General features: G+C 34.7%; 2 protein-coding genes across 4 annotated transcripts; one reads left to right on the top strand and one right to left on the bottom strand.

Annotated features, from left to right (window-relative positions):
- Nucleotides 1-4,593: 4,593 nt before the first annotated feature.
- Nucleotides 4,594-52,886, bottom strand: LOC149805161 (uncharacterized). Of its 3 annotated transcripts, none has more exons than XM_089947904.1 (5): nucleotides 52,741-52,886; nucleotides 26,448-27,046; nucleotides 25,061-25,242; nucleotides 19,805-19,901; nucleotides 4,594-11,083 (listed from the first exon to the last, which is right to left on the bottom strand). In XM_089947904.1, exons 2-5 carry the CDS (start codon nucleotides 27,019-27,021, stop codon nucleotides 10,863-10,865), a joined length of 1,074 nt encoding a protein of 357 aa, XP_089804030.1. In that variant the 5' UTR covers nucleotides 27,022-27,046; nucleotides 52,741-52,886; the 3' UTR covers nucleotides 4,594-10,862. The 3 variants fall into 3 exon arrangements, with proteins under 3 accessions (XP_089804030.1, XP_089804031.1, XP_089804032.1); XM_089947905.1 differs by lacking the exon at nucleotides 52,741-52,886 and adding an exon at nucleotides 32,753-33,014; XM_089947906.1 differs by lacking the exon at nucleotides 4,594-11,083 and adding an exon at nucleotides 15,811-16,476.
- Nucleotides 52,887-53,058: 172 nt separating this feature from the next.
- On the top strand, nucleotides 53,059-89,403 carry LOC149805160 (uncharacterized). Its single transcript, XM_089947903.1, has 3 exons — nucleotides 53,059-53,194; nucleotides 58,216-60,222; nucleotides 89,181-89,403. The coding sequence occupies exon 2, from the start codon at nucleotides 58,225-58,227 to the stop codon at nucleotides 59,719-59,721; it is 1,497 nt and encodes a 498-aa protein (XP_089804029.1). The 5' UTR covers nucleotides 53,059-53,194; nucleotides 58,216-58,224; the 3' UTR covers nucleotides 59,722-60,222; nucleotides 89,181-89,403.
- Nucleotides 89,404-116,499: the final 27,096 nt, after the last annotated feature.

Here is a 116,499-nt window from a genome sequence, read left to right as displayed (position 1 = left end):
CTAACTTCCCGAGCACAATGAACACAGTGAACATACGCCATTATACTAATTGCTTATCTTTTTTTCTAAGTCGTAATAAATTGATAGACGGGTATGGAAAACAGATTATGGTGAAACATGATGAAACAATAAGTACCAAAAACTTAACTGTGTGTCGTTGAGATAACTTGTACACAGCAGGTAATTTAGTAAAACAATGCTAAAATTAAAATAAATAGATTGTAATAAAGTTAGCATACAAATAAATCCATAAGCACCCGAATCCTGAATCAGTGATCACTAGTAAAGACTTTGCCGTTTATATAGGTATTACATGTTGTAATTATCTTATTATTTGTTGCTGCGCATGCGCATGTACCTTATGGGAGTAGATGTTTTGTGGTCCCATAGCAAGTTTACAGATAATCGCCTGGGGTAGTTCAGTCAGGAGTGTCTCAGTAATCGTTACAAAAACTCTTAAAATCGTACGACACATCAAGCGCTGTTGAGACTGGAGGCGTGGGAAAGAGTTGTGATTGTAGAGACTTGTATTTGCGTCTTAATTGTGATTATCAAAGTTTCCTAACATATTAAATAAATCTGAGACAGAAAACAGGTAGAGGAAGTGTGAAAAGTACAAGGCGATCGCTGATTTTTTCGTAATATCGGTACTACAATCTGCGTAATTGATAAAGGTCTATTGTTTCCTATCCGTGCTTTTTTTCTTCTTCTAGGTGTTAATCATCACTAACCAGTGTTTCAGTTTTGGCAGCTCAGTGTTTTAGCAAAAGATGTAAAAATGGCATTGACTTATGAGTGGATATATATGGGTATTGTAGAAAAGCTGTCTTTTCTTCTTCTTCTTCTTCTTATTATTATTATTATTTATATTATTATTATTATTAATTTATTTAATAATAATCAATCTTGTAAACGGTCCTTTTTTAACCTGGGCCTTTTCCGTCCAGGTCCTTTCTTACCCGTTACTGGCTTTTCTAGACCAGGCCTTGTTAACCCGGGCTGTTTTGATACCTGTCCTTTCTGACCCGTTACCGTTCAAACCCAGCCCGAGTCATACCAAAGACTTATAAGAATGGTACTAGTGGCCGCATCACTTGGAACTCAGCATTAAGAGGTTAGTGCTAGGATTTGTCGACCTGGTGTCAGAACTGGATGGCACATGATGCTACATGTCTGAGGCATAACGCCCCAGTGCTAGAAGACATCACTATAAACTGCCACACTGCAGACATCGAAGGGATGTGACTAAAATTTTTAAAGCTACATTAATAATCAAAGTCACACACACACACACACACACACACACACACACACAGTTACATTTCTAAAATAATCGTGTCATACATTGCACCAAGCTGTGAGCAAAAAAGACAACTCTTACAAGAACCGTGGGGGCACAAAGATTTGTTAATGTTTGCATTTTGGGGTGATCAGAATAAGTACAAAGTTTAACATCATTTCATAATAAAAATGCAAGAGAAGTTGCATTCACAATATTCTCTCTTACACTGCATTGGAAAGACCAAAACGGCCACAATTCTCACAACAACTATGACAGTAGTGATTTGTTGACATATGATGGCCATTAACATGAACAATTTCATAACAATCTATTACAAGCTTGTAAGACTAATGTATTTGCACAGCTTCCTGTTTGTTTGTACCTTCCTACTGTTTTAATAAAACAAAATGGCATCAAGGTTCCAAACACTGTCAGCTTGTTGGCGTTTAGAATCAAACGGGGGTTTCTTTAGTAACACAGTCGCCATTAGTCAGAGTTTCCTCTGACCCTTGCCACCCCATTTTTGATATGTGGACATTGATGTTGGGGTGGAGAACTTTATAACAGCAGACAGTCAATGAACTGAGGCATTCTATTTGTTGAGAACCTGTCAATGAACTGACGCATTCAATTTGTCAAGAAACTGTCAATGAACTGATACATTCAATTTGTCAAGAAACTGTCAATGAATTGACGCATTCTATTTCTTTAGAACCTATTAGTTCCAAGCCACCATAAGATTATATGTAATAAGCAGTACTACAATAATGTTGCTAGCCATTACTTATCAAAAGAATGCCCTAACTTCATCAACATGTCTGACAATTTCAATATGGAACTATGACACTGGATTGGTCCAGTTTATGTCAGACTTAAATCACATCTGATCAGTCCTTGGTTTCATCAACTGAACTTAAGATAATATTTAAATCTAAAATCGAAGCAATCTAAGTGGATGAAATTTCAGTCTGACTAAATTTACAAATAAAACATGTTGAATCTCTGCTCCAAGTTTAAGACATAGATGAAACTGGGGACAGATTGCTGGATTCTAGGTTTAAGTTTAAATTACATCTTAGGAAACACAAGTGAAATACTTGCTAAATGGTCGTCAAGATGAATTTTACCAAACTTCTAACAAAAATGTTGTGCTTGTAATATGTTAAGTCCAGTTAGTATAAGCAGTGAATTGTCTCGAAGGTGGAGGAAAATGGAGCATCCAGAGAAAACCACAACCCATGAATGGGAAGGACAATGTCTCTTGTAAATGATGGATGCTTTACAGTTGGCTTCAGTCTCACCAAATTTCTTCTCAAATTATGATTTTACTGTTATATGTTACTTAAGATAATATCAGGATTTCTACATGAGGTATAGATAGTGGAAAGGATGCAAAACTGATCTTTAGTTTTTCAAAATTAATACTTTGAAATCTTTTTATTCGTGACAAAAGTTGAGTTCCTCACAGTTAAAGAAATTCCCAAAAATGTTCTCTGGGTTAAAGCTAGACTCATATCAGCAGACTTAGAAAAGGTTTCTTAGAAGGTTGACCAGATGTAACCTTTTATGCTAATAGAGTGAGCCAATCAGATTTTCTCTTTGATAAGAGGTCACTTCCATTAATGTATAAGAACATATTTAACTGGCTCATTGGCAATGTATTTTTGTTTATGCAGTTTCATGAGAAACAAGATCTCATCACAGGCAGCCATGGGTGAAATGAGAGCACAGCAGATCTTCACACGGCTTGCGATGCTTCTAGACAAGATTCACTATAAGTGATAACCTTATCCTGTACTTTGTCTGTCTGTCTCTTTCTGATGAAGCAGTTTACCTAAATGTAATATTTCATCACACTAGCCAAGACTTAAGAATTGCCTACATGAGTTATTCATTGCTTTTAATCATAACGAAAATACCCAATACATGCAAACAATAAAGTCTTTTGGTCATCACACTAAAACACCCCCAAGTCAGCCTTTAAAAAACATTTATAATAACTACATTTGGGAAAACTGTCCTAATAAATCTTGTTTTTCTGCCACTTCTAGACATTTTCTCCAGTTCCAAATTCATTCTGGTCAAATGCAATTTGCCTAGAACAATTAATATCTAATCCAATCACAATTAAAAAAAACGAGAAAAAAGATTTAGCCCATTTAAAAATGCAACTAAGGCAGACACACAGTCTTTGAAAGGTCACATTTAACTCAGATTCCTACAGATTTATTCTATAAAAATTAAAAAATCCTGTCCATCTTGATTAATCCATACAATTGCATTTGAAAAGAACTCATATTAAGAAGGCACCTGACATAAGAGGTAAATTTGTGTATTCCCAAGATAATTATTTAGCACAGGTTTGACTATTTGAAATGGCTAACACCTAGAAAATAAATTTGGGATATCAACCAGTGTTTTACCTAAATAATCATGTAAATACATTAGCTGTTCAAAGGGATTTAAGGAAGCTCTTTAATTTTTACTTTATTTTTTGAAAATGAGAGCCATTTGTGAAAACTGAATGTTCAGTTTGCTTTAAAATCATAATACATTACTTTTCATTATGCAAGCATAAATTATGATAAGATTTATTATCTAGGTAAATAATAATCACTCTTAAATGGGATTACTTAAGTTGGGGCTAGTTTAATTACAAGTTACATTATTAATTCAGCTGAATGTAGGTCAACAAAACATTTGAGTAGTAATTAGGTTAAATTATAGAATCCACTTTTTAGTTGAAACATATTTCATAAATTTGTAACTGAAGATGACAAGAGGTATGGTAAAAGAAGGTAAAGTTTTTAATAGTCAAAGTTTAGAGTCTCTTGGTAAAACATTAGCATTTTGCCAATGTAAATAAAGCAGAAGGATGAACAATAAGGGAGTAGGTGACAAATGAGGATACAAAAAGAAGTTAAAATAAGAAATTATCAATTAAATTTTAAAGTGTGCCAAACATTGTGTAAAAAGTTGAGAAAATAGGGATAAAAGAAAGGGAGGGATGAAAAAATAAATGAAAAGCAACAATACTTCCTTCTAGAGTGAGTTGTTGTGGAGTTAATGGCAACTCTTAGGAAAAATTGGGGAAATAGCTGTTTGCTGCTGTTGATGATTCAAAGTGCATGCATGATAATAACGTGTGCTTAAGTAAAAAATAAAAGTGCCTGGGATGATAAATGTCATGAATATTCAATGTGCCTTTCAACATCAATGTACTTTTGATCACAATCATTAAAATTTCAACATAAACCTTTTGTTATAAAGTGTAACACTGCAACAAAAAAAGGAATTAAGTCAAGACAAAGTCATATTTCAAGGAAACATCTTTATTTATTAGGTATATAGAAATATCTCCATATAAAATGATACAAATATAGATTTATATAATTAATACTGTTAGTGACAAACATTGTGCATAATAATGTACCTGCTTTATATGCCTGTAAACAAAACATAGAGTTTAAATAAAATAAAATATCACACTCTTATATTGCAAACATTGTGAATAAATAAGTATAATTGATCCTAGTGCAATTACATGTATGTCAATTTTAAGAGAAATAAATATCGGTGAGATCTATGTAGGAGAAACAATCTGAAACAAGATCTCATGAAATGCAAAACCTGGAACACAAATCCAGCTGTACAGTGGTTCTTAACTCTTGCATATCATTTTGGGTCTCTACAAGTCCAGCTGTACATAGTAGTGTTTAACTAGATCATATCATATTGGATTTCCACAAATACAGCTGTAGATAGTAGTTCTTAACTACAGCATATCATATTGGATCTCTACATATACAGCTGTACAGTGGTTCCTAGCTACAGCATATATGTTGGGTCTCTATAAATCCAGCTGTACATAGTGGTTCTTACCCAGAACATGTGTTAGGTCTCTACAAATCCAGCTGTACATAGTGGTTCTTAACAACAGCATAGCATTGTGGGTCTCTACGAGTCCAGCTGTACATAATGGTTCGTAACTACAGCATATAATGTAGGGCTTCTATAAATCCAGCTGTACATCGTGGTTCTTAACTACAGCATATCATTTTGGGTCTCTACAAATCCAGCTGTACATAGTGGTTCTTAACTACAACATATCATTTTGGGTCTCTACAAGTCCAGCTGTACATAGTAGTTCTTAAATACAGCATATATGTTGGGTCTATATAAATCTAGCTGTACATAGTGGTTCTTACCAAGAGCATATATTAGGTCTCTACAAATCAAGCTGTACATAGTGGTTCTTAACTACAGCATATCAATTTGGGTCTCCATAAATCCAGCTGTACATAGTGGTTCTTAACTACAGCATATATGTTGGGTCTATATAAATCCAGCTGTACACAGTGGTTCTTAACTATAGCATATATGTAGGGTCTCTACAAATCCAGCTGTACACAGTGGTTCTTAACTACAGCATACATGTTGGGTCTCTACAAATCGAGCTGTACATAGTGGTTCTTACCAAGAGCATATGTTGGGTCTCTACAAATCCAGCTGTATATAGTGGTTCTTAACTACAGTATATCATTTTGGGTCTCTACAAATCCAGGTGTACACAGTGGTTCTTAACTAAGCATATAGTTTTGGATCTCTACAAATCAAGTCTTTTAAAATGATTCTTAATGACAGCATATAATTTTGAGCCTCTAAAAACTGAGCTGTATATGGAAGTTCATGACAACTGCATATAATTTTAGGACTGCAAATTGAGCTATTTGTCATATTTCTTGCCTATTGCATCTCATTTTGGGACTCTACAGTTTTTAATTCAACATGTATTATTCTTTAATATCAACTCATAACAATAATAACTATTTTTCACCAACAAGACTCAAGAATGAAGTACCATGCGCACTTTCATATTTCTCTGAATACTCAGTAGAGAAAGTGTGTGACATCACAACCTTCTGGGACATACTTCAGCCGTTTGGGTTCATTTTCCCAGAATTTTTAAATACTTTCTCAGTCGATTATCTTCATCATATTTGCTATCATGTTCTCTCTTATCATCTAATTTCTGCCATTTAAGTGGTGGCTGTGCGCCATGCAAATACTTCTATGTTTACATTTGTCACTGCACAATGTGCTAAATGTTTATCAACAATGATATACATATTAAAACACATTGTTTGGTGTAATTCTGGTATATTCGTTGAGTCAGCACATGTGACCTTTCAAAACTGGTCAATGCTAGCCTGAGACCTTTCGTTATCATCAGCAATGATATCGGTGCTTGGGGATCGTACACACGGCTAGTTCCATGTTAATGAAGACTGTTTTGAGAATAATAAAACACTGGATGAGTGGTTTAACACATGTCCATTTGTCATGAACATTTATTGTACCTGATTAAGTGCAGGATGTTGGTGTGTACTCAATTAGCACAATACACAAACCAATTAAGCATTTCAGAATGTTCTGACTCACAACCACTTCTTATCTGTTATGATAGTAACTGGAGGTAAATGTTACTGCTGTAAAGATTAGTGATAGGCTGTGTTTCAGTTATCCATTGGAAAAATCACTAACCTCAGGATAGCAGATGAGTTTTAATTTTCATGCCCTATTTTAAGTCCAACAGCAAACAGCATAAACCCTAAATCTTCCTGTACATTATTAATGCAGACCCTGATGAGCCATCACATAATGCACCAGAAGATCAGGGTCTATGTTGTTTGCTGTTGGACTAAACTTTTGAGTTAATATATATATATATATACACACACATACATACAGTGTGACCCCTCTATAGCACGCTCCGTTATAACACAAATTCGGATATAATACAGTCATGGTGCGGCTCCCAAAATTTCACATACATGTATTTTTCTTGTGCACAAAAAATAATCTTTCTAAAAAGGATGAAAAAAACGTCAAAAGTTTACTATCATTTTGGGGAAGAGATCGCGTATGAATACTATAAGACGATCGTGGTTTGGCTTCTGAAATTGTATATGTATTTTTCTCGTACATGAAGAAGTATTTTTTTCTTCTTAAAAGTACGAAAAATAACGCATAAAAAGTTTATTCTGGGATTGTGTAGGTCTTCGCCAATGTCACAAACTTGGATTGTTTTTCCTTATTGGCTGCAAAACATACCATGTGGCGATTTTTTTTATTGGCGACATTGTTGGCTGTTTAAACTTACATAAACAAATTCTTTGTCCATATTGACAAACCATCTAAACAGTGCATTGCTATATCATAATCTGCCTATCTTGACATCTAGCACGAGTTCTGTATGTTGTGAAATATCCGCTTTTTTGTTGCTGAAATTTCTGGTAATGGAGATGAACCGGACGAGGCATTGTCTCGTAATCTACCTTTCATTAGATTTTCAGCTGCCCGCTAGTAATTAATATATTTACAAAGACTGGCATTTGTTTGTGAATGGTAAGTAAAATTCTTTTTCTTTTCACTCAGAATTAAATCATTCAGAACACTCACATTTTCTGTAATAATCCCTGTCATCAGAACACCTGCTTCTCTATCGTCCATTAACCCTTTGTTAATTTTCAGATGCATGCGTGGAAGGCAGCATCACGCTGCTACCACAAATGTAAAAAAAACCAAACCATCTTACTTATTGGTTTATTCAACAGACATGGAGGGACAGTAACTAGAATAGTCCAAACGATGGCCAATTCCTTTTTACAAATGTACCCAGATACAATAGTTTGCTGAAATTTCAAAGGAAACGGATCACTCTGAAGCACCAATTGTTATGAAAACGTACTTGGCACATGGAAAACATACCAGTCTCAATCATGCAATACAATTATTTGATGTTGCCACCACAGTAAGAAATGGGCATTTGTTTGGTTCTCCAAAGCTGTCCTTTAGCGGTGACTTCAATAGCGCATGCACCCTTCATCAAAGAAAGCCGACTACAATCTTTCAATAACAACAAAGAACTTTTTTCAAAGGAAGTCAGTACCAAACTTAAATAAAAGTGATGGAATCAGATGGATTTTTGCATTTTCCAAAGTGACTGGAACACGTTAACTGTGCCATGAAAGTTTTCTTTTTGTAGGGAAAAAACTTATGCTTATTAATGCTACCAACAGCAGCTTAAAACGCAAACTAACCTTTACCGACTTGGAACGTACAAGTAAATGTGCTTCGTCATTCGTTACATGATTGTGCTGTTTTTCCACTGAATTAAGACCAATATGACCTGTTACAAAATTACTGAATATTTTAAAGCTCTGTGTGTGCATATTTTCAATGGAAGCACTTTTATTGTGGATTCAATGTATATGATGAGGTTCACGGGTGAGTACACGGTGTTGATCCTCTATTCATGCTATACATTAGACATTTATATATAAACAGGATTCATGTATGTGTACCAATTTGTGGTTCTCTAAATAAAGTAAACTATTATATATGCCTTCTCTGTTTTCACTATAGGTGTATTTCTCATTTAATATGCATCAATTTAAGATGGTAACTGTGCTGATGATGCATGTATTTTACCGCCAGCATTTATTACCTACCCCCCCCCAATTTTTTTTTTGGGGGGGTACATTTTCTTCCGCTAACTGATCTGGTTGCTTATAACGTGGTTTGGTCTATAATGCGATCGGGTGCTATGGCTCCCAACTACCGTGTTATAGCGGGGTCACACTGTGTGTATATATATATATATATATATATATATATATATATATATATATATATATATATATATATATATATATATATATATATGTATGTATGTATAGCATTCATCTTGATGTTCTGAATCAATAAAGATGTTAAGTAAAAATAGAGGATAACTGGTGCTTCTAAAACTAACACAATAACTCAATTCACAAATGAACTGACTGAAAATCATAGAGAATACTTAATTAATATTGACCGTCAAAAGAAGATTGTATGGTAAACTCTGGCATCCCATCTATTGCTTTCATAAACAGCAGACTTTCACTATACTGAACCCAACTATTATGAATTCCTTGGTGTAATGAATACCCACCCTGGACTACAGACAGCACTTGTACATAAAGAAAATACTTTGTTGAAATGAATGGGATTATAACAAATGATTTTCACAGACACCAAATTGTTCATTATATGATGGAATATATATATACATTTATATATATATATATATATATATATATATATATATATATATATATATATATATATATATATATATATATATAATAACTGTTATATTAATTGTATAAATAATTATCCTATGTCACTAATGCTCTTAATAACTTGAATCTTTTGCATGTATTATAAATATAATGTACCTTGGTCAGCACCAATAAATATAACAGAACAGCACCATCTTTAAGGCATTTTCTATCTTTCATATTGTACCAGTTAAAACACAGGATCAAGTATCACCCCATTAAAGAATATGATAGAGCGAACAGCAATCAATACTGACACAAGACAGGAAAAGGTCTGGAGAAACACTTTTACTATAGTATTTGCCGACCCTTCAAGCATTTTGTACACCTCTTGTGATTGGAAAAATCAAAAGCATAAAGAATATAAAAAATGCAGAAAACTTAGTAATTTCTTTCATTAATGTATCGTTTTTAACCTGACTGTTGCCAGTGGTCCCTAACACTGTCATCTTGTTCACATTCCCAACCAAATGTGACTTTTCAGTATAAAAAACAAACCTATTTAGGGCCCTTTTCATCTTTGCTAAAAAGTCCATTTTCAATGAAGGGGTGAGGGTCTTTGGACTACAGATAAGCAGAAGGTATAAACATTGTCATCTGCACCCAATATTTAATTTTACTTCTTATAAAAACCTTAACAAAACAAAAAAAGGAAAGCAGTATAAATCTTGTGCACATGGATTCAAAAGGATCTAACTCCCAAAAAAGTTACAGAAATGTAGCTCACTGAAGAAGATGGACTAAACACTCTTGTTGTTCAAAAATATACTTGACAATGCATATACGACCACCATGTTAGTAAAGAAACTGCTGTTTGGTTTGAAACATGAACAAGATGACAGTGTTAGAGACCCCTGACAACAATCAGGTTGAGAAATTACAAAATGCATTTTTTTATATCCTGATGATTATCATTTGTAAAATTGGTAGGGGGGCTACAAACTGTCCTTTTGGGTGTATGTAAGTGTGTGTGTGTGTGTGTGTGTGTGTGTGTGTGTGTGTGTACTGGGTAGGCGATTACTATAGTTTCAACATTTAAATTTAGCACATTTAAGACAATTTACAACTACAATTAAAATTCTGTAAGACATTTAGGACAGAAATTTTTGATGACTAAAAGTATATACAATCTAATGTCTGTAATTCAATATGAACTGCTGTCATAAAAAAGGTGTTTGATTGTTCTAACGAATTATAAAGCTGGCAAGATTTCTGAATGTCTTGCAAAATAAGTAGTTCCCTCCAATGGTGTCATACAGAAAGTAAACAAAAACAAATGACAGATTACAGAAACTGGACCATAATGATGTTAAACCAGATGAAGACATGATGCCAATTTTATAAATCAATAGTTTCTATAAAGAGATTCAAATTATTGAGCATTAATTGTAATTATTTTTTGCCTTCATAATAAATCAATCAACTTGATAGAAATCACTTATTCTTTTTGCAAGGATTGTACAGTGAAGCTGCGGTGACACCAGGTGGCGATGCAAAAGCCTAACTGTTGCTGCAGGACTCTGAGCCCAGGTCTGGAGGACATATTGCATTGGAAGATCCAGTTTCCAGCGCTTCCACTGCTGTACTGTTTCATTTGGAATTCCAACTCTCTCTGCAAACAACCTCCAATCAGCACCTAAAAGATACAGATGTGTAAATTATCTGCCATTTCATATGGTGGCATGTTTATGTTCTTCACCTGCCCATTGTAATTACATGTTGTAGCTTACAGTCTATGAATTTTATCATAAATAAAGTGAAATCTCCACATATTAGCTATTCTGTAATCTTTCAATGTATGCTGGCCATACAGTATGGTCCCACTATAGTCGTTTATATTCTACACAAATCTCTTTCAAATGGCCAAAACTTTAAGCTCAAAGAGTGAATGCTCTTCAAGGAAAAAGACATTTTAATTCTTAGACTGGGGCTGTTTTGTTTTAATTTAACAAAACATGTTTTTTTTTTAATGGTTCAACATGATGCATTTAAATTATTTTGTACACAATAGAAGTAAAATAAATACTTCATGCATATTATTGGTAAAATAACTAACAAAAAATTTTATAGAAAGAAATCAACTTTTTGACTTTATTAATCAGAATAATTAACATAAAATGTTTAGAATGGGATGGTGTGTAATTTGTACTATCAGAAGTTAAAAATATAATGGGAAAGCAAGGTGTACAGATTTGCATTATGAAATAAGAGGAAACAGGAGTTATTTCCCCTAATAAGAACAAAACTTAAAAGTAAATGCAGGCAGCCACAGATGGTCTGAGCAACATGACTATCTAGATCTTTGTGTGCGTGAAAAGTAAACTTTTATCATGTTTGTGCTAATTTCAGTCTACTTATCCACTTTTGTCTGTGTTTGTGTTAATTTCAGTCTACCTGTCAACTTTTGTCTGTGTTTGTGTTAATTTCAGTCTACTTGTCAACTTTTACTTTTGTCTGTGTTTGTGTTAATTTCAGTCTACTTGTCAACTTTTACTTTTGTCTGTGTTTGTGTTAAATTCAGTCTACTTATCAACTTTTGTCTGTGATTGTTAATTGGAGTCTACTTGTTAACTTTTGTCTGTGTTCGTAAACTTTTATCTAAGTCTGCAAACTTTTGTCTTTATCCATGCTGTATATTATGATAACTTTGTTTCACTGTCTTTTGAATAAATATGTTCATTTATCTGTGTTCTAATAAATATAATCCAAAGATACTTTTTGATAAGTAATCAACAAATTTATTTTGAACTTAAATTCTTTCTCTCTCTCTCTCTCTCTCTCTCTCTCTCTCACACACACACACACATTCTTGTAAAACCTACAAAATGGGGACATATGATTTTTACCATCAAAACGGGGACATTTTTATTTTAACAACTTATGAGTGATAAAGATCTATTTTGATATGCATTTGATACTACATGTCATTTCTAATTGATTTGTGATTGATTTCCAAGAAACACTGTATGAGAATCTTTACCATCAGAACGGGGACACACCCATATACAGAATGGGGACACACACATATACAGAATGGGGACACACACATATACAGAATGGGGACACACACATATACACAGTGCTGGAAATCATACAATCAAATAGGGGACATTCAATAAGTATGTATTTTGATTCAAAATAGAAATCAATTCAATCAAAATACTGCAGTAATCTCACTTGATACATATAGTTCCCATCCATATTAATAAACTAAATTAAAATTATCATGTTGAATCTTTATATAATGTTTGTTGGATATACAAGTAAAAATGGTGTCCAGGTGTTTGAAGAAGTTGAATTGTCAGAATTGTGTGAAAATACAAAGAATGTGTCCCTTTTGCTAAAATGAAATAATCAAAGATCTGCATGCCAATATTTAGTTAAAATAATTGTATTGGCAAGACTGTGGTTTAGAATTTAAAATGTCACACACAATAACAAATTTTTAACTTTGGTGTACAAAAATTTGCCATTCTAGTGCAGTCCCCTTCATTAATAAGCCAGTGCATGATAAGATCTCTTCAATATGAAACACACCAAAAGTTTATTTTGTGTGATGGCATGGTTTAGTTTTAGTGAGCTCAGGTCAGAGCCGCATAAGTGTCCCTGTTGCCAAATAGTCTCTATTAAAATCTATATGTGTGGATCGATTGTGTGACACCATGTGCAGTATTCATGATAGTGACTGGTAAATTGTACAATTGAATGATCGAGAAGGGACTGTCCCGTTATCTGGAGACGCATTTTATTCTTACTATGATGGTAAATATGGTGTAGAGTTACAGGAAAAATGAGGCTTAAAATCATAACTCAACTGACTTAAGGTAGCATAGGAAAAATAATTCCTGGTATTTGGTGTTTGAGTACTGGCGCTATGTTACGGAAATGTATTAAGGAGAAACAATGCATTTGTGAGGTAGGCAGGCAATTGTGAAGTTGTGATGTAAAAATATAGTTGTGATATTGGTGGTCCTGCATTAATTAGAGGAAAATTATTCTAGTTTGTTTCATTCGTTCCCTAAAGAGACCTCTTGTATGTAACATTATTAATGTTCTGCCTTTCGCTTAGTGAAGTCAGTTGTAACTTTAATGTTGTGTATTTGTGGTCACTGATTGATTCGAGAAAAACTGATGACTGTTATCATCTGGTCCTTAGAAAAAGGGGAAAACAAGGGATGTACAGCCAGAAAGAAATGAAACTAGCAAGAGGGAAGAATAACAGACAGAAGTAACGAAGCAGAGAGAGAGAGTGAGAGAGAGAGAGAGAATATAAAATGGTACTGGCTAAACGAGAACAGAATGTGACATATTTGATAATTTACCTCTGAGTCAAACAAAATTTATCTGATTGTTTTCTTTCACATTATTTATACTTCAGCCAGCATGCACATTTATGATACATCGAGAAACACTAAATCTGAGTATAAAAGCTTGTTTTTTCAAATTCATTACTGGTGCCATGTACAAACACTTACAAAAGTTATTTTTATTTCCTATTGACTCAATCTTAACTTGTCAGATTTACCTCTAATGTGGTTAATGGTAGGAAAGAAATAGTATTATGTTTTGGTTACCATGTAAACTGTTCGTTATTATGCGTCTAACAACATCTGAATGAACTAAAATCAATGTTGATATTTTCCAGTGTATTTCTTATCTAAATGTGCATGACTCAGAGTTAAATAGGAAATAAAATATACAAGTACAGATGAATTGCTAGAATCTCTTGTCCATCATAAAAACCATGCAAAATGTCTGCATGAAACCTTTTATTCAGTTTTCTTGGTTCCCGATCTAATTTGGCAAAATGTGTTATGAACATTGGACTACCCATTAACAAACATGTATATTGATATTGCTCTCTGTGTTAAAATAGAAAATACATATATTTGTCTATGTTTATATAAATGATTTAAATCCTGTTAGCTCTTCTTGATGCCATCTTCGGTCAGTAATTTGGAAGCGATATGTGCAAGCCAACAGCACAACAGTGTGAATTTTTACCACGTAAATGGGGACGCAGTTTTCCGACTGATACACACTAGGTTTTGAGTCGAGTGGGACGTGTGTATTGTTGTGTATAGCATGATGTGAAAAAAATACCAACAAAATGGGGACATGCTCAGATATGCTTATTTTAAGGTTTGTATCATTAAATAAGGCCTTGGCATTCCACTGAAGCCAACATTACAAAACAGGGATGTCCCCGTTTTGAGGTGTGTCACCGGTCTGTTGGTGTGTATTCACACTGATGTCTCCATTTTGCGCCTTTTACAAATGCACACACACACACACACACACACACACACACACACACACACACACTAAGCATAAACAAAGAAAAAACAAGTCATCTAGAGATGCCACATTACACAAACACCTACTAAAGGTAGGACTTCAACTGAAAGTACCTTTTAATCCTTCACTCTCAATCTTCATACAACTTATGCAAGTACAGTTTGGTATAAATTTTTAATTTTCATACTACTTAATGCTAATAACTTGTGGTACAGTACTCATAAGTTTCAGACAATTTAAAACTAGTAACAAATGCAGTGTATCACCTAGGGTGCAAGACTGAGAGTAAAAAAATCCCCATGGTGTCAGAACTGAGGGTCAGACAGAGTAAAAAAAACAAATGTTGGTATCAAAACTGGGGGTAAAACTAGAAAACAAATGTTTGGAGGGGGTCTCTGAAGCACAAATAAAGGTAAAGGGAAACACTGCCTATGCTACAGCATTCCTGTGTAGGTTTGAGTCTCAGATTCAGCCAATATGGGTATGTGAGAAAGCTTGCCAGTAGCTTCTCGAGGGTCGGTGGTTCTTTACGGGGATTTCCCGGTTCTTCCTCCACCTTTAATACTGGCTGCCATGTATAGCCTATCTTGTGCTGAAAAATGGCATTAAATCCTATAACAGCAACAGCAACAGCTACAGCATTCCTAATTTTAACTTATAGCTAGTACCCTATGGTACAACACACTCAATTTTCAGGCCCCTTATGCTAGTACCCAATGGTACATTACTCTAAACTTTCAGACAACTCAAAGATAATACCCTATGGTACAGCAATCTCAATTTTCAGACAACCTACAGCTTGTAACCTATGGTACATCACTAAATTTTCAAACAGCTTAAAGCTATTTCTCCATGGTACAGCACTATTAATTATACACTACCTGAACTACACTTTGCTTCAGAATAATGACAAAAAAAAACGTAACATGCATAAGATTCTAATATCAAGAGATATATCTACACAATTTACTTGAATGTTCACCAAAAGTGGTTGAAATATCTTGATGTTTGAAGACTGAAAAATAGGCAAATACCATAGTTATTCTGCAATTTCCTAAGGGGGGGGGGGTAGGAGGCATTTAATACCACAATCACTGTTTGACTGAAAATGTTTGTAAATTAAGTTGTTTTGATTTTTCTAACAGTTATTGATTTACTCATGTATACCATACGGTTTTAATTATATGGACACACCATAATGGATATATATGGAAATATAAGCCTCAATAAGGCAGGAATTTCTTTTTTGTGGGGAAAAAATGGGGTGGGGCATTCATTAGAAGTGGGGTTTCTATTAGAATAACTATGGTAGCTATACCACCCACCCTATATTACAGGTGTGTGTGGGAGGGGGTATATTTATAAAATAAACCAAGATGATGGAGTCACCAACATTCCCTGTCAAATATCTACTAGGAGACAGAATGGTTATTCATAGATTTTAATACAGAATGTTATATTTATAATACAGATGGGGAAGTGATATGCATCATAAGATTTGCTCCAGAAATGATTGTGGATGGTAGTGATGCATAAAAATTAAGTCCAACAAGACAAAAAAGCCTGAGAATATTGAAAGTGAAGAACTGTGTTTACTGAAATGCAAAACTACAACATCAATCAAATATACATATACCAGATTTCACATATATCCAAAGCTGTTTTGTTGTTTAGCCCTGAATGGACAATGGATGGATGGAGAAATGGACAAAACAAAACCCACTGAAAATACTGAAACAGAAGAATTGTGCATAGTAAAAGACTATTGTTGTGATATATGTACTAAAATGTATTAATATATCGTGAATGGTTTGGAATTATTCTCCAGAAATTAAAGTTTAAATGATGGACAGATGAAGACACATGAATGAAAATGTTAAAAATATTGAAACTGAAGAATTGTGAATGGTATATCTACATCACTAGTCTAATAAGTGGTTCAAATTTCTAACATATCGTAAATAGTTTTGGAGTTTTGCCCCAAAATTAATATGTGGATAAGAGATGGACAGAAAAACAGATGAAAACACAATGAGTATTGAAGTATGAATAGCACAGAGCACATCTACAATACTAGTCTAATTATGTGTGCCAAAGTTTACACAGATATGTAAAAGACACCTGTAAACCATCAGTTCTAAATATGCACAAAGTTATCCTGAATGGTCTGAGAGTTATACTATGGAAATATAGAGCAGAAAATGGATGCACAGAAGGACATGAAAAAGAAAAACATAATATAGAAGCTTAAGTATTCTGAATAGCAAGTCTAATATGTGTAGAAGCATTAGAGAATACCTATGATTTAAAAAAAAAATAATGCAAAAAAACTTTGCATCATGCAAAACTTTAACAAGATAGATTGCCAAAAATGAAGTATTTTTGGTAGCATGACTTCATGTTTAATTCTGTCAAATTTTCAATGTTTTCATCTATCAGATTTTTCAAAACAACATCAAAATTCTTGTTTCAAAATTCTGATCACTGGTAAATTTCTCCCCCTAATATCTGTTCAATGTGACTTTTTTCTTTCTTTAATAAGTTATCATTATTCCTTACACTTATTTAAGTAAAGAAATATATTTGAAGCACAATCTCAAGGGTTTTAAACTTACATACCCCCTTCCCCCTTGTTGCCTTTAGTGGCCAAGTGGTTAAAGCATCTGCCTTGCAGGAGACTGCAGGTTAGAACCCTGGCTGAGTCATACCAAAGGCTTATAAAAATGGTACAAACAGGTGCCTCGCTAGGCGCTTGGCATTAAGAGGTTAGTGTTAGGACTGGTTGGCCTGGTGTCAGGATAATGTGACTGGGTGGAAAATCATGCTAAATGTCTGCGGCAGTGTTAGACATCACTCTAAACTACCACAATGCAGACATCGTAGCAATGTGACCAAAAAATTGTTAAAGATACATTAACAATTCAAATCACTGAAGCTTCCTTCAGAAAGAAAGAGTTTAACATTTTTAGGACAATTAAAGTAAATAACAAATACAACTTGCCTACAAGCAAAATATTCCAACCAATGACTGTAGTAGTAGACACTAATCAAGTAAGTTTCAAACATTCTTCTATCTCTGAATTAAAACTTGTTAACATTAATATTTCTTGTTTATTTTATACTGATATTTTATTTAATATTTTTAAATACTTTATGTAGTATTTAGAGAAGAACAGCTCCTAGTCAATGTGTGCTAGTACTAGAGGAAAGTACCATCACATCATCAGTCACTCTGCATAGTGATAACCAAAAGGGGAGACTACTCTAAGTAGCAAATCTATCTAGGCACCATTTTTCAGGAGTAGGCTTTCTAACTGATGTATCTTGCCCAAATATATTGTTGACTTCACAAAAACTGGTCATAATATGTATTAATCGAATTACAAAATGAAATTATAGGGCAAATAATAAGACGCCTAAATACAAGCTGTTAAAAGAAGCAGAGAAAGAAGAATGAAACACGTGGTTTACATGAGGACAGCCATAAACACGGTTTTGTCGCAGCAATCCCCCACATGCAAGATTCTACTAATTACTGCTTTCTCCCTGGAGTAAATTAGTTTTTATATATCAAATAATCTCAGTTTATAAACTAATGTTATTAAAAATATAGGACTTGCCAATATACCTGCATATAACTTATTTTACAATTTTAGGAATATTTTGTTTTTATGAAAAATTAATGTATCAGCCTCGAAATCAAGACTGGATCAAAGGCATATTTACAGTTGTGTCTCTAGTTTCATCATTCATAATGTTTTTTAATACCCACTTTCAATACAAGACAAGGTTAAATTGGGGTGGTGTTTAAAATAAATTATACCCTGAAAAATGGCACCTGGATATATTTACTAATAAAAGTAGTCTCCCCCAATTGGTCATGACAAGTAACAGTCTAATATGTATAGCTATAGTTTGATATGTGTAGCAATAGTCTAATATGCATAGCTATAGTTGATTATGTGTAGCAATATTCTAATGTGTAGCAATATGTGTAGCAATAGTCTAATATGTGTAGCAATAGTCCATGGAGCAATAGTCTATGTATAGCAATAGTCTACTATGTGGAGCAACAGTCTAATATGTGTAGCAATAGTCTACTATGTGAAGCAATAGTCTAATATGTGGAGCAATAGTCTAATATGTGTAGCCATAGCTGATTATGTGTAGCAATATTCTAATATGTGTAGCATTATTCTAATATGTGTAGCAATAGTCTACTATGTGGAGCAATAGTCTAATATATATAGCAATAGTCTACTATGTGGAGCAATAGTCTACTATGTGGAGCAATAGTCTACTACATGTAGCAATAGTCTACTAAGTGTAGCAATAGTCTACTGAGTGTAGCAATAGTCTACTATGTGAAGCAATAGTCTAATATGTGGAGCAATAGTCTAATATGTGTAGCTATAGTCTACTATGTGAAGCAATAGTCTACTATGTGGAGCAATAGTCTCATATGTGTAGCAATAGTCTAACATGTGTAGCCATAGTCTACTATGTGGAGCAATAGTCTAATATGTGGCACAATAGTCTACTACGTGGAGCAATAGTCTAATATGTGTAGCATGTTTCACAGTGATACTTTAAATTGTTTGCGGGTTATAATCTAGAAATAAAAACATTTAAGGACAGAATGAGAGTGTGGCTTATAGATATATGGAGACAAACAAAGAGCAAATTATTAAAAATATGGAAACTAAGAACTGTGAATAGAAAATACATATTTGGAACACTAGTCCAGTAAGTGTACCAAGCTTCAGATATACCTTCAGCTGTTTGAGAATTTGGCTCAAGAAATTCAAGTGGATAAAGGAAGGATAGATAAAACAAGCAAAATATGGAAACTGAAGAATCGTGAATAGCAAAAGGTATTTATGGATGACTACTTTAATTAATCTAATAATTTTCGCAGAGATTCTACGAATGTTTTGAGACCTATGCTCTGAAAATAAAGAAGTTTATGAACACTACTGCAATTAAGGGGATAAAATGAAATGGAAAACAAACAGCGAAAAAGACGTTCCTATCAATTCCACTGTATAACTTCACTAACCATTTCCTTTTGGCAAACTAAGTTGTTGCATCACATACTGTTTGAGATCTTTGTGCATCTGTTTGATGTGGGTGTCACCTGGCATCTTCTTTGCCGGCTGAAAAAAGGAAAACAGTTTTACAAAGTATTTTTGCAAAAAAAATTTTCTTAACTCCTCAGTAGCTTAACCAAGAATTAATTTTATATTGCCCTGAAAGGAGCTAAATTTGGCACATAGTTTTTTTTTTTGGGGGGGGGGAGGAGGGTAAACTAGTTTTAATTATATACAACGTACCTGCTACTATTCCACTACTTTCCTTTTCCTTTCCAAGTTAATTATTCCCTTCTCAAATTAGTATTGGAGGGCCAGAAATGATGGAACGTAGTCACAATCTGACACTTTAATCACAGCCAACATATAAAATACCATCCTATCTTGACTTCAACCTAGATTACAGGACATCACAGCCAACATATGAAATACCATCATATCTTGACTTCAACCTAGATTACAGGACATCACAGCCAACATATAAAATACCATCCTATCTTGACTTCAACCTAGATTACAGGACATCACAGCCAACATATAAAATACCATCATATCTTGACTTCAACCTAGATTACAGGACATCACAGCCAACATATAAAATACCATCCTATCTTGACTTCAACCTAGATTACAGGACATCACAGCCAACATATGAAATACCATCCTATCTTGACTTCAACCTAGATTACAGGACATCACAGCCAACATATGAAATACCATCATATCTTGACTTCAACCTAGATTACAGGACATCACAGCCAACATATGAAATACCATCATATCTTGACTTCAACCTAGATTACAGGACATTACAGCCAACATATGAAATACCATCATATCTTGACTTCAACCTAGATTACAGGACATCACAGCCAACATATGAAATACCATCATATCTTGACTTCAACCTAGATTACAGGACATCACAGCCAACATATGAAATACCATCATATCTTGACTTCAACCTAGATTACAGGACATCACAGCCAACATATGAAATACCATCATATCTTGACTTCAACCTAGATTACAGGACATCACAGCCAACATATGAAATACAATCATATCTTGACTTCAACCTAGATTACAGGACATCACAGCCAACATATGAAATACCATCCTATCTTGACTTCAACCTAGATTACAGGACATCACAGCCAACATATGAAATACCATCCTATCTTGACTTCAACCTAGATTACAGGACATCACAGCCAACATATGAAATACCATCATATCTTGACTTCAACCTAGATTACAGGACATCAGAGCTGAGTGGGAGGAGGGAATCTTTGCAAATGTAGCTGGTAAATATTACATAATTAAAATAAGCTTTACCACCACCTATCTGAATACATTACCAGCTACTACTGCATTACTGAATTTACAACTTGTAGGGGTGGGGTGGGGTGTGGGGTGGGTGATGGCCTCAACAAAGCCAGTGTAGAAAAACTATTTTACTTAATGATACAGCAGAAATGTTCACTAGTGTAAGCTGGTAAAAGGATGGAAAATGCCTTCATTCTGATGTGCCAAAGATCGAAGGTAAAAGAAGGAGAAGGTAGTGTGAGATTGCTAGAAGGCAGCTCTCATAACATCATTCAAACAGAAGTGATTTAAATAAGACCATGATCTGGCGACAGAACTTCATGGGCTCTAATTCTCATGACACTGAAGTCCCTCTCAGCGAGGGTCTCTTAGTAATGAGGACAATTCACCTGGAAATAGTGGCCACTGAGATAATAGAAAAGATGAGATGCTTATAACCCTTTCATATCCCTCCAGAACAAGCCAAATAAAACCAAAAGGCCCTAACTGGGCAAAGGAGCATATATTGATCATCCCCAGCATACATACCACTGAGACTAGGGATCTCAGTTGGAAGTGGAACTAATGATGGTAGTTGATTCTTAGCCAGAAACCCTGGTTGGCAAAGAGAAACCAAACCATAATTACCACTGAATCATTAACAGCCATGTTTAGCTGACAAGGCATGATGCTTGCTCCTTTTCCTCACAGATGTTAAGGACAGAGGGAAACCAGTCTTAAGTATAGGGTTCTTGAAGGAAGCTTCAATCAAAGCTTCATAAGGGCTCATTTTTAAAAATGCCCAAAGAATACATATAAAAGAATCCATCCAGGCATTAGTGAGCAAGATACTGTCTCTGAAACTCAAAATACCTGATGTGAACTGAAAGACCAAACAATAGAGCCCCTAGAAAATGAGTGTTGGAAAGGGCTGCCCAATGGCCCTTAATAGTGGACATCAATCATTCCCTCTTACTGAAAAGGAAAAGATGAAAATCTGCAACTGTGCAAAATGGGAGAATGCTAGGATCAACATAGTTCCCACTATGCCAATTGCAGAAGATTCTCCACTTAGCATTGCTATTCCTGGAGGCAGACTGCCTCCTAGCCAGGATGATTCAGTTTGCAGCCTTGCTCAGAATAGGGTCTGGCATAATGATTGCTGGACAGGAGCCAACTGTGAAGGTGGAGAATCTGGGTTGTCCTGGAGGACAGGCCCCCTGTTTCTGTGATAACCTCCTTGGTTTGTCCACCAAAAGGTCAAGTATACTGTTCACCTATGACCTCTGGGGCCACAGGCAGACTACCAGGATGAGCCAAACAGTGAAGATCCTGACTAAGTGGCACACCTGTGGAATTATTTTGAATGGTGGGAAGGCATATGCATACAGATAATCCGACTTTAGAATGAAAGTGTCCACAACCCAGGCTCTCTATTATGGTACTGGAGAGACATAAAGGATGTGTCTGTTGTTCAACCTTGTAGTGAACAAGTCCACTAAAGGTGGAAAAATGACTATTACCAACTGGTGTTGAAACCATTCCATGAAGACTGCATGACCCCCTATGGACAGACTGTCTCTGAAGATTTTCTTCTAGCCCGAAATATAGTGGAATTAGAGCGTGATCTGGATTTAGGCTGCCCATGCATTAAGGTTCCAGAATTCCATGCACAGAGACAGAGCATGTGTACCTGCATGAAGCCCGACATACTATCTGAGGTAACCATAATGCAATGATGTGTTACGAAGTTGACACCACTGTAAAACCCGATATGGGATGAAAACCGACTTCTCCTGGTTAGGGATAAGATTGATATGGGTCAATGTCAACCAAAAGAGGAACAGGTCTTCACAAGGCATTAACCAGTCATCAAAATACTGGAGGATGTGGATCCCATCGCAAATGGTTTCTCTAAGAACACATACGAGTCCACCATGATTGAAATACCATCATACTGAGCCTGCTCCTGATGTAAGGTAGGACTGTCCCTCTCAGTATCTCTCTCCAGAGAGGGAGACATAGATGCTGCTCATGAGGGGTGATGGGACTAACCCTTCTAGTAGACATCCTTGGCAAATGGAAATGCTGATCCCTTACAGATCATCTAGGGGAGTGGAGGCCCCCCTCCTTTTGTTGGCCCAGGCCAAAAGAGGCAGAAGTCTTCCCCAAAATGGGAAGAGATCTAGACACATTCTGGGAGGGGTTGTCTATTAAAGATGAGGAAGAAGGATGCCTGGTCAGACCAAAGATACCAAATTGGAAAACTGTGTGTAATAAGGAGATGGGGTGAGTGTCCCATGGGGCCTTCTTTTGCTTGCACTTTGGGGCAATACAAACTCTGAGAGGTAAAAGATCACGCAAAACAAAAATGAATGACAAAGGGTAGATGATGCTTATTCTCATACCAGAACATGGGGAATATATTTTAATGAAGCAAAGACTCCTTGCTAGGCGAGATACAAGAAAACCCTACAAGTTTTCCAGAAAAACACAGATAACATTCAAAAAAAGCAAGTACTGAGGAGACATTCAATCAATACAGAAAGGTAGGTGAAATTCAATAAGCATGGTTAAAGTCAGAAATAAAGGCAAATTTCGGTGAGCAATCTATAATGTAACGTGTATGTCATCCAAGGAAAAACAGAGGATGATATTCTGTATGTTGGCTGTGATGCAGGAATCACACTGGGATCATGTTCATTTTAATTCAGGATCGTCCAATACTAACTGGAGGAGGATATAATTAGTTTGCATTGGGGATTAGAGTCCTAGAAAAGGAAAGCAATGCAAAAGTTGTAGATAATGTATTAATACTATTAAAAAGTCTTTTATTTGGGTATAAACTGCATATGAAGAAATCTTTTTTTTAATAAAAAAATTGCTAAAGAAAATTAACTTGTAACATTACTGCTGATCAAAATTTTATGGGGCCATGGGAATTTTTTCTTCTTTATATCTTTTCTTAGATCCCCTTTTTAGCTATGAAAGATATACCCTACCTTTCCATATTTAGACACATGTTCCAAATTGTCAGGTGAAAATCTTTTCTCCTCTTAATGAGGAACAAACAAAACATTCCAGTACTAGGGTAAATCCTGACTACTCCTAAACTGAAACAAAAATGCCATATTCTTGTGTACAGCATTAAAAATGCCATATTCTAGTGTACAGCATCAAACTGTCATATTCTAGTGTACAGCATCAAAAATGCCATATTCTAGTGTACAGCATCAAAAATGCCATATTCTAGTGTACAGCATTAAAAATGTCATATTCTAGTGTACAGCATTGAAAATGCCATATTCTAGTGTACAGCACAAAAAATGCCATACTGTAGTGTACAGCATTGAAAATGCCATATTCTAGTGTACAGCATTGAAAATTACATATTCTAGTGTACAGCACAAAAAATGCCATATTGTAGTGTACAGCATCAAAAATACCATACTGTAGAGTATATATTGTAGTGTACAGCATGAAAAATGACATATTGTGGTGTACAGCATAAAAAATGCCATATTGTAGTGTACAGTATAAAAATGACATATTGTAGTGTACAGTATAAAAATGCCATATTGTAGTGTACAGCATAAAAAATGCCATATTTTAGTGTACAGCATCAAAAATGCCATGCCATATTGTAGTGTACAGCAAAAATGCTATATTGTAGTGTACAGCATCAAAAATGCCATGTTGTAGTGTACATTATCAAAAATGTCATATTGTAGTGTACAGCATCAAAAATGCCATTTGGTAGTGTACAGCATCAAAAATGCCAAATTGTAGTGAACAGCATAAAAAATGCCACATTGTACTGTACATCATCAAAAATGCCATATTGTAGTGTACAGTATCAAAAATGTCATATTGTAGCATACAGCATCAATCAAGTAGAAAACAATGGGTCTACATACTGGAATTAGATCTAAAGTTTTATCATTTAGAAGCACTGATATGAAAGATGCAGGTTGGGGCTCTTTGTCTTTTGATTCCTTGTTTTTTTTCTGAGTGACATCTACTATATGTTGATCATCAGGACTGGGTTCCACATCCAGACTAGGAATGCTATCAAGGTATGTAAATAATTCACTTCCCTCTGAAACATACAACAAGAAAGAAACAGCATAATCAAATTAATTTAAATATTCACAGACATTTTCTCAAAAACCTGCAGATATGTGAAGGAGAATATATTTTGTTTAACTCAGAAGAAATGTCTGGCAAAACATAAGAAAAACGAATACTCAAAAGAAGTGAAATTTTTATTGATATATTGTATATAACTTCATAAAACTGAATAGATTATACATGTATAAATGGGCTTATTTGACTGAAGTTTAACTTAAAATTCAAATAAAAAGAGTACCATAAATGTTACATTATATGCCTGTAGCAGCTTCAGTGGTCTATTATCCAGATATCTTAAACTTTTGTGCAGAAACCATTTTTTGCTTGACTTAAGATATTTTCACCAAATGAACAGATTTCTTTCTTACCAATGTGCAAGCCATTCATGTAGTTTGGTCCAGGTCTGAGAATAAGAATAAATTTTATTGTGCAGAAACCAAGTTTTTCATTCAGTGACCTTCACCTTGGACAACAAAATCAATAATAAACTTCTTCCTTATCCAAAATATGAGTCCTCCATACTGTGTGGTTGAGGTATGTCACTAAAAATTGATGTTATTATGCAGAAACCATTTTTGTGCTTTTAGTCACATTGGCCTTGACCTTTGAGCCTTTGAACCTGACATAAATGGTATTCTTTCTGATCTGAGGTGCAAGTCATCCACAAAGTTTGGTAACTGTAGTCCATGAACAACCTGATTTATTGTGCAGAAATAAAAATGGCAAAATTCAGCTGGATGGACACTGTAACATGATAATCTCCTAATTATATTGGACATAAAGAAATGAAAGCAATGTACACACCGCACTGGGACATAAACAACACATCAATTAAATGCTTTCCATTTAAATACATCTTGTCAAATGAAAAATGTATGTCTAAAACAATCTGAAAAATTTCAAAAAATATGATTCTAAAAGAAAGAATTTTAAAGTCTACAATGACAGGTGCATGATTCAAAATAACCAGTCCAAGTATTTTCTGGTAGAGAAAATAAATCCAGAGAGGTCTTGGATGTGAGTGTCTCTGACATTAAGTTTAACTTCATTACTGCAAAAGGTCAATATATCTGTGTAAGATTGTGTAATCCTTTAAAATTCTATTATTTCCTGTTTAATAGGTTAAATTTAATATGTTAATAACTCGGTTTCATGACACATCAGATAACTCACTTGCTTCGTAAATCAGCTGCTTTGCTTTTGCTCGAACACCATTCAATGTAGAACATTCACATAGTTCTTCTAATCCATTCTCCAACGTCAATCTAGTATGCAATAATTTGGCAAGTTCCATGTTGAGGTGTGTAATTCTAGTCTCCAGTTCTTCTACCCTGCCCTCCATGGTGTTACTTTTGTGACTTTCTGCTGTAAGCATCTCAGCTAAATTCACTAGACTGTCTCTAGGAATCTCACTCACATCTGGATTTATAATCTCTTTTGGAATTTTAACTCCTTTAATCTTTCCATTTTCAATGAATTTATCAATAAGTGCTTGTACTGTGGCTTTTAATTCCTGATTTTCTTCACTGAGATTCTCCACAGATTGTTGAAGGTCTGCAATATTCTTGAGTAATTCTTCTTTTTTGGGTCCATGATGTTTGTTGGACGTAGTTTTTGTTGCTGAGGCTCGTGATGACAAGGAACTTTCAGAAGAGGGTCGCGATGAATTATGTTTTGAATCACCCACCTTGAAATGCTGTTCATTTGATTCTTTATTCATTGTTTTCTTATTCCCTCCTGTTGACATGGCATGTAGTCAGATACCTTTTTGCCTGGAAAATAGGAAATATCTCATACTATGAATTGTTTAACTTAATCATTTTTATTGGGCATATTACTATAGGTGGAAATGACTCTTTAGCATCAGACAGGTTGATTCCCTTTCCATCAAGGAATTACTTTCCCATAGTAAGTAGAAAGATTTGTATAATAATGCATAGTAAATTCTTGTTAACTCTTTTATTAATATTTAACTGATAATAGTTATGATTTACAAATAATAATAATAATAATAATAATAATAATAATAATAATAATAATATTAAATAATAATAATAGTAAATATAAATAAAACAGTGCATGGAGTTATTTTATTTTAGAAAAACACAGTTTTATACAAATTCATATATGTAAACAAACCATGGGGAGAAAATTCCTTACCAGAATGGGAGGTAACTTGTGCAATCAACTAATAGGCAATATTTTCAAAAATATTGCATACTACCTTTGCTAATGTACGACTAGATCACTGTCATTATATGAGCTAGTCGGCAACACTGTGATAACCATTGTTACCATGGAGATATGTTACAAATGTAATAATTGTTGCTGCAGTAGTAAACTGACACAAATATTATTTTTTTAAATCATGCTTTTCATTTCAGGTTGATATTGTCTAGCAGTAAGAGTGCTGAAGAAAGTAATTAGGTACACAGGTAGGTATAAGGTTTAGTGGCACATCGGCAGAAATCTGGCTATACAGTGCCAAGTAAGTTTAGGTACCCAAAAAGTCATGAAAACAAAGATGAACATAAAATCCTTAAAATGCAAAGGTTATATTTTCATATAAGCTGTGCTATTTTAAAAGGTCCAAGTCATACTCAGCTGTAACCTATTTATGGAAAAAAGGTTGAAACCTTGAATCACCTCTTACAGCATACAGGAAGGGCCCCAGAAGGCTGAGTAATCTAAAGTGCTCACCTTTAGCAATGGCTGCCATCTCACCTTGTCCGTTTGGGTTTGAGTCTTGGGCTCACCCAAGGTAGGTACATGTATGTGAGAAAGCTTACCAGTAACTTCCTGTGGGTTGGTGGTTCTTACTGGGGTTTTCCTGCGTTCTTCCTCCACCAGTTATACTGGCCGCAATGTATAGTCAACTGAATGCTGAAAAATAGCATTAATCCCACAACCACAACGACATACAAGGGGGCACATATGGATTATTCTACATCCAGGAACCTGCGAAATAGGAGATATTTTAACGATGAGCAAAGGATACTGCAATCATTTTGTTGGCAGTTGTGTCATAGTCAATAATACACTCTAATGCTTTACTGCCATTACTACTATATGCCCGTGAAAATTTCAAGGCTTCATAAAACTGTCTATGTTTATCAAGGTTCATCTATATATATATATATATATATAAAACATTCATATTGGCCAAAATGACAAAATTTACTCAATTTCCTACATCAAACAACTGTTAGTTTTTCATCCTCAAAGTCTGAAATTTATAATTTATTCACTGTCCTTGAAAACCTAGAGCTACCATCTATATTTGCTTATAAGTCCAAAAGCAAACAGCATAGTCCATGATCTGCCTTTGCATAATGTGCTAGAAGATCAGGGTCTATGTAGTTTGTTTGACTGACTAATCCAAAGAAACTGTATACATGCAGAACTGCCAGTGCATCAAGTGCAGCTTACAGCTGGAGTTGACTCATAAGCAAATTAAACCCAGCATTGCACATTGCAGAATCGAAAGTTTAAAAAAGAAAAATAATAATCACTCATCCAACTAATTAATGGTATCACGAATCATTAAGACCATTAAGCTCTTATATATTGCTTTCATTTTTCTAAATTTGTCATTAAATCCAGAGCAACAGTTCTAAGTTTAGCTGCACCAAGACTACCGTACATGTGTTTTGTATTATGCGATGGCAGATCTGTCTGTGCAGTTTGCAGTTGCTGTGTGGTAAAACACCAAAACCAAATCTTTGCAAACCCTAGCCCCTTAAAAAATTAATCAAAAGATTGGGACTATGATTATCACAAGCCATTACTTTCCTAATGTAAGGTTTTGCTAAATATGGTTATGTAGGGGAGGAAGAAATGATTACTATACATTTCTTTAATGTTGCAAGAAAAAAGCAGGTAATTTTATGTGAGTTAGTTATAATTTTATGAAAATGTTTGAAGCTACTTTGCAACCATAAGCACTGGGGCCCCGAGTGGCTGAGTGGTCTAAAGCGCTCTCCGTTACGGATCACTGCCATCTCACCTCTGCGTTGGTTTGAGTCTCGGTTTCGGCAAATGTGGGTATGTGAGAAAGCTTGCCAGTAGCTTCTCGTGGGTCGGTGGTCCTTTCCGGGGTTTTCCCGGGTTCTTCCTCCACCATTAATGCTGGCGGCCACGTATAGCCTATCATATGCTGAAAAATGGCGTTAAACCCTACAACAACAACAACAGCAACCATAAGCTTCTGCAACACTTCCAAATGTTTCTAATGTTAGCTGTACCAGTAACATATTTTTACTCTCCAAAAAGAACTGTCCATATCAAATAAATTCTGACAAATATCAACTCCCAGAAAATATACAGTAGTGTCTTTGGGATTGGACAAGTTAAACCCTTGCTGATATTAAATCCAAGATAACAACTTTGGACCTGAGAGTGACTAGGATGATAGAATTCCATTTAACAGATCCTGCTAACATTTATTGTGTTATGAGTTTTTACCTGGCAACAATAACCGAGAATGCTTCAACAGACAGGATAACATACAATACTGAAAATTATCAAATGTACACATTTCATGAGTGATTTTTAAACAAGGCTTAAACTTAAAGTCAGAGTTCAATTTTTTCAATGCATAAGCTCATTTCAAGCTGAAAACAAACACTTCAGGTTGGAAAGCTTGACAGCCTATGAAGTGAGGGAGAATTCATTATCTGGTGATAGGCAGTCACCTCTTGATTGCTTTGTGGCCGTTACAATTGTTTGATAGGAACAAAAAAGATATATAAACACAATCACAATTTCATAATTTCTTTCTAATGCTGATTGATTACACCTCAAAAATCATTAAGCAAATGAAAATTGAATCTGGGGACTTTGCAAGTTTAATTTGCCTAACACTTTGTGTTGCTGCAGTTTTTTTTAAAATGTACATTAATTCCATCATGACTGGTGTTTTTGACACTTAATTTATCCTGTTTGACTGAACTGGAGGTTTACTTTGGCTTTCTTTGGAAGATGGAAAAGATCTGTAATCTTTAACATCCAAATATTTTATTCCTTGGCATTCCATAAAAATTAAACCAGTACCAAAATGAAGTCACATCTCAAACAATAAAATCTGATGAAATTTTCCTTCAGTAAAAATACCTTATTATACAGTATATGGTAATATTTCTCACATGATAAGACCTGAGCTTAACAATTCAAAAAGCTGCAGGGGAGGTCTTATTATTAAATGATGACAACATTAGTATCATATCACTTGCTTACAAGTCCAACTGCAAACATTACAGACAAAGATCTGCCATTATGTAATTGACAAGCAGATTTAGCTCTATGTTGTTTATTCTACTATTACTCCAAAAATCTTGCATAGACCATGATCTGCTTGCATATTATGCAACATCAGAATCTGGGTCTATGCAGTTTGCAGGTGAACTTGATTTATCAGCAAGTCAATGCAGTAAATATCTAGCTTTGATAAATATGGGGTTGAACATGTCACCAAGTATTAGCATATAACTTGACAAATGATATATTTATATTTTAACCAAAGTCGAACTTAATGGTCTCAAAAATTTCAATCACCCCATAGACACGTGGGAAGCTGCTTGCCCCTGAAATCATGAATATTCTGATGTTCACTGAACCTAAAGTAATTGTTCTGCTAAAGCACTGTAGTAGTCAAGTGACAGATATCTCAGTCAGTGACACATCAGTATGTTACAGTACTATGACAGATATCTCAGTCAATGACACATCATTGTGTTACAATACTATGACAGATATCTCAGTCATTGGCACCTGAGAGTAGGTTACAATACTATGACAGATATCTCAGTCAACGACACATCAACATCAGGTATGTTACAGTACAATGATATGCTTTGGGAATATCAATATGTCTGTGATACACTGTATCACCATCCCACATCATGATACTCATGATACAACCTTAGAACTTAAGATAGTATGGGGGCCCCGAGTGGCTGAGTGGTCTAAAGTGCTCTCCGTTAGGGATCACTGCCATCTCACCTCTGTCTGTGTGGGTTCAAGTCTAGAATTCGGCTAATGTGGGTATGTGAGAATGCTTGCCAGTAGCTTCTCGTGGGTCGGTGGTTCTTCCCATGGTTTTCCCGGGTTCTTCCTCCAATATTAATAATGGCCGCCATGCATAGCCTATTGTGTGCTGAAAATGGCTTTAAACCCCACAACAGCAACAACAACAACAATAAGATAGTATGCAATTTTATACATTCTGAGTGCAGGAAATGAGACTAAATAATAACATTTACTGATTGGTCCAGCTTTTTTATCATATTATACAATTTTCTTTTAAATCTGTCATATAACGGCTAATTTTAATGATGAAATACTCTTAGCATTTGTTTAAATACATAAAAGCAAGTACGAAAAAAGTTGGTACTAAACTGCTATGATAAAGCAATGCTTATTAAATGTTGCATATAGTCACATCTAAGTTGGTTTTAACTGCAAACAATGTATGCAATGGCAGATCAGGGTCTATGTTATCTTCAGTTACAGTCAACTTATATGCTAATTATTGTTGTTGTTGTTGTTGTTGTAGGGTTTAATGCCATTTTTCAGTACAAGATAGGCTATACATGGCAGCCAATATAAATGGTGGAGGAAGAACCCAGTAAAACCCCAGAAAGAACCAACGACCCATGAAAAGCTACTGGCAAGCTTTCTCACATACCCACACTGGGTGAGCCCGAGACTCAAACCCATGTGGTCAGAGATGATACGGCAGTGAGTGGTAAACATTTCATTCATTTAATTATTAAATGTTGCATGTAGTCGCATCTAAGTTGGATTTAACTGCAAACAGTGTATAAAATGGCAGATCAGGGTCTATGTTGTCTGCAGTTATAGTCAACTTATATGTGAGGATATACAGCAAATTTTATTCAGAAAATATTATAATACAGCCAGTAAAATGTCAAAAGGAAAACTGACTAAACAAATGGTAATGGTACATTAAAAAAATGGTGATGGTACATTAAAAATGGTGATAGTACATTAAAAAATGGTGATAGTACATTAAAAAATGGTGATAGTACATTGCATGTTCAAACTGAGCAATAACTGCATAGCATATACACCACACCAAAAGGATACTAAATAATTAACAGCAGAAAATTATAGTTCACAAACGTTTTCTGGAAGTATGCAGAACTTTTTGGACTGGTAAAGTTGTAAGTGATGGGTAAAAGTTGTTTAACAGCCAACTTCTTGCAAATACTGAAAATGGATACTAGCAAAATATAACAAGTATCATTTTTGCTGTGCTAAAATTTAAGTTCTTTGTTTTAAACTGCCATGCAAATAATACTGCCCTGTTTTTAATTAGTCCAATGAATCAAACTAAATCCTTGTATAATTATCCTCTCAGAATTCCCCCATAAACATGCATAGAGAAGGGTTGGGTTCTGATTGTTTTAATCAGACTATTATTTGCTATGACTTTCATGTGCAGTAATTCAACATACCCCACAACACTCACAGTCTTGCATATCCCACAGCAAGGATAGCCTTACGAACCCTACAAGAAAGACAGCCTTACAAACCCCACAATAAACAGCCTTACATACTCCACAACAAGGACAGAGTTAACAGTAAGTAGAAACATCAAGAAGATAATCCAGTAAGAAAGCAGTTGTTTGAAGGAAGTATTGATCTGAAATAAGTTCCAAGATCCATTAAGGACTGTAGATAGATCAAACAATGAATGGTGTCTATGAGGCATGCAGTATCCTAGCACAATGCATACATCCAGGGAGCAGTTGTTTAGATACTAGGCCTCTAGATGACACAAGGTGATATGGCTAACACTTCATGAAATCTCTATCAACCAATACACTGTACAGATAATACTTAAATATTAAAGTGGTTTTTGGGGGGGTCCTACCATAGCTGTTTAAATGAGCATACATGCCTTCAGAAATGTGCAGCATCTAATTTGAATATGTTAAAGCAGGGCATAAATGATAACAAATAAACCAATGGTTTTGATGACGGTGATGTGAAAGAAAAGGGGAAATGCAAATATCAATACTGACCGTAACACTCATCTCCATTCAAATTATTAGGCTGCTGTGACACAGATTCAAGAGACCCCAAGTAGCTGAGTGGTCTAAAGCGCTCTCTGTTACGGATCACTGCCATCTCACCTCTGTCTGTGTGGGTTCGAGTCTCGGATTCAGCCAATGTGGGTACGTGAGAAAACTTCCAGTAGCTTCTCGTGGGTCGGTGGTTGTTTCCTGGGGTTTTCCCAGGTTCTTCCTCCACCATTAATACTGGCCGCCATGTATAGCCTATCATGTGCTGAAAAATGGCATTAAACACAACAACAACAAAAATAAATTACATATTATATCATATAAAGTAAAGATGAAGTCTCCTTTGCTTACCACTGCTATCAACTAAAGAGCTACTGCATTTGTACTGCATACTAATGAAATGTTCCATGCTTTTTTATTTCAACAGATGAGAATTTGGTAAAGTAGTATAATTAGTAATCCAAGAGTTGCAGGTTCAGTACCCATCCAGGCCTGCCTGGGTTGGCAGCCTCTCTGTGTCCTTGGGAAAGGTACATAGCCTGATTTCCTTGGCATTATATAACCATTAATGTTTTGAAAGTGCCCTAAAAAACCAATCAATAAATCATTAGAACATATTAGAGATACAATACCCAACATAATGAACTGCTTACACAATACCCAAAATAGAACATTTCAAAATAGCTGTACTTGGTGACCAATGTTGAACAGAGAAGAGTTATGACTGACAGTCTGCCAATCACCTTCAACTGAATATTTACTATTCACCAGTGCATAGCTCAAGTTTTCACCTAAAACCTAGTTCAAATTTCTCAATATTAATTAAGGTAAGCACTAAGGGACCTACCATTATATTTTGGTGGTGGCTGGTAGGTGATTTTTGGTGGGAAAAATCCAGCCCTGCAGTAACTTAAAAAATGTATCTTGCTTGATTTAAAAGGAAAAACCCTATTATATCCATGATATAATTTGAAAATATAAACTATCTTTAAAAAAAAGCCTGGTTAAATAGAAACTCCTAGAAGCACCCTCCCTCCAATAGATGGTTGGTCTACGACTTGCCCAAGCTGAACCAACCATCAATTGTGTATGAAAAATCATTTGAGATGATTATCAAGCTAATAACTATTAATGCATAATTTAGTGATCTGTTTAAACAAGTCTGTCATTCAGTCTGAAAATTATCTGATGCTCACACATCATAGACAATAGCAACATTAACTGAAATGAGAAATCTAGTTTTTTTATTTGGATTAATTAAAATCACTGCCAAAAGAGACAAGAATACCAGACATATCTATGAAATATTAGTCTTAACAATCTAGTTTTCAATTATGGCTCTAGTACACCTCATGAAACATCTACATATCAGGTCATGTGACTCTACAAACAACCGTGTCCGAGGAAATGACCTAAATGCAAATGAACCTTAATGTTGACATCAGACAGATGGCTGGATGGACAGATGGACTTCCATACAGACATCATCAATCCATATCCCAAACTGCTTTGCACTCTGGCAAAATATGCATCTGCCTCTCATTTATGTATATGTCTGTAGTGATGTGCATAGCGATACTCACCATATATACCTGTGGACAAGTTGGATCCAACAGCAAACTGCATAGACCCAGATCTGCTGTGACAGTGTGCAGGCAGATCCGGGTCTATGCAGTTTGTGAGGAACAATCAGTAGAATAAATAGTATAGTCCTGATCTGCCAGTGTATCATTCAGTGGAAGATCAGGGTCTATGTTGTTTGCAGTTGGACTTGACTTGTAAGAGGGTATAAATGGTAAGTTCAGATTCATGTACAGTATTAATATTTGATAAACAGATTTTAATGAAGCAAATTAAAGTATTTCCATAAAAGTAAATGAAACTTGTTATTAACTACATCTAGGTAACATCTTCCTCATATACTACTGAAATTCAGTTATTGCATTGTATTTTATAAATTAGCCATGATTTTCAAAAAAAATAGTCATGTGAAAAATATGGGTCTGGGACAAAATTCAATGCCTAGCTGTGATATTTTCAAATCTGTTTTTACACATCTTGACTTAATTACTTAACTTTTTCATTCTTTTAAGTTTTTCTTAGTAAATTCAACACATATTCTCTTAAAATGCCTTTAATTCCTTGTTGAACACTTTTACATGCAACCCCTGACGCATACACTGCTTATAAAATCCAAGACGAAATCCAGTAACATCCAAATGCAGAAGACAGATGGCCATGAACCAAAGACTACAGAATATTTTTACTTTTAACTTGACTCAAACTGCAAACTGCACAGACTCAGATCTGCTGTTGCATAATACGCTGGCAGATCGGGATCTATACAGTTTGGAGTAACTGGTAGAACAACATAAACCATGGTCTGCAAGCACATGATATGATGTTGTTATAGCTGGTGTTAGCCTTTGACTTGTCATATACTTTTTACCATAATTTACAAACCCACCCCCACCCTGGAAAGGAACAAATAAAGGACCACAGAAATAAAAGAGAGTCTCTCAAAGGGTTTGATGATCAGTGACCAAATTCCCAGAAATCCAAGATTGTTTCTTCTTTTTAACTGCTTTGTAATCAAACCATCTCTGATATTCTTAGAAAGCACAAAATACAAATTTGTTAACAAAGCTTAAAAATGTTATGTTAAGTTAACATGTTCACAGAATATCTGTTAAGTTCAATACAAATTTGTTTCTCATGTCCTTTGCTTTTGAACACAATATTACTATACTTATTTCAAACAATCTTATGAGGCAACCACATGTCAAATTTGGTCAAATCTGTAAGTAAAAAAGAATAAAGTTACATAAGTTATACCATTTAAGGAATTTTATAGATATAACCACAAACTGGATTGGGGCCCGGAGTGGCCGCGTGGTCTAAAGTGCTCTCCGTTACGGATCACTGCCATCTCACCTCTGTCTGTGTGGGTTCGAGTCTCAGATTTGGCTAATGTGGGTATGTGAGAAAGCTTGCCAGTAGCTTCTTGAGGGTCAGTGGTTCTTTCCGGGAATTTCCCGGGTTCTTCCTCCACCATTAATACTGGCCGCCATGTATAGCCTATCGTGTGCTGAAAAATGGCATTAAACCATACAACAACAACAACAACTGGGTTAATTATATAAATCCAGTAAGTAGCAATAACAAGGTTTGGCAGCCATGTCAGTGGTCAGACTATCTCCATTTTCATTTTCTAGCAAGTAGACATCTTAAGTTGTTTATGAAATCCTCATATTGATATGACCATCCATCCTCATATTGATATGACCATCCATCCTCATATCGATATGACAATCCATCCTCATATCAATATGACAATCCATCCTCATATCGATATGACCATCCATCCTCATATCGATATGACAATCCATCCTCATACTGATATGACCATCCATCCTCATACTGATACGGCCATCCATCCTCATATCGATAAGACCATCCATCCTCATATTGATACGACCATCCATCCTCATATTGATATGACCATCCATCCTCATAACGATATGACCATCCATCCTCATATCGATATGACCATCCATCCTCATATCGATATGACCATCCATCCTCATACTGATACAACCATCCATCCTCATATCGATATGACCATCCATCCTCATATTGATACGACCATCCATCCTCATATTGATATGACCATCCATCCTCATATTGATAAGACCATCCATCCTCATATCGATATGACCATCCATCCTCATATTGATATGACCATCCATCCTCATATCAATACGACCATCCATCCTCATATCGATACGAACATCCATCCTCATATCGATATGACAATCCATCCTCATATCGATATGACCATCCATCCTCATATCGATATGACAATCCATCCTCATATCGATATGACCATCCATCCTCATAATGATATGACCATCCATCCTCATATCGATAAGACCATCCATCCTCATATTGAAATGACCATCCATCCTCATATGGATATGACCATCCATCCTCATATCGATATGACCATCCATCCTCATATCAATATGACCATCCATCCTCATACTGATATGACCATCCATCCTCATACTGATACGACCATCCATCCTCATATCGATATGACCATCCATCCTCATATTGATATGACCATCCATTCTCATATCGATATGAACATCCATCCTCATATCAATATGACCATCCATCCTCAGACAATCCATCCTCATACTGATATGACCATTCATCCTCATATCGATATGACCATCCATCCTCATATCGATATGACCATCCATCCTCATATTGATATGACCATCCATCCTCATATTGATATGACCATCCATCCTCATATCAATATGACAATCCATCCTCATATCGATATGACCATCCATCCTCATATCAATATGAACATCCATCCTCATATCGATATGAACATCCATCTTCATATCGATATGACCATCCATCCTCATACTGATATGACCATCCATCCTCATAACGATTTGACCATCCATTCAGGAGGAATAGATATAAGAACATTTTCCATAGTGACCATATCTGGGTCATGGGGAACCATTTTAATTTAGACCCAAGTAGATATCATACAAAGTCATTCAATAATAGCATATGTTCAGGAGGACATCCTAGGTGTCAGGTTGGCATCATTTTTATGTGGGACCATCTGGACATCATATCAAGTATTTCAGCAAACATGCCATGTTGATATCATCTAGAGTAGTAAGCAATTAAAACAAAATTCAATGTGGCTGCTGTGTCAACCATACTGGATTTCTGAGGAACACCTTTTTCATTTAAGATAGAGTAGACCCTGGGATGTGTGTGTTTTCAGGGCAACCCTCCTAGCAGTTCTGATGAGGCAGTGGTAACAAACAAGCTTATGGACACCAGACACTGACCTGATGGACAACAGATGCCATAACCTGGACAAAAGGTCACTGCATAAGCTTCTCAGGTCTATGACCAATAGAGCTAAAAACATACACTGACCATAAAAAAGAAGAAATACATCATACTTTTAAAATCTAAAGTTTTAGATTCATACTTCATATTTTCAAAAATGTTTTAGCACAAGAAATTTAGTCTCGCTTGTAAGACTTTCTGAATGGTTTTTACTCTTGGTGGTACACATGTAAGTTGATTAAGCTGACATATAAATATTTACAACACATGTACATTTTGGTAGAAGAAATATGAGTGAAAAATTTAAAGATGAGAAAAATTTCCATTGTTGCCAAATCCTCCACAGTGAAAATTATAGAATCTACAAACATGTATATAGTATGTCTGCATTGGTAATTGCAGACTTATAAATTTCATTGCAATTGCCCACTTATCAAATAGTGCCTGTTTTTTTAATACAATTATATGTGTTTACATGTGTCAGAATATCTGAGAAATGCTCAACACCCAAACCTAACACCTTATTCATAGATACACTTTGACCAAAATTGAACAGATAAGGGTTATTACCAACAGTCTGCCAAATTGCCAATTACCTGTTGAATTAAACGGTATTTGTTAACAGAATATGCATTATTCACCAGAGCACAACAGTCTAATAAAATCTGGTTCAAATTTCTGAACATTAATTATGGTAAACGCTGTAACCAGGGGTGTATTTCTGTGGGAATGCGTGGAATGGCATTCCCTTACCTCTGTTTTGCATGTTTCATTACTTTTTTGCAATTGCCATTGTCCCCCCCGCATCTGAGTAACATGAGTTTCCTCACTTCTTAGTGCATTCTCTCATCTCTTTATTTAGCATTTCAGCACTGACTGTATTAAACTTATCCATAAGTGAACCAGACAACAATATGTAAAAATTGATTGAAATACTAGTAATTATAAGCAGACTGGATCTATATTTCTATAATTCATAATTTACTCTGGATAAGTGAAAATCTGGATAAACAAGTCTGCTGTTCATGAAAACTCAAAATCACTATATGTTCACACATAACATATGCATGACTTATCCATAATAATATTGATTTAATTCAATTTTATTCCTGGTTAAAATCCATCGAATTAGTTCCTTCTGTTTGCTACAAGAAATATTTGTGGACTGAACTAATTAAACCACTGCATTTATGACAGCAGCATGTGAACAAACTGTGCAGTGCTGAAATCTAATAGTTGCCGAGTTGATGACTTTATTGTTGCTAGGGAAATGAGCATGTTATATCTACAAAAAAGAGCAACATGAATGGCAAGCCAATCCCTACTCTTTACGTGTGCATTTAGAGATGGAAAAAAAAAATGATTATTCAGTCTGAGACAATATTGCAATTAAGATACAAAATGATTGAATCTGATAAAATGTCATTGTTGTGACACCCTAAAAACTAAACCCCTGGACCATGTATGAGGGGTAGTAACCCTAAGTCCATCAAATGTGTGCTATTTTTGCTCAAATATACGTTTCTGTTCGAAAAAATTTGGGTTGGTTTGATAGGCTAAACTGTTGGTACTCATTATATTTGGTGGAGGAAGAACCCATGAATTCAAAAAAGAACCACCAACCTATGGAAAGCCACTGTCAAGGTTTCTTATACACTAATATTTTAATTCATACAGTACTACCAGCAATTTACAAAACTTTATTCAGGATTATTCGATGGCAGATCTGGATCTGTTCAATTTGCAGTTGGAGTCATAAGCAAGAACAAATGGTACACCCAACAATGAATACTGTACACCCAGATCTATCCTCACTTAAAATGCCAGCAGATTGGGGTCTATGTTGTTCAGTTTGTTTCATAAGCAGAGTGAACAGTGAAGAAACAGCTTATTTGAACAGGATTCTAATATTCCTTAAATGTATTCTAACAGGATTCTAATATTCCTTAAATGTATTCTAACAGGATTCTAATATTCCTTAAATGTATTCAAACCGGATTCTAATATTCCTTAAATGTATTCACACCAGATTATAATATTCATCCATATTAATAAAAGTATTAAATCCATCCTTGGGACCTCAGGTGGCACAGTTGATTTGAGTGTCAGGTCAGCCAATGTGATATGTGAGAAAGCTTGCCAGTAGCTTCCTGTGGGTTGGTGGTTCTTCCCAGGGTTATCCCAGGTTCTTCCTTTGCTAGTTATACTGGCCGCTACGTATAGACAATCTTGCAATAAGACATGGCATTAAACCTAAAACAACAGCAAAAAATCCATCCTCTTTTCTTTGTTTACTCAGCATTTATTGACACCCCCACCCATACACCACTCCCTATCATGCTGCAAAAAAAAAAATGTTAAATTTGTGAACAATATTAATTAATCAACAATTGATTTGTTTCTAATCAAAATTACCCTGACATGTGGCCAATTTAATTAATTAAATGTGGATATGTTGATTGTAGGTCTCTGGAATTTGTCATATTATTATATGCCTGACACATCAGACGGGACTTGCCATATTACATTTCTTATGTGTGTGTGTGATTTGGATTTTTAACGTAGCTTTAACAATGTTTCAGTCATATCGCTATGATGTCTGCAGTGTGACAGTTTATAGTGATGTCTAGCACTGGGGCATCATGCCACAGGCATGTACCATGATGTCCCACCCAGTCACATTATCCTGACACCAGGCCAACCAGTCCTAACACTATCCTCTTAATGCTGAGTGCCAAGTGAGGTAGCTGTTAGTACCATTTTCGTAAGTCTTTGGTATGACTCAGCCATGGATCGAACCCATGACCTCTCGCATCCGAGGCAGACGCTCTAACCACTAGGCCACCGGAGCGGTACATTTCTCATGTATTTGTACATAAAGACAAATGGTTTTGATGTTGGCTGATACTGAAAATTTTCATGTTTCATGCAATGATTAAAAACTATTTTTAGGTTGAAGTGCCACCGTCACTATCCTACCAATGTAATGAGGCAGAGTTATTGTTCGTCCTTTTCATTAAAAAACTGGGATATAACTATTATGCAGCATTGTCATCAGATGAATCAATTATAAATACTTACCTCCTCAGATCAAACTTCAGACATCAACAGCTTATGAAATGAAAACCTTCACTTTTATCCAACAGTGCTCACATTTAGATATCATGTGAAAGACAATGAACTGTATACATGATTCTAGTAATTGAACAATTCATTTCTCTCTTCATCAAAAAAATGACAAGTCAAGTCCACTTTACTACACAAATATTTACAAATAAAACACTTACACAACAATAGTCATTATCTCTCAAAAGCAATCCAAGGAACAATTATTATCACAAAACAGCTAGGTTTCTTAATTTACACTGTCCCATTCAGAAACTACCATATGTACACTGTATTCACGTACATGTCAAGCCCAAATGCAAACAACACAAACCCAAATCTGGCATCACAAAACATACTGGCAGATCTGGGTCTATGCAATTTGTTAGTAGTAATCAGCAGAACGGACAACATGGATCCTGATCAGCTGGCACATTATGTGGTGGTAATTTAGGGTTTAAGTTGTGAATAACTGGACTCGACTTAAAAGTGTGCATACATGGTATATTTCTTTTTCTGTGGTAAATAGTTTACAAACCTAACAATGTTCTATGTAAACATTGCCCATGCACACCATAGATTTATTAATATGAACTGTGAATGATACAAGGAAATCAATATTAGAAGAATGGAATTAATTCAAAGATATCCAAAACCATTATATTATCCAAAAGAAAGATCATCATTACCATCTGAGTCCAACTGCAAACTGTTACAGACCCAGATCTGCGAGTGCATTATGTGCTAGCAGATCTGGGTCTGTGCTGTTTGTTTAAAGTAATCAGAAGAACAAAGAACATAGACTGTGATCTGCATGTGCATTATGCCACATCTGATAAGGATCTTTGTTGTTTGTAGTTTTACTTGGCTTGTAAGTGAGTATATATGGTAGTACCCACCCATCCAGAGCAACTTGTCAGCCAACAATGTTTTAGCTTTAGTATAAATGGGTCTAAGATCTGCCTGGTTATCTGGCTATCTGAGAGGAACGTCAAACAAATTTCATTAAATCCTACATTTTACAACTATCAGTATTTAAGACTCCTATAAATGATCCCCAACCAAACATAGTGATTTCAGTGCTAGTACTTGTAATAAATGTGCAGAATAATAATAATAATAATAATAATAATAATAATAATAAGACATATATGGTCATTTTAATAAATATAATGCTCTGTTGCATGAAAACCATTACATGTCAATTATCCTTGCCTATCCCTATATACTATAGACAGACATTGGCAAAACAATTAGGTGGCAAAACAATTAGGTTAAGTATGTCGGTTTGAGATGACTTCCAATTAAAAAATATTTGTCTACTGTCTTTATGAGTTTGCAAGTTTAAAAAAATACTATTACTTTTATTTTTAGGGACTTTTTAGGTATCAATTTCATCACTTGAAATTTACATAATGATAAAACTGAGATTCAAAGAATATTTAACTGTTTTGGTGTGTTGGTGTCATTAGTAAACAAATATAAGTAAGCTGAGATAAAATACATTGATCAGACAGCCAGGTGATCTAAACAAAACAATATACATTAATACAGTATTCAAGATCTGTTTTAAGACCGTCAAGGTAAGTCATGTCAAATTTATTTATAGTTGGATTTCACAATATTAATTAACACCAGCTCTACTGAGCTTTTATACTGTCATTATTTAAAGACAGAAACCTAAGAAGTGAAGGGTATTAAAATGCAAACTATGCATGCTAGCATTAAACACATCATATGCTAAAACTCATGCAACATTAGCAACTGATGGATTACAAACATTAAATTTCAATACTAATGCAAAACATAAAATATTTACTCAGGTGACAGACTGCTGGACACCAAACCCAAGGGTCACAGGTTTAACACCTGTCCTGGCCAGTCTGGATGAGCTACCATGGGAGTGTTTTTTGGAATGGCACTGGACTCTCATTTTCTCAGGATGATACATCCAATACTGTGTTAGGGTACCATTAAAACCACCAAACAACCATCAAGCAAATAACGAACCAACCAGCCAAACAACCAACCAACCATCAAGCAACCAAACTAACATTAAGAATTGACAAATTACATTACATACATAAAATCATAATAAACACAGTATGGACAAAAAGACATATTTAGCATTACAAACTACAAGTACATAATCTGAGATAATGAGATAATTTATATACATAATTCAATCATGTACAGTATACATATATATGCTGACATGTATAGTTTGCATGCTACATTGAAAAGATTAACTTATAATTAATTAAAGTCATTATTAATAATAACATATATTATCTTCATTTTGATTTCCCTAGTATCACTGTATTAATGAATAATGACTGAAGAATCGCTAAAAGTCACTGTCAAATCACACATCAATTAATAAATATCACTACTGGGAAACAATCAGTAAGTACAGCATGAAAATTACAAAACCATACTACAAGGTAAATACTTGAGTGTAATCAATATGGCCTTGCTATCCACCCTATCTTTCAGGCTGAGCTGTGTAACCATAAGAATGAAACATTAAACTTGGCATATAATGATAAATGTGTTTCATAAAACAAGACACTATTTTTATAATGAAACATTGCAGAGTCCCCTTTCACCCCCACCCCCTTCCACTGTCTGTCTATGGTGGTTAGGTAGAAACTAATATATCAGTTGGTACCAGTAATGTTTTCTTTGCTGGGCGTTGTAAAATCAATTATTTGGCACAAACTAACTGGCTCTGGTGGCAGAGAGGTTACATTTAAAACTAACTAGCTCTGGTGGCAGAGAGGTTACATTTTTGAAACTAACTAGCTCTGGTGGCAAAGAGGTTACATTTGAAACTAACTAGCTCTGGTGGCAGAAAGGTTACATTCAAAACTAACTGGCTCTGGTGGCTTTGAGAAGCTTCATTTAAAAAAAGGACTGGGATAATAGGGGTTTATTATTTGGATCTATAAAAAGACCCTAGGTCATTCAGTAGAAGAGATGACATACCAGTTATACAACTAGTATAATTACTAATCACGTGGCCCATGAATCGGTACCCATGATCATGAGGATTAACTGAGAGAGGGGAGGGGGAGGAATATTTTAATTTTTGCAAGGGGCCATATATATATATATATATATATATTAGATGCATGCCCCAAGATCAACAAAGAAATAGTGTTCATTTACACATACATGTATTAGAACTCAGGTAAGTCTTGTGCAATTATCATCTTACTAATGGTACTACTGTATTAATTTGCATAAATGTTTGCAATTTGACTATGTATGTAAACTGTTAAGTCATTGTTAATTACATACTGATGTATTTATTACATATAACAGTATTCCAAACAGGCATCAAAGGTAAGTGAGCATTTGCATTTATGCTTACTTCTCATATTGTAACAAAATGAATTAAATTTGTAATGAAGCAAATCAAAGCTAAAATTATGGACATATATGTTGTATTTTATTTTTTTAAAAGAGAATTAAGATTAAATTATACATAGCCTACAATTCACTGTGTATGATGGACTAATTACTTAATACACATTATCATTAACATGCCAGGACAAACAGGTAGGTACATGTATTTAAAATGAGTAAGCAACACAACGGTGTTAACTGTGAGAAATGAATAATCTATTTAAATTACTATGTTGTAAATTAAACCACTACTCAAACAATATGAACAATATATTTTTAAAAATTAAGGCATGTAATGGTTTGTCAACAATAAGAATAATTACAAAGTAAATTACAACATTTATTTAGGGAACAAAGAAAATATTCTAAGCACTAATTAAATTTCTGCCATTGCCATTTTACATGTTTACTTATATAATTGGTGACTTATATATCAGCTTTTGTGGTAATTGATTTAAAATCATACAGAAAGGATTTATTTGCAGTTGCAAAATCTCATGAAATAATTGGTTTTATTACTATATTTCCATGAGTTTTCCAACCTGTTCAACTCAAACATGTGCTGATATCTAAGGACTGATGATGTAGCACTGTAGAGGTAATTAACTAACTGATGATGTAGCACTATAGAGGTAATTAACTAACTGATGATGTAGCACTATAGAGGTAATTAACTAACTGATGATGTAGCACTATAGAGGTAATTAACTAACTGATGATGTAGCACTATAGAGGTAATTAACTAACTGATGATGTAGCACTATAGAGGTAATTAACTAACTGATGATGTAACACTATAGAGGTAATTAACTAACTGATGATGTAGCACTATAGAGGTAATTAACTAACTGATGATGTAGCACTATAGAGGTAATTAACTAACTGATGATGTAGCACTACAGAGGTAATTAACTAACTGATGATGTAGCACTATAGAGATAATTAACTAACTGATGATGTAGCATTACTGATGTAATTAACTGACTCTATTTTAGGTTGTTTGCTCCCAATCAACCACTGCAACTGTGGATGCCCAGGCCCAGTTTAAATAATTCCCATCAAACAACATTTTTATGGGGAGAGGGCTTCAGTTTTGCAGGAGGGGGCCAGAATTTTCACTATGACAATGATCTAATGGCCATCAACAAGATGACTGCTGTATCACCATATATCATCTACAAATTCAGATTGTTATAACTTTTATTTTTCTGACGTTTTCAGCATATGTATTATCAATGTCACTGGTTATTACAGTCCTATCACCAAAAAGCGCTCAATTTATACCCAAACTGAAAGCACTGGATGAATTAGTTGTATTTATTTTGACAAAATTAACACACAATACATAAACATTTTAATACAAGCATAAAACATACAGTGAGCAACATAAAAACAGTGTAAAAGGCACAGATAACATTTAAGACAATATAAGATATAAACAAACCTGCAAACACACTGTACAAAAGAGGTACACATTACACAATTAAAACAAGACATGCTGATTAAAAATAGGATTATCCCATAAAGTCATTATCAGCTTATTTCCAATGGGGTCTTAGCTGTTGTTCAGAATTTATGAGGCAAAACCTTGAAGAATGACATTTAACAAAGTAAGCAGATTAAAATAATAGGTAACAACAGTGGTACACTTAATGGATTACAGACCATAGAAACAAGATAGGCCATTAAACAACACACAATCAAAATTCAACCAGATATAAAGAATGATGAAGTAGAAGATAATTAGATGAAATGTAAACCACATTGTTCCTTGGACAAGAATAATTCCCATAAATTCATTATTTGCTGAAAAAGGTAATATTTATTTAAACAAAAGGAAATTTCATTTTGTTATGTTAATGTTAACTTGTCATGCATATTATATGTTCCTCATGTAGTCATTCAGTCTAATGGTGAAGTAGTCATTCAGTCTAATGGTAATGTAGTCGTTCAGTCTAATGGTGATATAGTCATTCAGTCTAATGGTGATGTAGTCATTTAGTCTAATAGTGATGTACTCATTCAGTCTAATGGTGATGTAGTCATTCAGTCTAATGGTGAAGTAGTCATTCAGTCTAATGGTAATGTAGTTATTAAGTCTAATGGTGATGTAGTCATTTAGTTGAATGATGATGTATTTATTAAGTCTAATGGTGATGTAGCAATTCAGTCTAATGGTAATGAAGTCATTAAGTCAAATGGTAATGTAGCAATTCAGTCTAATGATGATGTCGTCATTCAATCTAATGGTGATGTAGTCATTCAGTCTAATGATGATGTAGTCATTCAGTCTAATGGTGAAGTAGTCATTCAGTCTAATGGTAATGTAGTCATTCAGTCTAATAGTGATGTAGTCATCAGTCTAATGGTGATGTAGTCATTCAGTCTAATGGTAATGTAGTCATTCAGTCTAATGGTGATGTAGTCATTCAGTCTAATGGTGATGTAGTCATTCAGTCTAATGGTGAAGTAGTCATTCAGTCTAATGGTAATGCAGTCATTAAGTCTAATGGTAATGTAGCTATTAAGTCTAATGGTGATGTAGTCATTCAGTCTAATGGTGATGTAGTCATTTAGTTGAATGATGATGTACTTATTAAGTCTAATGGTGATGTAGCAATTCAGTCTAATGGTAATATAGTCATTAAGTCAAATGGTAATGTAGCAATTCAGTCTAATGATGATGTAGTCATTCAGTCTAATGGTGATGTAGTCATTCAGTCTAATGGTAATGTAGTCATTCAGTCTAATGGTGATGTAGTCATTCAGTCTAATGGTGAAGTAGTCATTCAGTCTAATGGTAATGCAGTCATTAAGTCTAATGGTAATGTAGTTATTAAGTCTAATGGTGATGTAGTCATTTGGTCTAATGGTGATGTAGTCATTTAGTTGAATGATGATGTACTTATTAAGTCTAATGGTGATGTAGTCATTCAGTCTAATGGTAATGTAGTCATTAAGTCAAATGGTAATGTAGCAATTCAGTCTAATGATGATGTAGTCATTCAGTCTAATGGTGATGTAGTCATTCAGTCTAATGGTAATGTAGTCATTCAGTCTAATGATGATGTAGCTCTTCAGTCTAAAGGTGATGCAGTCATTCAGTCTAATGGTGATGTAGTCATTTAGTTGAATGATGATGCAGTCATTCAGTCTAATGGTAATGTAGTCATTAAGTCTAATGGTGATGTAGTCATTTAGTCTAATAGTGATGTACTCATTCAGTCTAATGGTGATGTAGTCATTCAGTCTAATGGTGAAGTAGTCATTCAGTCTAATGGTAATGTAGTTATTAAGTCTAATGGTGATGTAGTCATTTAGTTGAATGATGATGTATTTATTAAGTCTAATGGTGATGTAGCAATTCAGTCTAATGGTAATGAAGTCATTAAGTCAAATGGTAATGTAGCAATTCAGTCTAATGATGATGTCGTCATTCAATCTAATGGTGATGTAGTCATTCAGTCTAATGATGATGTAGTCATTCAGTCTAATGGTGAAGTAGTCATTCAGTCTAATGGTAATGTAGTCATTCAGTCTAATAGTGATGTAGTCATCAGTCTAATGGTGATGTAGTCATTCAGTCTAATGGTAATGTAGTCATTCAGTCTAATGGTGATGTAGTCATTCAGTCTAATGGTGATGTAGTCATTCAGTCTAATGGTGAAGTAGTCATTCAGTCTAATGGTAATGCAGTCATTAAGTCTAATGGTAATGTAGCTATTAAGTCTAATGGTGATGTAGTCATTCAGTCTAATGGTGATGTAGTCATTTAGTTGAATGATGATGTACTTATTAAGTCTAATGGTGATGTAGCAATTCAGTCTAATGGTAATATAGTCATTAAGTCAAATGGTAATGTAGCAATTCAGTCTAATGATGATGTAGTCATTCAGTCTAATGGTGATGTAGTCATTCAGTCTAATGGTAATGTAGTCATTCAGTCTAATGGTGATGTAGTCATTCAGTCTAATGGTGAAGTAGTCATTCAGTCTAATGGTAATGCAGTCATTAAGTCTAATGGTAATGTAGTTATTAAGTCTAATGGTGATGTAGTCATTTGGTCTAATGGTGATGTAGTCATTTAGTTGAATGATGATGTACTTATTAAGTCTAATGGTGATGTAGCAATTCAGTCTAATGGTAATGTAGTCATTAAGTCAAATGGTAATGTAGCAATTCAGTCTAATGATGATGTAGTCATTCAGTCTAATGGTGATGTAGTCATTCAGTCTAATGGTAATGTAGTCATTCAGTCTAATGATGATGTAGCTCTTCAGTCTAAAGGTGATGCAGTCATTCAGTCTAATGGTGATGTAGTCATTTAGTTGAATGATGATGCAGTCATTCAGTCTAATGGTAATGTAGTCATTAAGTCTAATGGTAATGTAGTCATTCAGTCTAATGGTGTGTGTGTGATTTGGATTTTTAACATAGCTTTAACAATTTTTCAGTCATATCGCTATGATGTCTGCAGTGTGGCAGCTAATAGTGATGTCTAGCACTGGGGCATCATGCTGTAGCATGTAGCATGATGTCAACCCAGTCACATTATCCTGACACCAGGCCAACCAGTCCTGAAACTAACCTCTCAATGCTCAGTCTAATGGTAATGTAGTTATTCAGTCTAATGGTGATGTAGTCATTCAGTCTAATGGTGATGAAGTCATTTAGTTGAATGATGATGTAGTTATTCAGTCTAATGATGATACAGTCATTCAGTCTAATGGTGATGTGGTGATGTAGTCTTTTAGCCGAATGATGATGTAGCTATTTAGTCTAATGGTCTTACATATATTTGATTTAGTTTATATTTGATTTAAGTTGTATTTGATTTGATTTGATTGTTTGTGGGTTTTGGAATCTTTTTATTTTCTTTACATGTCAATATAATGTAATTTTGTTTACAAGGAATTTTATATTTTCCAGAAAATTCAGTTTGACCCGAGTTTTAACTTAGATACCTAATAATAGAAACACTTGTTTCTATTTTTGACATAGTTCCTGGCCTTGATTGAGGGTCAAGTAAACAACTTTTTTCTAGGAGTAAAATGATTGGTTCTTATCAAGGACATAAAGGAGCTATGTGACTTTTACATATAAACATGATCACGTCGTCCTCTATTTTGCAATATATTTTGCAATTAGGCACTTCCGAAATTGCGAAATACTTAGTATTAATAGTGATGTTTAGAGAGAGATCTCAGAGTCCAGGGCTTTTAAACTCTTGATGTCAAGTTGTTTTCTTCTGTTGTGACCAGAAATGAACTTTTTAGTTTTTGAAATATTAGTTAATTTTTCCCAAAATTATCTGGACTCTAAAAGATTAATTAGTTTCTCTGGAAATATTATTGCATTCATACAGAATTCTTGAACAAGGACATTTTTTGAAAATTCTATTCGGATCTCCAAGACCGAAGGATAAATTATGTTTCTACAAGGAACTGTAGACGTCAAAACAGTGCAGGCTACAGCATACGTCATCCCCTTCCATCTTGGATTCTTCATCTGGATTTGAACTTGGAATCATTAGAACATTTCAGTATTAGGAATGCAAAACTTTATTCGTCGATTATTCTTGTATTAATTTTGGATTTGATTCTGGAAACTGGAAGTTCTAATATTTTTTCATTTTTACAGTATTTTTCCAGGAAAATAAATTATTTGTTATATTTTCCAAAGCTTGTTGTCTTCACTCTTTCTTGTGTTACTTTTTATTTCAGCCTAAACATGTAACATAAGAAAAGTAATGTAGTCATTCAGTCTAATGGTGATGTAGTCATTCAGTCTAATGGTGATGTAGTCATTCAGTCTAATGGTGATGTAGTCATTCAGTTTAAAGATGATGTAGGCATTCAGTCTAATGGTGATGTAGTCATTTAGTTGAATGATAATGTATTTATGTGCTCTAAAATCAAGTGTCAATTTTTCTAGGAATGCGCTGGAAGATATTTATATCTGAAGGATAAGGATATAAATTTTCTTCTCATCTTTTTTGTTTACCTCCTCCCTTTAAAGAACTTCAAGGCCATTCTAGCTCTCCAGAATTTATAGTCATAATTAACATACATTTCTTGCCCCTGACAGTCAAATTCTCTCTTTCTCTTTCTCTCTCACATAAATATATTTTATTTAAAATAAAATGTTATATAAGTTTTACATCAAATTGGGTTTAGACATTTAAGGGAAAACTAAAGCACAATATCGATAACTAATCAAAATTTATTAATGATAAAACACTTTTAAAAAAGTCACATAAAGAATTTTAAAGAAGCAAATATTTTTAATCACAATATTAATTCTTCAAACAGTAATAAATTTGTTACTTTAAAAAAAAACTGAAAAATTCGTATTTACCGGAACAAATTATCTTGCTCAATGAATTCCAAGGCAAGAAGTTATCAGTTTTGTTAGGCTATGGATCAGCTTTCATTATCTAAATACAGAACTTAGGCAGACTGTCTAAGACTTATGAAGATTCTATTACAGCAATGGTTTTAGTGATGTGTAAACTGGATATAGAGGGATGCCCACTTTTCCTGCCAGACAGACAGACAGACATACTTATGCTGATATAGAACCATCTTTCAGAAAAATAAATGACTATGACAGTTTTATATTTTAACTCATTTGGATTTATGATTACATACGTTAATTTTTTTCATGACTTTCAAGTAGTACAAACAGAGAAAAACTATTTTAAATAAGTAAACTCAGAACCTAAACTGAACTGAATTATATTGGTTTAAACAGTATTAAGTATGCAAGTCATGATGACAAGAGATAGTTAAGAGGACTGCACAACCAGCATAAGCTTATTTCAAGCTGTTTCCTCATTAACAATAATAATTACTTATATAATGTGGCTGATGGGATTAATGAAGACATAATATTGCACACTGAAACGTAATGAAATATTAAAAGAAATTAATAATACAAGATTATTATAATATCACACAGCAGGTATTAAGTGTTTAGAGCAGAAACATTTTAATGTATATCTACAAATCAACAAATGTGGCAGAAGAAAAGCAAATCATACAAAGATGGTGGTGATAGTTGGCGTTATTGTTGTAGGATTTAACACCATTTCTTCAGCACAAGATAGGCTATACATGGCGGCATGTATAAATGGTGGAGGAAGAACCCGGAAAAAACCACCGACCCACAAGAAACTACTGACAAGCTTTCTCACAATTTCCACATTGGTTGATTCCAAGGCCCACATAGACAGAGGTGAGATGGCAGTGATCTGTAATGAGTGCTTTATTTTTTTAATAAATAATTTTCATTTTGTTGTTGTTGTTGTTGTAGGTTTAACATCATTTTTCAGTACATGATAGGCTATACATGGCAGCCAGTGTTAATGGTGGAGGATTCGAACCCAGGAAAACCCCAGAAATAACCACCAACCCACGAGAAGCGATTCGGAATCTTTCTCACATACCCACATTGGCTGAATCCGATACTCGAACCCACGCTGACAGAGGTGAGATGGCAGTGATCTGTAATGGAGAGTGCTTTCGACCACTCGGGGCCCCAGTGATGGTTGATAATGATGCTGATTAACGGTGGTAGTTGATAGCTGGGCATAGTGGTGGTAGTTGATAGTTGGGCATGGTGGTGGTAGTGGTAATCAACACAGTTTCCTGACACTTCATACTTTTTATAGCATTCACTGCAGTAGCGGACACGTGTTAATCAATCAGTAAAAGTACTTAAAGTAACGGAGTTGTGAAGAAGAAAATGACGATGATCACCATGATGATGGCATTGTGGTATTTGAAGTTTGAAAATGTATGAATGGTATTTATTGGATTTTCTATAACTGATAATGATAACATGCTTCAGATTATGTAGTGTACTGAGTAGAAAATCCACGCACCTGTCAGTGCATGTTGACTAGCATCGGTTACGACACTAAAACAGTAATTCACTGGTTTCCGTAATGACCACACTTTTACAAGCGATTCTTTTCCACTGAGTTGGCTACAAAAAAGAAAACATCTTACCTTCAGTACCCCCATAATATTTATTTTACGTCAACTGGTTAAATACACACACGCTTCATATGTGTTTGGTCTACTGCCACTTAAGTCGCCAATATCTTGTGTATACAATTTGGGAATCACCCCTTTAAGTGTTGGTAAGGAACGAAAGCGAGGCTGACGTAAATCTTAATGAGAGGTAATATCCGTAAACAGCTATGGCTGCTGTGTCTACTGCCAGATCAATAACAAACTTCAAGATCACCTCTTTCTGTTCTTACAGATGCCCACATCATTTGTCTTCATGTAGCATCAGCAAACTCTATTAGTAAGCAATATTTGCAAATATAGACAGCGTGTACATACGAATCAGCAAGCGGAGAAGTTTACATTTGGAAATAGAAGGGCCACTGTACAGAACTGTTATTTCCTTATTGCGGAAAGTGATTCCAATAATATTGACACTGTTATTGAGAAGGTATGTGTAAGCAGCCCGTGAAAAGATCTTTCTTAATGTCTATTTAGAAGCACTGGAAGCTAAATGGTTTCATATCACTTTAATTTAAGTAATTTTTGTATACTAGATTTTCATATTTTTATCACGTATTTAAGTTTCTGCTGTCTTTATTAATATTATGTTTTCTCAGTGGCTACCCAGGCAGCAGCATAAAGGAAACTGTCTAGAATGCATGTAAAACGAATAATACCGATAAAAGACCAAACTGTGTTAAGCAGTTTCATTGTTAGCATATGAACAAGTTCATTAAAGGAATATAGCCTATAATGAACCAGTAAATAGTGAAACTGAGATGCAGTTTGTAGGAAATATTTTCTGTTTATTATTACGATGGCAGTAGTAAAGAGTGAAATAGCTTTGCTTGAGCTAGTACATCTGAGAACCATCCCCTGTAAAATAGGTGCCTCAGAAATACCAGCAATGGAACATATATACTTGAACATATACTTCAGAAATCCCATGAACTGTGTTGTGCAAAGGCATGATTAGCTGTGATGTTGTTGTTGTTGTTGTTATAGGGTTTAACACCATTTTTCAGCACAAGATACGCTATACATGGCAGCCAGTATTGATGGTGGAGGATGAACCCGGGAAAACCCCGGAAAGAACCACCGACCCATGAGAAGCTACCAGCAAGCTTTCTCACATACCATCATTAGCTGAGCCCAAGACTTGAACCCACACAGACAGAGGTGAGATGGCAGTGATCCGTAATGGAGAGCACTTTAGACCACTCGGCCACTTGGGGCCTCCAATTAGCTGTGATGTAAAAGATGGCTAACAACCTCAGATATTTTCAGGAATCAGACTTCTTATTTTCTTCAACAAGACATACAAAGTCTTAACATAGGAAGAAATTGAGATAAATGTCCATTTCTTAAGGTCACTGTAAGTACAGCTTTTTGCCCAGTCAGTAGCCATTTGGAATTTTCCAGACATTGCTACTGAGGCTGCCAACTTGATATCTTTCAAATTAGAGTTGGTCAAACTCACTATCTAAACCAGAGTTAGCAACAACTTCAAGTAGTCTTCAGTGATCACTTGAGATGTGCCAGTTGAGATTGATGTGCCAGTTGAGATATATTCCATATTCTCTCAAGGCTTGACAATTTGCAAATATTGTTGGCAAATCTGTCATGTTATCTCTCCTTTTTATAACTTTACTGGGTTTTTTTTAAAACTTTGCTCTACTTTACCATATGCCACACATCACATATTAGTCAGAGGTAACTACTGTGATGAAACAGGAACTTGGAGATCACGTACAATAAGGGCTAGTCATCAAATCATCTGACACAGGTAACATTTTTCTTAGTTTTGATCTTCATGCTTTAATGGGGGATATTAATTATACCCTACATTTGTCCATATGTCTTTCTGTCCATAAGTCCATATCTTAAACTGCAGGTTGGAGATCCAGAAAACTTGGCACATAGATTGTCCATTAGATAATTAACCATATGTGAGAGGGATATAGTTTTTGGGACCTTCCCCTAGGGTCAGTAAGAAAGGTCGTATGTGCAAAAATTGCAGTGACATAAATTTGATATTATTTGGACCATGTAGTAATATAGTATGAGGACACGTGATGATTGACAGGTTTTGGGTTAAGACCATTGGTAAGCATTGATAGGGTGGATTGTTGGGGTAAAAAATAATGGTAAGGAATATGTAATTAAAAGGGTGTGGAGTTTCATTAACTGTCATTAGCTCTATTTTTTTACAATACAAAACTTTAAAGATTGCACTAATTGTTTAACCACATTTCCTAGTCAAGACTACTGTGCACACATGACCATTTAGTATCGGTTGGACATACACCACATTAAACATATCCATGACTAATTTTGATAATATTTATTCTAAAGTCATATGGAACAATTAGTTAATATTACTGAAGGCATTTATAAGTGAAGTCTTATTTTATGTTCATTTTTAATTTATTTATTATAAACATAATTTGACCTCTATTTAGGCCAAAACAGTACTTCATGAAATTTTCTTTTTCAAAAAGGCCAAGAGCAAATGTTTTTTTAAATGGAACTTGCCAAATTTTAAAAGTTTATTGTTACTAAAGAGTTTCAAACTAATAAAAAGTCTCTTCTGACAATAAGTGCTAAGAAGATGGGCTGTATAAGATTTATACAGACCATGTACAGAGAGTTGTTGTCCTGTTAATGGAACAATGCTGTTTTAGAAGAGGTGGGGGGGGATGGTGTAATACTCTATGCCTGTCCAGTCAGCCAATGAACTGTCCAGTTGTTCTTTTTGTAACTCACCTTCTAAACTGTTTGGTGGATATTCACCAAAACATAGTAAATAGTACTGTGTGTTGCTCATGTGGTGACAATCTGCCAGACTAAAATAGTTTTTAGGTCTCTAGACTCAGTCACTGGATGGCATTCAGTGGTCAAATATGCAAAGATTACAATGACAGTGACATTTTTAATAATTTTTGGCCAAATCTATAATGCAGTTATAGCAGGAGGGCATATAATAATATAATATACATAACACATCTTTTTCTTGTGACCATGGAAGCAGTCCAAGGTTTCTGTGTTTCTTTGTTGGCTTTTTTTTCAAAATCAGTTCATCTTTATTTGTACCTTTTCACAAAAGGATGCAAGAGAAGGTTACATACAGTATAAGAAAATGTAACAGTATGGCAACCATAATGTGCTGGCAGATCTGGGTCTATGAGGAGTAATCAGTAGAACAAACAACAAAGACCTTGATCAGCAGGCACATCATGCTACAGCAGATCAGGATCTTTGTTGTTTGCATTTTGACTTGACTTATAAGTGAGTATATCCAGTACATCTGTAAGTTCTAAGACTCACTTCACTATGCTAAGAAATTGGCATCACTTGATACATGAGAAAACTCCATGAATTTAGGCTTTATCTATGACAGCTTCTCTGCTAACTTGCAGGATATAGTCAATTGTGCAAATTCTGCTTCGAGACTATGAATCCAATTTTTGATCCAATTTTGTAGGAATATTCATATAACTTGCTCTTCAACATTTGAGTGTTAGGTGACTACCCCTGCTAACACTGGCTTCCAGGCTGAATTCTAGATATAAAGCACATTGTCATATTTTATGCAAACAAGGTGACAAAAAAAAAACACATGAAGAATTATTAAAACACATTAAAGCTACACAAAACATTTGTATTTTATGTATTGTGTTCAAATTTGTTTGTGTATTTCTCCTGCCATAAGGAAGCACAGTCAATGTTTTACTGTGGCCCATTTAGTAGGTGTAAATTGTGTTATATAGATATTTTCTTGATGTTTAATGGACATTTTAAATTATATTTTATAATTAGGGTGGAAAGACTCATCAAAAATAGCTCATCCCAAGTTAGGCTGACTCACAGTCATTTGATGCTTTCTCAGAGTTAGGCTGGCTTAAAAGCCATTTGATGTGTTCTCAGAGGCGTAAGAGATAGTTTGACGATTGTTTTACCAGCAGTCTCATCATCATTGCAAATAAAATAAAATACCATATGTACTCACTTATAAGTCAAGTCCAACTGCAAACAACAAAGATCCTAATCGGCAGTAGCATAATGTGCCTGCAGATCAATGTCTGTGTTGTTTGTTCTAATGATTACTCCTAACAAACTGCACAGACCTAGATCTGCCAGTGCATCATGCAGTGGCAGATATGGGTCTGTGCAGTTTGCAGTTGGACTCACCTTATAAGTGAGTATATACAGTATAAACTTTTATAAGTCAAGTCCAATTGCACAGACTCAGATCTGCCATCACATAATATGCCACCATATCTGGATCTCGGCAGTTTGTTTTGAGTAATCAGTAAAGCAAATAGTATAGACTTTGATATGCCAGTGCATTCTGCAATGACAGATAATTGTCTATGTTGCTTGCAGTTTGAGTTGACACAAGTTAAGACAGTAGGGACTTTTTGTTGAAGACAGGTGGCTGCTTAATACATCTGGGGCAAGTTAAGACAGAGTTGTCTCTAGTTCTAAGCCATGTAATAATTGACCAAATGCATTAAAATCTAATCTATATCTGTGTCCATAGCAACTAATGAAAAATAAATTTTAGGTAACTCCTTAATTGCACTGTCAGTTTCAGTGAAAATCTTTTTAGGAATGTTTTATAGAGCATATTCTGCCAGTGTTATGTTTCTAGTTGTTTCTCTAGCAACTGTTTTGCTTTCATAGCACTCTGATGAACAATGTATTTTTAATATCCCTTTATAAATAATGAGCAAGTTGTGATCAGTGTATATTAGAGTGATCTTTGATGACATGTTTACTAAACTTATTTTTCTGGCTTCTATAGCAACTGATGGAGAATTTATTTTGATAATTCCTCCAAAATTGTTAGGTTAGTATTGATAAAACTATTGTTTACAAGTTCTTCAGATGTTGTGGTTTTGGTGGCTTCCTCATCAATTGTGTGGTTTCCATGGCAACCAGGCATATTATTGGCTAGTAACTGTGTGACTTTCATTGCAACCAAAACATGTTTTAATAAATTTGTGCTCTTGGTGGCTTCCATTGCAGAAGTATGACTTTCATGGCAACCAGGCAGAGAAATATTTTGAAATTTCCAGAACTACTGAGCCATATTCAGTTATATTTGAACATGTTTTTCAAGCATCTTTCCTTGTAACCATGTGACTTTAATAGCAACCAATTGAAAATTATATTTTTAAATTTATCCTCCATAACTATTATATAAATTTCAGAAATTGTTGTCAGATACTTTTGTAGGACATATTTTCTACTAAAATTGTGTCTCTAGCTTTCAGCAAACATTTCTTGGTCAGTTTTGTTTTGTACAAGCTCATAAACCCAGAATTGGGCATTTTGTGATTTTTTTTACCAGCCTGAAAATAGGACATAAGTTATCATCAGCAAGATATACCAGTCATATTCTTATTCATTTAAAAAAAAATCTACTTCATATTCATACCAGTATTGATCTGTTTTGCTTTCTAGATGTAAGAAATGCAGAAATCAGCAGTGATTTCAACAGAGAATCTCTACCAGATAAAGGCTCCCCTGGCAACCTTTGACACGGTTGATTTGGGTGATGAGGATGTACTGAATTGGCCACAGCCGACATCATTAATAGCAGAAACAGTCACTGAAGTGGTTGAATCAACCTCAAGCTCAGCCTCAGATTCAAACAAGGATCTAGAGGTTTTCGATCAAAACAATCATAGTGTTCTAAATGGTAAAGACAAAGAAAAAGGTGACGTGACATCAGACAAGACATCAGCTAAAAGTGACACTGCCAGTGATTATGATACTGTTAATTTTGGGCTGTTTAAGAAGAGAAAGAACATTGATTCTTCAGTTCAGTATGAGAGAATAGAAAATGGCAGCACACCTGATTCATCAGACCAGGAAAAGTCACTGAAAGAGTGTTCTTTCGATGTAAAAAGCAGCTGTCTCTCCGTAAGTGATTCAGAGAGTTCAGATTCTGATAGTGGTTATGTAAGGAGTGGATATATATCAGTGTCCAAAGGAGTCATAACTCATAAAATTGGTTTGTTTAAACACGTGAAAGTACCCTTTATTAATGATACCAATAGTCCATCTGATTCAGAACTGACCCCAACAAATTCCCCAAATCTAAGGACCCATGTTCCATTGCCCCTCCCTACTCTCAGTGATGAAGACAAGAAAATAAGGTCAAAGAGAAAGGCATATGAAAAGAAATTACAAAGACTGCAGGTTACTACTAATCCAATTGAGAGACCTCGCAGTACAACTCCTATCAGTGTGGTTGGTCTTGAAGAGTATGTAAGTTTTAGCTCACCAGAAAAGTCACCAGCCTCTACCAGACTTGAGAAATTAAAAATTAAACTTCCATCGGATGAGTTTGGAGCAAAGCACAAAGATACTCCAAAACGAGGCTCAAAGTCAGAGGGACAAAATACATTTGACTTTAGTGAGGAGAAATTGTTCACTCGTACGCGTGCAGCTCTGCTTGTACAAAGTGATTGCATTTGGGGTACATCTCCCAAACGAGTATTGATACCTCCAACTTTATCCCCAGCTACCTCACGAAGGATCTCCAAGACATCAGGATCTACTGGGGATTTAATGAGCAATTCACCTGGACATATTTATGATCCAGTGCCAGATGGACTTGACTCCCAAAAAGTAATCCAGTCCAGTAATATAAGCCCCAACTGGGTGACATTTGATGATGCATCTTCTTCTAGGCCAGTGCCCATTACACAGACATGTATCGAGGAAAGCAAGGAAAACAAGGAAGGATACGCCAATGAAGAAATGAACTCTACAGACTTTTATTCATCCAATGTTGACTTCAATTTAGATCATGCAGACGAGATACTCACTGTTAGTTTTGAAGAAAAAGCAGATGGCAAAGTCTGTGATATACAAATGGAAAGATATATAGCTACATGTAGTAAGGTAACTCCTAATGACCCTTCTTCAAACAGTGGTTATAAGAACAATATAGAGATTTAACATAATGTGACAGAATAATACAGATCTGTGAAGTATAATACAGATCTGTGATGTATAATATTGATCTGCAATGCATAATGCAGATCTGTGAAGTATAATATAAATCTGTGAAGTATAATACAGATGTGTGATTTGTGAAGGATAATATAGATCTGTGAAATATAATAGAGATCTGGGAAGTATAAGACAGATTGGTAAAGATCAATACTCTTAATCTATCACTTAATCCAGCCATACACTGTTTGTGCAATAAGACTTCTTTTTATTAAATTTATGTGTGAAAACTTCAAAATGGTGTTCTACCATGAGACTACTAGCATGAATACAAAACAAGCCATATTTGATTATCAATTTTGAATTTCGACATTGTCATATGTTCATGTTTCCCATTTGTGCACTTTCATCCAAAAGACATTGAAGGCAACCATTGTTAGTTTTAACATGTTCACCTTGGAATCAAGGACCTTCTGACCTTGGAAACAGGCTGCTGTTCACATTAAGGTAAGTACACTGTATATTTTAGGTACCTGTTTATTCAGAAATAAGAATTTTAACTTAAATTGTCACATGTCAGCTGTATTTTTGCCAGTTGTTTGATTTGCTGATTGTGGAAGAAGGATGAGTCTTGTTTCCACAGATGTAGCATTGTTCACTGGGACATAAAAGTTTTGGTAGAGGTATATAACGGTCACAAAATCCACAGAAATTGGTATTGTATGTAGCAGTCACAAAATCCACAGAAATTGGTATTGTATGTAACAGTCACAAAATCCACAGAAATCGGTATTGTATGTAACAGTCACAAAATCCACACAAATTGGTATTGTATGTAGCAGTCACAAAATCCACAGAAATTGGTATTTTATGTAGCAGTCACAAAATCCACAGAAATTGGTATTGTATGTAGCAGTTACAAAATCCACAGAAATTGGTATTTTATGTAACAGTCACAAAATCCACAGAAATTGATATTGTATGTAACAGTCACAAAATCCACAGAAATTGGTATTGTATATAACAATAACAAAATCCACAGAATTTGGTGCCCTGTTAATAAAAGAGATTTAACATTATGCTTTTTAGACAGTTATACTTGCAAAGCTAATGAAACTCCATGTGCGAATATACATTTGATTGCATGCTAGTTCTGGATAACTCATGAACCTGCTTATTATAAAGATAGGTGGGGTGTGATCTCAATTTTATTGCTTCCATTAAAAAAGGTAAAATCTAGGCTGCTTTTGCTAAACATGAAAATATTGTGGCAACTTGATTTATTGTCAAAAATTTCTGTTAGTGCACAAATAAATGGAATCATCGTAATAAAATTCACAAATGTGAATAAGAAATCATATTGTTTGTTGGATTTTCTATAGCAAGAATATTTACTCAGTAAATATCAATTATTGAAAATATTGGCAGATACATTACTTGTGGCAACATTGTAAGAAATACCAGTTAAAGTGGTCTTGTTAAGTGAAATTCGTGTTTTAATTTTATCTTTCAATCTGTTTTCAATGTAATCATCCCTGACATTATATGCTTCTATTAATCAGCTGTTAATGCAGTGCCTAAACTTCCATGAGAACCTAATTTCATGCTTAGTTAATGCAGTGCCTAAACTTCCATGAGAACCTAATTTCCTGCTTAGTTAATGCAGTGCCTAAACTTCCATGAGAATCTAATTTCATGCTTAGTTAATGCAGTGCCTAAACTTCCATGAGAACCTAATTTCATGCTTAGTTAATGCTGTGCCTAAACTTCCATGAGAATCTAATTTCATGCTTAGTTAATGCAGTGCCTAAACTTCCATGAGAATCTAATTTCATGCTTAGTTAATGCAGTGCCTAAACTTCCATGAGAATCTAATTTCATGCTTAGTTAATGCAGTGCCTAAACTTCCATGAGAACCTAATTTCATGCTTAGTTAATGCAGTGCCTAAACTTCCATGAGAATCTAATTTCATGCTTAGTTAATGCAGTGCCTAAACTTCCATGAGAACCTAATTTCATGCTTACTTAGTAGTTAAGCTGGGTTTATTTGGAAAACTTTTGAAAAGTTACTGGGTTTTTGACACAATGACAGAAGCTAATTAGCACTTTAATTGTCTCCAGCTGATAACAAGACATGGGAAGTGCTAGCATCACAGTAACAGCCCAGGTGCTGATCCGGGGATCAGTTAAGCTCTTGTCCCCCACCCCTTAAAAATGAGTGCAGACCAACTATACTGTTTCCTAGATTTAAGTTTTCTTTACAGTTAAATGTTTAAAATTATGCCCAGGAAATACTTACAAGGCTGAAGCTTTGGTGTGTGTGTTTGGGGTGGGGGGGAGAGTGTTTTATGCCTCCTGGGACCCCACATATTCTTGCCTCCTTGTTTATACAGCCATTACTTCAAAGGATATTCTTGGATCTGCCCCAGCATTTGGGTTTATATATTTGTTAACATCACTTACCATAGGGAAGTCCTTTGAATGTGAATTGTTCTACCAAACTTGCAGTGATCACTTAAAAAAGCCCAGAATAACTTGCAAGTTCAGATTGAACATAGAGTATATCATATTTTAAAATTCATTTTGGTCCATTTTCTTTTAATGCAGATGAATTGTTCCTCGACATTGCAAGTGCCTTGTGCCAATTTTGTTTATTAGTATCGTTGACTTATGGTTGTCCTCATAATTATCATATGTTATTGATGAAGAAGTGTATTGTTTTAAAATTTCAATATGGAGGAATTTCCTGGTTCAAACATATTGATGGTAAGGGTTTGGCTCCAGCCATTTGTGTGTGTAATTCATAATTGTATAAAGCTTTAGCTTATTTGTTTTTGTTATAAAGGATACATTTGCTTTGATATGACCTTGATGAAGATCAAACATTACTCATATGCAAATTTGTGAGTACTGCATGTGAGCTTGATTTATGTTAAAAATCTATCATCATTTTATTGACTTTCATTGACTTTTAACATCTAATGTCCATTAATAAATCGATTATAAAATTGTTTTAACACCATTTTTCAGCACATGATAGGCTATACATGGCGGCCAGTAATAATGGTGGAGGAAGAACCTGGGAAAACCCCGGAAAGCGCTTTAGACCATTCGGTTACTCGGGGCCCCCTTGTGTTAGGTAAAGGAGATTATAATTCTTGTGTATGAACAGAAGTTGCTGGCACACCCTTTCCCACCACCAGGCAGTTGAATTTCCCTGGATATCCTGTACCCTTACTTATACCACAGTTGATGTTTATGGACCCCATTAATTCCTAGCAAAAGAGAGAGAGAGAGATTAAGGTTGCATGTAATGTACACGTCATTACACCTAAGTGGTCAGTTGGTTTCTATACTCCAGAGTGGTGTCAGCGATTCTGTTGCAATTGTCAAATGCTGCTCTTAGACTAGACATACATGCAGTCTTAGACATGCATATATCTACACTTCACGCTTGTTCTTCTGAATTTGTTTTTCTTATATGGCAAACAACATGCATTCCCCTTATATGGCAAACAACATGCCATCTCCTTATATGGCAAACAACATGCATTCCCCTTATGGGAAGACATTTGGAGCAAGATCAGAATTTAAGTACACATCTTTGAATGTGCAGCAGTAATATGCACATGGTTGCATCAATACTAAAAACACAAGATGAATTCTCAAAATTCTCCTTTTTTGAAAATTTTTCAAGAAATGTCCTCAAAAATTTTCCAGAGTAAAAGTGTATACCTTGTGCATCAGCAACAATCACGTCACAAAATTTCATGAAATCCTTCAACCATACTTAATTGCAAAATTGCCACATTTTTTGACAAATTTTCAGGAAAAGTCACTCAAAATGGGTTAGAAAAGTAGCTCTACACTGACCACATATCTAGTCAATAAAGTTTTTTAAAAAAGATCTTATGAGCTGGGATGTGGTGTGTGAATATGATACGGGAAACATAATTTCCTCTCATTACCCTCCTTTTTGGATAATATTTCAAGAAATGCCCCAGAAGTGGGCCAGTGAAAAAGAGTAAAACCTTATTACACACCAACCACATATGAAGCCTCTGAAGTTTTATACGTTTGTCCAAGCAATGCTGAAGAAGTGATGGCAATCTGAATTCTTACCCAAACCAAATTTTATCATTTATTTTTCAAGAAATTTCCCCAAATTTGGCAAAATGAAAAAATTAAAAACTTATTTTGCATCTACCAGGTACACAAACCTTGTATCTAGCCTTCAAAGTTTGATAAACACCTTAAAGTGGTGCAGGAGGAAAAGTGTTTACAGGCTTTGTCATGGATAGACAGATGGACAGACTGATGATGGTTAATGACACTACTGTATTTCCACTCTTTGCTGAAGTGCCAAAATGATAAACTTCTTAAAATAGTTTAGGAGGAAAATTATTGACAAGCTTAATTGTCAAAAATCATGCTTTCTTGATAAACTTTTCAAGAAATTTTCCTAAAAAGTGGACAGAGGAAAAAAAAAAAATCTTTTTGAGCTGACATATCATTGAAGCGACAAAGTTTCAGTAAAATCCACCATCCACTGTAGAACAAGAAATGATTATGAGCAGAATATCTAATGCACCAATATCCCTGCATGCTCTTTGTTGAAGGACTGCTCTGGTGGTCTAAGTGGTTAGAGTATCTGCCTTGGATGTGGGAGGTCATGGGTTCAAATCCCAGCTGAGTCATAGCAGACTTATAAAAATGGTACTGTTCTAGCAGCTGCCTCCCTTGGCACTCAGCATTAAGAGGTTACTGGCTGGCCTGATGTCAGGATAATGAGACTGGCTGAGACATGATGTTACATGTCTGTGGCATGATGCCCAGTGTTAGACATCACTATAAACTGCCACACTGCAGACATTGTAGTGATATGACTGAAAAATTGTAAGTGTTGTTCATAATAGAATAACTCCAGTGGAGTTATTCCTTTCAATAAGTCCTTTCAACCTGCAGGATAGAAAACAGACATCACATTTTACTAATTAAACATGGCAAAAATCAGGTTAATCTTCCATCATAGATGAAAGAGAATTCAGAGTCATCTGCAATTTTTTTTAGTACCTATATGTAATAGAGACACTTTACAAGTATATTTACTTCCCAGAGCCTTTTAGAATTGTGGGTACAATTAGGTAATAAAATTATAGATCACAAAGAAGAAAACTTTTTAAATAAATTACTGAAAAAATTCCAAAATTTCTGGGCCAGTTATATATGTCAAAAGCAGTTTCAGTGAGATTTTTTGAGTTTAAAAAGGTGGCTTTTGATAAAACTTAAAAAACTGAATTTTTATATGAATCAGATATTATCATTATTATTATTATTAGTAGTAGTAGTAGTAGTAGTAGTAGTAGTATTGCTGGGTTCTAGAGCTATGATGGTTGAACTGCGTCACAACCTTAAAATTCATTTTTGGCATTATTATTTAAGTAAGCAGACAAAACCTTTTGGCTCCACAGAGAAACTGGAATAGAGCAAAAATCAATCCTGCTTGTTGTTGCTGAGACTATTTTAGGCTGCTATGATGTCTGCAGGATAATTCAACAAGTGTGGCCTTATGTACCCAGCTACAAGACAGGCCATAGTCTGCAGGCCCTGACCTTTTGATTTCTAGATGAACCAGGTGAGGTTCATCATCTCTCTTAAGACAATTTACCCTACACTTGTTATATGACCTTGACTTTTGACTAGAAGGATTGTTGTTAAGTTTTTATTTTGAAAAATAATCATTGAAAAATTAAGAAATGTAAGTATTCTGGGATGTAACCAGTGTCAGGACAAAGCTGAAATTTCATTGAGCTTGTAGGTTATATACACATATAAAGTGTTTCTCTATCATATTTCACTTTTTTGCAATCTTGCAAAACAAAAACTACAGATAACCCTCACATACTTGCTACCTAATTTCATCATTTCATTATAAGCAGCCAAGGAGAAATCTAATTTGGTAAACACATAGATAAAAATAGTCATTTTATTAGCACACTTGATTGGATCAGCCTTGACTGCAGTTTAAATGAGGTGAATAATGAGGTAAATTAATATTAGAGATATGCAACCAAAATCAAATTAGGTTCATAGTCACTGGTAATTGATCAACCAATATATATACATGTACTGTATATATACTCCCAATGTACAATCTGATAGGGCTTCAGAACCTTCATTCATTATATTTCATTAATCAATGGACAGACCCTGATGGATAGAGGTTATAATGAATTTCATAATGGCTGTGTATTAATCAGTTAAAAAGTTAAAATTAAAATATTTTAAGGCTTAAGGACTACATATATTTTTGTAGTATTATATAAACACCTTTTACTCATTCTTTACATTTTCATTTAGCATAACCAAAATAGGATGCAAATTGTTGTTGGCTTGGGTTTAACACCATTTTCTGTGCATGATAGGGTATATGTGGTGGTCAGTATACAGTAACTGATGGAGAAAAAAAAACAGTAAAAACCCTAGTAAGAACCAGCAACCTATGGGAAGCTACTGGAAAGTTTTCTCACATACCCACATTGCCTGAAACCAAGACTTGAGCCCATACAGAGAGAGGTGAGTGGGCAGTGATCAATTAAGTGCTTTAAACCACTTGGCCACCTTGTGCCCAGATGCAAATTGTAAGTGTTTTAGCATTGGTTTTATTCTTAAAAGATTTATTTATTTTCCTTCGTATCCTTTTAAATATATATTTTTTAAATTATGTTTTCATGGGTACCAATAAATATATTTCTCAGAAAATAATGATAGGATTCTTCTTCATAGGTGTATGATTTATTTTATCTCCTGTCTTCAAGAAATACTTGAGACCTGGCAGTTATCAACATCAACTCAATTTTTAAAGTTTTTATTTCAACCCCATAATTGTAGAAATACTGGTAGAAATTAGATGAAACTTTTTATACTTAATATTTAGGGAGTTGAAATTGCTTTGTTTTAATTAGGGCAAATCCCAACCCACTAGGGGGAAGGGGGAAGGAACCCCCAAATATTTCCATATTTTTGATAGAACTCAGTTCATATTTGCTTTGATCATTCTATAATCCTTGCGCTTTATCTTTAGATTTATCTTTGAAATATTGCATAAGTAGATAGTTACGTTATGTTTGGACCAGCATTGCCCCTGGATCATGACCCAATAACCATTTACTCACTTTCTCAGCATGATATTGCAAAATAACTTTTTGTAACCTGGTTGACCCTTGGATCTCTCCTTGCTTTCTGGGGATTGGTCCCTGGGTTAATCACTTAGAAATTTTGTTCATAGCCCCACCCTTGAAGCACACTTACATGTAATTACAAGGGGAATTCATTTATGCAGTCAGCTTAGTTTTCTGGGTCTGTTTTGGCCTCAGACTCACCAGCAAATGGAGTCGCACCCTAGGACTCATAACTTGGAAACCATTCAGATTCCTATGATAAGCATACACTTCCTCTGCATGAAAAGACCAAGTCATTCATGCAGCTAATTAGCCCCTGAGAGACAATATCCCCATTTGAGTAGGATGGCACCTGACAGAGATAAAATCAGCAAGCACATTCTTAGAATCAGCAATGCCAGTATGCTCTTTGGAAAAAGATCTGTTGCATGTAAAATTCAAACTGAAGTATTGATTTGCTAGTTTATGCTTTCATTAAGTTTGAATTCTGGTGTTTCAGAAATCTCACATAATAATTGTTGAGTTATTGATTTCAGATAAAATATATAAAAAATGTACGCAGATTGATTTTCTTGTTTTGACAAATAATCAAAGTTATGGCTGGAGAATTCCAGTATGCAGCACTATTGAATATTCATCATCAAAGCATTGGAACGGCTTTGTGTTTGTCCTACATCGTTACCAGACTTGTGACAAAGGTATTTTTCAGATTTTCTCCAAAATTCTCATCTGGTACCAAAGTTATGTTTTTAATGGCTACCAACTTTGTGAGTTTCATTGCAATCAGAAATGTTCTGCTAAATTTGTACTCTTGGTGGCTGAATCCATTTCAAAGGTGTGATTTCCAGAGCAACCAGGCAGAGAAAGGTATTTTGAGAGTGCCAAAACTACTGAGCCAACTTCAGTCAAACTTTAAACATGTTTTTGGAGTGTTTTTCCTTGTAACCATGTGACATTCATAGAAATCGGTAGAAAACTGTTTTTATTATCTCCTTCAAAACTCTCAGTGCTGTCAAACTTAGGATAATTTCTTTGGATGTAATCTACTCAAGTCCATAATTGAAATAGGTCAGTTATTTAGGGAGGGGTGGGTGCATCAGCCAAAGTTATAACTATTCTGTTATTGTTCATTCAGTCAGCTTTGATATCCTTTGCTCTAAGCCACTGCTGGTGCATGGTCTTCAGCCTGGAGATTGCCTGGTATGTGCAGTATAACTATATTCTTCTATTTCTTAGGATTGATTTATTTTTCCTGTACACAGATTGGTAAGAAGAATAGTTTAGGAGTCAGTGTGTTGGATGCATACAATCTATAAATCCACAGTTGAGAGTTACAAAATCTATAGACTCTTTGATAATTTATGAGGAAGTGAGAGATGCGGTAGATGCGGTTATCCTCCTGCCATAAGTTATTTTTGTCCATGTTCCACTTTAGTTATTATTTTACAGTAGAATTGTGAAAAAGGTAATTTATCCATGAGTTATTGGAAATGCTACTATTACTAATGGTACTACTAATTTTTTAATGCATATGGCTAAGTTAGAACACAAACATGTCTTGTCTTCCTTGAGGCATTCAGCTACTTTCTATCACTATACATGAATCTAGCTAGCAAAACCTGTTTTGGAAGAAAGGAAAATCACTATTTAAAAACGTAACAGTTAAATGCTTTCAATTTACATTAGTCTGAACATATCAGTCATGTTTAAACAAATACTTATATTAGCATGTGCATAGACAAAACAGATGAAAAAGAAGCAAGAACTTTGCCAAAAAATATATTGGCTTTCTAAAAATCAGTCAAACCAGAGCTTTAAACATTTGACATAATTTTCTTTTAAACTTTCAACAGAAACTAGCTCTTCAGACAGGGGGGCAAAAATTCCATGTCCATGGAATATTTATTAAAACTACATCTAAATTATTCCATGTTGGGTTGGAAGGTTCATGCACTATGTGAGATTGACTGTAAAACATACAGGTGAAACTTCCACTAGAGTGCAGGCCAGATATGTGATTTTTAAAGCCTCACCCTGTCATGCAAATAAGTGGAGGAAACCAGGTTGCAAGCTGGATGCAGCACACAGCCCATAGGTTGCACATGCCTATTGCAGACATGTTTTTCATGATTTTCATAATTTACATGTAGTTTTCTGACATTTACATGTGTAGACATGTCCAGTCCTTTGAAAGTTTTTTCTTGTATTTATTTTAAGCCATTTCAGTTATTGGAAAGGAATACTAGCTGTTGTGCATGAAGGAACATCAGAATTAAGCAACCAACTCTCTTTTGTTCTTGGTATCTTGTTTATTGTTTAAACTAACTCATGGGACCTTTTCACCATATTGTCAAACAGTAGCCAATAACTTACAATAGCCAATAATTTACAAAATGTAGGCAGTACAACATTTTCTAGTTTGTATGAGTAGGTATTTTCTAATGTCAATTGGCAAAGTTATTTACTTGTTAGAGATCTACCGACATAATCATTATGTTTGCCCCCATTTTAAATAACTCCCAACTATTGCTCTTAAAACTTTTTGATCATTAACATTTTCATTTAGTTGTGTTATGTGATGTGGTTTGGATTTTTAACATAGCTTTAACAATTTTTCAGTCATGTCGCTATGATGTCTACAGTGTGGCAGTTTATAGTGATGTCTAGCACTGGGGCATCATGCCGCAGACATGTAGCATGATGTCCCACCCAGACACATTATCCTGACACCAGGCCAACCAGTCCTAACACTAACCTCTTAATGCTGAGCGCCAAGCGAGGCAGCTGTTAGTACCATTTTTGTAAGTCTTTGGTATGACTCGTCTGGGGAGTGAACCCACGACCTCCTGCATCCGAGACAGACGCTCTAACCACTAGGCTACCGGAGCGGTCTTTTTCATCTAGTTGACCATCTGTAGCCTATGTTGCAAGCATCTCAGACGTGGCCTGCTCTTATACAGTAGCCATTTTCTTTTATTGTGACCATCAATATTTCTTATATTGCACTCTTGCTGAGCTTCAACAGTAATTACATCACCACCTTGAGCAGATAATTAAAACCAAATTAATTCTACAGTAATTACATCACCACTGGAAGCTGTAATAGTAACATTCATCAACATTGCAAAGAGGTTTATAATGGGATTTATAATGTTTCATGAGATTTGTTGCTCAAAGGAGTAAAGACTACAGTGGTCAGTTGCTTCAAGTTATATTTTTGTTGTTGATAAAAACTTGTCCGTTGGGTTCGTGGATACATGTGGACACTGGATCTTGAATCAGATTTACAACATATGTAATGGATCAGTGTTACTGGGTGAACTATTTTAAACTTGTAGAGTAAAATTTTTGACAATTTTATGAAATCCTTATCTTCTGTTGACATCATTATATATATCAGATTCTGCATACATGCTATGCAGAAGAGATTTAAAATTCTAGACAGTGGAGTCATCAAAAGATGAAGGATCAACTTCACAGTCATTGTTTAGTGGCATGTTACTACAGCTACCATGAAATTGTATCAGGCTAGACAGTACATTTTGGTATTTCTTTTATGAGTTGGGTAGAGGGGGGCTCTGAGTGGCTGAGTGGGCTAAAACAATGACCGTTACGGATCATTGCCATCTCACCTGTCTGCATAGGTTTGAGTCTCGGGCTTGGCAATGTGTGTATAGCCTATATTGTGCTAAAAAATGGCGTTTAACTCTACAACAACAGCAACATTATGATTTGGTGACTGTCTTCTTGTCATTTTGTTTTCTGGGGTTTTTTTGGTCTTTTTTGTTTTTACCTAAACCATTTCAGCCATTTCACAACCCCTGATGTTACAAGTCAGTTTCTGTTTCTTGATATCCTGTCCAGAACTCTTGTCTCATTTAAGTACAACATAACTTTATCTTTCTTTTATACATTTGGGAGGGGGATATAGCCCTGGGCCATCATTTTCAATTCTTTTACATTTAGTTACTTATCTGGAGAGGGCATTTTATGAAATAAATTGATTTTTAATTTGTAGGACATAGATTGGAAACTTTCATTATCTGACGCTGTCAGCTGATTGGAATGTTATATAGCTGGACTTGTGTCGTATTCAATCAAGTGTTTTTTTTGTTGTTGTTGAGATTAATAGGAATTTGTTCCAGAACACAGAGTATTTAAATACTACTGGTAATTGGATATTAAAGGATTCCAGCTATGAAAGGATTATGTTGCTATGGAAACAAGTGGAAAAATCATTGGGGACTAAAACAAAGTGCATAATTCCTCTTTGTTATTTCAGATCAGGTATCACAGTGTTTTAATATCAAGATTTATACTGTTGGGGGTGGGGTGTCTCAGAGGTTTTCATTATGAGTAACTGGATCTGTTGGATTCATGAATCAGATGTTCTTGTCAGAATATATTTAACTCAAAATATATTGAAGTTTAAGCAACTGGTTTATTTTGTGCAAATACACTTTCAAGAAACATTGGCATATCATTTCTTAGATAGCAAATTCAAAGCATAAATGGAATTTGTAACTGAAGGTAAATTTTACACTTTTAAGAAAATATTATTTGGAATGCCAAATGTACTTGCTTTTAAGAAGAGTCCAACTGTAAACTGCACAGACCCAGATCTGCCAGCTCATTATGCACTGGCAGATCTGGATCAGTGCAGTTTGTTAGTAGTTATCAGTGTAGCAAACGGTATGGACCCTGATCTGCATGTGCATTTTGCAATGGCAGATCAGGATCTTTGTTGTTTGCACTTTGACTTGACTTATAAGTGAGTATAGATGGTAGTGCATAGTGGAGCAGCCCTATCAGACTGGTGTAATTGCAGGTCATTGATAAGTGAAGCAAAAATATATGATTCTGTAAACCAGGCATGTGCAGCTTTTTCCAGTACTGGGCCAGATAGCTATTTTCAAATGTACCCAACTGGATAAAACCAAGTAAAAGGTCAGACGGGGCACACAGCCATAGGTTGCACATGCCTGCTGTATCCTGTCAAAGTACATGAATGAACAGAAATAAGCTTAATGTTCTTCACTTTATTCTCATTCCTTATTGCTTGTTCTTCACTTCAGTGGATTGTTCTCTTCAAAGACAAGGAGTCAGATAGAACTAAATTGGACTCGTCATTATATGTTTTATAAATGGTGGACTTTAAGTCTAGCAGTTTTTGTCTTAATACTCCAGGTAGACAGCTACTTGTAGGTATGTCACTTAACGGAGATCAGTCTGATACTACACTGTATTGTCCCCCATCTGAATTTTTTGAAGGCATAGTGGTTAATATGCAAGCAGTATGCATGGTGCTGTTACCATAATATGCACTCAGACCATTATTTAATTAAATCCTGTTACCGTAATATATGCACTCAAACCATTATTGAATTACATTACCATAATATGCACTCAAACAGTTATTGAATTAAATCCTGCTACCATAATATGCACTCAAACCATTATTGAATTAAATTACCATAATATGCACTCAAACTATTATTGAATTAAATCCTGTTACCGTAATATATGCACTCAAACCATTATTGAATTACATTACCATAATATGCACTCAAACAGTTATTGAATTAAATCCTGCTACCATAATATGCACTCAAACCATTATTGAATTAAATTACCATAATATACACTCAAACCATTATTGAAATAAATTACCATAATATGTACTCAAACCATTATTGAATTAAATTACCATAATATGCACTCAAACCATTATTAAATTAAATCCTGTTACCATAATATGCACTCAAACCATTATTGAAATAAATTACCATAATATGTACTCAAACCATTATTGAATTAAATTACTATAATATGCATTTAAACCATAATTGAATTAAATCCTGTTACCATAATATGCACTCAAACCATTATTGAATTAATTTACCATAATATGCACTCAAACCATTATTGAATTAAATTACCATAATATGCACTCAAACCATTATTGAATTAAACCCTGTTACCATAATATGCACTCAAACCATTATTGAATTAAATCATGTTACCATAATATGCACTCAAACTGTTATTGAATTAAATCCTGTTACCATAATATGCAGTCAAACCATTATTGAATTAAATACAAGCAATATTTTATTGAAAATCTTTCAGTGAGATTGCATTGGAAGGAAAGCCTCTTTTTACCATTTCCTGCCTTTAGCATTATTGTTCACACATTTTTTTGATATTTTTCTGAAAAGGAAAGTAAATTTTTTTAATGTAATATAAAGTTATTCATTAGTTGCTGAGACAAAATTTAGTTTCTGAGACAAAAAGCATTAACTGAAAAACTTGTAAAAACATCTTGTCAAGTATGTTTCCAAAGCTTCACATTTTTTGTAAAGGTGTATACAGTTAATGCATAATTTGTAGTAGTAATTGCATTTAATTTATTTACTGGACTATAAGCTAGTACGAGTCTGTCGTATTACCCAGTGATCTGTTTTTGTTTTTGGTCTCCTGCTAGCCTGCACAGTTGACAAGTGTTATTTATGAAACTTTGCAGGAATGTTTTTTGTGTGACATGCTGAGTAAATTTTCTTAGGGTGGTTTCCAAAGTCACTGTGTTGGTTCCATTGAAACCAGGTGAGAAACATATTTTTGCTTAATTGTTACTAGAATAGAAGAGACAGTTTTAATCAAGTGTTCTGCAGCTGTTCCTTGTCACATGCCCTTCTGAAATTTTGTTCTTCTTAGAAATGGTGTTTTCCACATCCACTCAGGCCTAACACCTATTTTTATACTCCTCAACAGCTTAACCAGAGTTGATTAAACTTGATAGGAGTGTTCTGTAAAACCTGTTGTACCAAAACACGGCAGTAATGAGATACCCTGGCATCTTGCTTTCAGGTTTCTTACATAAAAGGCTGATCAGGCATCCAATAGAAATAGCACAAAATTTAAATTATTTTTCTTGAACTGATTAACCAGTTTTGCCCAACATTTAATTGCTGAAATTTATATCAATGATGCCAAATTGCCAGTTAATTTGAGGAATGTTAGTAAAAATGAAATAAAAATGTCTCAAAACCTCTACATCAATTCTGCGCTGGTTTAACATGTGTTATATATATTTTATTTAATTGTTTGTAAGTTTTAATTTTTTAAATTTTATTACATGTTACTGTAATGTAACATTGTTTGCTGGACTTGACCTTGTCTAAAATTGAGTTCATTTCTACTTGACCTGACTGACTTGTAAAAAAATATCTTTTTCGATTTATGTAAACAGCTATTAATAGCTTCATTATACTCAGGTGTATGAGCTTATTAACCAATTATTATTCAGGTAAACAAGAAGTGGTAAATATGTTGATCAGGGTCAGGGTTTTGGAGATTCCTAAGTGAATGTTATAGGCTATTGCATTGTAAATAAACAAGGCTCATTAGATCATTCTAGAAAGTAGAAGGTTATTTTCCATTAGGTAATGGTTGCTTTTAGAAAATCCTAATGTGACCTGAGATCAAGCAGAGAACTATATTATTTTGTGACTGTGGGGATTTTACCAGTTGTGCATTAATATCTAGCACTTTAAGTTGTACTATGTTGTGACCAGTTTGGGTTGAATTTTATTTTCTTCAAATTATTGAATTCAGATGATTATTTTCTCTGGAAATACAAAAGTTCTCTGACAAAATTCTTGGATAAAGACATTCATCGGAATTTATACTGAATTCAAACCTGGAATAATATTTCTGTGATTCAAAAAGAGACTGTTGACACATCAGTACTTTGTAGACCATTACATACACGTCATCACCTCAATTTTGGATCTCTTCGGGACTTGAATGGAGTTTTATTCAGGACTTTTTATTACTAGGACTTGTGTCTTTAATTCTTGGATTATTTTTGGATTTTGTTCGCAATACTTTAAGTTTTATTTTCTCATTTTTCACTTTGTATTGTAGGAAATTAATTATTTGTTAAATTTTACAAAGCATGTTCTCTTCACTTTTTTTTGTTACTTATTTTAAGAGCATAGACTCGTAACACAGAGAACATCATGTGATTGTATATTGCTTGCAAAGATATTAACTCAATTGAGCATCCAAAACCAATCCAATAGCAATCCAGTTCAATACCGTTGTCTTTCTCGGTAGAAAAGGCATTATACATTCATTTCTGTGGCCTGATATTGCCAATCTAGTCCTTCTGAAAGTACTATTAAAAAACAATGATCCAACTTCTAATTGTTTTGTCAGTTAGACACAGTCAGGACATTTTCTTCAGCCTTTGTTTGATGTAATAGTGTCATTCTTTTAAATTTGCAGTTAAATGCCTGATTCTTACCTGTACATATATTAAGGAGATACTATTGAATAAAAATGGCGTGAGAAACACTAGTTGATTGTTAAGTGTTGTGTATATCTCCAGCTTTTGGGGGAGGTTACTCCTGGTACATGATTTTGTCTAATTTTTTTAATTTTCATTCATGATTGTAAATTGTTGTTGTTGTTGTTGTGGGGTTTAATGCCATTTTTCAGCACACGATAGGCTATGTATGGCGGCCAGTATTAATGGTGGAGGAAGAACCCAGGAAAACCCTGGGAAGAACCACCGACCCACGAGAAGCTACTGGCAAGCTTTCTCACATACCCACATTGGCCAAATCCTAGACTCGAACCCATGCAGACAGAGGTGAGATGGCAGTGGTCCATAACAGGGAGCGCTTTAGACCACTTGGCCACTCGGGGCCCCTGATTGTAAATTGTAGTGATTATGTATAGTTGGATTTGGTATTTATGCATAGGGTCTATTTTAAGATGTTACCAATGCAAAATTGCTTAAGATCTATAAATAGATGCTTATGTATGTGTTTAAAGCTACTAATAAAAAAATTATTTGTAAATATGTTTACGAGATTCTGCCTTTTTCCCATTGGACAGATTTGTCAGGTTTTATCTTAGAAGAATTAAGTTAATTCCTATTGGATGAGTTAGGTCATATGAACAGATATTTGAAATAATAGATTGAGTAGTAAGATCTGTCACATAGGGTCTATTGTGACATATAGTTGTAATAGACTGATGAAATTGTAGTTAAGGAGAGGTTTGAGAAATCACATTCATTCTCATTTTGGAGTCATTCTTTTTTCTTTTGTTTTTGGTTTAACATAAAGTCTGCAGACATATTTTATGTTGTACTTAGATATTATTTGATAGGAAAAACATTTGTTTAGTTTGTTCATTGGAAATATAATGTGCTCATTGGACTTTTCATGTAATATTATTTTGGAACTTGTTAATGGCTACAAAAATTGCAGACGATAGCATCCAACACAAAGTAGATTCCCAACCAATTTTTAATGTTCACCCAAGCTAGGGATTAGGACAACTGCCCTTTACACAGAGCAGTTTAGTAGTTTTAAACCAATATGGCCATAGTTTATCAAAACTATAGAATAGAGACAAAGTCAAGGTTCATTAGCAGCATAAATTCTTGTTTTTACAGTGATGACAAATGCAGACCCCAAATCCTATGGGTCAGATTCTTTATCAGTATCAGATGTGTGAACTTAAAATGTAAAATTTGTTTCTAACATTACTATATCTGACCGCTTAAAATCCTTTAAACTATAACTACCACATACACCCATGTCTCTTGTCATAATGATAATGAATATTTATACAATAACTTTTGGAGGGAAATGTTAATCATTAATATGATGCCAACAGAACTATTGTGAATTATTAAAAGTAGTTCTGGACAATGCCATTTTGACATCTCAATTTTTGGCAGACATGTATACTTCCAGTTCTTAAATTTTTATGGAACTTTTTAATTTGTTTGGACTTTAAGAGAACTTTTTCAGATTTTTTTTGGATTCACTTAATAATACTGTAAGTTCCTCTCACATTTTCATTTATAGCTTTGATAAATAAATTATTTGTTTTTCAAGTTCATAGTTTTTCAAAACATTTTGGTTTTGCTTCTTTCTGTTACTTAGTTTATGACCATAGAATCATAACTAAGTTGTTCTTAAACAGATTCTACTGTACCAAGGAAGTGTCTCTGGATACTAGATGCAGAACTTTGAAATAATATTGATCCATGAAATAGTATTGATCATTGAAATAGTATTGATCCATGAATTAGTATTGATCCATGAAATAGTATTGATCCATGTAATAGTACTGATCCATGAAATAGTATTGATCCATGAAATAGTACTGATCCATGAGATAGTATTGATCCATGATCTTTATCTGTATTACAGAATTTTATAAGAGATTCAAAGAACTGTGCTTTTTATTTATTAAAATGTTATTTTGCTAGCTAACAGATCGTTTAGGAGAACTCAAAATTCAGGTGCCACTTTTCAGCTTCTGATAAATCATTGCACACAGTACATACATAAAGATAATTGAGAAATGAGAATAAGATTTTAACATCACTTGATATTTAGGTAACTGGTTGGTCCTTATTCAGACAAATCAACATTGTAGATTTTTTTAAATCAGAGCCCTTGGTAATTATCCCAAAATCAATAATGTGGATCTAGTTGACACTTGTTGGGGTTCAATGTCTGGGTTTACCAGAAATCTTGGGTCAGATAAACCGGTCATTGTTATGGATAATACAGTATTTATCCAGATTATGAGAACATTGGGACCAAGGGAGTACAATGTTACCATCTTATGTGAACATTGGGACCAAGGGAGTACAATGTTACCATCTTATGTGAATGTTGGGAGGGAGTACAATGTTACCATCTTATGTGAATATTGGGACCAAGGGAGTACAATGTTACCATCTTATGTGAATATTGGGACCAAGGGAATACAATGTTACCATCTTAAGTGAACATTGGGACCAAGGGAGTACAATATTACCAACTTTGGATTTCAACATCAGATCTTTGGTTTGAATACAGTGGAGTCCAGTAATGTGATATGATGCAGTTTAAATCAGGCAGATGTTTGGTCAAGCAGATGGAGTCTCAGGACTTGTATCTTATGATTTGTCATTGCGGACAAAGACATGCAACACTAGTTTTCTGTTCCAGCGCTTCAGGTCTGTTATTGATAATGTTCAATAGATTAGTGTGGCCTAGTGGTCAGAGTGTCCGCCTCAGATGCGGGAGGTCGTGGGTTCGAACCCCAGCCAAGTCATACCAAAGACTTACAAAAATGGTACTAACAGCTGCCTCGCTTGGCGCTCAGCATTAAGAGGTTAGTGTTAGGGCTGGTTGGCCTGGTGTCAGGATAATGTGACTCAGGGTGGGACATCATGCTACATGTCTGCGGCATGATACCCCAGTGCACTATAAACTGCCACACTGTCGACATCATAGCGATATGACAGAAAAATTGTTTAAGCTATGTTAAAAATCCAAATTACCATACACACACACACACACAATAGATTAGTCAGATCAGTTATGTGCTAACATGGTCTTTTGTTTCAGTACCATTGATTTTTCATCCTCCCACTCAACCGAGACAAATGAAATTTTGTATCATTGTATTCATATAAAGATAACCTAATTTATTTTTAATGTTATTATAAAAATTTCTCAGTTCGTAACTTAAAAAAATGAACCTTCTGAAATTTTTATTTTTTTTACAAAAATGTTATCATGATTAAGCAAAAATCACTTAAGTGAGAAAAATGAATTTTGACTGTGTGTATGCATATGTAGATAACCAGATATCATTTTCATGCCATTATGGTAATTGTTCCAACATTTTTTATATTTTAAACGTTTTGGTGGCTTTGACTTTCAGATGTGTGTTGATGCATACGAGTTTTACAAAAGACAAATCTTGTTCCTTTTGTGAACTTGGGTACAAAGTAAGTTTTTAAATTTATGACTTGGCAAAGGCCAGATTTTACACATGTATTGATATTCTTGGTTCATCTGTTGGTGCCATAAATTTAACATTGTCTCACAGATCACATACCTTCTGTTTATCTTTGTAATTTTTCATATTAATCACTAATTGAGACATTCAGAGCTTTATTTCTTCAAGACAACTTCTTGCAGAACATTTTGGTTTGGGTTGACTGCTTGGTAGATGCCCACATGACAACTTCTACCAGAAAATTTTGATTTGGGTTGACTTTGTGGTAGATGCCCTCATGACAATTGCTGTGGAAGCATTTTGTTTTGGTTGACCGCATGGTAGATGTCCACATGACAACTTCTACCAGAAAATTTTGGTTTGGGTTGACTTCGTGGTAGATGCCCTCATGACTACTGCTGTGGGAGCATTTTGGGTTGGGTTGGCTGCATGGTAGATGCCCACATGACAACTTCTACCAGAAAATTTTGATTTGGGTTGACTTTATGGTAGATGCCCTCATGACAATTGCTGTGGAAGCATTTTGTTTTGGTTGACCGCATGGTAGATGTCCACATGACAACTTCTACCAGAAAATTTTGGTTTGGGTTGACTTCGTGGTAGATGCCCTCATGACTACTGCTGTGGGAGCATTTTGGGTTGGGTTGACTGCATGTTAGATGCCCACATTGGGTTGACTTCGTGGTAGATGCCCTCATGACAACTGCTGTGGGAGTATTTTGGTTTGGGTTGACTGCATGGTAGATGCCATCATGACAACTTCTACCAGAAAATTTTGATTTGGGTTGACTTCGTGGTAGATGCCCTCATGACTACTGCTGTGGAAGCATTTTGTTTTGGTTGACCGCATGGTAGATGCCCACATGACAACTTCTACCAGAAAATTTTGATTTGGGTTGACTTTGTGGTAGATGCCCTCATGACAATTGCTGTGGAAGCATTTTGTTTTGGTTGACCGCATGGTAGATGCCCTCATGACTACTGCTGTGGGAGCATTTTGGGTTGGGTTGACTGCATGTTAGATGCCCACATTGGGTTGACTTCGTGGTAGATGCCCTCATGACTACTGCTGTGGGAGTATTTTGGTTTGGGTTGACTGCATGGTAGATGCCCACATGACAACTTCTACCAGAAAATTCTGGTTTGGGTTGACTTCGTGGTAGATGCCCTCATGACTACTGCTGTGGGAGCATTTTGGGTTGGGTTGACTGCATGTTAGATGCCCACAATTGGGTTGACTTCATGGTAGATGCCCTCATGACAACTGCTGTGGGAGTATTTTGGTTTGGGTTGACTGCATGGTAGATGCCATCATGACAACTTCTACCTGAAAATTTTGATTTGGGTTGACTTTGTGGTAGATGCCCTCATGACAATTGCTGTGGAAGCATTTTGTTTTGGTTGACCGCATGGTAGATGCCCACATGACAACTTCTACCGGAAAATTTTGGTTTGGTTTGACTTCGTGGTAGATGCCCTCATGACTACTGCTGTGGGAGCATTTTGGGTTGGGTTGACAGAGTTGCTCTCTTGACAGCTTCCACCAGAAAATTTATGTCTAGCCTTGCGGTCATTTCATTTGCATCTAAAGCAAATAATTTTAAAGAATGTATTTGCAATACATTTAGCAAATGTGAGTAAATAGTAATTATTATTTGTTGATTTACCACATGTAATGTAATTGGCTGATCACATTTTTAGTCATTTGATCTTGGACTGAACTTTAGAGTTAACAGAGCTAAAAGATTTGAAAATCTGAATGAATCATTACAACCTTGGATTTCAGGCTAGCAATAGGAGGAATCTAAATGATTATAATGGGACAGGAATATCTTTATCACATCTGAATTCAGTTCAATAATCATAAAGCAAATGAGATAATTTGATGAAAAGAAAATGGAGCTATCAGATGGTTTATAAAAAATATATCAGCAATTTTTTGTATTTGTGTAATATTTAGCAGTTTTGTCCAAAAATGTGGGCTGTATCTTTTGTCTAGTTGTATTTTGCCAAATATATATTTTGATAAGTTATAAGCTGCTCTGGTGGCCTAGTGGTTAGAGTGTCCGTCTCAGATGTGGGAGGTCATATGTTCAAACCCCAGCTGAGTTATAGCTGACACTTATAAAAATTGTACTAGCAGCTCCTTTGTTAGGCACTCAGCGTTAAGAGATTAGGACTGGTCGGCCTGATGTCAGGATAATGTGAGTAGATGGGACATCGTGCTACATGTCTGCAGTATGATGCCTCAGTGCTAGACATCACTATAAACTGCCACACTGCAGAGATTGCAATGATATGACTGAAAACTTGTTAAAGCTATGCTAAAAGTCCAACTTACACACACACAGATAAGCTATACCAGAAAGATTTTAAATTGTTTTATTATATTTTACTAATTGCATATCTAGAAATGTTATCATATATACTGGTTATATTTTATATTTTGATGGGGTTTATTTTCACATTCTCACTGTTCAACTGCCGAGTCACTAAAATTTCTCCATAGCAAAAAAAATACATCTACCAGTGTACAGAGTAATTGTTTATTTGTTGAGGACAAATCAGTATACATTGGCGATATTAACATTTTATTTTGTTGTTATTATTGACTTTGATTTAATTTTAAATATTTCCATGTGTAATGTTGTATGCTTGAATGAGATAATTTATGAAGTTGTTCAGTTGAAAAGTTGCTTTTTAGTTCATAAGAGCTAGAAATTATTGGCATTACAGTCAGAGGGAGACAACTCCAAAACTGACATCTTGACCAGCAGTCATAAATTCCCTCTCAAACATGCATGTGGATTGCGTTTCATTTTATGAAAGAAGTCCCGTAGCAACTTTCAATAAGTTGATTATTTCTCCTTGCATCTTGTCATGCATTTGATTTAAGTGCATCTTGCCGTCAAGATGTCTTTTGGAAAACACCAAACAAAAATCATGTATTTCAGTCAGAATTATAGTACTGAGAGGGCTTTCACAGAGAAATGAACAAAATATATTGGTACAAAATCAATACCATTTTGGCTTCTGTTGGCTAACGAGTTAAACTGAATTACTGTATGGACTGGGCTAAATGGAAACATTAATAATGCAGCTGAGTGTGCCATTTGATGTGGAAATAGTTCCATACACCAGTGGGCTTGTCAGAGAAATGTGCCTTTAAATGCAGAAATTGTCAGGACCCATTGTGAAAAAATGATTTCATCTGTAAAATTGATAATCCAGATAATTGATTTTAATCAAATGAGAATTGAAACTTTGGGGAACATGGGGGTGGGTGGGCAAGGACTCTGTGCCGTGAAACATTCTGCATATTGGTATTCAGCTGTACCACCCAATATTTGTAATGGTGTACTAATGAGAAATCTCTTAGCTTGTAATTGGCTCTAAATACTCATTATTTGATAGCTAACAAAGAGGATATCTTAGGTTAAAATATTTGACATCCAATATGTCCATCAAATGGTATTAACATTACTTCTCCTAAACAAATGGCCATATCAAGATGGATTTTTTAATCAAATGGTATCTAGTCCTAAATGAAAATGGTACTGATCTGACATGCAGTATAGTTGCAATAGTGGCCCTGTTATTGAAATTCTTCCTGCTTCATCTTCTGAATGGATAGTCATAGTAGTTTCAACTAAAGACTTCTTGTGATATCTACTTGGTTGTAAATGAAAATGGTGTCAATACAGCTGCCATGGTAGCCATCTTAAAAATCATGTTATGGCTGTTTCTTTTGAACATGGTCATGAAGGCATAGAGTTTTGACTAAATTAATTTTTATGATATCTAGTTGTTTCTAAATAACTTATGCCAATCAGACTTCTAACACGATGACTTTAATGGCCATCTTGAAAATCTTGTTACGACTAATCCTCTTTATGGAAGGGTCATATTGTCATATTCTCACTGTTTTGTTGGGTCTTAAGTGAAAATGATACCAATCTAAAATTTGACAAATCTTTTAACAGGTACATTTTTAGAATGGTTGACCTCACTGACATTTTAAAGAAAAAAGAAACCTACTTCTTTGTTGCAAAATATAGTTGTTTCAGTACTACAATAATGCTGATATGTACAACCTCCAAAATGGCAGCTCAAACCTATTTCTTTCTTGCAACAGTTTTTTCAGTATTAAAATAATGCTGATACAAGCTTTGAAATGGCACCCAGACAATCAACCTGTAATTTAATTTGGTCACTTCTACTGTTTGGATGGTTGTATCAGCATGGGTTTTTCACTAAAGCATGACATTGCTAGTTCAGAATGAAAATTGTGCACATCTGACCTCCAACATGGCATTGTAGCCATGTTTGAAATCATATTCTCTTGCATGAATGGTTTCATTGATATGGGAATTCCACTAAAACACTTGCAATATTTCTGGTTCTGAACCAAATGGCACATATTTGACCTCTAATATATCTGCACTTTTGTGAGGGAGTCTTGAAAATAGAGCAAACTGATGTTATGATAAAGCCAAAGGTCATTGCTTGCCTTTTTTGTTCTTCCTAATTCTTAGGAACACAGTGGCATGTACTTATACAATTTTAGTCATATTTTGTATTTAGTTGTATTCCATTGAGTAACCTGATTTGTCAACACTCGGATTGATTTTAATGTCAAAAGTCTTCTGTGTTTAGCTGTACTGGCTTATGAACAAGGTAATAGAAGCAGGTATGGATGGATTTTTACAGTTTAACCCAGTTTTTCAGTCAAGTGTGTAAAATACCTTGTATGATACACTTAAGTAACTTCTTTTCCAGAATATATTATTTATATGTTTAAGCCAGTTAAGAGTGTGGTCAGTATATATTGACGTTGTCTGACACAACTTCATTGACCTTATATCTGTAGCTCTCTCAAAAGCCATGATAAAAAATGTTGTACTTCACTTACAAATTTGTTGTAAAGATTCCACTCAAGCATAAGAAAAAAGATGAAACAGTCATGGATTCCTGGAAATTACTTTTGGTCAGTAGAGTGTTAGTCTCTTCAAGGGTCTTTTGTATTGTTTTAATTTACAGCACATCTGTAATCAAAGCTGAATAAAAATTAACTCCTCTGCAAATCTCTTAACCTGTAAAACTGCAGAGGTTGAGTTGCTTTATGTGCGATTTCATGACACATTAACCTCTGGAGGTTTTTGTCATTTTCACCTGAAAATCGAGTAGGAAACACATTTTGAAAGGTGTTTCTGAATAGATCCGAAAACACCAAATCCCCAGTGATCTTTCAATAACATACTGCCTGGTTGTGTTAGAAACATCATTTTTCATTGGCTATTTGACTTGCGCATGAGCAGAAGGGTAGAAGTTTTCTTTTTTTTTTTTTTTTTTTGCTAAATGGAGCCATTATTTTTGTATCGAGACCACTCTTTTTTCCAAATGCCCATCTTATCCTACTTTTTGCAAAGGCTCATATGTCTGTTTGCAGTTCATTCCAGTTTGCCTTAGATCTGAGACCAAAAAGTATAAAATCCAGACACAAAATCGGATTCCGACCACGGGCAAATTTTGGGTAGAAAAAAGTCGGGTCCAAAAAATGAGTTTTTTAAATCTGTCTTTTATAGTGCAACTAGATATTCCTGATTATTTGGTATCATTGTAGAGCTACATCTGTCTACCTTTCTATAATACCACCCACTTTAATGTATCATACATGACCATGATGCTACAGAGCTTGGCAGTAGCCTACTACCTCCTGCCCAGTTAAGTCGTCGCTTGGGGTTAATGTGTTAATCACCAGCCTAGCTGACCCAGAGCTTTTAAACTGGAGGTTTGTGTGCTTCACTTGATTACTTAAGTTCCTGACAACTGCTGGTTTACCTTATATATACTTGCATAACAAGAGACCAACCACAAACTGCACAGACCCTGATCTGCCTATTTCAATGTCTGCTGGCTGATCTATATCTGTGCAGTTTGTTAGGACCAATCAGGAGAACAAACAACATAGACCCAGATCAGCAGGAGCATTATACTATGGCAGATCTTGATCTTTGTTGTTTGCAGTTTGGCTTGACTTATAAGCTAGTATGTACGGAAGTTGGGATGAATTTGTCTTTTGTCTAATCAAATAGAAGATGGTGATAGTTTCCCATGGTCAGGCCAGGGTACTACAGGTACTCTCATATGTTGGTCAGCAAAGTCAGGAGTGGACATATCCTTGTAAATATTTGCTGAAAGTTTGTTAAATTACTGTGGTGGGTGGTTTTATTACCTAGCATGGACTTATCAGATAAATATATATTATAAGAATAACATTATTGTCCAGTATCATCTAAGAGGAGTGGCAGTTTGAAACTTCTTGAGGTTTAAGATTTGTCTACATCCTTTCCTGTTACACTAATTAGATAATGGTAATGGATGGCTGCATATTTGGAGAGGAAGGACAAACAAAAGAAAAGGCTGGGTATGATAATTTTTCCATGGGCAATATTTTAAGATGTATTGCTTGATGGCTGGACTTCACAATGCAGTTCTACTTATTTGCAAAAAAATGGATGTCATCAGTTGAGACTTTCAGTTTAGATCTGTTACATGAAGGAAGCAGCAACTCAGACATATGAGTGAGACAAAGCATTGGGTTGTTATTGAACAAATGAATTGACGCCCACTCCCACTTACAGGGCTTACAGACCAACCATTTAGAAGGGTTACCAAGTAGACACAAGAATTGTGAAGTAAACAGAATGATCAGGCTTGTTGTAGTGGTTCAGGATTCAGAACAGTATTGATTGGCAAATTGATTTATGGCTTTGCTTGCACTGTTTTGTCATAGATCCTTATTTGTAACATCCATCTGTCTATACATCCTTCAATCAGTTTATCTGTATGTAATTACCCTTTTGTTTTTACAATGGACATTGAATGATAATATCTGTATTACCCTTTTGTTTTTACAATGGACATTGAATGATAATATCCTGTGGAATGATTAAAGATGTTAAAGATAGTAGGAAATAAAATGATGTTCTGTGTTACTTCAGTATCAGCAACTTGCAGTGTTATAGCAAGATCAGTAATAAAAACAATTACCCATGAATTCCCTAATTGGATAATAATAATAATAATAATAATAATAATAATATTAACAATAATTTTATTTTTATTTTTAATAAAGGCTAATAATGTATAATACCAAAATGTTGACACGTTGTACATGAAACAAGAAATCTATACAAGGCAGGGGAGAAAACCATTAAAATAAGCAACAATGTTGTGGTTGTATTTAAATTGTAATTATGAATTTGACAAGGGAATGTTTTAATGAGATTAAAGACCATTTAAATATGGGTTAAGGGGGAAAATATGATCAGAACAAAAGTAACGGTTTATTACATGTTTACACAGTGGTACATTTTATGTCCTTTAGAGCCTGGATAACTATGTAACCAATAACAGTATATTTTACCATTCTTTTGCAAGAGAGAACTTTATCCACATTTTCAATTTCTGTGTGTGTGTGCACACGTGCGTGCATGTGTCTGTGTTTGATTTTTTGGAGTTAACTTAGCTTAAATAATTTTTCAGTCATATTGCTACCATGTCTGCAGTGTGGCAGTTTATAGTGATGTCAAACAGTGAGGCATCATGCTGCTGACATGTGGCATTATGTCCCACCCAGTCACATTATTATGACATCAGGCCCACCAGTCCTAACACTAACCTTCTAATGTTGAGTGCCAAGCGAGGCAGCAGCTCGTACTATTTTTATAAGTCTATGATATGACTCTGCAGGGTTTCAAACCTGCAACCTCCTGCATCCAAGGCAGACGCTCTAACCACTTTGGCAACCAGAGCAGTCCTTGATTTCTTTGTGCACATGAAGGCTTAAAGATTATTCTTATTTCTGAGCAGGCTAGACAGTATGTTATCAACTGGGATTTTTTTTCAACAGAAATATTATATATCTAACTTACCATATATATTCACATCTACAAGTCAGATCCAGATCTGCCATAGCATAATGCACCAGCAGATCTGGGTGTATGCAGTTTGTTTGGAGCAAAAAGTAGAACAAGAACACAGACCATGATCTGCTGGTGCATTATGCAACATTTGCTCTCAGTGGCAAGTTTGTTGATATGATGATAATGATAATACAGTACATTCAAAATTCATGTCACTTCACATGTACACATAGCTTTTAAAAGTAAATTCTGGCTTTGTTGGCATTAAGGTTTTTGTCTTTATATGTCTTTACAATTTTGCTTAAACATTCTGCAAAAAGATCATTTGTTCCTTGTCATAACTAAACATCACCAAACACTATTAAAATAAAAGTATTTTGAAATTATTAACTCAGCAGTCACAGTTTCTGCATTTATGAGACTATTTCAATGTCTCATCTTATTAGATCTTCATTTACTTTCTGTATGAAGTCACATATAACATTGGATCCAACTGCAAACAGCATGGACCCTGATCTGCTTTCACATCCTGTGCTGGCTGATTAAGGTCTATGTTGTTTGTTTTATTGATTAGTCCAAACAAATTGCAATGGCATACTGTGTCTGTTCACTTTGCAATGGGATCTGACTTGTAAGTGAGAAATTACAGTAATTCATTATATACAGTTGTGTTAGTGTTAGATTTGGTTTCTTAATTGCAAAATGATATGTATTATTTTTAAATCTGTTGCTTCACAGAATCCCAAAACTTGTGATCTGTAATTAAAAATGGTGTCAGATTCAGTGCAAAAAATACAATAGTGGTCCAAAGTGCTTGCCTTTACTGATCACTCAATCTCACCTCAGCCAGCATGGGTTTGAGTTTGGAATCCACCAATGTGGGTATGTTAGAAAGTTTGCAAGTAGTTTCCTGTGGGCTGGTGATTCTTCCCAGGGTTTTACCATGTTCTTCATCCACCAGTTACACTGGTCACCACCGATCATGTACTGGATAAATCTTTGGTATGACTTATCCAGGGTTTGAACCTGTGACCTCCCACATCTGAGGCAGATGCTCTAACTACTAGGCCATCATAAATTATTGTTAACATTTTCTTTATTAAGCATATAACACCAAAACTGCCCATTGGAATTTGCTACACTTGATGTTTAGGGAGTAGGGATTGCTTTTTATTGTCATCAAAGTTAATCCCACCCCACTTTAGGTGGAAGGTCTCCCACGAATTTCTATATATTTTAACAGAATTTAAAGCATATTTGCTATGATAATTGTGTCTATCTTCAAACTTATCATAGGAATATTGCATAAATACACAGTTAAATTTATTTTAAACCATCATTTTCCAGGGTTATCTCCCAGTGTCTATCCTTACACCTTGAGCCCTGGGTCATATCTTATAAACCATTGATATCACCACTCTGTAACCGCACACACACTTTCTTGGCATAAAAATGCTAGTAGTGGCACCCAGGTCTCTCTACCCCCTGTTCATAACCCAACCATAAAGTATATATATATATATATATATATATATATATATATATATATATATATATATATATATATATATATACACACACACACTGACTTGGTGAGAAAATGGGAATTCATTTATAGTAACCAACATAAAATATGGTAGGATTTAGCATATATAGCATAAGTACTTGTGTTGTTAAATAAATGAAGGTCTGATGGATGAGACTTTTTTGTGCTATTTTATACGAGGGATTTTTTTGTGGTTTAACACCAGTTTTCAGCACATGATAGGCTGTACATGGCAGCCTGTATATCTGGTGTAGGTAGAACCCAAGGACAACCACCAACTCATGGGAAGCTGCTGGCAAGTTATATACCCACATTGGCTGAGCTGAGACTTGAACTCACATCGACAGAGATAAGATGTATGTGTGATCTGTAAAGGCAAGCACCTTAGACTACATGACCATCTGGGGCATGGAAGGCAAGCACCTTAGACCACATGGCCATATGGGTCATGGAAGGCAAGCACCTTAGACCACATAGCCATCTGGGGCATGGAAGGCAAGCACCTTAGACCACATGGCCATCTGTGGCATGGAAGCATTTTTATAAGAGAAATGAGCATCAAGGATACTGGTATCTTAATTCATTAGACATTTCCTTAGTTACTTGCCCTGTACAATTAGTATTAACAAAAATATTGGTCTCTTTTTTAACAGCATTTCCATGAAAAAATTGGGAAAATGACTTCTTTATGTATCTATCATCTCTTAATTTTCTATCAAGGACATTGAAAACCATATTAAGTACCACATAGTTTTATAATACATACATAAAACTGTCAGAAAAGTTTATCACTTGCCCATGTTCTCTATTGACATCGGCAAGTTTAAGTTCTGTACTATTATTGCCGGTCCATTCTTTTATAGTGCTTTGTAAGAGCTCTTCCAATTGCGGCAGTCCAATATTGCCTTGGATACATTTATATTTTGATCAGAGGAGAGAAGTGACTGACAGACTGGTTTGATCAATGAATTGATTTTTCTTTTGCAGAACCTTAACACACCCAATCCTGAATAGCACTGAAATACTGCATGGAAATAGTCAGGAACATTTCAGAATTTGTCATGGATAACTGTTTTACCCCTATACAAGCACTGGCACCATTTAAACTTTGATCATGAGATGTAAAAAGACTTTCTGTAGAAAGACTCGAAACAGGAACAAGGGCTGTTAACATGGAGACACTAGGTAAGTTGGGCTTCCTTGTCTTGCCTGTTTTCCAGCCAGCTGCCACTCACTTTATTGATCATATCTCTCCTCAGAATCATTTTCCTCTTTCTCACATATTTAAAATTGCAGATATTTCTTTGTATGAGGCCATTGCTATGGACTAGAATGATCTCTCATTGGTGGCTTTCTTCCCTCACAGAGTCCAGAGGGCCCAGGCTAGTCAGGTTTGGCTATCCTCCATTAAGCATTAATTTGAGTCAAGTGAAGGTAACCCCTTTTGGTGCCTGATTAATGATGCAGATCTGAATTTATATATGTTATATGTTATTGGCTTTAAGATACTCATGTGTAAATAACTCGTGTATAGACATCATTATACTGCAAATGAAATTTTCTTTTATGCTTTGAGTGTACATTTGGGTTTTAAATGGACAGGTTCCTATTAAAAAAATGTAACTGCTTTTAACAAAATATTTTCAGATAAAAAAATGATTAAATTGAAAAAAAAAACTCTTGGATGTATGTATATGAATGTATGTCAAAGTGTTTTATGGCACCCCAGCACAACAGTATCTAGATCCCTCCAGTGGCCTAGTTATTAGAGCATCCACCTCGGATGCTGGATGGTGCGAGTATAACCCTGGCCAACTCATACCAAAGACTTAAAAAACTGGTACTAATAGATGCCTCGCTTGGTGCTCCGTGTTAAGAGGTTAGTGTTAGGACTGGTCGGCCTGGTGCTAGACATCACTGTAAACTGCCACACTGCAGACATCTTAGTGATATGACTGAAAAATAATGTTAAAGCTACATTAAAAATCCAAATCACACACACACACAAACACAAACACACACACACACACCAATATCTATATGGTGCCAATTAAAAGTAAAGTCTGAAAAATGTTGTTGTTGTTGTGGGTTTAGTGCCATTTTTCAGCACATTATATATGCCAGCCAGTTTAACTGGCAGAAGAAGAACGGTGGTTAAACCACAGGAAGAACCACTGACCTCATGGAAAGATTCTGGCAAGACTCAAAATCCCCCACATAGAGAGGTGAGATGGCAGTGATGGTTAAAGGCAAGCACTTTAGAACACTCATTTACCTGGGCCACCAAATGTAAAATGAATTGCACAGATATTGACCGGGGGGGGGGGGGATCCTTTCAAATAAATGTAAACCTCAAGTTTAATATGAAATGTATATTATAAGGATGTTACAATTATGTAAAATTTATATAAAAGATAAATGTAGTAAATAAAATGGCCACATCTCTTTTGGTTTGTATTTGTTCCATTCAGAGCAGTATTTTGTAGAGATGAAACAAATTACCAAACATTCTGATAAAACACTTTCTTGCAGATTTTGAAATTTTTGATATTTGAGTATTAGTTTTTTACCTGGCGAGTTAAGTAACATTTTGTAAAATAAACAAGGCAAAATGTAAATATTGCGAGGCTGAATTAATCCTGAAGGGAACAATTTTAAATCATCTGAAGTTCAGACTCATTTTAAATATGCAGCATAAGCTTTCAGTTCATTCTTTTGTTTTCACTTCCACAAAATTTCTTGAGATTTGGTTGGTATGTGCAGGGTTCCTCTGCTACAGGGAAATCAGGAAAAAGTCAGGAGAAATTATAATTTTTTTCCCAAGCTTGAAAAGTCCTTGAATTTTGCCAATATTGATGAAAGTCAGGAAAAACCCTCTGAATTTTCCGCCAGCACTTTATGGCCGAAACAATCACGTAATTGAGTTGTAACTAAACTGATTGTGAGCTAAATTTATTGAGTTCTAACCAGAATATTTGGAGGGTGCAGTATGGCTTATTTAGGTGCTTGCAATAAACATATATGCTGAGTAAATCCAAACGCTCAGTGGATTAGATTCATCTAGTTAATTTTTATTTTCAGAGTCAGCTCGATATCCGTATCTTATCTTATATGGAAGGTATGAAAACTAGTCTAGCATCACAAGAGGCCAACATGATGGTGGCAAAGTGTAGCCGCTTACCGGATGGCCTAGCAAACTTTAAATGTTGTTAGATCGAGTGATACATCCATAAAATCGATATGAAAATTACATATTTTCTCAGAAATTGTGACTATTATAATCGTTATGTCTTTAATCTGCTAAAGGACAAGATAAAACTATGGTGTTGATGAAATGTGACCTGGTACTCACCATTTGCTTTGCTAGTTGCATGAGTATACAAATCTAACAACCCACATTTTCAAATGGTGTAGAGAAAAAATTTATTTAAAAAATATTACATGAAAGTGGTATACTGGTTGTAATAAGAACACAAAATTGAAAGAACACAACATTTTCCATATTTGTGTATTCCAAAAACAAATTCTGGAGTTTTGTTGTATCATGTGACTACCACGTTGACATGTGCTCTCTGCTCAGACTGGCCAGATAGCTAAATTTTACAAAAAGTATCAGACTTTCATTTAATATAATTGAATTTTTGTACAACAACATTAAAAAGGAGTTTGTTGTCGATATCCCATGACTATTGGACTTCTGATGTCATCATTTGAGTTTTGTAAAGTCATGTGACCAGTAATGCAAATGGCGAGTACAGGGTCAGGTTTCATCTATGCTGTAGTTTTGTCTAGTCTGTCATCTGTCAGCAGATTAAAGACATAATGATCATAATAATTGCCATTTCTGAGAAAACAAATTTTTCCTATCAATTTCATACAGGTGTCGATATAACATACATTTAAATTTTATAGGCCTACTGGTAAGTGACTACCTTATCTTGCTACCGCACAGTGGTAGCAAATTCAAAATTTTCAATAGGCAATTGCAATGACCCCACACCCAGATGTCCAAAAATGAAAAATGGGGTGAAAAGATTCTGAGGAAACCCAGATTAGAAAACGGACTGCTATTCATTTTTTAAGCCAAACTTGTAGTCCAAATTGTTGAATCTCAGAGCTAATATGAGAAACTGTTGTCCCCTGTATTATATATTGAAAACGATATGAGCCCCTGTATCCATACAGATTTGGGGACTGGTTTAACAAATTACAAGAAGACAAGTTGATTTTACATTAAATCCAGTCCTTGTTTAGTATATAAATTTGAAGGTCTTTTGTCAAAATTTAAATCAATCCTTTTGAAAATGTTTTTTAAATGATGGATTTTTAACCAGATCGTCTTAAGAAGAATAGGTTGTTTGAAAACTCTTGTTTGGGATTTTATTGGCACAGATAAACTCAGGGTTAAACTCTTTTTGCTACAAGACAAGATTCTAATTATTTGCTTTTATTGTTTGTGTTTTTTTAATATATTGTAACAGGAAATGTTTACTTTCTACGAGATGCATATATATATATATATATATATATATATATATATATATATATATATATATATATATATTGCTATAGAATTCTTCAGAATTAAAGGTTTGAAAGGAAACAAAACTAATTTATGTTCATTATGTTGTTCCCACTTAGCAACATGATGCAGGTCAGCAAAATCAAGTTAGAATGTTTGTTCTGTACATTGAAATGAATTTACATGCCAGTTTATAGGAGTATAGTCAAACTTGTTTTATGTGATACATTTTGTGGTTTTGTACATGATCATCTTTTCTGACTTCGATGTTTTGAAGAGTGAAAGAGAAACATCTTTAGATTTAGAAAATGCATGTTTTAAAATCTAAAATGCTCTTTAATTCCGTTCAAAAATTAATTTCATCCTGGAAAAACCCTGGAAATGACCTGGAAATTTATCTTTAGAAAAGGGTGGGAACCATGTATGGGTTATCTTGTTTGGGCATTGGGATAGGGATCAAACTCTGCATATGTACCAGTCCATGGTTACATTGTCATACTGAGTTTGAATATCAACATAGAAAAAAACACTCACATTCATTTAATTATTAGTCTGAATCCCTTTCCCCCCACCACACACACACACATGCAAAAGTGTACATAAGAATTTAATTATTAGTCTGAATCCCTTTCCCCCACCACACACACACACACATGCAAAAATGTACATAAGAATTTAATTATTAGTCTGAATCCCTTTCCCCCCACCACACACACACACATGCAAAAGTGTACATAAGAATTTAATTATTAGTCTGAATCCCTTTCCCCCACCACACACACACGCATGCAAAAGCGTACATGAGAATTTAATTATTAGTCTGAATCCCTTTCCCCCCACCACACACACACACATGCAAAAGTGTACATAAGAATTTAATTATTAGTCTGAATCCCTTTCCCCCACCACACACACACGCATGCAAAAGTGTACATAAGAATTTAATTATTAGTCTGAATCCCTTTCCCCCCACCACACACACACACACATGCAAAAGTGTACATAAGAATTTAATTATTAGTCTGAATCCCTTTCCCCCCACCACACACACACACACATATGCAAAAGTGTACATAAGACTACAAAAATGTCATTTAGAAGTGTATCTGGATTTAGATGACGGACTGAGTCAGTGCAGTTTGGATCTTCGTGGGGGTGGGGTAACTGTAGTGACATTGATAACACATTCAAACACAGTTTTATTTCCAGTAATAATAGTAATATACATGTAGTCACTGGTCTTTGATGTTTGCTTCTACACACACGTATACCTGCACAGTGCACAGATAGAGACATTTTTTACTTCTTGTCATGATAGTTTTCTAATGTTTTACTGAACCCTTTATTAAAGTAATGATATTCTTGAATAGACAGAAATATTCCTGAATGTTATTTATTATCTTTGCTCATAAAAAGTGAATCCTACTGGTGATTCAAAAGAGCACCACATTAACTTGACATCTCCCAATTCACTGCAAGAGTTATTGTCCTTTTTTATTGTTTCACTTGATGCTATGGGCAGTGCATGCTGGGAACAGGACCATACTGTAAGCTCAATGAGCCTTATGGCCTTGGGCTAAAAATAGAAATACGTGTACTCTTGAAGTAATTTCTTCTCAAAAAGGCAGAAAAAAACCTGAACAAATATGACAGGAAGCATTCTAACATTAAATCTTTCATGTTTACACAACAGTGTAGATGTGCCATTAAACATGGCCACTATTACTAAAAATAAAAAAATGGTTCAACTGTTAATTTAATTTAAATTTAATTTGACCAAATTTGACAAAGCATACTCTCAAATAGGCCCTTCAGATTAATATAAAATACTCATCATCAAATATTGCCAAGTTACTATAAACAAGAAACTTAAAACAAGTACTTTTCAAAAACCACGTAAGAGGATACGACAAAATATGACAAAACATCTTAGCATTGAGGCTTTTGAAGTTATGTATATACATTATGCTGATTTCCACCAATCAAATATATTCCCTTTGACTAAAAATATTGAAGAAAAAACCAAATAAATTTTTTCCACTCAAAAACTAAACAGAATTTGACCAAAAAGACAGGAAGTATCCTGGTGCAATGACTTTTAAATTTAGCACAAATACTTGATTCATTGTTCAACATACCTTATTTGACCTAATACCAGTAAGCACCCCTGCACTTATAAGCACTGCTCCAGTGGCCTAATGGTTAGAGTGTCTGCCTCGGATGTGGGAGGTCGTGGGTTCGATCCCAGGCTGAGTCATATAAAGACTTACATAAATGGTACTATTACAGCTGCCTTGCTTGGGGCTCAGCATTATGAGGTTAGTGTTAGACTGGTTGGCCTGGTGTCAGGATAATGTGACTGGGTGGGACATCGTGCTACATGTTTATGGCATGATGCCCCAGTGCTAGACATGACTATAAACTGCCACACTGCAGATATCGTAGCGATATGACATAAAAATTGCTAAAGCTACGTTAAAAATCCAAATCACACACACACTTATAGCACCTCTCATCTCTGGCTTTTTTTTATCACTTTCTTTACTATGGGTAATTATTATATTCTTTGGAAGGGAATGATCAGCGTTGAAAACTGAATTTTCTAATCTCTGTTTGGGTACGTATTAGGTTCGGTATGGTAGTTATTGTTAGTAAATTTAGAAGAATGTTAAAGCAATGTTTTTCACAGTAATTCATTTGAAATTTACCAAATTTCACAGAAAATGTACTGGCTTAAGAAGATTCAGTTTTGCACAAAAAATGTCAGTTTCTCATCCAGTATAGCCTCTATTAGGTGGATTACCGGCTAGGTGAGCGGTCTTTAGCCCACTTAGCCATCTTGTTTGTTTGTTCCATGGTCTCTAAAATACATTTTTTTCTTTGATTTATGGTAATCATTCAAATTTAAAAAAGAAAAGAATGACCTTTGTACACAGTGAGCAGAGGTGAAAAAGTGTCATTTAGGGTACATTATGGTCATTTAGGGTACTTTAAGGTTATTTAGGGTATATTATGGTCATTTTGGGTGCATAATGGCTTTTTATGAGAGGTCTGTATCAAGATGGAGATTAAGATGATACCCCCCATGTTCGTTTCCTGATCTGTCCAGTTTGGTCCATCTTCCTTTCTTTATCATCTGCCTCTTGATGTCCCTGGGAAGGCACTTTGCTTCCATTTCCTTGGCAAGGCATTGTCAGTAATGTGCTCAAATGCTGTTTAAAACAAACTTGATGTGTCAGGTATATTTATTGCAGCTAAAAATTAGAGAGATTTAATTCAGTTCTCATTTGGTTAGGAACTTGTTTTTTAGCAAGTGTATATTTCTCATATGCAAGAATTGATGAGTAAGTTGTATGTATTTGCCTTGAGGCCTGCTGTACTGAATTCATTGTCATTGATTTTTTCCTACCACTTGAATTACAACTCAGCCCTGATGAAAAAGTAGTGAATGAAAGTGGTTTCTCTTTTTGAAAAAACCTTCATAATTATACCCTTGAGAATGGACTTAAAAAAGGCTGCAGCTTATTTGCTTTGATTTCCTTCATTTAGGGGTAACATAAAGTGAATGTGAAAGACAACACATGTGATGGTTATTGATTAAGCAGCACAGGAACTGCCTGCCATATCTGTCTTGAAACAAGAAATATATTAGTATCCTCAGTGGTGAAGGTGACCTTCAGTATTCGGAATCTCTAATCATAACTTAACATTTCAAAGGATCTTGGATGGTCTTCAACAAGAAAAACCCTGACTGACTTTGCATGTAGCAAGTCTGTAGCACATGCATTGCTCCATTTGATCATAAAATTTGATAATACACTGTATAATTAAATATCCCACAAATTTTAATAAAACTCATGATTTAGTACTCTAACGAAAAATGTTAGAGCTGAAAACCCTATCATCTTGAACCATACTCCAGACTCTGACTATAGTACAGAAATTCAGAGCAGATGGGCAATAGTACAAAAACTAAGGGCAAATAGGCAATAGTACAAAAAAATCAGGGCAGATAGGCAATAGTACAGATTGTCATATTCAATATGGTTTCTCAGTCATCTCAATGTATCATCTGGATAGAACCAGACTGTAAACAGGCATCCAGACCAAACTCGCATATCTGTATTTCTTCAAGGGTATTTCAGGTTTCTGTTTCAAAATACCAGATATTTCCCAGGTCAACATTAGATTTCCATATACTGAAAACAAAAAAAATGTACAAAGCCCTCAGACCAAAACCCTGACCATTACAAAACAGATTGAACCTAGACTGAATTTTTTTTTGGGTGCTCATGAACAATGTTTGTTATGTATCAGAGGCATCATTCCTGTTTATGCATTGACTATCAAACTTGGGATAGCAGATCCTAGCTTACTAAGTAAAATCAAAGATGTGGATGAATATTTGTCAAGGCTTCTATTGCTTAGTTACATTTGATCTGGTGTTAATTTTCCTGACATTACACTTGGATAATGATACCTTTTGATCTAAAACAATCATTGTCTTTATGCCAGAAGTGACTTTAACTTAAAATAACTAACACAGTGATGAGTTCAGTAATGTTTCATGAATTTGAGTTTTATTTTCAGTTTTGAAAATATCTCCAGTGGACAAATCCAGGTAGAGGCTCACCATCAAAAGCTGAACTTAACAGTAAAATAAAGTGATAAATAGCATCAGAAAATTAAAATATGAATGTTTTTTGCTTGCTTGCCATGGTGATGGACTAATCAGAATTGAAGTAAACCAATTTCTTGTCTTGATAATTTGTTTGACATTTGAAGTATGATTTCACAAACTGTTTTTTGCTTCTGTATCAATTATCCACCAAAATGCCATGCTGACTTGCAGCTAAGTAGTGTCTGATTCTAAAAACTAGAAAGATCTGAAGTCTTGTGAAACCTAGTCTCCATAGCAGCCCTACAATTAATGTATCATATTTTCCATAAGCCCCCCAAAAATTTGTGATTCAAGTAACCTGACTGACCTTATTTGTAACTGCTGACCATTCATTTTCTTTAGCAGTAAAGCAAATATTTGGAAAAAGACCCTTAAAGTTCAGGAGAAAAGAAAGTAATGGAGGGATTCACTATGAACAAAGTTAAATTCAGGATGCAAATGGCTTCATGCTTCATTTCAGTCCATAAGGACCAAAAAATGTCTACCAACCTATCTTAATTATTTTTCATTGCAACAAGAAACTCGCATATTTTTTTTAAAAATTTGGTCTTAACCTATTCGGCCCCGATCCTGTCTGTAGGCGTGATGAGGCTGTACCCTACTTCAAAGCTGTGCGTCATCAAGGCCATTTAAGATACACCATCGTGGGTGGTATTAAAAAAAAGCAGACAGATATAGCTCTAAAATGGTATCCAATAATCTGGAAGTTCTAGTTGCACTACAAAATACAGAGAGAAAAACCTCATTTTTTGGACCCGTTTTTTTTCACCCAAAATTCGCTCGAGATCAGAATGCGATTTTGGGTCCAGATTTTAGACCTTTTGGCCGCAGATCTAAGGCATACCAGTCTTAACTGCAGAGAGACAGGAGAACCTTTGCAAAAACTAGGATAAGGTGGGCATTTGGAATAAATTGCGGTCTCCATACGAAAATGATGGATCCATTAAGCAAAACAAAAAAAAAGAACTCCAACTTTTACCCTTCTGCTCATGCGCAAGCAAAATAACCGATGGAAAATGATGTTTCTAATACAAACTAGGCATTATTCTCATGGAAAATTGGTTGAAAACCACTGTATTATGATGTATTCAGAAATAGCCCCGCAAATGTCTTTCCTATGCACATTTCAGGCAAAAACGACAACAACCTCTGGGGCTGAATGAGTTAATACAATTATTGGCCATTTATGTATTCACTCATTTCTTATTTACTTTTTGTCTGGAGTACTTGTGAAGAAAGATCCCAGATACCATATACATACTCATGTAGAAGTTGGAGCCAACTGCACAGACCCAGATCTGCCATCACATAATATGTCAGCAGATCTGGGTCCATGCAGCTTGTTATGAGTGATCAGCAGAACAAACAATATAGACCCTGTTCTGCTGGCACATTATGGCAGTGGCAGATCAGGGTCTGTGCTGTTTACAGTTGAACTAATAAAGAATGTTATGGCTTGATGTTCTTAAACTAAGTGTCAGAAAAGGGCAAAAACCTGAAGTTTTATAAACTTCAACAAATAATTTATTTCCCTAGAATACAAAGTGAAAATTTAAAAAGAACTTACATTATTGTGAATTAAATATCAAATAGTCCTAAAAATTCTAACACATGTCCAAATGTATGAAGTTCCAAATGAATTTCAGTGGTATTCCAAAATAAATATAGATATTGAATGTGTTGATGTGCCAGTATGGACATACTAATGTGCCAATGGCCTGGATTGTGATTTTGTGTTAACAGTCTTTTGATGTATCACAATAATATAATTCAAAATGTCTTTGTCCAAATTCAGTTTGATTCCAAATTAAACTTTTAGTCCAAGAATATTATTGAGCATGCATGAATTCCAGTGAATAATAATTTTAATAAATAAATCCACCCAAACTAAAATCTGATCACAGCAATAAGACTGAATCTGATTCAGATGATAAGGCAAGAATTAGTACTTTTCAAGTAAACAACACTGCATAAAAAGCTACGACACAATAATAGAGCCAGGATGTAGGTCGATCTTGATAAAACATTCAGTGTTGTCAACAAGTTTAGGAACTACCATGTGAAAAACTTAATGTCCTAGACTCCGATTCAAGGGAACATGTTGACCATCAATAATGATCTGAATATTTATTCCAGACTCATTAGGTAATATTAGCTATGTATTATGTTATTTACAAAATAAATGCTTCTGATTAGGTACATCATCATCTTGATTTTTGACAAAGGTCAAGTACAAAATACTGATGTACAGAACATATAATCATTAAGACAAGCTAACAAACAATACAAATTAATATATATGGTACTTGTGTCAGATTGTAATAATAATATGGGTGAGACAGGTAGGTGCTTGGAGCTAATCCTCCTTGGGGTCCTCAGTTATATGCTTGTTTACATACATAGTTCATAGCTGCACACACAATGCAAAAATAACATTAATAATAAGCTACGTTTATAATAAACAGAAATTTTTTGTAAGAACATGCTCCAACTAGATATATTGTGTATGTACAGTACAAAAATTGAGAAAGTTGAAGGGTTGAAAATTCATACTTCACACTGTAATGTAATTGTTGAATCAAATAGGTTCAACTTTTCATCCTTTAAATCAATTTTTTGAAATGCATTCATGTTTGTATTTTCTCAAATTTCTTTTGGGATTCTGTTCCAAATTAGTGGCCCCAAACATAGAAAAGTTTACTTAAAGAGCTTTTTGGAGGTTTTGAATGGAAAGGTGGTTAGCCAGAATGGATCTTAAATTGGCAGTGTTGCCTTCATTTCTAGCATATAATAGTTCCTTGAGATATATTGGGACCATATTGTTTGAAATTTTGTGCCACAGTTTAGCCTTTGTAAAAAACAATTTGTTCACTTGCTGTTAAACAATTAATATATCATTCATTGCATTTTGGATGTTTTCAGAATTATCTATGATGAGTCTTACGGGTTCTGTTTCACAACTGGAATATTTTGCAAATATTCTTTTCAGAAGTACTTCCATAAATAACATTACAGTAGTCTAGGTACAGTTGTATCTTGCTTTTATCATGTACTCAAGGTTTTATGAAAGCTTGATGTATGATTTTTTTCCTTGATTCAGTTTTCCAAATGTAATGAACAACCTTGAAAACTCATGATTAATCCAGTCATCAAAGAAAGATTATGTTGAAGTTTTCCTTTCCTGAAAAGTAAGCCACCTAAAAATAAGCCATTTAGTTTATATTTAATTGAGGTATTTTATTAGATTTTTCTAAATCTATAGGCAGACGCTTGAATCTTGAAAGAAAGTCTTTTATTCTTTGATGAAGTGTAAGAACTGTAGTATTATGGGTCAGTGGCCTACATTACCGTTGTTATGTAACTGTAGTGTTATGGGCCATTAGGGATCAAAGGTAATTCAGTAGGGATCAAAGATAATTCAATAGGGATCAAAGGTAATTCAGTAGGGGTCAAAGATAATTTAATAGTGATCAAAGATAATTTAATAGTGGATCAAAGGTAATTCAGTAGGGATCAAAGGTAATTCAATGGGGATAAAGATAATTCAATAGGGATCAAAGGTAATTCAGTAGGGTCAAAGGTAATTCAATAGGGATCAAAGGTAATTCACTTGGGATCAATGGTATTTCAGTAGGGATCAAAGGTATTTTAAGGATTCTTTGGTTATAATTAACACTGTTATCTCCATAAAAACAGGCTCATGTGTATCTGATGATAATACCATGAGTAAGAATAAACCTACTTTCAGTTTTCTTTTATTTTGGCAAATATTTATCTTGGATATTTTGGCCCGATAATAGGCCATACCCTGCATATGTTAGGTTGGTTCCCTGGTATTATCATGTAAATATACTTCGAGATACTGGTTCCCAGGTCTTGTCATGTGAAATTTACTGGGAAATGCTGACCCCTGGTCTTATCATGGACAAAATACTGAAATTAGTTTTTTGTGAAGAAAATTGCTTCACTAAAATTAATAGGCTTCAGACTTTGTTTGCTTGCTATCAGATTTTTTTTATATGCAGAAGCACAATAAGAATTTGCTTTTATTCAAAGTACAAAATACAAATAACAAGACTCCCCACCAAAATTATACATATTTAAAGACAAAAGGATGCCCATTCCTCTTTAGATCACAAACTGAAAGACTCCCTGCCAAAATTATACATACATAAAGACTGGAGAATGTCCATTCCTCTTTAAATCACAGATTGAAATACTCCCCACCAAAATTATACATATTTAAAGACTGGAGGATGCCCATTTCTCTTTAAATCACATTGAAATACTCCCCACCAAGATTATACATACATAAAGACTGGAGGATGCCCATTCCTCTTTAAATCACATTGAAATACTCCCCACCAAGATTATACATACATAAAGACTGGAGGATGCCCATTCCTCTTTAAATCACAGATTAAAATACTCCCCACCAAAATTATACATACGTAAAGACTGGAGGATGCCCATTCCTCTTTAAATCACATATTGAAATACTTCCCACCAAGATTATACATGCATAAATATTGGAGGATGCCCATTCCTCTTTAAATCACAGATTGAAATACTTCCCGCCAAAATGATACATACATAAAGACTGGAGGATGCCCATTCCTCTAAAAATCACAAATTAAAAGACTCCACGCCAAAATTATACCTACATAAAGCTTTACTGGAGGATGCCCATTCCTCATGATATCACAGATTGAAATTATAACCCCACCACCTAAATTGTATATAAAGACAAAAGGATGCCCATTTCTCTTTAAATCTAATTCCAGACAACCCATCAAATTGAACTTTTTGTAAAAGCACAAATTTTAATATGTGTGTGTGTGATTTGGATTTTTAACGAAACTTAAACAATTTTTCAGTCATATCGCTACGATGTCTGCAATATGGCAGTTTATAGTGATGTTAGCACCAGGACATCATGCAGCAGACATGTAAGCATGATGTCCCACCCAGTCACATTATCCCAACAACAGGCCGACCAGTCCTAACACTAACCTCTTAATGCTGAGTGATTTGCGAGGCAAGTGTTAATACCAAGTTTTTGGTATGATTTGGCCAATGTTAAAACCATTGACATCCTGCATTTGAGGCAGGCGCTCTATATAACCTCTGGGCCACCGGAGCAGTCCACAAAATTTGATAACCTGGAGAGAAAAAACGGATGCTTTCCAATTCAAAATGACTTCTGTTTGATTTATAAACTGTAGATGCATAAAACTTGAAATATGAAAAATTTTATTTGCAAACTTATATGTTCCAGAAAACAATTTGATTTTAGGAAATATATAGCTACAAACAGCACAGGTGATCTGCAATCAATGGTTAGTTTTACTTGTACATGTATGATGTTTATTAGAATACTTAAGATTTAATAATATGATAAATATGTTACTATACACATGTATTCAGTCAGACTTCCAGTTACATTCACTTAAAAATGTCATTTAGCAATGTCATTAATTGGAAATTCTCAGAAGATCAATGTAAAAAGATGTTTGTACTCATGCAGTTATATAAATATAGTATACCATACACAGAATGCAGTTATATAAATACAGTATTGCATATATTGCATTCAGTTATATAAATATTATATACCATACAATGCATTCAGTTATTTAAAACAGCATGCCATACTCTGCATTCAGTTATATAAAAACAGTATGCCATACACTGCATTAAAGCAACTCCCAATATTTTATCTTTTTTAATAAAATGTCATGTATCATGTCCAATAAGACTTAACTCAGTTTAAGACATATTGGCACAGGAAATGAAAAGAGAATGGATTGAATACTACAGATATGTGAACCTGAAGAAAATGTGAAAGTCATTGGTACTTGTTTAAATGTATGATTGGCTTTTTAGAATAGGGAGACCATGTGGAAATACTAAGACTCATTGCATCCGTGTCCATATCTGCATTACACTTGGTTGAATGTTGTTATTGCTGCTTCTTGTGAATTGGTTGACTATGTGTACATGTGATATTCTTTATGGAGATTTGTTCTTCATTTCACAGAGATTTTGTTCCAAATTATAGATAGAGTATAAGGAAATTCTTGTTTATTTTCAGAGAGATATCAGTTTTTCTCACTTTTTGGACTAAATTGTAGGGTCTGAATCAGTAAGTCTCCCTGATGTCCACTGAGACTTTGTATGTGTGACTATGCAGTCATCAGCAGCTATTGTAGGGTCTGAATCAGTAAGTCTCCCTGATGTCCACTGAGATTTTGTATGTATGACTATGCAGTCATCAGCAGCTATTGTAGGGCCTGAATCAGTAAGTTTCCCTGATGTCCACTGAGATTTTGTATGTATGACTATGCAGTCATCAGCAGCTATTGTAGGGTCTGAATCAGTAAGTCTCCCTGATGTCCATTGAGATTTTGTATGTATGACTGTGCAGTCATCAGCAGCTATTGTAGGGTCTGAATCAGTAAGTCTCCTTGATGTCCACTGAGGTTTTATATGTGTGACTATGCAGTCATCAGCAGATATTGTAGGGTCTGAATCAGTAAGTCTCCCTGACGTCCACTGAGATTTTGTATGTATGACTGTGCAGTCATCAGCAGCTATTGTAGGGTCTGAATCAGTAAGTCTCCTTGATGTCCACTGAGGTTTTATATGTGTGACTATGCAGACATCAGCAGATATTGTAGGGTCTGAATCAGTAAGTCTCCCTGACGTCCACTGAGATTTTGTATGTTATGACTGTGCAGTCATCAGCAGCAATTGTAGGGTCTGAATCATTAAGTCTCGCTGACGTCTACTGAGATTTTGTATGTGTGACTGTGCAGTCATCAGCAGCTCTGAATGTCATCAGCGGCTATTGTAGGGTCTGAATCAGTAAGTCTCCCTGATGTCCACTGAGATTTTGTATGTATGACTATGCAGTCATCAGCAGCAATTGTAGGGTCTGAATCAGTAAGTCTCCCGATGTCCATTGAGATTTTGTATGTATGACTATGCAGTCATCAGCAGCTATTGTAGGGTCTTAATCAGTAAGTCTCCCTGATGTCCATTGAGATTTTGTATGTATAACTATGCAGTCATCAGCAGCTATTGTAGGGTCTGAATCAGTAAGTTTCCCTGATGTCCACTGAGATTTTGTATGTATGACTATGCAGCAATTATTGTGGAGTCAGATCAGTACCATGTCATTGATTCACCATCGGATCTATTAAACTGTATCCCTGATTGGAAGGCCAAATATGATTTAACTTTAATTACAGCTGGACAGACAATTTCTGCTCACTGTATTGATACCAATTTTTATATAGACAGTCAGTTTATTGTGCACATTGATTCCCAAATACCTTCACTTCTATTTTACTATTTAAATGAGTACATTGACAACTGACCACTCCAGTGGCCTAGTGGTTAGAGCATCTGCCTCAGATGAGGGAGGTCGCAGGTTTGAACCCCAGCCAAGTCGTACCAAAGACTTATACAAATGGTACTAACAGCTGCCTCGCTAGGCAATCTGCCTTAAGAGGTTAGCGTTAGGACTGGTCAGCCTGGTGTCAGGATAATGTGACTGGGTGGGACATCATGCTACATGCCTGGAGTATAATGCCTCCGATTCTGAGTGCCAGACATCACTATAAATTGCCATCGTAGCAATATGACTGAATTTTTTTTATAAAGCTACATTAAAAATCCAAATCACACACACACACATTGACAACCACTTTAAACAGCAAGGTCTGACAGATTTCTAAATAAGGTCATTATTATCCATCAGGCAACTTGGGTAAAAGGCCTGGTAGCCCAGCAGTCCCAAGAGGTCATTTTAAGATGCAACTGGTGACTTCAAGACTTTTTCAGTTTATCTTCTTTTATGGGTGATTAATACATATTTTTCTGATAAATGTTTTAATTACCTTTTAAAATTGTTGAACAAGTCAGGGTTTTACATGGTAGCAGCAGAACTTAGGGCACAAGATTTCTCAGAACTTGCATCCTAATGGTTGATATACCATTGTGAAGAACGAACAATTGGTGCATTAATACTTGACAAATATTATAGATGCCTGATAAGTAAAAAGAAAACCTCTTCATTTTACTTTCAGATAAATAACTTACATTATAACCTACAGATTCATGATGCATTGGCCGAGTCAGGACCATGATGTTTGTAACTGGATGCATGTTGTTCACTGGTAAAAACAGTAATGTAAAAAAATTCACATCAACTCCAGAAACAAATATCATCGTCATGGCATTTATGCTGGAATTCAAGGACAGTCATTTACATTACAATGCAACAGGAATAGCAAGGATGAGTAAATGACAGATTAATGACAAACACTTTACAAGGCTTAATCCTTGTTTGCCACATTAGCTTTATGGAATGTAATGACAGTTATTTGAAAAATAACAGTGACTCTTACTATGCACTCACAAGACAAGTCCAACTGCAAACTTCACAGACCCAGATCTGCCGGTGCATAATGTGCTGGTAGATCTGGATTTGTGCAGTTTGTTAGGAAGGTCTATGATCATTCTGCTGAAACAACACAGACCCTAATATGCAGGTGCATTATGCTGTGGCAGAACAGGATCTTTGTTGTTTGCAATTTTTCCTGGTTTAGAGTGAGTATATATGGTATATTAAAAACCATAAATTTTTGGCAAGGTGGTACAGACATGGTTATCTTGTATGTTGTGGGGTTTTTTTGTTGCAAGTATGGAAGAATAACCATTTTTTTCTTGTTTGTCAGCTTGTTATCCATAACAGAGGCATGTATCTTTGTCATTTTCTTTGACATTTTGTTGAAGAAACCTCAGATATTTATTAAAAAATATGAAATGAATATTGGCAGCCTATCAAATGATAATTAATGATTTCTTATTTTTCAAGAACAAAAAGTATATGCTGGCTTTTTCATGCTGCATCAGCAGACGAAAACTAAAATCAATTATTAAATTAGCCTCATAGAGATGACATGGAGCATGGAAATTTATCTTGCACTGCATTTATACTAGTACATGTATACTGCAGTCTTCCTTTCAGATAGCCTCAGGTATCAGTCCAGTGATTTATAATGAAATGCCAAAGCTGTCTTTTGAATACATGTGGTTGGGACTATATTATTTGATATGCATTTCCTTATTATACGTTATGCATTGATTATTATAGTCTGCCCATTACTTATTACATGGTGTACATTATTTATTATATGCTGTGTACTTTTAAATATATAATATGCTGTTGTTACTAAATGCAGTGCATTTTTTCTTATCATATGCTGCTTTTATATACTGTTCAAGCGAGTTTCTAACTAGTATGCATGTTAAAACACTTTGAACCATTAAAAAATTCAGTCATCTAATTCATTGTCATTTTTGTTGGAATCAATGTAAAAATCCAGTATAAAATATACACAGTATGTAATAAAAATCTACATCATATTGTAGAACATACACAGCATATAATAACAGAAGCACATCTAATCTGGAATCTACAGCATATTATAAAATATACACAGCATGTAATAAAAATGTACATCATATTGTAGAACATACACGGCATATAATAATAAATACACATCTAATCTGGAATCTACAGCATATTATAAAATATACACAGCATGTAATAAAAATGTACATCATATTGTAGAACATACACAGCATATAATAATAAATACACATCTAATCTGGAATCTACAGCATATTATAAAATATACACAGTATGTAATAAAAATGTACATCATATTGTAAAACATACACAGCATATAATAATAAATACACATCTAATCTGGAATCTACAGCATATTATAAAATATACACAGTATGTAAACAAATGTACATCATATTGTAGAACATACACAGCATATAATAATAAATATACATCTAATCTGGAATCTACAGAATATTATAAAATATACACAGTATGTAATAAAAATGTACATCATATTGTAGAACATACACAGTATATAATAATAAATACACATCTAATCTGGAATCTACAGCATATTATAAAATATACACGGTATGTAAACAAATGTACATCATATTGTAGAACATACACAGCATATAATAATAAATATACATCTAATCTGGAATCTACAGCATATAATAAAATATACACATTATGTAATGAAAATGTACATCATATTGTAAAACATACACAGTATATAATAAAATATACACATTATGGAATAAAAATGTACATCATATTGTAAAACATACACAGCATATAATAAAATATGCATAATATTCTTGCTCTAATTTGTACAAAAATTAAAATTATAATCATTAACATTAGTATAAAAAAATATTGAGGTAAAGAAATATTCTCAATCATAAGAAAATCCAAGACCCCACTACCCCATATATTTTAATGGCCAGCCCCCCTCGAACTTCATGTCAGCTTAAATTCCCCCATTCAATTGCCTCAAAACTTTTACTTTTCAAACTGAAGAAAATGCTGGGGTGGGGGGGTTACCATGCAATCATGGCCATCTGTGTTTGCCTGTTTTTTTATAGTATGTACAGTGTAACTGTTTGTTGATGCATATGGGCTGAATGTTGCAAGCTTTAGAATCTAGTTACAGATTTTGCACTTTTGGATGTAGCTAATTTGGTTTGAAAATATGCACAACACTGTACAGTTGAACACTTTCATCGTGAAGGGGTATGGAGTAGTAGGTTGGGGGCAGGGTTAGGATGTTAATAATTTAAATTTTAAAAGTACGTGAAAATATGTTGATGCCACAACAAATAATACTTGTCACAATTGTCACTTTCATTAGACTTGCATGCATCTTGAATTAGATAATCTTCTTTCCATGTCCCCCTGTTTTGTGGCTTGTAGAATTGACCCAGTATGCCTTCCTACACATCGTAAGAGATAGCTATTGAAGACAAGAAAGCATGGTGGCTCTGTGGATAGCATGCCAGACTTGAGGCCGAAATGGTGAATATTCTGATCATACTATTTGGATTGTCTGGATCGACATCCATGGTATGTCTTTAGGCAAAGGCACTGTACTCCAGCTGCCTTGGCACTAAATAACCGATTAGTGTTATTGTGCAGTAAAACACCAGACACCATCTTTCGGGGACATTTTTGACCATGAGTAACATTTTTCATGAGGTGTTGTTTTATCCGGTCCACAGGAATGTTATTTCAGTTGCAAATGTCTGATTCTAAGTATACCACAGTAACATCACATTTCATATTCTTTGAATTTATTATAAACCCCCTGCAAAGGGTATTAGTAATTAAGTAACAAAACTTAGTTGATTCCATATTGATTAGGATGTCTGGCACTACACTCCTGTTTATGCTGGTTGATCCACACCGTTATATATCTGTAACCTGTCTGTTGGGTTTTCTTTGCATGTGATACTGGTGGCCATCATGAAGTTAAATTCCATGCAGTCAAGCTGATTATTTTTATTTAACAGAATGAAGAATAACGGTAGGAGTTATTTCTGTACTTACTTTATTTAAGCAGGTGAGTATATTGATTGTGAGTTTATACATCCCAGGAAAACATAATGTTCCGTCAAAGTCGTGTGCTTGGCTTAAATATTGTATTAAATGAGAATTAAAAAAGTGATATTTCAAATTACATTTGTCATATTAAACCTTATTTCACATTAGCTGATAAAGAATGGCATATTAATTATGCATCAGTATAAGACAAATTAAAATTATGAAAGGAAATTTGGTATATTTTAGTGAGCGCAAAACCTACTGGCTGTAATGAAATAGCAAAATCTGATAAAAAAGGAAAAAAGTATGTCATTACTAAGCAGTTCCAAGGCCACTGTAGCTTTTTTATTTATTCATGTTTACTGCTTATGCATTTTGTTTTATATGGATGCACCTTTGTATGTGATTTTGCACAATAAAGGCATTGTCATGGAAACATAAATTCATAAACATGCACTAAAGAGGATGAATCCTGTTCTGTATTAGAGATCAGATCCTTATAATATATGGTATAGACTGGTGCATTATGCAGTGGCAGATCAGGGTCTATGTTGTTTGCAGTTTGACTGGACTTATAAACCAGTATATAAGATAAGTCAGAGTGAGATATTAATTCATGGGCTCTCAAAATTTATGCTGTGGTAACTGCAAAATCAACACTTTTTGAATAATAAATAGTAGACAAACTGTTCCTGTCAAATTTGGAAAACAAAATTAGATTAAAAAAATCAGTTTGCAAAATAAACAGAATTCTCTTTTTGAAAACTAGTACATCATAGGTACATGTTTAGCATGATTTTGACAGTAACACCAGCATGCAGAAATATGATGTAACAATGATGTTAAGATACATAGGTACATATGGAGCATGCTGTTGACAGTAACATTAGCATGTAGACATATGATAACGCATGGTTGTTGTGATACCTTTGTCAGGCATTGTGTACATTGTAATGTAGTGAATATTTTTTACCTTAAAAAGTAATTTCCATAATGAAGCTTACAACAGCCACTCATTATAATATTGTTAATAAAACTTCCACACTAGTGAGATCATGTCATATTGAGGTAATATAATAAACATGGCTGTGTCATAAAATGTTACCACACTAATAGTGAGATCATGTCATATTGAGGTAATATAATAAACATGGCTGTGTCATAAAATGTTACCACACTAATAGTGAGATCATGTCATATTGAGGTAATATAATAAACATGGCTGTGTCATAAAATGTTACCACACTAATAGTGAGATCATGTCATATTGAGGTAATATAATAAACATGGCTGTGTCATAAAATGTTACTACACTAATAGTGAGATCATATCATATTGAGGTAATATAATAAACATGGCTGTGTCATAAAATGTTACCACACTAATAGTGAGACCATTTTATATTGAGGTAATATAATAAGCATGGCTGTGTCATACAATTTTGCAACACTACTAGTGAGACCATTTTATATTGAGGTAAACAATAGGCATGGCTGTGTCATGAAATTTTACCACAGTACTAGTGAGACCATTTTATATTGAGGTATTTAATAAGAAAAGCTGTCATAAAACTATACCATGTTACAGATAAAGACAATTTATTTTACTAAGGCCCTTAATAAACAACGCTGTTTTATAAAACTGTACCATGTTACAGGTGAAACCATTTTATATCAAGGTATTTAATAAGTATGTTTGTGTCATAAAACTGTACCATGTTATAGGAGGAACCACTTTGTACTGAAGTGTTAACTAAGCAAGGCTGTATCATAAAACTATACCACATTGTAAGTGTGACCATTGTAAATCAAAATATTTAATAAGTAAGGCTGTGTCATAAAAGGGTGACTTGAAAACAAAATCACAAAAGAGGGTTTTGATGATTTGAAACCACTTTATAATTGGGTTTTATTATCCAAAGAGTAAATTAAATGGAAAATTAATAGCAGTGATAGAAGTGAATGTAACTATTAAATGGGAACCATGAACATGACCCAAGTTATACAATGAGATGTTACACAGAAATTTTGTATGACAAAGAATCACTGTACTAAGTAGATACAGCCATGCTCCTAGTTATGTGCATGAGGAGCTGTAGTATTATGAAGAATTATATGACAAAGGACCACTGTGCTCCAGCTAAGTAGATACAGCCATGCTCATAGTTATGTGAGGAGCTGTAGTATTATGAAGAATTCTATGATGAAGGACCATTGTACTTCAGCTAAGTAGATACAGCCATGCTCATAGTTATGTGAGGAGCTGTAGTATTATGAAGAATTCTATGATGAAGGACCATTGTACTTCAGCTAAGTAGATACAGCCATGCTCCTAGTTATGTGAGGAGCTGTAGTATTTTGAAGAATTCTATGACAAAGGACCACTGTACTCCAGCTAAGTAGAGACAGCCATGCTCCTAGTCATGTAAGGAGCTGTAGTATTATGAAGAATTCTATGACAAAGGACCACTGTACTCCAGCTAAGTAGGTACAGCTATGCTCCTAGTTATGTAAGGAGCTGTAGTATTATGAAGAATTCTATGACAAAGGACCACTGTACTCCAGCTAAGTATATACAGCCATGCCCCTTGTTATGTGAGGAGCTGCAGTATTATGAAGAATTCTATGACAAAGGACCACTGTACTCCAGCTAAGTAGATACAGCCATGCCCCTTGTTATGTGAGGAGTTGTTGTATACTTTATAACAAAGGACAACTGTACTCCAATTAATTAGACACATGACCATTCAGAGTTATATGTTGGGCTTTTGTATCATGAACACTTACAACAAATGACAAGTGTAGTCCAGTTAAGTAGATACAGTACTGATCTATTAAAAATACTCTGGGGACCAATTAATTTTGTTGTCAATATTCATAGTTTTAAATATCAAGTATACATCAACTATTATTTAATTCCTCATTTAATCATTACAGAGAGACTACCTTACCTCTGTAAGAGATATTGATCCTTGGAATAAAAACTGCCTTATAATTGTGGTTTTTGCTATTCAGCAAGTATGGGTAGCATGTGACACCTGCCCTGCATTGGCTTTCATAGCAATGTAATGGATTGCCAAAAACCAGTTCCTGGGGAAGACAGTGTAGTGAAATGAAAATGATGTGCCCCATTGGGTTGTTCTAAGAGTGTTGATTAAATACAATTAATAATAATTAAAAAAACACACCTTCAAGGTAAAGAAAAGTGATATTGTATTAGAGAGTATGTTGTAAGAATATTGTTGTTGTATAGTAGCCTAACATCTTTTTGACATTGTGTTGTCATAATATGTAGGATATCAACAGTTTGTCAAGGGATGAGATGAAAATGTAACCACTTGATATAAACAACTGCAAGGGGAATCATTTTTTGCAAGGCTCCTTTCCAAGACTTACCTGAAATGTTCTATGCAGATACTGTGCAGGCCAAGGTTAATACCAGTAAAGCTGTTCTTGGTGATGGAAACAACAACAACAATAGTAATAATAATAATAATAATAATAATAATAATAATAATATTAATAATAATAATTTATTTAATGAGGATAACCTAATAAGTAAACACTTTTTTTCCCTGGAGACCCACAATTACATGCTGCAAGATAATTCTACTCTTGATTTGTAAAAAGTATGAAATTTAATACACACACACACACACACAAATAGACACACAAAAAGACACAGACACACACACAGAGACACACACATACATACAGACACACATAGACACAGACACAGACACACACACACACACACTTTGGCATCTGATATATCAGTAGTATGATCATGTACACCCAAATCATATGAAGATTATTAAAGCAAAACACATAGAATGATTAATATACATGTATATATGAAGATCTTGGCTACATGTCATGTGTTCTAATCTTATCTAGATACATGTACATCTGTTTGAACATCTTCACTCTCTCTATTGATCTTATTTACTCTTTTCTGTTGATGTTGTGTTCAAACTTTGTCTAGAGATCTCTGTTTAAGCATATTTACTCTCAGTGCCGATCTTGTATTCTAACCTTGACTAGAGATATCTGTTTGAGCATATTTACTCTCACTGTTGATCTTGTATTCTAACCTTGTCTAGAGATATCTGAGCACCTTTACTCTCACTGCCGATTGTGTGTTCTAACCTTGTCTAGAGATATCTGTTTGAACACATTTACTCTCACTTCCGATCTTGTGTTCTAACCTTGTCTAGAGATATCAGTTTGAGCACCTTTACTCTCACTGCTGATCTTGTGTTCTAACCTTGTCTAGAGATATCTGTTTGAGCACCTTTACTCTCACTGCCGATCTTGTGTTCTAACCTTGTCTAGAGATATCTGTTTTGAGCACTTTTACTCTCACTGCCGATCTTGTGTTCTAACCTTGTCTAGAGATATCTGTTTGAGCATCTTTACTCTCATATGAGACATATGTTTGAACACCTTTACTGTCTCTGCTGATTTTTTGATGTTATAACCTTATCTAGAGATCTTAACCTCTCTCTCCTTCTCATTATGTTCAGTTTGTACACCTTTACCTTCTCTCTTGATTTTGTGTTCTAACATTATCTAGATACTTATGTACCATTTCTGTCTCCTTGTTTCCTTGCAGTACATTATAAGGAATGAACCAATTGTGTTTCAAACAAACTATAACATTTAGTTTCCTGTTTGCATCTAAAGCAGACAAATTTGCTTCAGGTGTATTTTTAACCTATTTTTCACCTGTTTGGCGATGTAACTGTTCATTATCTGGAAAACTTTGTTTCAAGTTGAACATTACTTTCCTGCCATTTGTTTTGATATATAATATATGATGTATGGACTTTGTAAACAGAGAAGAAACAGTGTAACAGGTCATTATTATATTCCAGTTATTTTAGTTAAAATCCCTCAGGGAGCACCTTGGCTAATAGTATGCAATATTACATAATGGTGTCAAATATTGTCATTACTGTGTACAGGCAGTACACCAGTAAGTTGTCAAGAGTTAACTTGACCCTCTCTCTGCTGATCCTATGCTCATAGGCAGATAATTCTGTATTCAGTGCCAATATACTGGAAGATGCATTTGTCTTAGGTACTTTCAGTTTTTATGACTGTTGGATCCCAAATTATGGACTGTGGTTAGTACACTATAATTTAAATACAGATTATAATAAGTTGTCCATTTAATGCATTTGTGCATTTGGCAGTCCATTCTTTTGTCAAAGTAAGCAAGTTAAGTTTGGATGATAAAGACTGGTCAAAATGCATGTGCAATTAAAATACAATATTCAGGTGGCTAGGGGTCAATATTTATTGAGTGTACTTACTAATGCTATTGTTAAAAAGAGAGATTTGCATGCACCATTGTCTTACTTGACTAACCTGTTTGAATTATTTGTGAATGACAAATCCGAGGTTTTTCACCTTTAACATTTTCTGTACATACCTATAATTGATACACACATCAAGACTTGTCTTTTTTGCAATCAGTTACGGTTTTGTGAAGAACTTTCCAGCATGCATTTTGCCTTAACTTCATTTATTGTCAGTCTGTTCTGTTTTACCCAGGATTCAATATTTGCAAGATCATAGTTTAATTTGCATTTATTTGATATCTTCTATCAGTAGCAACTAGGCCCTGGAGACAGTACTGAGACAGACTCTCAGGATCAACAAAGAACTTTTTTATGAGTTCAGTTTTTTTTAGCTTACACAGTAGTTATGTCTTTTATTGTCCAGTCATCAAGGGGGAAACTGAGAGAAGAATTTCACTAGTCAAACTTGCATTGAAAGTCACCACTGTTATTCAGTACAGTCAAACTTGCCTTGAAGGTCACCACTATTATTCAGGTCAGTCAAACTTGCCTTGAAGGTCGCCATTATTGTTCAGTACAGTCAAACTTGCCTTGAAGGTCACCACTATTATTCAGGTCAGTCAAACTTGCTTTGAAAATGACCACTATTATTTAGTACAGTCAAACTTGCCTTGAAGGTCACCACTATTATTCAGTACATTCAAACTTGCCTTGAAGGTCACCACTATTATTCAGTACATTCAAACTTGCCTTGAAGGTCATTCCTGTTATTCACTACATTCAAACATGCCTTGACAGTCACTGCTACCTGTTCGATTTGACAAATACATTACAACTTAAAGCGTAAATTCACCAACCTTCCATTTTGTTGTCTCCCTATACTGTGTATACACCATGTACCAAGTTGGAGCATATTCATTAAAATTTTCTGTTTATTATGTCCATAGCGGATTCAGCTAATGTGGGTATGTGAGAAAGCTTGCCATTAGCTTCTCGTGGGTTGGTTGTTCTTTCCAGGGTTTTCCCAGGTTCTTCCTTCACCATTAATACTGGCCGCAATGTATAGCCTATCGTGTGCTGAAAAATGGCATTAAACCCTACAACAACAACAAAAAATTATGTCCATACAGAAGTGTAGCTTATTATCATTGAGGGGTGTGTGTGTGTTAGATATATGAGTCTTTAATGTAATAAGTTGGTGTAGATATATCATTCTGTAAATGGATATTTAATAAATTGGAGCAGATATATCAGTCCATAAATGGGTATGTAATAAATTGGTGTAGATTTATCAATCTCTAAATGGGTATGTAACAAATTGGTGTAGATTTATCAATCTCTAAATGGATATTTAATAAATTGGTGCAGATATATCAGTCCATAAATGGGTATGTAATAAATTGGTGTAGATTTATCAATCTCTAAATGGGTATGTAACAAATTGGTGTAGATATATCAGTTTTTAAGTGAATATGTAATAAATTGGTGTATATGTATCAGTCTGTAAATGGGTATGTAATAAACTGGTATAGATATATCAGTCTGTAAATGGGTATGTAATAAACTGGTATAGATATATCAGTCTGTAAATGGGTATGTAATAAACTGGTATAGATATATCAGTTTGTAAATGGATAAGTAATAAATTGGTATAGATATATCAGTTTGTAAATAGGTATTTAAATGGGTATGTAATAAATTGGTACATGTATGTGTGTGTATATATATATATATATATATATATATATATATATATATATATATATATATATATATATATATATATATATATATATATATATATATATATCTCTCAGTCTGTAGATGAATATTTAATAAATTGGTGTACATATATCTGTAATATAATAATGTCTGTAATGTAATAAATTGGTGTAGATATATCAGTCTGTACATCGGTTATGTTATAAATTGGTGTAGATATATAAATCTTTCATGTAATAAATTGGTATAGATATATCAGTCTGTACATTGGTTATATTATAAATTGGTGTAAATATATAAATCTTTCATGTAATAAATTGGTGTAGATATATCAGTCTGTAATGTAATAAATTGGTGTAGATATATCAATCTGTAAATAGGCATGTAATAAATTGGTGTAGAGATATGAGTCTCTAATGTAATAAATCGATATAGATATATCACTCTGTAAATGGGTATTTAATAAACTAGTCTGTTGTTTTTGTTTTCAGATGCAGTATAGGACACAATTTTGCAAGTTGCTGTTCATTAAAGGCTGAATGACATAGGCTATTTCAAGAATCTTGTCCTCAATTAACCTTACGTTATATTGAAAATAAGTGTTTGAAA

Source organism: Sinohyriopsis cumingii, chromosome 2 (assembly GCF_028554795.1).
Source record: "Sinohyriopsis cumingii isolate HCF-2022 chromosome 2, ASM2855479v2, whole genome shotgun sequence".
NCBI lineage: Eukaryota > Metazoa > Mollusca > Bivalvia > Unionida > Unionidae > Sinohyriopsis > Sinohyriopsis cumingii.
The sequence above is the reverse complement of the archived record's forward strand: the minus strand, read 5'-3'. Positions and strand labels throughout refer to the sequence as shown.

Bases quoted from the DNA above. Each gene is read 5' to 3' on its own strand.
- LOC149805161 (XM_089947904.1), bottom strand. From the start codon at position 27,021: ATGTCAACAGGAGGGAATAAGAAAACAATGAATAAAGAATCAAATGAA. The intron at 25,243-26,447 runs GTGAGTTATCTG...TGTATGTTTCAG, and splicing joins GCAGCTGATTTACGAAGCAA to AGGGAAGTGAATTATTTACA. The intron at 11,084-19,804 runs GTTAGTGAAGTT...TGTATCTTTTAG, and splicing joins TAGTTTGCCAAAAGGAAATG to GTGCTGATTGGAGGTTGTTT.
- LOC149805160 (XM_089947903.1), top strand. From the start codon at position 58,225: ATGCAGAAATCAGCAGTGATTTCAACAGAGAATCTCTACCAGATAAAG.